At 44.0% G+C, this 131,950-nt stretch overlaps 3 protein-coding genes across 6 annotated transcripts; 1 reads left to right on the top strand and 2 right to left on the bottom strand.

The window, feature by feature from the left end:
• Window positions 1–31,813: 31,813 nt before the first annotated feature.
• ZZEF1 (zinc finger ZZ-type and EF-hand domain containing 1) lies at window positions 31,814–91,065 on the bottom strand. 3 transcript variants are annotated; one of them, XM_061470378.1, is made up of 55 exons: window positions 90,572–91,065; window positions 86,971–87,115; window positions 85,659–85,853; window positions 84,619–84,790; window positions 82,756–82,955; window positions 81,193–81,403; window positions 79,658–79,774; window positions 79,265–79,443; window positions 78,102–78,200; window positions 77,024–77,115; window positions 76,005–76,153; window positions 75,346–75,457; window positions 73,977–74,192; window positions 73,013–73,113; window positions 72,510–72,679; window positions 71,584–71,717; window positions 71,210–71,280; window positions 70,654–70,768; window positions 69,901–70,060; window positions 68,855–68,976; window positions 68,658–68,768; window positions 67,835–68,001; window positions 67,147–67,228; window positions 66,302–66,503; window positions 64,658–64,806; window positions 64,061–64,301; window positions 62,475–62,554; window positions 61,158–61,251; window positions 60,077–60,593; window positions 59,299–59,463; window positions 57,966–58,085; window positions 56,986–57,147; window positions 56,212–56,341; window positions 55,825–55,963; window positions 55,474–55,639; window positions 54,775–55,037; window positions 53,774–53,946; window positions 53,066–53,213; window positions 52,372–52,508; window positions 51,674–51,951; window positions 50,449–50,623; window positions 49,777–49,909; window positions 48,043–48,239; window positions 47,365–47,484; window positions 45,978–46,166; window positions 45,527–45,627; window positions 44,868–45,003; window positions 43,562–43,921; window positions 41,607–41,750; window positions 40,545–40,713; window positions 38,622–38,720; window positions 37,621–37,786; window positions 35,990–36,140; window positions 35,384–35,455; window positions 31,814–34,912 (listed from the first exon to the last, which is right to left on the bottom strand). In XM_061470378.1, the coding sequence occupies exons 1-55, from the start codon at window positions 90,935–90,937 to the stop codon at window positions 34,838–34,840; spliced, it is 8,937 nt and encodes a 2,978-aa protein (XP_061326362.1). In that variant the 5' UTR covers window positions 90,938–91,065; the 3' UTR covers window positions 31,814–34,837. The 3 variants fall into 3 exon arrangements, with proteins under 3 accessions (XP_061326362.1, XP_061326364.1, XP_061326363.1); XM_061470380.1 differs by lacking the exon at window positions 90,572–91,065 and adding an exon at window positions 87,493–87,751; XM_061470379.1 differs by lacking the exons at window positions 82,756–82,955; window positions 84,619–84,790.
• Window positions 91,066–91,254: 189 nt separating this feature from the next.
• LOC133278015 (neuferricin) lies at window positions 91,255–95,399 on the top strand. Its single transcript, XM_061470409.1, has 4 exons — window positions 91,255–91,519; window positions 91,604–91,744; window positions 91,970–92,156; window positions 94,452–95,399. Exons 1-4 carry the CDS (start codon window positions 91,270–91,272, stop codon window positions 94,663–94,665), a joined length of 792 nt encoding a protein of 263 aa, XP_061326393.1. The 5' UTR covers window positions 91,255–91,269; the 3' UTR covers window positions 94,666–95,399.
• Window positions 95,400–99,608: 4,209 nt separating this feature from the next.
• Window positions 99,609–131,639, bottom strand: ANKFY1 (ankyrin repeat and FYVE domain containing 1). 2 transcript variants are annotated; one of them, XM_061470386.1, is made up of 25 exons: window positions 131,548–131,639; window positions 126,499–126,691; window positions 124,838–124,956; window positions 122,446–122,584; window positions 120,657–120,780; window positions 119,918–120,067; window positions 118,886–119,051; window positions 116,573–116,777; window positions 115,768–115,836; window positions 114,867–115,066; window positions 114,343–114,440; window positions 113,727–113,949; window positions 112,759–112,857; window positions 111,635–111,788; window positions 110,546–110,714; window positions 109,415–109,533; window positions 108,922–109,078; window positions 107,848–108,048; window positions 104,066–104,242; window positions 103,489–103,636; window positions 103,137–103,227; window positions 102,681–102,805; window positions 102,360–102,506; window positions 101,779–101,869; window positions 99,609–100,643 (listed from the first exon to the last, which is right to left on the bottom strand). In XM_061470386.1, exons 1-25 carry the CDS (start codon window positions 131,555–131,557, stop codon window positions 100,511–100,513), a joined length of 3,507 nt encoding a protein of 1,168 aa, XP_061326370.1. In that variant the 5' UTR covers window positions 131,558–131,639; the 3' UTR covers window positions 99,609–100,510. The 2 variants fall into 2 exon arrangements, with proteins under 2 accessions (XP_061326370.1, XP_061326371.1); XM_061470387.1 differs by having other exon boundaries at window positions 122,446–122,581.
• Window positions 131,640–131,950: the final 311 nt, after the last annotated feature.

The following is a 131,950-nucleotide window of genomic DNA, read 5'->3' as shown; positions in this document are numbered from 1 at the left end:
CACCCTCACCCTCAGTTTTCTTAATTATTCCCAGCCCCCTCGGCAGTGATGCTGGCGGCCAGGACAATCCTCCTGCCCCAGGGGTGACATCCCCCGGCAGTGGCTGCTCCTTCGGGTGGTGGGAGACATGGGAAGGGGTCGTTCAGCCCTGTGTGATGAGAGGGGGTGCCCTCCATCACCCCTCATCCATCTGGAATTGGGCCATGCCCTGTTCCTGCTCCTCCCACCCTTCTGGCAGGCCCATATCCAGGGGCAGTGTCTGATGACAGTGAGAGCCCTGGAATTACGAATCACTGCCTGACACTTGTGGAAACCATTGTCGACACTGTCCCCATTGATGCACCATATCTGGAGGGAAGCAGCTCTGCTGAGCTGCCTTAAGCTTTTGAAACATTAAATGTAAAACGTCACCACAGGGAGATGCAGGAAGAAGCCAAGGCACATCATAAAACCCAAGCTTCAGTCTCACTGAGTGCATCTCAGACATCCCAGGGAATCAAGCGTCACAGCGCTTAGTGCTCCTCATCCCCATGGCAGAAGGCAGTGCATCCATATTCCAGCAAACGGGTTCATTCTGGAGGCACTTGTGGGTTTGCAAGGATTCAGCCCAGCAAGGTTGCCCTTGACCCCTCTCACTGCCCCATTTAACCAGGCTCCCATCCCCTTTCTGCTCGGTCAAGTAGGGGCCAGAGCCTCAGTTACACAACACTCCTTTTGCTCACAGCAGGCTACTTAAATGACTGTTTCTAGTGGGAAAATGACTGTTTATAGCAGCAAAATGAGTGATTACAGCAGGCCCCCCCTTCCCCCATACAGCAGAGACCAGGAGCACCGTGAGGAGTTGTCCTGATCTGGAAAAGAAGGGTTGTTCCCAAAATCCATGGTACAACCCAGCTAAGTAACCACCTTACCCCCTATCTGCAGGACTTATCCATGTAGTGCACCTAACCCAGCTCTTCACTTGAGCAGTTTTCCTGTGACCAGGGTAAAACCCACTCCCAGTGACTGTCCCCACGTGAACACCAACTTCTGACTTTTCAGGTACTTCCAGTTTTCCCACTGATGTCAACGGGCACTGCTCAACAGCTGAAGGTGGAGACACAAGATAGCTCAGGGTAACAAACCCAGCTTCTGCGGAAATGGACCCAAAGTAGAGCTCTGGTACATCAGCAAGCGTGAGGAAGTGGCAGCAGACACCCTGGGGAGGAGCTCTAGCTTCTTTATTTCTATATAGATTCATTTATAGAATAGTAGAATCATAGAATCATAGAATAGAATAGAAACATAAAATAGGGTTGGAGAGGACCTTAAGATCATCCAGTTCCAGCCCCCGTGCCATGGGCAGGGACACCTCCCACTAAACCATGCCACCCAAGGCCCTTTCCAACCTGGCCTTGAACACCATCAGGGATGGAGCATTCACAACTTCCCTGGGCAACCTATTCCAGTGCCTCACCACCCTAACAGGAAAGAATTTCTTCCTTATATCCAACCTAAACTTCCCCTGTTTAAGTTTTAACCCATTACCCCTTGTCCTGTCACTACAGTCCCTAATGAAGAGTCCCTCCCCAGCATCCCTATAGGACCCCTTCAGATACTGGAAGGCTGCTCTGAGGTCTCCACGCAGCCTTCTCTTCTCCAGGCTGAACAGCCCCAACTTTCTCAGCCTGTCTTCATACAGGAGGTGCTCCAGTCCCATGATCACCCTCATGGCCTCCTCTGGACTTGTTCCAACAGTTCCATGTCCTTTTTATGTTGAGGACACCAGAACTGCACACAATGCTCCAGGGGAGGTCTCACAAGAGCAGAGTAGAGGGGCAGGATCACCTCCTTCGACCTGCTGGTCACGCTCCTTTTGATGCAGCCCAGGATATGGTTGGTTTCTGAGCTGCGAGCGCACACTGAAGCCAGTTCATGTTCATTTTCTCATCAACCAACACCCCCAAGTCCTTCTCCGGAGGGCTGCTCTGAATCTCTTCTCTGCCCAACCTGTAGCTGTGCCTGGGATTGCTCTGACCCAGGTGTAGGACCTTGCACTTGGCATGGTTAAACTTCATGAGGCTGGCATGAGCCCACCTCACAAGCGTGTTGAGGTCCCTCTGGATGGCATTCCTTCCCTCCAGGGTATCAACCGAACCACACAGCTCGGTGTCATCGGCAAACTTGCTGAGGGCGCACTCAATCCCACTGTCCATGTCAGCGACGAAGATGTTGAACAAGACCGGTCCCAACACCGATCCCTGAGGGACACCACTCGTTATTGGTCTCCAGCCAGACATTGAGCCATTGACCACAACTCTCTGTGTGAGGCCATCCAGCCAGTTCTTTATCCACCCAGTGGTCCATCCATCAAATTGATGTCTCTCCAATTTAGAGACAAGGATGTCGTGTAGGACAGTGTCGAACGCTTTACACAAGTCCAGGTAGACGACATCAACTGCTCTACCCTTGTCCTTCAGTTCTGTAGCCCCATCATAGAAGGCCACCAAATTGGTCAGGCAGGATTTCCCCTTAGTGAAGCCCTGCTGGCTGTCACCAAGCACCTTGTTGATTTTCATGTGCCTTAGCATGCCTTCCAGGAGAATCTGCTCCAAGATGTTGCCAGGCTCAGGGGTGAGACTGACTGCTCTGTAATTCCCCGGGTCGTCCATTTTCCCCTTCTTGAAAATGAGGGTTATATTTCCCTTTTTCCAGCATGGGGAACTTCACCTGACTGCCATGATTTCTCAAATATGATGGCCAGCGGCTTCGCAACTTCATTCTCCAGCTCCTTCAGGACCCGCGGATGGATCTCATCAGGACCCATGGACTTGTGCACGTTCAGGTTTTTAAGATGGTCTCAAACCAGATCCTCTCCTACAGTGGGCCTAGAGTCTTCATTCTCACGGTCCCTGCATCTGCCTTCCAAGACTTGGGTGGTTTGGTCAGAGCCTTTGCCAGTGAAGACTGAGGCAAGGAAGTCATTCAGAACCTCAGCTTTCTCCAAATCCAGTGTAGCCAGTTCTCCCGAGAGCTTCCTGAGGGGCCTACATTCTCCCTAGTCTGTTTTTTATTTGCTATGTACCTATAAAATCTCTTCCCATTATCCTTAACATCCCTAGCCAAGTTTAATTCTAACTGGACCTTAGCTTTCCTAACCTGGTCCCTAGCTTCCCAGACAACATCCCTGTACTCTTCGCATGCCACCTGTCCTTGCTTCCACCTTTTATAAGCCTCTTTTTTCCTTTGAATTTTCCTCAGCAGGTCCTTATCCATCCAAGGAGGTCTCCTGGCCCTCCTGCTGCACTTCCTTCTGGTTGGGATGCAACACTCCTGAGCTTGCAGCAGGTGGTCCTTGAATATCAACCAACAGTCTTGGCCTCCCCTGCTCTCTAGGGCTGTATCCCATGGAACCTTCCGAAGCAGGCTCCTGAAGAGGCCAAAGTCTGCTCTTTTGAAGTCCAGGGCAGTGAGCTTGCTGCATGCTCTTCTCACTGTCCTGAGGATCTCAAATTCAAGCATCTCATGATGGCTGCATCCAAGGCTGCCCTGGAGCATCACATTTCCAATGAGCCCTTCCCTGTTGGTGAGCACGGGGTCAAGCATGGCACCTCTCCTTGTCGGCTCCTCTATTACTTGCAGAAGGAAGTTGTCTTCCACACAATTGAGGAACCTCCTGGATTGCTTGTGCCGGGCCGTACCGTCCTTCCAACAGAGGTCAGGGTGGTTGAAGTCACCCATGAGAACAAGGGCCTGCGAGCGTGAGGCTTTTCCTATCTGTCTATGGAGGGCTTCATCCTCAGGTTCTCCTTGATCAGGCGGTCTGTAACAGATCCCCACAGTAATGTCTCCCATAGCTATATTCCCTTTAACCCTGACCCACAAACTCTCTGTTAACTGCTCACCTGTCCCCACACAGAGTTCCATACTCTCCAGCCTGTCCCTAACATAAAGGGCAACTCCCCCTCCCCGCCTGCCAGTCCTGTCCTTCCTAAAGAGCCTGTAACCTTCCATCCCAACACTTCAGTCATAGGAGCCATCCCACCATGTTTCTGTGATGCCCATTATATCATACCCCCGTTGACGTGCCCACATCTCTACTTCCTCTTGTTTGTTCCCCACGCTACGGGCATTTGTATAGAGGCATCGGAGCCGAGCTCCAACTGAAGCCGGCTCATTGGCTGGAGCAGCTGGGATATCTCTACATTGCTCCCAGCATTTATTATAGGTTCTGGCAACTGACTGGGTGTGTTGGGATGGAATGATGCCCCCCTCCCCCGACACATCTAGTTTAAAGCCTCCTTGACCAGTCTGGCAAGCCTCCTACCAAAAGCAGCTCCACCAGCCCCCAGTAGACCTGGCCTCCCAGATTGAGTCCCATGTTCTAGACACCCAAACCCCTGACTATGACACCACCCTTTTAACCAGTTATTAACCTGCCCAATCCTCCTAGCTTTTTTTAGGTCCTCCCCTGTACCCTGGAGAATTGATGAAAAGACCACCTGGGCTCCAGAGCCCCTAACCACCTCCCCCAGGGCTCTGTAGTCCTTCTTTATGTTCCCCAGGCTACTACTATCTATATCTCTAGCGCCCACATGTATCACCAGGAGTGGGTAATAGTCCGGGGGACTTACTGGAGCAGGCAGCTCTCTGCAACATCCCTGATCCGTGCCCCCGGTAGGCAACACACCTCCACTGAGACTGGGTCAGGCTGACAGACGGGTGCTTCTGTCCCTTTCAAAGCAGAGTCCCCTACCACTGCTTTTTCCTGGCAGCACCACTACAGATCTTTACCAGTGCATCAGCCGGCTGTTCATGGTGCGAGTGCGTTTCCTTGGTAGCCTCCTGCAGGACAGCAAAGCGGTTCTGGGTGGGGACAACAGATTGAGGAAGCCCCTTGCTTTTAATTGTCCTCTTCCTCCTTTTTCTGTTGTTTTTTTTTGTTACTATTTCCCAGCTTCCCTGGTTAACAGCCTCCTTCTTGCCTCCATGAGCTACAGGGGACAAGTGAGGCCCCTGCGCAGTTTGGGCCAGGAGCAAGCAGTGCTGCATCCTCTCAGCTTCCCTGACATCTTGCAGTCTATTAACAGCATCCCGCAGGAGGACCTGCACCAGGGAGCACGGGGTGCAGCCCTGCCCGTTGTGCACCCTCCCCTCACCAGACCAGTGCAGGCACTCTCTATGCTCCAAGCTCTGCACTGCAGCCTCCCCTCTCATGGGTTCTGTCTGGGTGCCTTCGCTGGCCACCACCACCAGAACTCCCAGACTGGGAGAAAATGTTTTGCAGCTCCCACCAGAAACACAGGTCCAGGTTTTTAAGTTTGTTAAACCCATTTATTTCCAGTTCACCCGGGCTGATGGTGTGGGAGGCAGAGGGGTGCCCTTGCAGTGATGCCATGGGCCCTCCTGCGGGAAGCCCACCTCCAAGCCCTGCAGTTTGGCCTTGCTTCATTGCGTTCACCTGCCTCTTGAGGCCGGTTTTTGGAGGGGAAAAGGGTGTTTCTGCTGCTGAGCTCCCCCGGGCAATAGTGCTGCCCTCAGGGAAGGCTGCCCCAGGGCTCTCCGGCTCACCAGACTGTTCATATTAAAATATGCTGTGCTCTTGTCAAGGTGCACAAGAGCTTCATGCAATAGATCATCCCAAAAGCAGGGAACTGCCCTCAAGACAGCTGCTTTAGCAGGGGTTTAGACCATCTCCTGCATCACGCAGCCCGCAGCCAGGGAGGGGGCTGCTTACAGGCAGCTGAACAATTCTTGTTACCCTGCTCCAGGGCAAATGTGCTGGCCCTAGAGCAAGGATTTTGGAAAGAGGGTTCTTTATGTCCTCTGGGGCATGACTTAGGCAGGGCCCTACAGCACAGACTGCCTTCTCCCACACGTGAGAAGGTGAAGGTCTGATGAAGAACAGAGGCAAGACACATAAAGGTCAAGCTGTGTGACTGCTGTACAACAACCAGGAGACCCTCATTTTTTCCCACAGACATCTCCTGACCCCTTTATCACATTCAGCAACCACAGTGGTTCAGACCATGGGCTCCTCCAGCCCAAAAGTGGTTCCCCAGTAGTGACCCACCCCAAGTGTGAGCCCCTACCGCTGGGCAAGGCTTGGGCAGGCACCTATGGCATATTTCACTGGCACCCTCCAGCAGCTGAGCATTTCATCCAGTAACACCCAATGATCTCCCTTCCAAGCCCCCATCTTGGCCACCTTCAGGGATATGCCACCTATTGCCCACACCATCACCTCAGGCAGTGCATCCCACGGCTCTGCTTGGCGCTGCACAAAGATCCCCTCTTGTTCCTGCTCCTCCCAGTTTCATCAGACGGTGCCAAGAAGACAGCGTGAAGAAATGTCCCAGCTCCAAAGGTTAAAGTTTGACAAGGCTGGGAGTGATTGAGAACAGTTGCAAAGGGAACATCTGGCAGCCCTACTAACAGGCAGCACCATTCACCCCACCTATAATAAAGCAATCCATGCAAACTATTAGCAACTGGGAACATAGTCAGTCCAGCAATGACCAGTGAGGGAAACTGATCTGTCATGAAAACACCCTCAATATCACAAGCAACAGGCCTGTGGCTACTGGAGCAAACTGGGCTGGGGGGGAAGCAGGGCTCAAGTACCAGTTTGCCTCAGCTGTGTAAAAAGTAACCCCCAAAAGCAATGTCATGGCTCTCTGCTCAACGAGCTCCAGACAACAAAAGTGGACCCTGGACCTACAGCTGCCAACTGACCCTGGCACATAGCATTATTTCAATAGTGAAGCAGGGAATCTAGCAGTATCTCCTTGATGTAAGAAAACGCTAAAATCCTGCCCTATGGCATAAAAGTTTCCATTTTCCCATCTTTCCTACACGCTGGGGCAAATGTCAGACAGATTTGGGACGAGGGATAGACCTCCTAAGGAGGTGCTCCAGACCCCACGCAGATGCCATGGCCCAAGGCAGTGGAACTCATGCACTGATGCAGCCCCTCTCCTAGCAGATGGACACAATCGGCCTCAGTACCCAGCAGAGCTGGGAGGTAAAGGTGGGCTGAGCAGCAGGAAAAAGGGAGAGAAGGCAGCATGGAGGAGGGTAACGATACCAGACGCTAACAGTGATGTACTCTGGTGTTTAATGAGAGATAGAGGAAGGTTTCTGGTTGATAAATGGAGCCTTTTGGTCCCACACGGTCAGCGAGTGGCCCTGCTGCTGGCCTGGCTCCTTTGGCCAGTGCTGGTGGCACCTTGGAACATCACCGGCTGGGCAGCTTCTTGGTGGGTGCAGAGGAGTCTTCAGAGCTGCTGGTCTTCCTCTTGTGAGGGCATGGGTTTGGTATATTCAACCCATTATACCATTTAACTTCTTGGTAGCAAGGGCATATTGCTGTCTTCCTTTCAATTTTGTGTCTACCGGGACCCTCACATTCTATTCTGCAAAGCTGCTTTCCAGACAGTTATTATCCAGCACTTCCTGGTTCATGGAGTTTTTCATTCCCAGGCACAGGTCCTTGCACTTACTCTTGCTTAACCTTGTAGTTCTTGTCAGCCTATTTCTCCAGCCTGTCGAGAAGGAGATGTAAGAGAAGGGAAGCAGGAGTATTAACAAAGAAGCAGGAGTTACCTATTTCTTTTGTCTCCACTTCGCTCTTTAGAGTTGGGGAATAAATTATCTTTGCTGGAAAGACTGAGAGAGCAGCCTGCGTGCTGGTGACTGGCCCAGAGGCTCCAGCTCTGGTGATGGATAACGCATGCTAATGGAGCCCGAGCACAGGCTAACCACGGATTTAAGTATTGTCAATGGCAATTACAGCTTGAAGGATGGAGGAAAATGTACAGGGCTTCCAGTCGAGTATTCCATCCTCACTCAGCTCAAGCACCTCTTAACTCAGAAGGGAGTTATGAGTGGTGACAGATGCAGGAGCCAGCCCTTGGCATGTGCATTTAACACTATTTTGGGAATCTTATTGCGACCCCTTGAGCTCACCTGGAGCTGCACACTCTGTGCCCCTTGGGCTGCTCCCAGGAGCGGAGGAGCTGTGAGTCTAAGGAGAGAGAATTCAGGGTTAACCATCCTAAATGGAGAGGGTAATGCCACACAAGGAGGTGTGAATCTCTTCTGTCAACAGCTCTCACCTTCATAAAGCATCCCAGGGTTATGTGCAGCTGCCCCACGTGTGGCTCCAGCATCCTCCCTGGCTCTGGGACGTTAATGAATGAAAGGTGACAGTGCCATTGCCATTGCCATGCTGCTCGCATGCTTCCTCCCACCGCATCTCCACAGTTCATGAATCCCCATGCACAGGGGAGAGTCAGGAACGGGGCTTTTTTGTCATGGCAGCTTAGATATTTGCTTTTCCCGTGGAGAAAAACATAAAAATACCCCTTGAAATAACATTTTGAGGCTCTTCTAAATGTTACAAGCCAGGCGACCTTTCAGAGCCAGGCTTAGGGGTTTATTGTTAATCCCTAGGCCAGGACTCCCAGCAGCTGCAGGCCAATCCTGCTCCCCAAGGGCTGGATCCAAAAAGCACTGAAACATCAAACTTCAGCTCTGCAACAGTCAGGGACGGAGCTCCAGGGTTTCCACCCTTGCTGCAATGATGCACCCTCAGCTGTGTATCCTGTACGCGCTGCCCTGTGCACCTTGAGGTGGTGTAAGGAGCGTGTTTACCACCAGGGTTTGGCTTCTCAGAACATAAACGCAGCCACTGAAGGTGTTAGCTAAGCACCAGCCATGCCATACCTCCCGCTGGGATGCAGGGGATGATGTGGATTTGCACAGTCACAGCAGTCCTGGCTCTGCAGAGCCCAGCTGGTGCTGTGGATGCAGACATCCTGGACATTCCTGACCAGCACAGGATTCCGAGGAAGGCAGAGGTTATGGCTAGGGGATACAAAGAGGAGTGGTCCATACAGACAAGGCTTTTCTGTTGGGAGGCAATGGAGGCACAGGGCAGTTGCCCTGTTTCCCAGCTCTGCTCCCACTACAGATGGCTATGAGGAATAGGATTCCCAGTGTCAGGCAATAGTTACAGTGGCAGCTGTAAAGCTTGTGAGATGAGATTGCCTTTCCTTCCATGGCTCTGTCTATAATGGGAATGGGGTTTCCTAAATGCAGTGCCCCAACTAGGGAATTTCTGGAGTGATTGCCGGCTGGATTTGAGCGAGAATTCCATGACATTTCCACACTCCCTGGCTTCCTTCCCCCAGCCAGCAGCAGCAGCACACTTAGGAGCCTCTGTTTATGAATGCAGACCTATACTGGGCAATTACTAATTTTGTTAAAGCTGTATTCCAATCCCTTTCAAAGGTCGGAAAAGACATTAATATCCATTGAAGGGGGAACACCGTGACACCCGCTCTGACACTCCAATGGGTTTTTCCCTGATACAAAATACCTCCTGGAAAACATCCTGCCTTTGTGGCATGTCATTCCTGGGGTTTTTACTGGAGTTCAGGAGCCAGTGAAAGCAAATAACACAAGCAGAGGCTCCAAGGCAGTGCTGAGCAAGCTGGAAGCCCTGCACATACCTGGGGCTGGGCTGATGTCTGAGGTGGTTCCTTCAGCCCTCTCACTACGGGCAAAATTTCACTCCACAAACCAACAATGGAAAAATGTCTGGTTTCAACTAGGCAGAATGTGCCATTCCAGCTCTCCATAGAGATGCACTGGTCACCACGGGAAGGGCAGGGGCTGAACCAGCAGCACTGGGGTTTTGCCTCTTTCCTTCACACCTACTTCACCTTTTCTTTCTCCTCCCAAGCAGGAATCACACAAAATCACAGCGCCAGGAGCTGCTCCCCTCCAACCAATTCACCAAAGCTGGGTTTTTACAGTGTCATTTCTTTTTCAGGCTGATTCCCAGGTCTGTAGGGTGGGAAAACAGGGGGTTTGTAACTGCACCCAGTCCTTCCCATAGTTTCCTAGGAGATTGCCTGCCTGTGCTGAGTGATGGTGAACGCAGGACTGGATCTGGTCCCCTGCCCTGCACCATCTCCCCCTGCAAGCTGAGCCCTGGCCCTCGTCTCAGACAGCAGCTGAGCTTTGTGGAGAAAAATAAATGAGTAAATAAATGAAATAAGAATTTAAAATAAAGAATGGAAATGAAAAGCTTTGTGGGTGCCAGGCACTGTGCACTGGCCAGCGAGACGCCCTCCTCCCAGTGAAGGAAGGAACTGGGACATGGCATCTTCAGCTCTTCAGCTGTACAAACCCCACCGTGGCCATCACACCCCGAGGAGAGGACCATGGTTCACTAGGATGGGAAATGAAACCCCTTGTGCAGCCTGCAGCTGCGCTTTGCAGGGCAGCGAGCATCCCTCCTTCCTCCGGGCTCTGCTGCCTCCAAACCATCAGCAATGTGCCAAAAAGGGATATCTGGTGACATACTTTGAGTGTCGGGGCTGGGGGAAGTGACCTTTAGTGAGGATGGGAACGCCGGCCTGGCTATTTTTAACTGAGCATCAGGCTGAGCAATGGCGGGTTTCCTTCCTCTTTCTCTCTCATGAGCGCTGAGCAAAGGAAACCCAGAGAAACCTCCACAAACCTCCACTCTGAGGCAGGGAAGCCCAGGAGAAAAAAAAAGGAAAGGTAACCCGGTACATTTCTGTGCAGTGTTGGGATGGATGGATTGGGTTGGGAATGCCTCTGTGAAGTGGGAGGATACAGCAGTGATTCTACTGAAGCTTTTCTAGCAAGAAAAATGCAACCAAGAATAAAAGGGACTGGTCTGACAGGGGAGTCAGGCTGGAAGGGACAGGGAAATATAAAAAGCAGCAGGATTTTTCTTTCCAAAAGTCCCAGGATCTTGTTCCAACACTTCCTAAACAAGAAAAAAAGGGAATTTCCCTCTTTCAAGAAACATGGATTTAGTTCCATTTAAGAAAGGGAGGAACTCAAAATGATAAAAATGAAGTTTTGTTTACTGCAGCTTTCTTTCCCAAAATCACTTTATCTTATTGTCTTGAAAGCAGCAGCCAAGCCACCACTCCCAATTCGATGCCAGCACCGAAAAAACCCTCTCAAACATCTAAAACTTTGCCATCAATTACCAACACACACCTACAGCTCCAGGACAACTTATTCTTCTAGGTGCATCAATACCCCAGACCATGCGGACCACATCCCTGCCTGCAGGATGGGCCAGCCGGGACCGAAATCCCGTTGTCTTTCCCTGGAAAACACAAAAATGTTTTGCATCAAAAAGCTTTAGAGAATTGGCTCATTCAGTGGTGTCATCACTGTATTTACAGCTTCTGCTAGTGTCTGTGTTTTGCAGGTAGCCTGCAAAGAAGTGGAAACATTACGTGGAGTGAGATATATGTATTTAGCTATATATAGCTCGCAAATACATAGAGTGCTACCTACGCTCCACATCAAAGGAATTGTTTGCCAAATGCTTCACACGCTGCTGTCGGTTTCTCTGAGTCTCTTCCCTGAAAAAAGAATCTATGCTACATTAATCAGAGAGCAAATACAAAGCATGACAGGAACAGCTTTTGGCTCCACCAAGGAGGAACATGTGCAATTGCTCAGTTCCTTTCGGTTTGGATGCTGAGCGCAGAAACCCCGGTGGCTGCTCATACCAAAGGTGGTGGTCTTCGCAGGATGATGGAAAGCTTTTTTCTTCCATCAATTTTTGCCTGGATTTTTTTCCCAGATTGAGGAATTAGTGATGGCTTCTCAGCTCAGACATCGTACCTGGGCAACCCTCCAAATCAAGTCATAGAATGGTCTAGGTTGAAGGGGATCTTAAAGCTCATCCAGTTCTAATACCCTGCCATGGGCAGGGACTCCTTCCACTACAGCAGGTTGCTCAAGTGGCTTTAGTTGGTCTTACATTGTCACTGGGCTTGGATCAAGAAAGCAAGGGCTAACAAACCCTACCCATGCCTTTGCAATTCTCTTCTTTCCATGGCTCCGGGGGCTGGGGTTCAGGAGCAAACACATTCCTGATATGTACAGTAATATCTTGAGCAACGGTCTTTTTCCCTCAGTGCCTGGAGCCCAGCTGGGATGACTCTGGGAGAGCTCAGGGGGGACTCTCCAGCTTCCCACAATGCGAGCCACATCTCAGTCATGTTTGTGTGGGTCCATCCTGGGTCCCCACCAGGGCCACCACCACTGGGGACCCTTGTGCTGGCAGTGGGCCAGCCCCCTGGGTGACCCCAAACCTCATGCTAAGCCACTGAGGGTTCACCAAGGGGAAACACCGCTTCTCATCCTTCCCAAACCATGGGCCATCCACTTCCTTTTACTTCTTTAAATATCATTTTTATAAAGGCACAGCTTGATTTGCTCTCGTTTTCTCTCTTGCCCAAGGAGAGAGGCTCATGTGGTCACTCCGTTCCAGCAGGCTCCCTCCATTCCTGAGTTTCCCCACAGAATAGTTCTTATCTGCACACAATTCCCTGCCATGGGTACCCATGCTCCTGGGTACCTCTGCAGTACTGCAGCCGTTGGGCCTGTGCATGGATGACAAGGGGAACCCATGAGCCAAGGGGACAAGGCACTCACCTTCCCCTGCGTGATCAAGGAGCTGCAAAGCAAATCCACTGCCAAAACATCCCCCTGGCTTGTTGGGCAGGGAAGAGCTGGGGCTCTGGGATGGAGGCGGGATGGAGCTGGCACCAGCGTGGCGTCACCGCGGTCGGGATGTCAGGAACAACCGTGCCACAAGAATCGAAGCCGGGAATCTGGAAATAAAAATATCACCCATGATTTCAGGCTTGCTGAAAGCATGATTGACTGTTTAATTCCACACACACACACACACACACACTCCTCTCCTCCCAACCAGGGTGACTCAGCCCTGGCACGGCCACGGAGGCTTCTCCTGGCTCCTGCCCTTGCCGCGAGAGTGGAAAACGCACCCTCTCGTAAACGGCAGCAGCAATAATCATGGCCAGCACTCACAGGGCTGATTGACTGCTGCCAATCCAAACAGAGCTGGAAGCACTCTCCCACACTCAGCCGGGGCAGCAGAGGCACCCGCTGCTGAGAAACCCCTCTCCATCGCCCTGGGATGCTGCTGAACCCAAACCACCAGCCCAAGGGATGAGGATGCTGGGCATATGAGGCAAGGCACCTCCTTGGGTGGGAAAGCCAAAGCTGTGATGCTTAAAATGCTACCAGGCCAGAGCACTGCTGCCATGGGATGGCTTCGGCTTCCATGGCCATGGGAGGTGCTCCCCATCAGCCCATGTCTGCACCGGCCTTAGTGCTTGGCAGGACCAGGCACGTGGAGGAAGGTAAATCCCACAGCTTGAGGGAAGAAGATGAGCCCCTTGGGATAACCCATCTCCTAGAGCCACTTCTTTTATTCAAGTCCAAAGCTGCAAAGACGGAAATTGAGCCAACCATTTGAAAGCATCAATCCCACACGAGGGAATTAGAAAAATACTGTCCAAAGAAAATGGGCTCCTCTGGGCCTGGCTTGAAGCAGAGCTGCCTGCTCATGGGGCCGTTGGGGCTGGGCTGGTTTTGGGTTATTTTAACTTGTTTTAGTATTCGCAGGTTTTAATCAGTTACTAAGCAAAAGCAGCCCACTACAGGTGGGGACACAACCCTTCAACTGGCCCAGCTCCCCTTCCCAGCAGCAGAAGCGCTCAGCGATTCAAAAGTTCACCTTTTGCCATTGGCATCACGGCTGCTGAGCACAGCCCCAGTGATTAAACCGAGCTGACCCCAGCCTCATCCCTCCCCTGTTTCATTTCCACCTCCCAGCAGTAATTTTGCAATGCTGTTTCTGCAGGAGGAGGCCAGTGGCACCATGTTTCCCACTTGTGTCACCTTGTGCACGTCCCCCTGTGCTGCGGCTGGCAGTGCAGGATCCCCACCGGTGTGCTACAACCCCAACAGCGTTTTGGGGCTGTGCTGTGTCCCCTGCGTGTGGGACGAGTGGTTTCATGCGAGTTGGTGTGCTGCGTGCCTGCCTGCCTGCCTGCCTCTTCTCCTGGAAGTCTCTCACACCAATCTTGGCTTTTACATTAGTTTTACACTCCAAGTTTCTAGCTGCAGACATGCAGCAAGTCCTCTTCCAAATGCAAACCCCGGAATTCATACGTTTAGAATCCATCATTTACTTTAAAAACCCAAATTCACTGCTCTCAGGCCCAAACTCAGGGCTCCGGAGGGAGGACCACACAGGGCATCTCCTGTTACCAGTGGGATGTGGCTGTAGGACTCGGCTTCCTTCATCACCCCTGGCCAAATCACCCTGCTCCCCACAGGCATCCAAAGCTCTGTGGCTCTGCACAACAACATCCCCCCAGAACTCAAAAGCAAAAGCCATGGTGTTTCCCTTCTGCTTTTTCCGTGCTGTAAAATGACACTGCCCTACCTTCAGACTTCCCTGTGAGGTCAGAAGCTCTCTCCCCACCCAGGCCAACGTGATCCCACAAGAACATAAATCCCAAGAAGCACTTTAAGTGAAACACAAAGAGCCACACTGACTTTGGAAACATGAGCATCCCAAGGTGCAAAAAGCCTGAGAGGGTTTGCAAGACATCTCTGAAGACAGAGCAGAGCTGAGCCCTCGTCTCCCACATCAGAAGCAGTCTGTGATGAAAAGAGTGAAAAAAAAGGAAATCACAGGAACATTTGCTGCTGGAAACTGCTGATGGGGAGGGCGCGATGTCTGGAAGGAGCCTGTGGCACACAGCGTGCGCCAAGGAAAGGGATGAGATGTGATATCTCCTCATCCACGCTTGGTGAGAGACACAAAGAGCATCCCTCAGTCTGGGGGGACCCTGGGCACGGTGGTGCCCACCACGAGCACCCTGCACCCCGAGAAGCACCAACCAACCAGTTCGGTAGATTTCAGTTGAAGACGGTGAGGAGGCGGCTCTCTGCAGATGGCATCAATACCAGCTCTGCTGCCAACTCCACGGTGTGTCATCGGTTCTGCTCAGCCTGAAGAGATGCAAATATAGAAAACAATGTCATTGTTGCTAGGATTTTTGGGCTCCGGCTGCCTGGCCAAGCTGAGAGCGTGTGGTGGTGCTGGGGAAGGACAGCCACGGGGAATGGTGTTCTCTCAGATGAAGAGGAAGATGAGTAACTTTCCTAAAGGCTGAGTCCTTTCAGTGCACAAAGGCATTTTCTGAATCAGATTTCAGTTATCAATAACGTTTCTGGCTCCTGTGGGCTTCAAGAGCCTGTGCCTGCTGTGGAGCTGGGGATGGTGACAAGAGCCACCCCAAGCTCTGAACTCACAGAAACATCTCCACCTCAGTGCGCAAACCAGCCAGAAATTGGTATTCATAAGGCACCCAATATCCCTATTTACCCCTGAAACACTCCCTCAGTGCCAGACTGGACACGGCTGCAGCAACAAGCAGTGAAGCTCCTTTAGACTCGCTCCTGTCTCATCCCACCGCAATGCCAGCACAGGAGACATGGCACAAGGCAAATGCTCCAGCAGCTTCCAGCATTCCCCCCCTGCCCCAGGCTTGCAGTAATACAAAAGGCAGCCTGGTATTTCCCATACCCCTCAAACCAGCTAGGAATACACCCTCCCACCCTCCAAAACCATGCCAGGAAGGCCATTGCACAGCTCTAGGCACACCAAGGACCTCAGTTTCAGAGCTGGTTAGATTGTGAGGCTCACCATACTCATGGTGCTCTCTGTCTTGAAGAACCTATAGCACCTGCAGGAGTTCTGTGGCTTTTTGGAGCCTGAACCAGACTCTTTCCAGTCCCCATCTGTTGTTGTGGGCAGCACTATCACCCCGCTCAAAACTGGCATTTCTCTCTTAAAAGCTCTGTGCCCAGTGACTACCAGCTCCAAAACTGTTTGGTGGGAGGCACACATCTCTGAGAGGTGATCATAGACTCATGGAATGGGTTGGAAGGGGCCTTGAAGCTCATCCAGTTCCAACCCCCTGCCACAGGCAGGGACACCTTCCACTAGAGCAGCTTGCTCCAAGCCCTGTCCAACTTGGCCTTGATCGCACCCTCCTCGCACACCCCACACTGCCTGGAACATGCCAGGAACATTAATTTCCATTTAATGGACCGCTGATCCCATGCACAGCCTGGGACCAGCAGCCAGAGGCTGCTTTGTCTGGGACCTGACACCATCCCGCTCCACGCACCAGCAACAGGACACAGGGCGGCCCTGGCACTGGGCCGAGAGGATGGGGATGAGGAACAGCCTCGCACAGGAAAGTCTGCGAGTGCTCCAAACATCTGACATCCAGCCCAGCCAGGTTCTCGTCCCTGAAAATACACAACCCTGACCTACTTCCAGGGAATGCGAGCACCCGTTTAAACAAATCCCTGATAAATGAAGGCAAGGAACCATTTCCTCCCTATTTCCTTCCATTAGAAACAAAACACTACCATTAATCACCAATAAAGAAATAAAACCCCTAAACGAGCTGCTAGTGACTGCATGAGGAAGGTCTCTCTCTCCCAGCTCACCATGGACCTGACCTCAGGCACAGCCAGGCTGCCCTGAGCCAAACCATTGCTCTCTCCTGCCTGCACTACACTGAAAACCCCAACCATGCAGAGCTGCCTTCAGGGGTGTGCTGAGGTTAACTGAGGCTCAGCCCCATGGGCACCCCTGCTTTATTACTCCAATTAATTTACTTTTTTTCTCCAATCACTGTTATCTTCTTTTCCCTCCAGGAAAAGCTCATGTGCGAGAGCCCTATAGGGAAAATGGGCTCCACACTGGGTACAAGTTACTCCTGGGGACGTCCCAATTGGACACAGGAGGGGAAAGTTTTCACAAGGAGAACAACCAGCCTTTGGAATAATCTCCCCAGGGAAACGGTAGATTCCCCAGTGCTGGATATTGTTAAGATCCAGCCCAACAGGGTGCTGGGACATCTAGTCTGGGTCACGCTTTGCCAGGTAAGGCTGGTCCAGGTGATCCCCGAGGTCCCTCCCAATTCCATGGGTTTATGAAGTACCAGGGTCCTTTAACGGGAACTGTTGTTTTGCACACCCTGGGGCAGCCTCCAGCCACAGTGACCCCTGCTCCCCGCTCCCCTCTAAAAGCAAACCCCACTTGAGAGACGGCAGCGAGCAAACGCCTCCGTGGCTGCCACAGCGCCCGTGCCCGCAGGGAAGCAGCCGGTCCCTGGGACACCGTGCTGGAGCAGGGATGTGAGGCAGGCGCTGCTTCGCAGAGCGGGCGGGAATTCTCCGTGCGTTCGCAGGCTTGGCTTCTGGAGGTAACTTCGGGCGGCTTTGCTTTCTCTGAGCGAGATTAGGATGTTATTTGCGCACCACAGGGCTGTTTTACTTAATGGTGCCGGCAAAACACAGCCCACCGCAAAGCTCAGCGCTGGCCATGCTGGATGCGTGCAGCTCGCAGTGCAAGGGGGTGTGTAGGTCTCGTTCCAGCATCAGCATTGCAAAGCGTGCAACAGATTTCCCTTGCCCAGGCAGGGCGGCTGTTAACAGCCATACTGTGGATGCTGAGCGCACGGAGGTGTCCTGGTTTCTGGTCAAAGCAATGCCTGCATTCCCTGTGAAATGGGGGGACTTGCCTCCTTGGGTAAGTGCAGGACAGACCGTGGGGTGCTCGTGTTTCACCCGTGTGGTCACAGTCAGCACAGTTATAGTGGTGTAGGATGGGGCTGATGGCAAGTGCTGCCCTGCTTCATCCTCCAGTCCCACCATACCCAAACTGGGACCACCCCTAGGAGGGGACCTAAAAGGGCACAAGACAAACCCAGGGACATCCCCCCCCCACCACCAGCGAGGAGCTCGGGAGCTGCCCTTCAGCTCACACCCCTGTGTGTTGCAGAGCCCAGACTCGCTCTTAGCCCAGCACGGAGCAAGATGCTTCCTGCTCCGGCGCTTATCTCCGTGGCCAGGCAGCCTGGAGGAAGCCGAACACCCTCACGCCACTGCTCGGTGGCTGCCGGCCAAGGGTGCACTTGTGTTTCACTCAAACACAGCGGGGACGGCGGCTCCCATCACGGCCATGGCACACGGGGTCTAGCTCACAGGGTCCCAGCGTGACAGCGAGCCCCTGCAAGCAGCACAGACCACAGATAAGTCGTTCTGACCTGATTTGGCTCTTCTATAATGTAAATCCACATGGACACATCCTGGCGGTCCTGGCTCTTGGGGTCCTCATCCAAAAAGCCTTTGGGGGATGCACTTAGGGGTGCTGTGGGTCTTGCAGCTTGGCAGAGGCAGTGTCTGTCCCTTCCCCTGGTCACCTCCTCACCAGTGCGCCAGAGGATGTCAGCAATGGCTGCAGGGCACAGAACAAGCACAAACTGATGCTGTTGTGTCCTACAGGGACAGCGGGGTCCCTGGATACACCCCTCATCCAAGTTACAAACACCCCCGAATATTGAACTCCTCCCCGATGCACCCAGCACAGCACCCGCTGCACATGGCTTAGCTCCTGTGTGAGAGCTCTCGAGGGGGAGAAAATGACCCAGCCCATGTTGTGTCCTGCATGCCCCATGAATGAGCTTCACAACCCACTGCAGGGGTCCAGCAGCGTGCCCCAAACCTCGGGCAGCTCATGGGATGCGTACCCACAATGCTTGCTGTAGCACACGTAAGGATTCTGCATCAACTACGCACCAAGTCCCTCCTCCCGAAAAGCAAGGCTTGCTCTCCTAGCACAGGAGCCACTTCCCTGCCATAAATGTCCAACTTGGGCCTATAAACCTTCCTGGGAAATCAGCTTAGCATTGCTCAAGCACACAGCAGCGCGTGGCTGTGATACTAAATTCACTCCGAAAGAAGATGCACCGTACCTCCAACTGCTACAGGGGGGTTTGGTTCTGTCTCATACCATTGGGTCACCCTGGCACAGGATGACTTCCCATAGAGGCCAGCAGACCCCAGCATGTGCTGCTGAGGTGTTCCTTGAGGACATCCCTGGGGACAAGGCACCAGAGCGGCTGTCCCTGCCTACGCACACAGCATCACTGCATCGACTGAAGTGTTTTTGCAGACACACTAAAAGGCAGAATGGGAATGTCAGGAGGAGACAGGCTGAAGGCAAACCCTGTGCTCTGTGGCTGGGATTTGACATGTGAGGTTTCCACGTGTGAGCAATACAGGGATGCACCCCGAGATGCTGCAGTAAACCTTTAGCAACCAACCATAAGCAACAGATGAGCACAAGCCCCTCAGGCCCCCAGACCTTGGCTGACAACTCACAGCTAGAAATAGAGGGGAATTACCAAGTAAATTAAGCTGGAGTTGTTTATTCCATTACAATACCCACTCACAGGGCATGCAGCCCTACAAGGGGACCAAGGCACTGGGATGAGGGGACGAGAGGCTCTCAGCATCCCTCGTCCCAGTCCCACTGGTGTTTCGCACCCTGCAACCACCCCGGGGGCATGAAGAAATGCCAAGACCATGGAAAACCTCGATAAGGTCGGCAAGTAGGAAACGGAGCCGAAATCCTCGAGTTTCATAAGGGGGTTTGACAATAGCCCAGAGAGTTGCCAACTTTCCTTTCAAGTGACAAGTGCGCTCGGAAACTTCAGGCTCGCTGCGAAGGAAAGAGCTCAAAAGAAAAGAAACTTTGTCAAAAGCGGGAGTTTTGGGCTGCTTTGCTGAATTCCACTCGTGGGATCATGAGAAATATCCCCTTGCTGTGACTGAGCTGGGGGCTGCCCTTCCTTGTCCCCAGCCCAGGAGAGAGTAAAGGAAATTGATAGAATGAAATTCAAAAGCAGAGGGAAAACGCAATGTTTCTGGATAGATATTTAGGCTTTGCTATAAGCCCCTGATGCAGCAGCTCCCATTGCAAAAGGGATCTTTTTGCATTTCAAAGTTGGGATTTTTCAATGCAAATGCTGCCGAGCAGCCCTTGGCTCTGCTGGCCACGAGCCATGGGGTTTGCTCCTGGAGAAACCCTCAGTCCTGCTGCAGGATGGGATGGAGGTGAAAATCCTCCAAGGAGTTTGCTCAGGGAGGTGCGTGGGTGAAGCCATTTCTTGTCCCAGACGGAGATGGGGAGCCCTGGAGGTCGCACCACCCTGCTGGGGAAAGGGCAGCGTTAAGCCCAAACCTTTGTCTAGCAGTAGAAATGAGTGAAAAAGCAGCATATTGGGAGCTGAGCTCTGCAGTGGGTTTGTGCCTGAAGAGGAGCTGCAGAGACTCAGCTCCAAAGTGCCAATAAAGCATTTGGGCCCAAACAGACCTGATGCACAGGTCCCAGAAACTTCCCTGAGCAAACTTGCTGGAAGCTGGGTACCTTGAATGACCTTGATTTTGGGCAGATCCATCAATGGCCACAGCATCCCCATCACCCCCAGCGGTACCGGGGTCCCATCCTGCCCCTTCCAAAGGCAGCAAACAGTATCCCCAGCCCTGGCAATTAACGTCTCCACGGGTCACTGTGTTTGCAAAGCATTTGGGATTTGCATTTGATTAAAATGAAGTGCTAGGAAAATAAAGGCATTAAAAGCAGTTCCTTAGTGCAGCTGGGCCAGGGTGAGGTCCATGGCACCACCGATCCAAGGGGAATAGCATGGATAGGAGGACAAACCCCCACATGTGATGTAAAAGGGGGCGAGGGCTGGGGCTATAGCAGGGGCTGTGACCTGGGCAGGCTGAACACCAGCCAAAGCACACCTGAAGCGCTCCAGACAGCTCCCAGAGCTTGTTTGGTTTTGTCCTCCCCGCTTCAGCACAGGATTTGTGTATGGAAAAAACATGCCAGGCGCATGACAACAGACCTGCTCCATCTGGATAAACAGTTAACGGAGCAGGCAGAAGAGCTGCTGCTCCGGAACAGCTGCTGGGACAGGAGGCAGCGGCAGAAGAGACGGAAAACGGGATGGGAGGAAGGAAGCGCTCGAGCGTGGGGATGTGGGAATTGGCAGTGGGAGAAGGCCCTGCGTGAGCTGAGACCCCCCCCCACACTCCTTGCACTGCCAGGGAGCCCCTGGGCTCTGATGAGCCTCTTCTCTGGAGCATCCTAAACCCGGGTGCTGGAGCGATGCCCCTGCCCCAAACGTGGGTGCCCGGCTCATGCCACAGGACCAGGCCAAGGGGGTGCCCCACAGCAATATGAGGGAGATGGCAGGAGCCCCTGCTCACACACTGTCCCCCCAGGAGCTCAGCTCCCTGCGGCTTACAGGAGGGTTGGTGCTGGGGACAGCTGCACCCACCACCCTGAGGTAGGTCCCCTTTCAGAGGCTTCAGGCTGGGGCAGCATCCTAAAAAGCTGCATGAAGAATCAGAGCTCTAGAAAACCTGCTCACCGGGAGAGCTGGGAGTGGGAATGGGAGATGCAGGGTGGGAGGCGATGCTGGACCCTCTGGAAGCAGAGGGAGAGCTCACACAAGGCAGCACTGTGTATCCCACCCTAGGCAGGACATCACCAGGGGTATGGGCTCCCTGCAAAGGACATTCAAAGGAGGGAATGGCCCTTTTCCATCCCTACTGATTAGATGGGGCTTAGGCCTATTCCAGACACCAGAACCAGCTGCCTGCTCTGGCAAGCCTGGATTAGCTTCCCCCAGAATGATGCAAAAAGGCCACGTTTCACCAAAAGGGAAGTTTTCCAGCAGAAAACTCGTGGCCATTGAGCTGCCTGTCCCCAGACCCACACCCTGGACCCCTCACCAGAACTCCTGATGCCCATCAGGGATGGTTTCCCTGTGGTCAGAGCACAGGAATCAGAGTTTCCACAGGAACTGGGCAGCTCCCAGCCTTGCACATTGTTTGCTCTAGGACAGGCCCAGCACCTCAATAGTGGCTTTTCTTAAGCACATCCCCAGGGACAGGGAGGTTCACATTGCTGGGAAGGAGCTGGAGCCTTGGCATCAGCTCCCCCTCTCCCCAGACACCCTGCAGCAAAGCTCTCGATGGGAACAGCTCTGCAGGATGAATGGGACGGAGCCTTTCCCACCTGCAGTGCCAGGATGCATCCCAACACACTTGTGTCCACCTCACTACAACCCACAGTAGTTATGGGGACACTCACTTCAGTAGGTCTCAAATCTACCTCCCGAAGGAAAACTCTGAAGCTCAGACTGGATCTTGCCGTGACGTGGATGATGAGGAGCCGTTCCTGAGCTCACAGCCCTCCCGGCACCTCTCCCATCCTTCCTCTCTCATCTGTTGCACCAGTAGGAATATAGTGCTTATTCCCACCACGTGGCAGGGACGTGACCACACAGCCCTCGCTCCATGTTAGATGTGCTCATGTTCCCATTACATATCTCCAGTGCTACGTACCTGGGTCATTATCGTTAATAAACGCTCATTTATTAATGATTTCTATCTGATTCACTAAATCCCAGCAATGCCACCGGCAGGAGCAGCAGATGCTCCAGGTGGGTCAGTAGGAGTAGGAAGCATCACAGCATCACAGAAGTAGGAAGCATCACAGATGGCTCCAGTCCCGAGATCCAGGCAGTGGAAGTGCCTGATGAACACCCTGGATTGATGATAAAACTATGAAAAGATTTATTAACCCTTTGAGAATTAACCTATGATAGAATTGGGCAAAGAGGGATGAGAGCTCGCTCTGAAACTTCCACGTTGGAAAAGGCCACCAAATGTCAACGTTCCCAGGGAAGATTAGGGGGAAAAAAAAGCCGTTCAGCTTTGGCCAAACCGTTGTATTTCTGCCAAATCGCTTTGTTTTCTTGGTGGTGTTTCAGAGCGTGGTTACGGAGCCCAATCTAAAGCCAATTCTTTCCAAACAAGCGTAACTTTGCAAGCAAAAAAGATGTAAATATTTGCCCTGAGGCAGTGAAAAAAGGCTGCTCCAACACTGTCAGGCTCTTCCCTCGCTCCGGCTCCCCCACCCAGCGTGTTTTGATTCTGTTTTTAGGAGACATCAACAGCTGGAGAAAGCTTTTGGATTTTCCAATGGAAAAGAGCAGGAGGGACGCTGCTTCTACAAGTTCCGCCTATTAGCGCCTGGCTCGCCGGGCCCTCGGCTGCTGGGAATTTTCCGTTGCTGGAAACCTTACCTCTGAGAAGCGGAGGTTTTTCCTGCCGACACACGGGTCAGCAGCTCCCTGCACACAACCCTTCCACCCAGCGGGAGCCCTTGCTCCTGGAAAGCTCTTTTCCACCCGACGCAGCCTGGTTTGCTCTGACCGCAGGCAGCGGAGCAGCGGGAAAGCCAGACCAGCGCTCAGCACTCCAGCCCTTCCTGCTTACGCGCCCCGGCGCGGCTCCATCCCTCCCAGATGTGCCTGTGCTCCAGATGTGCGGCACCACGGCAACCAGCAGCAGCCCTTGTGGGTGTCCATGGAGCTGGGGTCAGGGACATAGAATCACAGAAACACCCAGGTTAGAAAAGACCTTTTAAGACCCTTAAGTCTGACCATTACAGCAGCACTGCCAAGTCCACCTCTAAACCATGTCACTTGTCTACACGTCACGTAAATACCTCCAGGGACGGTGACTCCAGCACTGCCCTGGGCAGCCTCTTCCAGTGCCTGAGCATCCTTTTGGGGAAGACATTTTCCTAATATCCAACCTAAACCTCCCCTGGTGCAGCTTGAGGCCATTTCCTCTTGTCCCGTTGCTTGTTACTTGGGAGAAGAGACCGACCCCACCTCACTGTAACCTCCTTTCAGGCAGCTATAGAGAGCAACAAGGTTCCCCCTGAGCTTTCTCTCCTCCAGACAAACCCCCCCAGGTACCCCATCCGACTTGTGCTCCAGACCCTTGACCAGCTCCACTGCCCTTTGTTGGACCTGCTCCAGAGATTCAGCAGGGATTCTGCAGTAGAATAAGACACGGCTCATGCTACAGCAGATCCCAAAGAGCTTGAACTTCAGGCCCGATTCAGCAACTCAAGCACAGCGCTTGGGGTCAGCACGTGCACAGGGCTGCAAAGCCTCAGCAATGCTGCTAAACCCAGCCTTGTTTTATGAAGAATTTAAGGGTATTTATGTTTTTTTGCAAGCAGGAACACGCTCACCACCTGCCAAATGCACCGCATTGATCAAAACCACGATTTTCAACACATTAAATATTTAAAAGCAACACCAAAGCTGCGGGACAATAAGTAACAACAACATTGGGGTGAAATAAGGAGGAGGTTTCACTTAATTCTTCTGTTGCCAGCGTGCACCAAAGTAAGGCCAAATCCTGGAAGCCTGCTCCCTGCCTCCAGCCGGTCCTTGTCACCAGCACCATCACACCTCTATTCTGGCTGGGGTTTTGTATCCCCTGAGGCTTTTCCCCTCTCCTCTTTGGGTCTCAGCAGGAAGGGCTGGAGCTGTGGGATTAAACCACACAGCCTGGGGGTGGAATTCTCTGCCTGGCTCCAGAGGTTTCCCATCTCGGTGCAGCAGTGAGTCAGTGGAGAGCGTGACTCAGTGTTCAGCACACAGGGCAGGGAAGGCAAATACCGGCAGCTCCTCCGTGCCAAAACGGTGGATCCCATGATTGCGGTGCTAGGGACAAACCTCAGCCACATCCGGCAGGGGAAGAAATGGAAAGCAGGATCCTTATAGTCAAGTCACCTCGATAAAGGTGAAGACAAGCCCTGTCTGCTCACGGGCTTCCTGAAATCCATCACCAACCTGAACCTGGGGCAGGAGGAACTCCTTGTGCAGGGGCAAGGTTTGCAAGTGAAGGGAAATCCCCCCCAGGATCATTTCCACCTCTGGGTGTTTTCCTTTGGGCATGCAGCAACCACAGCTCATGAAGGCTGCATATTTCCCTTTTCTAAATGTCCCTAACAAGCAATGCAATCCCCTGGGAAGGCTCCTGGCACCAAGGAAGGCGCAGGGCCAGGATGCTATGGAGGAAAAGCCGTCCTTCATGCTGCACTGCAGCCCCCGTGCTAATCCTAGGAGCTGGGCCAGTTCCTGCTGCCTGATGGGCACAGGAGGTCAATATCCCAAACCCACTAATCTGGGGAGGTTTTATGCATGGAGGGAAAGCATTCCGTGAGAAAACCCCTCGGTGTACCTGCATAATTCCTGCTGATGCTCTATAGGGGCATCACTGTCCCCAGCCCTTCCCAGGGACCTCGATGCAAACCACGCCGTCCCCAGCCCTGCCACCACGGGCACAACCATTTTAAGGGTCAAAGCCAGAAAGCAAAGCTGTGCCAAGGAGCTGTAGCTGAGCAGGCTGGTTTGAGGCCATTGCCTGCAGAAAACCAGTCCCAGGGGAGCAAGGGTTTTCCTGAATCAGGAAGGGTGCCGAGGGCACAGGACCGGGCTGAGCTTTTCTCACTGTTCTCTTTTAGGTGGCAGAGAAATCTGACAGCACCAGAAAGGAGCTGGAAAAACAAATAGGTGTGTCCGGCAGCAAAAGGGCCGTAGCTATAGCAATGGGACAGGCCCTGCTGACAAAGGCTGCACAAAGGACCTTCTTTTAGAGATGAAAAGCAGTTCATGAGCTGGCAGGGCTCCCTGGGAAGGCGCTGGGGCTGCCACCGTGGCCCTGGGAGGCACGAGCTATAAAGCCAGGATGGGGGGGACAGAGAATCATAGAATCACAGAATGGTTTGGGTTGGAAAGGACCTTAAGATCATCCAGTTCCAAACCCTTTGCCATGGGCACGGACACCTCACGCTAACCTGGTGCCTGCAGCATCCCCTGGGGCTGGAGCTGCAGTGCGTTTCTGGGAGGCCCATGGAAATGGGGTGTCATACAGGAGCTGCTCCCCAGGGCATGGGGGGGTCCCCAAAGGGATGGATTATTTTGGGGATCCCCCAAGCTCTGCTTGCCAGGATGTTGTGTTTCTGGTGTCATCATTTGCAGGTGCAGCCTGGGGCTAATGCTTGCTAGCTTATAGAGGTGGCCAGGGCTTGGATGCTGCCTGAGCTTGATGCCACCCTCACGCCTTCCTCGCTCCCATCCCAGGCACCTGCAAAGGGAGAGGCAAAATGCTGCTGGAGGGTTTTGCAGCCACTTGGAAAGCCCTGAAGACAGTGCCCAAAGCAAGACCATGAATAACAGGGGTTGACTCAATACCTGACCATTACACTGCATCTGGAGGTGCAGCATCCCCCAACAGCCACAGGCCCCTCTTTTCCTTCCTCCTCCTGTGTCCCCTGCAGAAAATGGGGTCTGGCTCAGCAAAACCCTCCTGGGACATCCAACCCAACACAGGAGATATATGTGAGCCAGAAGCTTGGCTGAGCCACTGGAGGAGATCAGAGGGACCAGCTGCACGGTGGCGAGGGCAGAGCAAGGCTGGGGGAGCCAGCAGCTTGATGCCAGGGGACTGGTGGTGGGACATAAAACCCGGCTTCTGCCCAGAGACATTCACACTCAGGTTGAGTTCTGCTGCAGATGAAGGCTCCCCAGTACTGAACTGAAGCACTCACAAGCTGGGGCTGAGCTGCAGTCATCTGTTTTAACTCACTCAAGACCAAGAAAAGATCAGTTTGTAATTAAAGCCATGGATCAGCACTGACAACAGCGTGACTGCACGCAGCCACCTCACACCACATGAACACACCTGCAACTGACTGTGGACAAGAGCATCCCAAACCTCACCAGCAAGCAAATCTATTTCAGGGCTACCCTGGGACCTTGAGGGGTGTTTGGGAGAACAAGCAAGTGGTGATGCCTCTCACATCTGGATCTGGCAGCCAGAGTGCTGACCAGAGCATGGTGGTTCCCAACACTAGAAGATGCTACGTGGACAACCATAAGAAAGCTGCAGAAACCAAACCAGGAGAGCACAGGCACCTTACGGGTGCGGCAGGGATCTGCTTCCCCAGCAGCCTCATGGAAAGGGCAATGTAAAAATCAGAAGTGATGTTAAAACAGTCACTTGTAGTTTATGCCTGTGCAAGAGAAGCAATCACTACTCTGGTCTCCGTTAGCTCAAGCCAGGCTGAAGAGAGAAGGAGAAAAAGTCTTAAAAGGAGAAAAGCCAAAGGCTGCCTGGCCTGCATCCTGAGATTGGGAAGGAGCTGGACACAGGGCCAGGTAAAGCCAGCGCTGCCCCTCAGCACTGCACTGGTGAGGAGTAGCCCGCTGCTTTCTAGGGCGATTCAAAAGCAGGGAAAGCAAGCTCCTCTTGCTCAGGAGCCCAGGAATAACACATGTATTGCAAAGGGCAGAGCAGTCCCAGCAGTGATGCACAAGGGGGCTGCAACTCAGGAACTGCAGAGCTGCTTTTAGAACCAAAGAATCAATCGAGTCAACCAGGCTTGGAAGAGAGCTTTAAGCTCATCCAGTCCAATCATCCCCCAGCACTGCCAAGGCCACCGCTGACCCATGGCACTGAGGGCCTCGTCTCCACGGTGTGTGAACACTTGCAGGGTCGGTGACTGCAGCCCTGCCCTGGGCAGCCTGTTCCAATGCCTGAGCACCCCCTGGGGTCGAAATCGTTCCTAACATCCAACGTGAACCATCCCTGGAGCTCGGGTTTATGCAGAAGAAACTCCACCGGCAGCAGCCGCAACAGCACTAATGGCTCTTGGACTGAGCGCAGCCACCCTGCAACCCTTCGCTGGCCCAGGCGGCACGAAGCTGGAAAGCAAGCAGGCAAAACCCCTAAGGAACTGCAGGGATCTTTCTCATGCCCTTCTAACACTGATTTTGGCTAGGAGGAGACCTTGTGGAGCAGAGCAGCGTCTCTAATTCCTACAGTGCGTTGCAAGCACAAGGGCCAGACAGTGGGACCTGCTGGGTATCAACCACACTGCTCATCCATGGATTCCCCCCTTGCCTGTGTTGCAGACTTAAAGAAAAGCTATAGCCTCTCAGCAGCAGGCTCTGCTGGGTTTAAGCGTTATTAGTGCAAAATTCAGGCGGGGTTTGCTTTACTCTCTTAGAGCTTTGAGTTTATGGTAAATAAAGGAACTATTTTCAGCTCCCTGGGTCCTGCCTCCCACAACCTAATGAAACCCACAGGAGAGAACCGGCACGCTGGGGAGGGCATGAGCAAAGAGCACACTCTCCACCATGCCATCAGCTCTGAAGAGGCTGAGACACCTTCTGCAGACAAATAAGGTGCCAGAAGATCAAATGCATCACGCTGTGTTTTGAGACCAGTGAATGAGAGGAGGAAAAGGCAGTTTTTCAGAGCAACACAAGGAAGACAATCGTTAAAGGCAAGGAGACATCATTTAGAATCCAGCAGCATATCCACAATTGACCCCGTGGAGGATGAAACGCTCTTTTTTTTCTTTAAATATTAACATTCAGAGTATGAAGGAACAAAGACATCTTAAACAAAGCCAAAGGGAATTGGTGGGGAGAAAAAAGCCCAACCTGATACTCCAGGGAGCATAAACCCCAAGGTATGGGGGTATTTCTGAGAAACCATTGCCATTTTTTATTAATGAGCTTTCCGTGGGTGGTTTGTGCAAAGCAGAAGGGTAAGAGACGCAGACACGACTTATTCTCAAAACGAAAGGTCTCCTGACTCAACGCTTCTCCTGACTCAAGAATTCATCTTTGTGTTTTCTGCCTTCTCCAGATCCTGCTGGATGCAAGACAAAGCTGTACAATTTGTGAACTTCCTATCAACAGAGCAGGCTGTTTAGGCTCCAAGGCAACAAAAGCAAGTTAAAGCCTCCTCTGAAATGCTTAACTACATATGCTTACCGTTGCACCTTAATCCCAGATTTAATTTAATCTAAGCACAGTGATGAACTGAAGCCCTACGCACTACATATACATATTGAAGTCCCCCTTTTATAGGTATTCTATAGAAGATGACTTATTAGAGAGTGAAAAATCTTTATAGGATGCTTTTACTAATGAGAAAGCGTAAGGGGAAGCCTTTTCTGTCATTCCTCAGGCATTAATATAGGATCAGTCACTCAGAAACTCAGACTGAGCTTCAACAACATGCAGTTGATGGCAGGAACTGCACTATAACCCCTTCCAGGATTACAACCCCTGCATGCACTACAATCCCCACCTGCAAAGCCCTCCTAGAGCAATACTCTGCCACTGTCCAACAGTACAGAAATAACTTGCTCATATAGTTTGTGGAAACTTACTGGGTCTGGTTAACAACACACAGGGAATATATATTTAAATAAAGTAATTACCAAAACATGCTGTGCATCACTTCACCTCTTTTCACTTTGTTTTGCCTTTGTCCATGTTCCTGATGCGGCAGCAATGCCAGTGGATGAGCAGAGCAGCAGCTCCTTTGGAGTCCAGTAAGAGGTTTTGTTGGTTTCTAGAAACTGTATGTGGCTGAGGAGGTTAAAACCTTTGGGGGGGCTGAAAGGCAGCAAGGTAAAAGCTGAGCTCCAAACCCAGCCCCACAGAGGTGCATTAAAGATAACGGCAATTACCCATCACAAAGAGCTAAAAATCTGGAATCGGATGATCTTTAAGGTCCCTTCCAACCCAAACCATTCTATGAATAATTTTACATGTCAGATATTAAGCACAACAGAGTAAGAAGGTATGATGTTTAGCAAGACCTTCCCAACACCTCCTGGAAGAGAGCAAACCATCCGAGAGCAGCAAGCCCGAGTGCCAGTTCTCCCTGTATCCCTAAGGAAGCACCATGCATCTCATCTCTGCCGAGAGAAGGAGCCATAAAACACACCTTTGCGGGGGACTTGCAGCAAGGCACACAGATGCACTAAAGCAGGTCACAAAAGTAAGAGACAACTGAAAATGTGTTGCTGTAGTCACTGCTCAGAGCCATCAGAGAACATAATCAAGCTCACCACAATTAGCCAAACCTCAGTCCTTTGCAGGTAGGAATGGGGAACACTCCCCAGCAGTGCTGGTGAAGAGAGGCGCATCCACTGCCGGATGTGGTCCACACCATGCCTACAAAATGGAGCACCTCATCTAGCAGTCACTCACGTGCAAATACAGGTCTCAAAACGGCTTGGAGTAAGCATGTCTGATGCTGCAGGTGCTAGGAGATGCTAACAAAGTGCTTTGGAAATAAGCCTGGGAGAGAAGGTACCACTGACAAATATTTGCAGGCACTTTAATTTTATATTCCTTTGGTTTTAATAAAACTGACTTTTTCCCTGCAAGACAAGCTTAAATATTTGTTATTTGCACTGCAAATGTTAACAACAAAAAAAACCCCAGTAATATTTATGAGAAGTCAGACAGTGAAGTGGGGAATGGATGCAAGAAACCAGCATTAAAAAAAGAGAATAAAAACAATTAAAATTGTCAGGAAAGCATTTGTAAGGAGAAACTCCCCAGCAAAATCTGTAACACTTAGGTGGAAAGATTTCTGCCTCCAAGACAGTCTGGTTTTCCTTTCTCTAACTTCTTCTCCCCGTGTTCCCTAAATCTAAACAAACATTCTCAGCCCTTGAATATAAAAAGAATGACTCGCTAAATGCTAAGGACCACTCCAAAACTGAGATTTCCATCTATTTAGCAGCAATGCTTGTTGATGTTTCCAGTTGGAGGAAACAGGTTGGGGGGGATTAAAGGGTTTCTTTCTCCTTAGGCTGCATACTCATTTATGAGCCCCACCACAATGTTGCAGCCTGGGTTTGAACTGGATACCAACTTATTATTTTTTATGATTATTATTTAGGAGGTAAAAACCAGGCAAGATTACTGCAGAATAAACCCAGTTCAATTAGACCTAACCATCATGGAAAGAATGAGCTTTAATCTTACTTCCTTTACCTCTTACTTAATTCCTTCCCTATTCATAGCGGATTTCTCTCTTATTCACTTGAATCGGAATTGAGTTCTGTGATTGAAATTCAGAGGTGGGCCAGATTGCCGTTTCCCATACAAAGCCCAGCACAGTTCCTGTTTTTCCAGGCCATTTTACCAATGCACATTTAGTTATTATCCAGCCTGATCTCCCGAAGTGTTGAAAAGTGTCCCCTTTACATATATTAATTTGTTTTCCAACATTCTAGTAGCTTTGCCTAAAGACCAGGTCATTCTTTTCATAGACTCCCACGGCTGTGGCTGTTGTTTGTTCCCTGGAAACAGGGTAGGCTCCTTGTGCTGGTGGTTTCCTCAGCTGATATCCAACATGACTCACTTCTGGCCACAAGAAACCACATTCATCATTAAAAAGGGAAAGTACTGAATCAGATTATCGGAGCCTTGCTCTGTTCCAATGTGCCCATATTTTATAGCAGGGCACCTTCATGGATTTGCAGATGGTCACTGCAGGTTTAAGATTATAAACAGGGCAGGTCTTGACCTAATGGGACATTGCAGCCTCATTTGGACCTCTTGGAAGAAAAACATTTTTAATTAACTTGTTCTGGAAAACAGTGTTTCACAAACACGACGGTTGTGACCTCCCTTACATCTCAGTGCCTGGGACCACACTAAGTTTGACAACAGATTAAACTGAACGCGTTTGATTTACCACTGTCACGGGGGATGTTCCCTACTCTCCCACAGCTTTACAACCATACTAATTTGTATTTAATAAAATTACCTAATTAAGCATTCCCTGAGCAGGCGGAACCAGTGGAAACAACTTGCAGCTTTAGGTAAATACAGGAAGACGTCAACTTGCTCACACTTCCCTGAACAACCCTTCTCTCAAGCCAAACCCAAGGTAAATAAGCTTCTACACTGAGCCATTAGACTAGGTAGGCACGAGCACCTCCACTGATAAATGCTACTAGCTAAAATCAAGAGGTACCAAGACAAATCTCAGCTTCACATGAGACACCTGCAGCCCCAGATGCATGTTTCAGATGTGAAAGTAAACACAGGCACTGAAACCAGTGTATATCCATGGGAAACCTTCATTTTTAGGATAAGGCCACTGGAGTGTATGCAGCAGGGCTTGAATTTAAGCGATGACTCCAGAAGTACGTATCATATGTAGTTCAATACAGTATCAGATATATACTGACCGCATGAAGAAAGTTTTGCTTACAGGCGCAGCAACTGAAGACACCCAAGAAAGCCTCTGGCTCTCCCTGCAACTCCAAGCATTCACCACTCAGTGAGGAGAGGAAAAAAAAGCAAAAAACCAGACATTGTGTTGTACGTTTTTGTTTTTATAGAATTTTTACAATATATTTCTCTTCATTTGCATATTTTACCCACATCTGTAGCTTTCTTTTTACATGTTGAACTGAACTGGAAGAAATCTAAAGGCCTGATATATTTTAAACAACTGATAAAAATTGCAAAGTATTAAACCCGTAAGAAAAGAAATTATAAAATTCTCTTTGTTAAGTGTTTAATGAAAGCAAGTCAAATGTATTATTAGGAACAATATGGTTTGACTTAAACACATCATCAGGTGATTCAGGCAGGACAACTTCTGTTTTTGTTATATTAGGCACATTTTTTCTGCATACCTGTTTTTCCCAGACAGTTTTATACTACTCAATAGTATCATCCACATCCACTAGAACCGCTGCAGGATTCTCAAAATATGATTGACCATGAATATTCATTATTGGTATTTGCTTCCTTTCTTTATAACTATCAGAAGGAAAAAAAAATATTAATAATCAGTGTTTCCTGACTCTTAAAAAATCCATAATGAATGAGTTGTAAGGCAGCAACAGATTCAGTGTCAACTCAGGTCGCAGTCCTTCAGTTCCATCTAGTGGGTAGAGATTATAGGTAGTGGACACTGCTCCTAGACAGTCCCTTTAGGGCAAGGCGACTGACTCATGGGGCCAGTTACTGCTGGTAGAGTAAGTTACAGTGGTACACCTAAGTAGGGAACACTGGCCATTCCTGTGTCATCCTCGCAGCCTCATGTCTTTAAACAGAGAGCAAAAAGACAGTCTACTGGGGAAAAGAAAGTGACTATGCTAGAGCCATGAGAGGTTCTGGGAAGGGTTTATTTACAGTCTTCATCCCTGATGTGAAAAAACAAAAAAGCCTTCTCTGACTAACACAGGCAGATCTCAGCAGCATGCTACATGCCTTAGCAAATCAGCCCATTGCATATCCCTGACCACGTAGCCATGGATTCACACTGAGGCAGTGAACAGAAGTCCTATTGCTCCAGAAGAGCAATTTCAAAATGCTCACCTGCCCATCAGTTTGACTCCCTGAAGGAGACTAAAGAGCGTCTCATTTTGGTGGAGCAACTCCCTGATCCCAGAATCTGCTCACGCTGTTAGGAACTGTGGGAACAGTTGCTCCTCAGAGATCTCTCAGACAGCCCTGCAGTGAGATTGCAAACTCCAATACGTTACTCAGATGTGGGAGCAAAATGAACCACGTGTTAAAGGTGTGCCCCAACTCTGATTAAGTCCCTTCCCATCACGATCTCATTCAGGAAGGAAGGAGGGCTTTAACCTTCAATTATACTCAAGGAGGGGGTTCAGAGCAGTATCTCTCTGCCTCCTTTCAGACTTTGATAAATGGTACGTTTTCCCTGAATTCTGGCATTCTCATTTGCCAAGAGGGCCACTCCGCTCCTGAAGGCAATGGCTTCAGCATAGTGCTGCTTGGTTGTCAGTTTTAAGTCTTTCAGGCAGAATAATAACATTCTGATTCAAGCTGATCTGAAGCAATGTTCACTTTGCACTCACCTGCCTGAACAGAATTCAAATCATCTCTAACTACAGCACTAGGTGCCATCCAAGAAAAGGGGATATATTACTGTACATTTCCCTCTCAGGGGAAGGTTGGACCACCCTTAAAATTCCAGCCCCAGCAAGTAAGACCATCAATTCAGAGGTCATCCCCCAATGCAGTGCTCCTGTACACATTGCACATTGACATCTAGGCACCCCTCCCCTTTTGGACAAGCGAGGTCCTTGGGCAAGCATACTCCTTTCTAAGAGAGCCACTGCCTTTATACAACCTGTATTCAGTTATTACTGAAGCTTTTGGGTCCCTTTCTTCCATATCCTGATGTTGATGAAGGGAAGAAGAAAAAATTTAGCATAAATTTCTCTGCATTCATACCTGACAAGACCATACTGTCTAATGGTATATAAAATGCACCCCAAAATGCTTTTTTGTTCTTTATAATTCTTTGGAAAGGGAATAACCAGCATAGTTGAGCAGGAAGAAAGCCAATTTATTTCAGCACAGAAGGTCTGCAATTGATTCCATGTTCACTAGGAGTAATGCAGTTATTGCTCTGTATGGTAAGACTTGATTGATCATTAACCCCCACCCTGAGTGCTGGGAGTCTGGGTTCCCAGCATTGCCAAGAAGGACCTCCCAGGCCACTAGTATTGAAATAATTGGAAGAAAAAAAGCTTCATTAACAATTTCTTGTAAAGTTGTGATCTTTGAGAAACATGTAAGTTCCTCAGTTCTTCCTATTATCACTGCTCTGTGAATGGAGGCTAGCCTTTGCTCTCCACACTAGAATGATATACTGCTTAGAACACCACGCTGGAGATAAGGTAAGAATAGATGATCCAGCTGATCAAATCAAAGAACATGAGAAACAAACTTCTTGCACAAGGATGCTGTGAAACTGGAATCCTTTGCTATGTGAATCACCAGAATTTGTTTTACAACCTGTAGTTTAGCAAGAATTAAAATCTTTTTTCTTGGGTAGTAGCCTTCAAAGCAAAAGCAAAACATGACAGGATTCAAGTGTGGACCATTTCTGCATCAGCCCACCAGATTATGGTTTGCCTGTCTCACTTCAACTACATACAACAGACACTGTCGATGCCATCACTCCGAGTCATTTCCATGTCAGGTTCCATCAATCAAGTTTCCCTGGGAGCAGATGATACCAATGCAGGGGCCTTCCATTCTCAGCTACCTTCTTCCATTTACTTCCTCTGGGTAAAAAAAAAGTATTGTTCGGTTTACTCTAACATGCTACAATATGTGCATACATAACTGTAGGCGACGCGTGAGTTACTTCAAGATGTGCTTTTTCATTGAAGTGCGCTTTTACTTTTACAAATTCTACATCAAGGTGGAAGGAAGGAAGGAAGGAAGGCAGGCTGCAGAGTGCTCATACACTGAAGCTGAAGGAACTTTTCCTGAACGGAGTTAAGATGTTCGTTCCAATGTCCTATGGACAAACTACTCTATCCCATGCACTCCGGCCTGAGCCAGTATTAAACATTCCAGAAACTTGTTGATTTGTTTGGATAGTTAATGGCAAGGCTGATAGCAGCAATGTTTTTCAGGGCCTAAAAGAGAGAAGGAAAAAACAAAGTCGTGATTCTGCTAATCCAAAATGAAAGAAAACCTTGTATGAAATTAAACAGAAATAAATAACCACCCTGTTTCTAGCTGGTCCTCTCATGGCAGTGCAACAATTGTCATGTACCCAGGCAGTTCCAGCAAGGCAACTGCATTTCCAGCTACTGAAAGACCAGCCCCCATGCCCATTCCCACGTTTTGGCAGTTTGGTAAACCAGGTATATATACCTGATGACACCCAACAGCCTCTTTGTGGCACATCAGCTGACTATTAAAGGAGAACATTTGTGCGTAGTTCATTCACGTATTTCAGAGGCCTTTCATGGTACTGTAAAGTCAAAGTACATTTATCTCTACTTTATACAACTCCACTGGGCAGTCAGAAACCATTCATTATTTCTGCCTTCCAGAAAGATATGGCAAAACCACACAGCACTGAGGTTGTGCAAGCTTATTACCTGTGCTGTGCAGCGATGAAGATGATCTTCAGTATTTAAGGCAAGCAGATACTCCTGTATAGATCCAAGCTCCTGCAAGAAAGCATTCAATGAACACCAACACTTCTACTAAAGATATCATCCTACTAATTAACATTAAAATGCTGATCATTACAGTAGTCCCCATGAACCAAAGATATCTGAAACTACACATAAGACTCTCCCTGACCAGAACACAGTTTGTGACCACAGATCAGTCCATTAAAGACCATTTCTATGTAATGTGCAAAACCAACTCAAGGAAAAGCACATTTAAATACCTTTAATTATTAAATCAGCATTCCTCTCAGAAGAAAGAGTGGCTTTAGGGCTGCCTTAAGTGCATAAGAAGGAGTCATGACTATTACATAAGGCCCCACAATGGATATGGCAACAGTATGCCCCTCTATTAGAATTTGCTACCAGACTCCACAAGAGAAAGTTTTTAATGTGTCTGAAGCATTTAATGGTTCTAAAGCTCTGATGAACTTTGCCAAGATACAGGAAAACTACCTGTAATTTAACACTGAACTATGTATCATTCTGGGCACTGGGGAGAGGAGGGATGCAAGTACAGGAACTGCTTACAGTAACTCTGTTTTCTGTAACAAAGAAGAGTTCTGCAAGTGCGCGATGAAGAGGAAGAAGAATCCCAGGCTTGGCCATGTCATGACACAAGTTGTTTTCCATATGGGTAAAAAGCTGCCAAAGTGGCTTCAGCAAGGTAAGGTCACAGTCCCTGAAAAAAGGAATTCAAATGAAGTAGTGAGTAACCATGACCTTATGCCTGCTTCTGGGAAGGAAAAAAACCCAACACAGAACCCCAAACAAATTCAAGAGAACAAAACCATACAGTTTTAACAGATGCATAAATGAAGGAAGAAGCACAAGAATTATCCTAAAATTTAAATTCAGTCAAGTGTTTCAGCACAATTAATTTCATTCTGAATCAGTGGAGAAAACCTCACATCTGTGAATGTCCAAATGACTTCCGTAAAACTTAAGTGGCCGCCTGAAATGAGGACTTTAAAATAACTATATCCATCACTTCGCAAAATGCTGTAGCTCCACTGAGGTTATCCAATACTGCACTACAGCACTAAGCAGGTGATGCCCTTGTATAGTGCAGACAAAAACTGACCTATAGCTTTAAAAACGATTCCAACCCTGCCTCCTTCCTACTCTTGAGTTAAAGCCAACTAACCCAAATGGTACTTACTACATGGATAGGATGACAAATATTGGGGGGGGGGAAGGAGAGAAAAGGGGAAACTCAATTTCAGAATTTATCATCAGATTAACACAAGAAAAATATTAAATAATACAAGCACAATAGAGACTTGGCCTTTCAGCAATTAAATTTGTTGTCCACATGACAAAGATGACATTTGCTGATGAAAATACCTAAGGGAACTTGAAAAAATAAATCCATGATTAAAATCTCAAAGCCAGGTTTTCAGACTTGGAGGCAGATCAGTGTATCTAAAGTCTGCAGGGAACCGAATGGTTTTATGTAATTGTGCATTCTTATCACAGCATGTAAATATACTTTTTGACTTCCCTTTATCAAAGCGAGCTAGTAGGATGCTGTTCTTTTAATGGTTTTGCTTATTCTGAACTGAAAAGGTATAACCAGGTAAGTGTCAGTGTTCCAGCATTCTTTTCTGTTTCCAGTATTTCTATTGAGTTAATGTGACTGGGAACATCTGCAAAACACTAAGAGCTCAACACTGTTTTGAATGTGTATTTTCATGAGGAATACCCATGCCATACATACATAAGCATTAGTATACCTATCTCTTCTAAAACTCAATTGCAAGCTTAGTGGTACAACTGAAAACAGTAATTTTAAAGTTATTTACTTTCTAGAGAAGCAGATCATCATTTCACCAGTTGTTTATTCCATCTTCACCTTAATCCTGAAGTACTACTAATAAAGTAAATTTCTAGAAAATTAACTGAAATCTCTTCTTTGTCCTGTTTTGGGGTGACTTGGTTTCCTTTAAAACAACATTTGAGTTCATTGGACCTTTGCAGAAAGCCCCCCCAAAAAATAAATAAAAGAATGGTTTCAAAATAACCCTTTATAATAAATATCTATCAGGCACTGTGAATTGTATCCGAAAGGCAAATTATCTACTTCAAATCATATCAGCTTAGTCACTTTTTCTTCTCATGCTGTTTTCCTTTTAGTGCACATCACGGAACAGTCCACTCACCTCTGGGCACTGCACTGCACTATCTTCAAGAGCAAGTGGATAGCCTTCAAACGCTGGTGGCCGGTCTGACGGCACGCTACCCCAACCTGCCATTCCCAGATTTTGGCCAGTGGGAGGTGAGGAACTACCCTTTCCTCAGACAGCATCTGCTTTAGAATTTCAAACCCTGGAGAAAGAAAATCAAGTAAAATTCAAACAGCTGTTACTTTTGTAGGGACCCATTCTGTTCATATAGTCAGTTCTCTCTTCTCCATATAATAAATACTGATCTGGCAAGCAAGAAATACCAAACTGTAACACCAAACAAAAACCTGAGATAAGTCTGGATTACATCTCAAGATCACAAGTCTTTTCTTGGGCAAAATATAGATCAAAACGAGAAAGAAGCTTATCTGAAATTAAAGTTTGCCCAAGTAAGGCAAATTAAGCATAGGTGTTTTAGTGTGAGGTGTCCCTGCCCATGGCAGGGGGGTTGGAAGTAGATGATCCTTAAGGTCCTTTCCAACCCTAACTATTCTATGATTCTATAGGTCCTCACTATGCAGTTGACTTCTGATGATGCAGTCATCCACCAGCCTCAACCTCATTACAAATATTTAAACTCTAATATAAACTAACAAACCCTTTCATGCTATAGCTAGAAATTAGATCCAGAACCAAGGATAACGATTTTTAAAGATACAATTACAATTATTTGTGTTTCTGATTATGGCACCTTAGAGTGGTTACTTAGGTGTGTAATTACTGACATAATGAAACTTTGAATGCAAGTAACATTACTGTAATTGTCTCCACACCTCTGAAGATCTGGTATTTCTAACAAAGTCACAGCAAGTAAGAGACATTAGTCAAGAATCAACCTGAACAAAACTAAACACATTATTTCCCAAACACTGGAGAAAGCAAATTCTAAGTCAAGAAAGGGGATAACCACAAGTCTCTCAAAGCTTGTCAAAATAACTCCAGAAAGCCCTTTCCAACACATTCTGAGCAGTGCTTACCTGTCTGAAACCTTCCAAGATGACCTGCTGTCACTGTAAACTTATAACCCCACTCAGTGTTACTCATGTCAGAAGTAAATCTGTAATACAGCGTGTCACCTGTGTACAAGGGGAGGAATAATATCCACATTACTACCTTCTCAGTCAGCTTTGCTACCACAAATACAATTCAAATGAAAAGTCTGTCATAGATTAATCCTAGAAATCATCATTCAAGAGATGGGATCTTTTGCTTTTTGGTAATTCTGAAATGCACAGAACAGTATTATAAGCAGGAGGCTAAAGCAAAACACAGAATGGTTTTCACTGTGTAAAGATACAAGGATAATGTCTCTTACATGCTTGTCAGCTGGATGGAAGGAGGAGTTAAAGAACCTCTATACTGAACACAATTAAACTTCCCTTTTCCAATTGTGTTATGGATCAGTTATGATTTATGAAAAAAGAACCTCTACAAAAGCAGCCAAATTCACAGCCCATTAAACAAAAGGTTAAAAAACAGAGAAAGCAAAGCTGCACTGCTTTTACATGTCAGAGAATTAAATGGCACATTTTCACTCTAGGGAACAAAACCCTTAAGTGGTTATGGTTAAAAGCGGAAGAGCTATCACAATGCTTGACCATTTTGCAGTAGGATCTGGAACATTCAAGAAGTTCTTGTCATTGTAGCATCTCCAGCTCCTCAGAGGGAAACACTGGTGGTTAGCTGTAATGCTAAACAAAACAGGTCCTTACCTGTCGTGCTCTGCAATACTAGATCTGATTACAACTGAGAATTTCCTTCTGTTCCATGGAAAATCCTGTCACCCTGGGACAAGCATGCTAGTTTTCACTGAGAAGCAGAATTTGCAGTTTCACGAAGAAACATTTTGAAAACATTTTTACAATTAAAAAAAACCCTAAAAATCTAAAAGCTTCTTCCCCTTTTCATCACAAAATGGAGTCATTGATCTCTGCTATTCCAAGGAATCTTGAGAAAGCCCTGCCATCAAATGAAAAGCCCAGAAGCCTTCAAATGCCTGGTTTCAGTTAAGCCTGCTGAGTGGAATCAAGAGCCTTAATCCAGACAGCCTTGTCCAGAAATGAAGTTTCACAAGGTGAAACTCAAGTTTCACAGCCAAGGCTGCTCCAAAACAATGGGCCTCCAAGTTCAGTTTCTTGGCAAAACCTCTGCAACTATTTGGAAGGAAAAGGACAGAAAGAAGGTCATAAAAATCCAAAGTATTTCTACAGTGTACGTTTGTTTCTAACTAGCACGTTGTCACCCAAACTGCTTTGCTAAGAGAGTTCCTACATCTATTTCCAGCTACTGACAACACTCAAAGTCAAAAGCTTCCTGCAATGTCATGGCGCTCAGTGGGTTAAAACAGCTTAAAGACGTTATCCTTCAGCTCACCAGCATTTGCTACTGTGTTATCAAAAACATGCTTGGGAGAGAACAGAGACTGAAGCTGCCAGTCCACTGATTTTTTTTCAGCTGTACTCTGTGGCAACAACTGGAGACAAGGCACGGGCACACACTCCTTATCTGAGCACTTGTGTAGCAGAGTGAAGAGATAAGCCTGTCTTTTGGGTTTTTTTTAATGTGCTTCCTGTGGAAAGTAAGACAAGGCAGAAACAATGTAAGTGAATGTTGTACAGAACAAGGACTGTGTTGGAACAGAATCAAGATCAAAATTTGTTTCCAGTCACGGAGTGCATGCTTTGACCCAAGGGTGGAAAAAAAAAAGGTCAAGCAGCAGAACAGCAGATAAGCCTACTTTCAAGAAACAAATGCAAGAGTAACACGTCAGAGCAAACAGGCTGGGACAAGAAAAGGATTGTCTCAGGAACATCCACATATAAGTGTCATTAGTTTCTCCTGAGAGTCCAAAACACCATCAATATCCTACACATCTGCACTTCGAAACACAGCATATTCACCTGGAAGCTCAAAATCGTTCCACTTCTGTGGAGACCCACTGAAGCTGTGTCGATCCTGCTGGAAATCACTGCTGCTGGACATGAGCAACTCATCACAGCCCTCTTCTGTATTACACTGAGAGTCAAATTTGATTGAGAGGTAGATAGCACCAGGAATGTGAACTTTATCCTGAGAAATAAACACATGATCTTTGCATCCTGCAATACTATATCACCAAAGAGCTACTTCACTTTCACCATACAAACAAATACTACAGCATATCCATAGGGGAAAAAAAAAAACAACAAAAAAACCCCAACCCTCTTTAATATTCTTATCCAGAGCTAATTTAACAAATGTAAAGCGTGGCCTATTGTCTGTTAGTTGTTAAACATGTAAAATTAATTGCTAGGGTTTTATTAGAAGTGGTAATTGTTGCTGATACTGATCTCCACTGCCACAACCTAAAGGTTTCTATGCATTTTAAACAATAAAAATCAGAAGAGTTAGAGCTGCAGATAAATTAAAAACCCCAAGACTGCCCAGAGGCAACAATTACTTACTAAACTTTACTAGAAAAAGGCTTTCAAATAGTATCAAGAGAAGAAAATAAGAATTGTTTGTGTCAGGATAAGATAATCTAAAATGAGAAATACAAGAAAAACGAGACTCCACTCCCAGCTTTCATCTAACAGCACAAGAAAGTAACAGGCAAACGGAAATGAACCTTTGGATGAAAGGGTAGAAATATTTGTTCATTAAGGCCCTGACACCATTTAAGAATATGATCTGCTTCAAACACGTGCATAGCAAAACCATTGAAGTTACGCACTTTTCACATGATTGAATTAGATTACATAAACGTGCCTTACTGAACATATTTCTTTACAGGGCAAGGCCTCACTCATCCAGCAGCAGCCCTTCCAAAAGCAAGACTGAACAGATATTTCGCAGGTACTTCAAGCAAAAAGTCTCACAGGTAAACACATGGACCACTGACATTTCTGCTCCAAACACCTTGATGTTTCAGAACTCTTCAAGCCATGCAAATGCACTGTACTACACTACAAGTCTTAACTTACCTCAAAATTGGTATTGTTGTTATAAGGATGTTTAGATTCACGCATCTGCACTGCCATTCCTGGTTCTTCCATGAACTGGCAAGCTGTCAGTGCCATTGTCCCTAGCATGCTCTCACTGCACCCATGCAGTACCTTCTGTAAAATCTGGGAAGAAGCAATACATCATCTAAATACAATCTGCTATCAAAACTATTACAGACTTACATACTGGTGACTGACAGGAGTCATTTCTAGCCACACAACATTTTGGAAGAGCAAGAAACAAGACATCACAAATGACGTCTGCAAGTGTTATTTCCATAAGTACAGAAGATTTTACTCTGCCCTCTGTTCCAGATCTTTCAGTTCTTATCTAATGAAAACGTGACAGCTATTAGCTCCATCTCTTTCCACAAATGCTAGGAACAAGGATTATCCATAAAGTAGTTAACAGTAAACTAGAGCTGTAAACAAAGAAGATAAACAACTAAATACTAAAGACACCTTTACCTTCTATTACGCACAGGTTTTGATTTGAATAGAATATCTTCTGGTTTAGCTTTCAAAATGTGCAACTTCACATACAAGAACGAATGATTAAGTATCAGTTAGTGGCTGCAGTGTTTGAAAGCACTAGATGCAAGAGCTGTGTCTTTAAAAATACAAATAGATGCCATTTAGTCTATCAGGACACACTAAATGATAACTAAGAACAACCCAAATCTCCACTTTCTCTTATTTCTCAGAGCTTTTGTGTGCTTTTGAATTAGGATTCCTGCTGCTCAAGGCCCTTTATTATCGTAACCTATGACATCTCTTCACTTGCAGTTTTCTAGTTCCTCCTATAAAATGTGATACGAGCTCAGACCAAAGGTTCACCTCCACATCAGCCAAAAAAAAAAAAAAAGATTTCTTGGGAAAAAGGAGTTTAAAAAGCAAAGGCAATATGTAGCACAGTTCCCTGAATGTCTTCTTTGCCTCCATGCACTTGCCGAATAGCCTAACACAAAGGCTTCTGTATTTAATACACCTCAACATATTGTTATGCTATCAGTTCATCCTGATATTTTCTGAACCTACATAAACACCCCGTGGCAACAATTTCAGTGACATAACCTGTCAAGAACCAGTTCTTTTGGTTTGTTTTGGACCTGCCACTTATTACCTTCATCCGACACTCCTTTGTTTTCTTACTGGGAGGACCAGTGAATAATAGTTGCTGTTAACTTTTGTATGCTGCTTACTCTTTAAAAGCTACAGAGAAAGAGGAACAGACATTTTCATTCCTCCTTCTCCCTCAATGCCAAATGGGGCAAAGATCCAGGATGAAGAAAACAAGTTGGCTCCTCCTACTGAAGTTATTCCATGGCTAAAATAATCCCTGCCACTCTTTTCCAGGCTTCTTCCAGTTGTACTGGGTTACCATTTTACTTTAAGCGAGATGAGGGAGTCAGGTCACATGCTGTACTCTAGATGAGAGCATACTATTGGTTTTGTGGCATACCAGTGCCTTCTGTTTTATCTTTAACTCCTGCTTTGAAGATTGCCAGCACTTCATTTGCTTCAACTGCTGTTGAAGCATTGAGCTAACATTTGCATTACAACATTCTATTATAATTACAAGATCATTTCCACCACGGTAAGAGTCAGCACATCAGTGGAGTAGCAGGTATTACAATATACACATTGAGATCTGCAGCTTTCAAAATGGACTGCCTATTTATTTCTCTGCAAGATTTATTTTCCCATATAGTTCTTTCACAACTGAGCTGTCTCCATGGAGCTAGTTTTTCCATTTTCTGTTAACAAAATCAGTACATTAAGACACTGACAGATTCCAATTGCTTTTTCAAAACTAATTTAGATTTTTGGTGTTTCAATTTAGTTTAAAAAAGGAATTGCAAGTATTTCTGTTAGTCAGCCTCATGGCATGTAGGCACAGTGCTTGATCACATGCACAAGCAAAATCCACTTACCTTTTCCCATAATTGCTTTTCCTCTAGCTGCATAAGCATGTCCAGTATGTACGTCATATGGGCTGGACCACTAAGATCTAGGATTTCCTCATTTATTGCCACATCATCTGGCCAGTCAGCTAGCAACGATACCAGAACATGCCTGGCATAAAGAACAGCAGTTGCCTCATTTACACGATACAGGTAGTCCCTCACAGCCTTTTTACTCCTGGAGTCCAGCTCCTTGTGCAGGAGTATTGAACTCTTAGTGCGACGTTGCTTGGCATAACTAAGCTGTAGCTCGCTCTCTGTGTTGGTTATCAGTTTCTGGGCAACTGGATTGGTTTCTTCTGTTGCTTTATCACAGAGTGCAGGTTTTGACTGAAAAAAAGAAATGGAAGTTTGAAAATAGGCTCCCAACAATTTAATTCCTTATGTCTGGATATCTGACCAGTCCATCAGACTGCAAGCTGAATTCACAAATGGATTTGTCTTTTACATACTGAAAATCACAGCACCAAAGAGAAAAGTGTGATCTCACACACGCCTACAGGGACAGGATTCCTCAAAAAGACAGTTTACGTCGGACTTCACTATATGCTGATGCATTCATGACTGTACACGAGCAGAAAGAGCAGTTCAGACTCTAATCAGAAGAGTTATTTCAAGCTGACCTACAGAGGCAAAGCAAGTGTCATGCTATTTCTGACACAGAATGAGGCAAGCTGGCAGGAAGCTTTGGAGATCATTTAGATCAAATCCAACTTAAACCTAAGACAACTTCAGAATTAAGGCTTTGTCCAGTTAAGTTTGGAGAATTTCCAGGGGTGGATACTTCACAGCTTTGTTCTGCAACTGATAGACAAGTGATACCACATGGCAAGGAGTAAGCACCCAAAACAAAGCAAGCAGCTGTGGGACTATGCTATCGAATGGAAACCTAAAGCTGGCAAGTGTAGTGTCTGCTTCACAAGACTAACTTATTGCTTCCTTGTTCTGCTGAAATTACTATAAGATAACAATATGCTAAAACAGTAACACGGCATAAGCTTACAGTAATTAGATACAATCTCTCATGTATAAAGAGAGGAAATTACAGCGTGCAATCACAATTTGTTCTCCTAACCTGAGAATCAAGTTCTCTTACTTCCTTAAGGAAGAAATACTTGCTTCTTGTACGTGCTTATTCTTTTGGCATAAAACATTAACAACAGATTATTTCAGATATTAAAAAAGAAAACCTCAGGTTTGAAGTTACTAAACAAGACTGAAGTTACTTCAATGCCTAAATTATTTCACAACGGCTCCTTTTTAGAGATGCACGTACCAAACAGGGTAAGATGATCATATCTGTATCTACTGCTTTTGAGCTCTGTTCCTCCAGCCTCAAACGCTTGCTGGGCTGCCACTTCTGAGCCAGTGTTCGGATCCTCTCATCTGTTGTAATTACATCTCCATCAAACCTTAAAAGAGGCAAAAGAAGAAACAAAAGTCACAAATGTATTTCAAAAGTAATACAAACTAAATTGGTGCAATTAAATGGAAATTAAATCTTTCCACCTTCTGTTTTTGAAAGAGTCATTAAACTCTACCTGTTTTATCATATCACATTAACTGGCTTCCCTGGAGATTTTAAATGTTATAAAATTGCTCATCCCTGTGAGAACACGGTGGCTCCAGGACATGCTTTGATTACTACAAGCCACACATAAGCTCTCCATTCTTCCTCCATTAGGAGGATTTAAAGACATAGTAGATCTTCATATGGGAGTTACCATACTGAAAAGAATGTGCAACATATTTCAGAGGTTGATGACTTGTTTCTATAAATACAACTTAGTAGGAGTTTATTTCCTTTCTTTTTCATACATGAAAACCAAATTGTACCCTTGGAACAATTTCTATTTGGCACCCATTAGATTTTAGGTTACCACCCACATCTAATAACTTTGTTTTTCTGCTGGATGGACCCACTCTTGCACATACCTCTTTTGAACTTCCAGGAAAAAAGAATCTGTTCTTTTCATCTGCAACTCATACATGGCTCGAAGAATATGGAGAGGTGCATTGAGTGCATCATGCGTCATCTGAGCAAGGGGACAAAAAAGGAAAAAAAAGATGACATTACAGAAGAAAAAGATGAGTTTCTTTAAGGATGACCCAGATATTATTTTCCCATATATTTATCATATGGGTAGAGAATTAATGAACTTAGTATCTTGATTAGTAAAAGTGAAAAACAATTTGGCAAAAAACTTTATAAATGATTTTGTAGTGTTTGTGACCGCAGATATAATTTATTACCTTTAGATAACAGTACACTGAAATCACAGACCCATATTCTGTGAATTTACAAGAGAAACAGCCATATAGACTACCAAATATTTTATGCAACCAGCAAATTCAAAGAAATGTCAAAGGAGGTAAAATTAAGTACCAAGAAGCATATTTTGGTGGCTTCATCCAAACCCTCCAGAGGATCAAGTTTGTTCTGCTCTAGATCTACAGGACCAACAATGGGTGGCTCCACATCTTGATCTTGTTCCCTTTCTTCCAGTTCAGTATCCTCACGTTCAGCCAGGGAACTGATCTCTTTCTTTGAGGAATACAGCATTATTGACAAAATCTATATAGAAAAAAAGGCAGCATATGGTGTGACAGCTGTAGATATTATTAGTGTATCTGCAATCAGCATTTTATATGAGCATTTTAAGACTTGGACCATGCTTAGCACACGCTATTCTAAAGAGCAGCAGCACCTAAAAAAAGAGAACATGCCACCAAAAAACAACCAACCAAACCCAAACCCCAAACCCCTCACTATTTCCCTCTTTACAAATGAGTTGAACCTTCCAGGCTGCTACAAAGACAATTTAAGTGACCAGCCAAAAGTGGAAAAAATTGAGAAGATAATTATTTAACCATTTCAGTACATCAAAGGCTTGAGGATTCTTAAACAAGTACAGAGTAGAAGTGACTAAACACAAGCCACCAATGCCCCTACTCACTCTTCTCCTTCAGCACAGCCACGCACTAGCACTTCTAATAGGAAGAAAATCATGTTACTTCCTTGGTCCTCCAATCTGAGACAGAAGGAGTAACATGGGCAGAACTATGGCAAGACATTTTAGTGCTTAGGGCAGAACAGGCACTTGCTACAATGCTGTCCAAAGGGGACGAAGGTGGGACACCTTTGAGTCTGGGCTGGTTGGTTCTTGGCCAGGTCACAAGGTAGGAAGAACCAACCCCTTGGAGCAACTTTTCAGAGTATTTCCAGGGTTTTACTCTCTCTCATTCTCATTGTTACCATCCCAAGTATGAATTCACACAACTCTTGCCTGTGATAAAACATCACTAACAGTTGAACCACACTCCCAGCAATGAACAAGCATTCAGAAAGAACATGCCTCCATGCATATCGATCTCCCCACGCTGCACTGCAGTAATACCTCGTACACATCAGTGAGTAATGTGAGTGATGGTTTTCTTCAAGATTAATTACTATTTTTTAAATTGAAGAATGAAATTTTCAAGAACAGTCTAAATAAAATGCAGAAGAACCCCAGTGATTCATGCCTCATCTTGCAAATTTCTTTCAAATACAATCAAATGAACTTAAATCAACTCCTGCTTTAATGAAGCCAGACTATTATGTACACAATTATGATGGACAGAGGAAGGCAAATTCAGTGATACAGTTCAGTGAACATTTTTTAAAGACTAACCAGAAATATTCAAGACTCTTCACAAAAGGGAAGTGCACGGGTATCACCTTTCATGCCACCATGTGAAGCCTGACATTTTACAAACCTAACTTTTCTTACCTCCAAGTCTCTGAGAAGCCAGGTCTTACTGAAGCCAGTTCCTTTGCTACATTTTTTCACTAGAAGCTTGAGTAAACCAGACTGAAGAAAGGCAGCTTGAACCTCCTTAAAGCCATGAATCTACACATACAGACACACACAAATAAAAAGGGAACAGTGCATCACAATACCTTATCGCACAGCCTCAGGTAAGTTTCCTGCCCAGATGAACTACATTAGGAAATTCTCTTTTATTTCCCTAAAAGAAACCCCAAAATACAATTCCCACTTCAAATACCTTGAGAGTATCATCTATGACACATACAGAGTAGTTACTGGATATCTGTTTTAGCCTTGGCAGTCCAAAAAACCAGAGAGCCCCTTCAAATACTTCAGGAGTAAGAAAAGAAGCAGCTTCACTCCACAAAGTGTTATCTATCTCTATAAAATCTCTTCTTTAGCTTTCACAGTGGTTAGCCCCCACAGAGGAAGTGATCCAACTCTCAACAAGACTCATGAATGTTCTTTAAAGCCTAGCAACATTTTCAGTCCCCTATAGACAGGGATAAAAGGGGCCAGCTAAGAGAGCAATGAGCCTGCATTAGTTCCCCAACTTGCTTAGACAATACCCAAGTTTCTGTACACAGGGGTAGAATACAAACTTTATCTATTATATTCTATGTGTCAGGCAAAAGATACCTTAAGTGTTCTGTAAAGCCCCTTTAGAGCAAGCGACAAGACCCAAGTTGCTTCCACTGCCTCAGCATAGCTACTGTCCATGCTGGTTTGCAGAAGGTGCGTGGATATAAGAACAAAGTGCTGGAGGTACTGTCTCAGCTGGGTCTGGGAATCACTGCCCTCTTGTTCACATTTCTGAATCAACTGATAGTCTTTCACTGCAAGGGAGAGAAAACACAAGTCACTAGGTTAATCTTAAAACGTGAAATCATCTCTTACCAGTGGATATGAGTAGGCCAAGACATGAACATGATTCATACATGAAGTACATTCTAATGATAGTCTTGCACTAAAATTATCCCACATTCACTAACAGTAACAAAACCACTTTTCAGTACAAGTTTAAAGAAAATCCTAGGTAACTTCTGCAACCGCTGATTGCATATATTTGCACATACATAGCACAGCATACAAAGCAACACAGGTTGTATTTTACAATTAAAATGGGGGAAATTCTGACCTGCAATTGATAATGATGAAATTAATCTTACTAATCTTACTGTTTTAGAATGCCAATAGTAACAAACCAACCAACCAACCAAAAGGCTTTTATATTCAAATACTTCTTCAATATCAAGAAGCAGTTTAGTCTCTTGATTTTTCCAAGTACCTTTTGAAGAACTTCAGTAACCAAATCTTAGGGCAACCTTTGCTTTAACTTTTACAGTATTAGGTCATGTATGCCAAAGTTGCAACCTCTCACTCCTAGAAATCCAACGGATTTGTTATATGTTAAATGTTTATGTGAAATACAGGAAAAGTTCTCCATGGTACAGCAAAAGAGACTCGGGAAGCAGCATCTAGCTTCGTGGTTTTGGTGTTTTCTAGCCAATGCACTGATGTGCCCTAAAATGGATTATTGTTAGTTCCCCAGACACATTTCCTAGAGTATACGCTATTTCACACCATGTAGCTTCCATTTTTGTTTCAAATTTTAGAAGTATCCAAATTGTTTTGAAAAGTTCTTCCAGACAGGAGGAAAGCAGAAAAGATCCCTGACATTCCACAAAGCACATGAGTAAAGAAGTTGACCTGTCCTTTTTTACAAAGCCAGGGAAAGACAGCCAACACAGCATAATTTCAGGAGCAACCAAGTGATCATGGGTATGTTTGTGTTTGGTCTTACTCTTCGTTTGCTAGTTTGCAGCACATCTTGCTCACAGTGGAAACAGGCACTTCATAAAAATGCAGAGAAATTTTGGAAGAACTAAATGGACTATCCCCAAAACATTCACACTCTGGGTACCTTTATATAGCAGCACCCAACTACAAAGAAGCAGCATGTAGGTCTTCTACATTTGTAATCGTTTTAAAACATTAAGCATGTGTTTGTAAGGGGTAAGACACAAGCAGCAAACACACCTCACACCTCAAAACAGAAACAACTGCTTAGTAAAAACCTATTTCTGAGATTTCTCAAGTAATAAAATGATCTCAGCAGTGTGCTAAATACTTTCTGAATAAAAATACATGTCAGAGTTTTAAAAAGAAAAGGAGTCTCTGTAATCTTTACTGCAGAAGCTTCACTATTTGGTTGAACCTACAAGCAGAAAACCAGGTGACTTACTACTAATGGAATTCAAACTCTGCAGACCTGCACAAAGTGGCCTAGTTAAAATATGTGTTTGGGTATCCATAAGAAACTGCAAGGAAGTACTCTGTGATTCTTTGATAAAAATAAAAATGTCACAGAACCTGTTTTCCTCTTTCGGGTTCTGATGTCTACTACAACTGCTCTGTTCTTCTCAGTGAAATGCTTCAGAATGATCACGTTGTGAGGCTCATTTGCATTATCCATGTACACAGAACGAGTCCCCATACACAGCACCTAAAATTGCAGTAGAAGTTTCAGTTATAATTTGGACTACTTATTTGTAAATACAGTCAACCTTTTATATTGGTTACATATTGCTTATACTTGCTATTGTATTTTTTAGCTGAACAACCTGCTTATTGCCAGGTATTTGCTGGTCTTTAGAAAATGGTAGTTCACTTCTATAAAAAAAAAAAGAAATAACTGCCTACAACAACCAGCTTAATACTACATAGGCAATATATCAGAGTTATGATGAGCGAGAGTGAGATCAGGTTGGTTTGCTTGTACAAAAAGTCCTTTTTTGATACTCAAATGCACTAGGCTGGCTTTCTCCTGGTAGTTCTAATCAGCAAAGAAATGCAAGGCAAAACCAGTTACATCATTCTTCATTAGATAAACATGAATTGTGCACAAGTGGGAAGATGGGAACTCTTGACATACACCACGTTTTGACACTTTATAATGGATGTCCCCAGCTGATGAAATCCACAGTACTTAGAAATAAAAGCTTTAAACAATTTTGTTTCCTCTAGTATCAATAGGCTACTTACCTCAGGAAACCCAACCAGCACCAGTAAAGTGAAGATATTGGTGTGCTTTAGCTGAAAGGGCAGTTGCTTAATGCAATGGTCAGTGAAAGCAGCTATCACATCATGCCACTGAGCAGAAGAGTTCAAAGATCGAAGAATATCTGCCATGGAGCTTGCCCAGTCCAGACCTACACGACTGGAAAACAAGAGCAGTCTGTATTAGGAGGGCAGACTACAGACTTACCTGAAACTATTTTTCCTCAAGACACCATAGAACTGTTAATGTCATAGCTGTAGCTTTCATACCATTATGTGTTTTTCCAAGCATCTGCAGCTTTCATGTCAGCTGACATGACTTCTGTTTTGATTCTCATCACTAGAGCATAAATAGCACTCTGTTTTCTTAAAGGGTTCACAGCCCCAAATCAGGGTGTGCCTGAACACTGTCACCCTTAATTCCCAATTTTAGTTTAGAGCTCAGAAGTTTCTCATTGCACAACAGCAAGTAGTTTATTTCCTATGTACATGACTACCTGCTCTCCCCTCTGTGGGCTACAGAAATAATGGCCTCCTTACCCCGAGAAAAATGCTTTCCCTCAGCTAATTCTTTGGATATTCTGTCTTTGAATTTCATACACTTTGTACTTGTTTATGAACCTTCCCTGTGAAACACAGCTACAATGCAAAATAACACTGTCATTTTTAACAGACATGACATTAATCTTAGAATGCAGAGCTTTCTCAAGACCTTCAGAATAGAACATCTGCTCTGCCCCTCCTTGCTGTTTCCAGTGCAAGTTTAGGATACAAAAATCTCTCTAAAATACTTACATAAAAAGGGCCAGATCCTGAACACACCACCAGTTATAGTTACCACATGGCACAACTCTCCTCCTTCCCCAAGTTACGCAAGAAATAAGTATTCAATGGGAAAGAATGTCATTAAACAATTAGATAAGACTGAATTTTGGTTTTCCTTGGAAGTTTCCAAACATTACTTCTTCCACCATAACATGCTATATAGGCAAGCACAGGAAATTAAGCTACTATTCAACAAATTTCCTTCTTTTGGAAGTAAATTAATAGGGTCCCACTGCACCAAGGCCTGCAGATGCTAAGCCCTTTCCACAATCAGAGTACAGGTTTAATTGGCTTTCCGTTAAAAAGCTTCTATACATGAGGCACACATGAAAGCAAATTGGTATTAGTCATGAGAGAGCAACTAATAGGCTTAAAGTAAAAGCACCTGTCTAAACACACAGCTCCCAGACTGAACAGAAGATGAGTTGTCTTCCAGCCTTCTGGTACTGCAGCCCCATCTCCCGCAGCAAACAAGTTATGTTTGGCTGAAAGGACTTTAGCCACTGCAGCATCCACTTCTGCAGGCATAAGTCTCAGGATTAACTGGCCCAGAAGTCCCAGTGTTAGATGATATGTTTCATTTAGGTGGCCAGCATTTGAGATTACAACCTGAAACATCAGTGGAAGTATCTGTTCCAGGTTAATCAAAGACATTGTGGAGCCCTACAGAAAAAGAAAAATATCATTAAGGCAGGTAAAGAAAACACGGTTTTTAGTCAAAGTCATAGCATATGCAAACGTTTCTGTTCTAATGCTCTTTCAAATGGGACAAAAGGAAATGAGAAACTAGGTTCCTACTTCAGTTGTTGACCTGCTGAAGTCGACCTGACATGTAAACTTAAGTTGATGATTTAAACTTTGCTGGTGTTGAACAAGTTAAGATAGACTGCTTTACAGTCAAAATTCCCTACCCCTCCCTCCACCCAGGAACAAGCCCTTACACCCCTTAGTAATGTGAAGCATCCTAAGACATTCTGATTTGCATTTTATAACATGCAAACAAGAGCCCACCTCCTACATTTAATTTGCTATGAATTTTATTCATGTTATTTGTGCCACAGACTGAATGTAGAAAGAACTAACTGATTTGAAAGGTGGTAACATAGCCGCCAGCAATCCTAGAATCCTCTTCTGAGAGCATTCAGCAAAAACTTGTTCCTGGCTAGGTATTAAAACCTTCTCTGCTTGCTTCTGGACTGAATCCTCCATGAGGCTCTCATCTGCATTTTAGATTAAAACAGAAGAATCCAAAATGACATTAAAATACTTTTAAAAAGTGATAGCTTAATTTTAACAGTTTAAGGATTATAAAAAAAGCCCTTTAAAATATTAAAATTTGAAAAGCAAATCTTTCATAAAAGTGTGTAAAAGATAGGTAAAGAGATTTACACCATCTATTAAAAACATATAAAGGACATTACTACAGATAGTTAAAAAGGACCTACCGTTACTCTTACAATACTAGTCTTTAATGGAACAAAATACTTGATTTCCAGTTTCAGTAAGAATACACAAGTATTGCGTTTGACCAACAGAAACTATTATCTCTGTATGTGAATACGAATCAGTGGAATTCCACTCTGATTTCTAGAATCCTCTAAACCCACTACAAGGCTGTTCCAAGCAGTGTGCTTGGCAAGTTTTACAAAGCAGACAGCTCTCTTGCATTAAAGACATTTGCAAATACACAAAAACAGGTTAGGAATAAAAATACAGCTGTCTGCTTTGCACATGAATGGATATTTCTGTGACGGGGAAAATGAGAAATAACACTTACCTGTTGGAGAAACATTATCCTCCACAGAAAAGCCTGACTCTTGTCTCAAAACAGCTTTATTTGCAAAGACAGCTTTGCTTTCACTTCCTTGTTTTCCTACTTTATCTTCTGCAGGAGACTGGATTTCATTACACGTACCTCCTTTCCCCTAAAAATAAAACAAAGGCACTGAAAGATTAAAACAAAATTTAATAAGTGCAGAAACAACCATGGACAGAAGCTGCCAGACATCTGCATTTGACAAATGTTTTTCCTCCAATATCAAAACCTTTTATTGGTTCACAATTGCTTGATGTATACATGTCTTAAATTGCATACAGTAAAAAATACATTTCTGTATTTTGCTTGTATCTCTGTGCATAAAATAGTTTTATACCTAGTATAAAACTGTAGAAAAGTCTATCTCCTACTTACACAGTGCTAACAAGGGGAAACAACGACCCTTTCAGAATGATCTTTGCCCTCTCCTGCTGATGCTTTTGTGAATCAGTTGCCAATAAGAATAAGGTGACAACCTGTGCCTTTGATTAGCTGGGTCTAATAAGAAACATGAGGCAACCAAGAACTGCCCCTAGCCCCCGACTGTTACCTACAAATGAAGCCGTCATAATCCATAATTTCAGTTACATATCCAGAACAGGATGTTTAAGCTTCTGAAGATCACACACCACACTGATATCAGGGGTTCTGGAAATAACAGGTACTTACATTGCAATGTATAAAAGAGCCTGTTGCTGGTTTCTCATCTCTTCCCTTCATTGCTTTATCACCAGTATGACTTTTTGGAGCACCATCTGTGGGAGGACTGACTGAAACAGTGTCATTCTCTGAGAAGGATTCACCTTCTGGTAACATGCAGAGGAGAGCTGAATTTTTCAGACCTGAAAGCAAGCAAGTTATAAAACGTATTTAGTTGTTGAAAGGCAAAATAGGCAAAAAGCAGAACTGAAATGAACTGTAAACTTCCCAACAGTGTAAATTACGGAAGAAATTCTATTTGTCTTAGCTTTTAATCTTCTGACCACTTAAATATTTATACAATAGAATTGTATGTTAAAGACAAACAGATCAAATAATGAGCACACACAAGTATTTGGTGGTGGTATTTCAGCTCTATTAAAGCTGCTCAAAAAAAACCAACAACCGACCAGTAACCACTGGAACTTGAGTCTAGAATTTGATATATTCCACATAGGTTTTTACTGTATCACCCTATGCTCTGTGGTAGGTCTTAGCTCACAGAAATCCTTGTTTCCAGACAAACAGACATCATCCCCAGGAACTTCTCTCATACCACAAATAAGGTTAAAAAATTCTTGCCAAAACCCCAAAAAATTAAACAAAACATTTTCCACCAAGTTATTTGCTTTCCTTCCAGTCCTTCAGTTGTCAGTAGCGTTAGTAACAGAACATGAAGCTGTAATGATTGATCCCTTTACAACATCCAAGATGGAAAAAACAACAAGCCAAGAGTTGCCAAGCTGTCTTCAATATTTATGGAAGCATAAAAGTAATTTTCTCAAGCACCCCATTTTCCATGTTCCAATGACCCTGAACGACACTTGTTCTACATTTGCTTTCTACATAAACAGTTATTCTCAATGAAGTACACAGTAGCTTCCCCTTTCCTTTGGAAACTTCAAAGTGAGTAATCACTTTTCTGACACTTACTAGAAACTATTGTTTCAGTGAAGGAGGAGCTGACTCACCTTTTCCATGCTGGGCTTTCATCAAGCAGTCTCCAATGAGCTGTATGCACTGATGTTGCACAACTCTGGCATGACTGAGGACCTGTGGATCTAGTTTCTCTCCTTCTACTTCCCCCCCATTTGCCAGATCTGCACTGTAGAGGGTCAAAGCTGCAAACAACAGCCAGGAATAATTGTGGATATATGGCTGGATGAGCCTCTGCCGGTCACTGATTCGAATAGTCACCATGGGATACACTGTGATGCTGTGAGTGGGCAAGTGACTGAAAGAAGAAGGTACATGTTGAAACACAGCTGCTTTCTTGTTAATCCATGCAGTTAATAAGACACAACACCTTTACAGGAAGGTATGAAAAACCCAAATATTCCAGAAATTCCCACTGCAGACCTGTGTTTCTAAGATCTTTGGTGTCAAGCAGTGAAACCTATGCTGTCTAACCACAGCAGCGTTCATTTCTTCTATCATTCAAGCATTCATTTTGCAGCTTTCACATTCGTGGCTAGAAAACAACTGCTACTGAGCTCTTCAGAGGCTGGGGCAGGTATCCAAACTGCAGAAAGTTTTGCCCAAAGAACACCAAGAAGCTCTGGTGTCAGACACAACCTTGTAGGAAGCAATATGAGAATGGCCAATTGTACTTAGCTGCTAATTACTGCTTTTCTGCCAAGTGAGGGAAACAAAATAATGTATTTAAATACCTGTCGGAGTATTTCTTTGCAGAATAGCATCCATAGCAAAGGTCAAAGTCATCACACACATTGCAGTTCATTCTCCGCCCTATGATAACTCCTTGACAGTGATCGCAGGCATACTCCATGTTAACCATTTCATGGTCATCCTCATGTCCTTCAGGTTTAACTCCACCTGTAAAGAAGTGTTTCAAGATTTCCCTGTAAATCCTCTTTTACAAAGGATCTTTCTTTACTGCAAGTTCATATTTCTTAACATTTCTAAAGCATCCAGCAAAAGTCTTTCACTTTATGTAGAATTTAGAAGACATTCTTTTGCCTTTGGGGATGGGGTTTTGAGGGTTTTTTAATGATTCTTACCAAGAAAACAAGTTTTACACAGATCCATGTCATTGCATTGCAGACAGCGGTAGCGATGCCATGGTGCAATTTCATCACAGCCATCACAGGATATGTCCACATTTAAGAGGTCACAGTAACGAGCTACAAACATGTGCATCTAGAGTAATAAATGGACAGTTTGAGTATTATTTTCTGACTTTGAGAAAACTCTTTCTAGACAGAAAGCAGAACACTTCCCCTGCCAAGAAAGGATGGGGATCTTCTCATCATATTAGACTTTTGAAGGCCTACTGGGAGCTAGGGATCCAAATAATGAAAAAGCAATTTAAGCCAGATTCCTTTCTCTCCTTTAGGCTTTTCTAAGTCTATCTAGCCCTTCTACAGATAAACAAACCATAAACTCACCTTTCTCTGCTTCTCTGGGTCAGCTTGAGCTATCTTTTCATACCAGGTCTCAAACATCACATCCTGACATTCATCCATCCACTCACAGTTTTGCTTGTAGTCTGCAATTTCATCTTCTTCACTCCACTGACTGAAAGAAAAGCAAGCTCAAAATTCAGTTTGAAGCTATAACTTGGGATACTCAGGGGATTTTTTTTAAAGAACAGAGCGCCATAACATGCTAATGAAAACAGAATGGTGAGAATTCCAGTTCACTTGGTTTATAAATGACCATATGACACCTGCTTCTTGCCTCTGTGACAAGTTCTTGAATACATACGGAGAACCATAATGCAAAAATCAGAAAAATCTACACTTCCAAAACTGCTTCTGGTAACGTTGGCAGATCAGATGTGACAATGAAAAAGCTTTTGGGCCTTCACATTCCTCAGGCGTAAGAAGTACAACTACTATAAAATCACAATGTGCAGGTTAAAAACGTTTGATGTTTATCAGGACATGAAACAGCATTATCCACCTCATGCTACACTGCTAACAAGAGAAGCGTTCCAGCAGTAATCAGGTTAAAGATACGATATTAGTATGTTTTGCACTAGCAATGCTGAAAAAGAAATTCAAATACTTCAGTTTAGCCCTTGGATCCTGCCCAGAATTATGCCATACTTGTTAGTAGCACTTTTACTGCTTGTTCCAGCACAAAGTTCAGCAGCCTTTCATGGTAAAAACAGTATCAATAGATAGCACCATGTGAAAGCTGCATTCTTCCTGACTCACCAAATGACGCTGTCATGAATACTTATGTTTTCTTGTGATGTAGTCATAAGCAGCTGTGGTAACTGAATCTCAACAAAGAAGGAAAGATCACTTGGTTCCCAACTCATATCCAAAAGGTGAAGGAGAGTTGTCTGCACACATGATAAGGCAGGAAGCAATGATCTAAATAAAAATACAAGACAATATAACATGAGAGCTCTAACCTAAAGCTGAAATAGCATGTTTGTCAGTACACTGACTTCCAGGCTTCACTCTGCATTAAATTAACTGCATGGCAGAAACTCAGGTTTATTAATGCAAGACAATTTAGCAAGAAGCACTGTCAATGTAATTTGAAATAAGGACAGTATCCTTTACAGATTCAGTTGAGAAAGAGCTTACGCTATTGCCCAAGCATTAGCAAGAGGGTTTGTCTCTTCTCTGCAGTACATTTTCTTGGTATTTGCAGGAACTTGTTCTCTTTGAAACCTTTGCCACGCTCAGTTGAAACTCAAAGGACTTGGGAGCTATTGGCAGAGAGACTGACACTGTAGTCACAAAATTCTCATTTCTCTAGGACACTTGGCTAACAATCCCCCAAATTCTAACCAGAATGTTTTCAAAACATGAGCTTTAACATTAAAGCATGGCTGCAGAATTGCTGTATTTATTGTGGCATTATTCTTGCCCACGTATTCCACAATAAATTTGCTATTTCTAGTATTTTAATACTGAGTTTCAGAAACACACTGCAGAATTAGAAATCCAAAATGCATTAAGTCAAGGTTTTAGCATTGATTAATTTATTGTGCTTTCCTGCACCGTAGTAATAAAAAGCTAACTTGGCATTTCTGATCACAAGATCAAGGCTCCTTCTTTGGTTCTGTAAATAAGCAAAGTACAGACAAAACTGAGGCACTGAACAATGACAAATGAGAAGGGAAGAGGTGAGGAAAAACAGAAAAAAAGAATCATAAAGTAATGGAAGCAATGTACTGTACCTGTCGTTGATAGTACTAAATCCCTTCACAGAATTTACCAGGAACAAAACAAGCTGGTAGTAGGACTCTCGAATCTCTTTGTGTAGCTCAGCACCACATCCTTCCAAGTTTCCAAAGTAGCTAGAAATTGAAGAGTCAGTTTAGCAGTCTAGATTTTGCCGTTACATTTTTAGGTAGCATGCTTTGTGCAAACGTTACAAACAGGCAATCTTTCAAACACAGTGGGAAGGATGTTAGTTTGGTTTACAATGCAGTCTATCACTTTCAAAGTGAATAAAAGAATCCTGTAACAGGAATCAAGAAACAGAACAGGCAGAGAACATGCTGGTGGCACTAACGACAGAATATTCCTTCAAATTAAAAAAGGTGCTTTTAAAAAGCTAATCCAGATCTTAAAAGAAATCAGTGCACTGCAAGATGACCATAAAAAGCTCTGAACAAGCAAGAGGCCACCTGACAGAGTTCTGACAGCACTGTCCAGACACACAATAAAAATCGGACCCAATCCACAAACCAGAACAGCTCCTGCTTTGAGACAATGCCTTCTACTTGAAAAAACCTTCCAAATTATCTTTCCTTACTTAAAAACCAAAACAAAACAACCAACTGCACATGCATATAATCAACATGATGCTTTTTGCCTCCTTTTCCTGCATGTACGTGCATGTCCTGTAACAGGCACATAGCTAACAGCACTGCAGACCTCGGCTTGCAGGTCCATCACCTCAGCCTCTGGCAGACGAGTGAAATACACCACCCCACAATAACATTTCTCTTGCACAGGTATCACATCTAAAGTTATGAAAACTCATGAATAATCAAATGCTTGACAATATAAAACATCTGCCATTGTTAGACTCTAGTTTTTCACCAGATAGGCATTATCTTGATTTACAAAGTAAGCTCACAAAAAATATGAAGATGCAATGCTATGTAAATAATTGTAAGTTAAATGGATTCGACCACTACAGCTTTACTAGGCAAGAAAGAAACCAATCTGAAAACAGACAGGAACTTAAACTAAAGCAATAACTGAAGACTCTACAATCTGAGTTTGGTGTGAACCGACTGGAACTTAAAAGGTGTTTCTAGGTATGTGCATTGTGATTCAACCACATGATACCTACCAACATGAAGAGCTGTAAAACTATGTCCTACTTGAAAATTATATTTAAGTGAAGCATGCCTAAAAACTAATCATCAGGTTATATGTTATTATCCATATGGATTAAAAAGCAGTAACTTTCTATGGTTTTCAATATACAGGACTAGGAGAACGCAAACACTAAAACATTAAATCACATGGCTGAGACTTGACTAAATATTTACTTACTTTGTAAAATCTTTCTGACAGGCTAGAAGTTCTAAGAGAAAAAGTACACATGGTGGATGAAAACAGTGTGGCTGCCCAAGGGAGTCTAGGCACTGGCGGATTGTCTTGAGCACTTCCATAATATTCTGCCCTTGGGATTTTCTCAAAGCAAGAACCTTTAAAACACTAAGAAAAGCAAAAAACATCCATGAGGACTTCAAAACATTGTGTTTAAATTAACCCAAAAACCTCACAATTCAAGAAGTGCTTGACTACTTAAACAAGAGACTGGTATCCAAACATTCAGATGTATTGCAGTAGTGGTATATTACAGTTGGAGTGATAAAGCTTCAAACAGAAGCCAATGCTTCCTGCACCAGTCCAAGTTTTAGAGCCTAAACCAAACAAGGTGAGAATTGGAAACCTTTTTGATTTACATTTTCAGAATACCGGGTAATTTAATGAGAGGTGCAACTATTCTGTATTTGGTACTGAGGACTGCGAGCACTGATGTACCATGTCTTTGGTGTTTGTCACTGTCAACAGATCTCTGGAAGCAAGACAATAAATTGCCAAGTACTAATTTTTTCCATTCTGAAGTTCTACATGCAGAAGTGAATCCAAGGAAATACTACCCTCTATGCGCCCCTACGTGGTTCTGAGTAACTGAACATAAAAACATAATATATTCATGTAAAAACTACTTTTCAACGCTATCTTGCAGCTAAAGTGTGTCTTTAAAGAGGTGTGAAGACAAGTTTCTGCATTTTGTAATTGGCAACATTTTCAATTTGCTTACCTTTCATGGGAGAGGGATTGATCCTTAATAAAGTCTAATATGTTTTTCAATATGGGGTATTTCGCCTTCACAGTAGGCACAGGTCTTGGCTCTTCCATTGATCGGAAAGACAGCAGCCTTAGTCTTCCACGGCTGAACTGAGACTTTCGTGTAGGAGTGGAAGGAGGTGATGATGTATCTTCTTGCTGTGAAACTGTACTTTCAACAGGCTTACTATGAATTGCAGATGCTGCTTCTGTTTGGAGGGAGTCTGGAAGTTGTTCCATCTTTGTATCAGATAGTGTCATTTGGCTCCCTTCTTTTGAAAGAGCAGGAGTTACTCCATCGGATGACAATGAATGTGCTGCCTGGAAGTCCATGTCCACAAAAGAACCTTTTCTTTGGCATTTATCACCAACATAATGTTGGATATCATCAATGTCTTGGGCTTCCAAACTGTCTGATGCAGAATCTTTCGTCTTTGCTCTTACAGGCAAAAAATTCAGTAATAAAAGGCTCTTCTGCATACAAAGTTTTGCTGCACCATAAAAATTGGAAGAGTTACAACCATGACAACGAAATGCCAAACTTGCTATCCTCTGCTTAGGGAGAAAGTGATTTATTGGATTCTTTCTGAGCCAAGACAGCTAGAAAACACTGGTTTTCTTGTTATATTGATCAAGACACTATCAGCTACTTAAATTTTTGACTTCCAAATGCTCAATTTGAATAATCACACTGAACTATACCAAGTACACAGTAGTGAGAACACATCTTATTCTGATAACAGCTAGCTGCTATTCTGACATCAGTTAATTATAGCAATAAGTATCTACACAAATAGATGAACGTAAGTTCAGAACCAGGTGATCCAAGTCAGAGGTTGCTCTCTGTAGAACTTTCTCATGTGCTATTTTCTGCAAAGAACAGCAGAACCCAATCCCAGATAAACCAGTTTACATTATATGAACTATCTCTTAAGGTATTAAAAAGTAACCTCAGTTGCTAATGTACCTTTTACACCAAAAATAATGTTGAAGACTCCCAAGGCAATGATTTACTCCACCTGGAATGATTATACATTTGGAAAAGCAACACTTACCAAGAGTCTCTGGGTTCACCTCACTTGCTTCTGTACTCTGCTTCTCCTCAAAATCATTTCCCCTACCCATCAGGGATTTCTGCTTCATTTCCAACTGCAGACAGGATGTTAAAACAGTTAAAAATATGTCACCCCCTGTATATCATACAGCAAGGCAGTATGAAAACTGCATCACATTAAAAGAAGTTAATCTCAAGAACAGATGACAGTATTTACTACTACCTACTGCAGAACTAAAAATCCATTATTCCAAAAAGAGCAGTACAGAAACTACCAGGGCAAATAACACAGCCTTATACCAAGATGCTCAAGGTTTATAGGCCAAGACCCTTCCTCACCTTGTGACTGGATGTGCATCAGCCCTCCAAATAAAAAAAAGGCTTCCCGTTTAACCCCACCACCCAGGAAAAGATATACACTTAGTCATGAGATGAGATTCTCCAAAAGCATTATGTCATGTAACTAGTGAGTGCTGTCAGATGCTAACACCACCCATCATGCAACAGGTATGATGGAGTTACTCATCTTTACATGAACCTGCACTCATTGCATCTCTAGTGTATCAAGCTGCCAGGAATTCTTGCAGGCAGGAAAGAGGAGATCACAAGATACTAGAGCAGTTAATTTGACTGGCCCACATCTGAAGGGCTCACAAGAGTAGCAGAAAAACAGGCCATAAACTGAATTAGCTGCTCTTGAGAAGCACACAGTTATTAACATTTAGAATCTCCTGCAGACTAGTGAAATCTAAATGAATTCTGGCTCTCCACAGCTGCAGCAGATGACACAGACACCTCTCACCAGGTTGTGAGAGCTGATCACACCACCTCTTGACATAAGGCTTATGTTTCAAGGAAAATTACATGCAGAAAATATACTCTGAACTGAAGCCAGTTACTTGCTTGTCAAAGAAGCAACTACTTCCTTTTCTGTTAGCACTGCATCACTGGGAGAATTATGCTTAAGACCGATTTCCTTCGATGCTACACCTCAAACAAACTCCAACTGCTAGTAAGAATCTTCCTAATTAACAACACACATTCTTGCTGAAAAAGAGCTCAAGTTTAACTGGTTTTGAGCCAAATTCAGTCCAAAGTACACATGATGACACATTTGGGACTGACAGAAGGAGGGAAGTGTAAGAATGCATTTAAATGTTTAAGTTCACAGTTCAGAAGTGAATATATGTTCTTCCTGAGTGAAAACAGCTGACCCAGAATCACTGAAATAAAACATGGTCCCACCCTACTCCTTAACACTGCATTGTAAAACATTAAGGTAAATAACATCAATAGATATCCTCCTGAGTGATCTTACCATCCATATTCTAATTGAATCAGCCAGGGAATACACTTGTGCAAACTCATAGCTCAAAGGCACCTTGCCTCCACTGTTGACTGGAAATGAGAGAAAGAAGAGTCCTGTTTATGTACAGCTCCATTTTTACACAACCTGACTACTTAATTAAAATTATGCTAGAGCCTTTCCTTCGTCTCTTAGTCAATACTTGGGAGTTATGCCTGTAAGAAAAATAAGGAATAAAACCTGCTAACTTTCATATGCCTTAAATACATGAACTACACCTTGACAGAGTTATTTGCAGAGTTAAATTATGAACATCTTTCTCTTCTCTTCCCAAAACTGATGCCTACAGTCATGGATAATATAAACCTCTTCCTATATACACAAATATTACTAACGTAAAGTGATCTCAGTATAATCAAGAAATGTTAGTATTAACTTAAAGCTCTATAGATGCATTTAGTTACCAGGCTTTTTTGTCTATTTTATGCTATGAATTTCTAGAAAGATGAATTCATAAAAATTAAAGAGCTGACTAAACAAGTTTTTATCAAAAGTGGCCTGACAATGACTATGCAGAAAAAGACATTCCTATTCAGTGTCTTTCCTCTCCTATTTCCCCCTTCTTTCCAGCATCGCTTGTACATAATTCATGTGGCATAGGTGAACATGGGCCCTGAACTCAGCCTGGCCCAGCTGACAGATAAAGCTATTAACATAATAGTAGGCTGGATGTCTTTTCCATTCACTAATATTTTCCTGAGCTATCAGAGTTTTCAGTCTTACTCAGAAATTATATCAATTGTCAGACACAGACAAAATGACTAAAGGCAATAACCACTTTAGTCATCAAGTCAGTCTTTGTGTCAATCATTTTCACCCATAATTTTATAGCTCAACATGTAAGCTGTTCAGCTTCAAAGTTGTGACAGAAAGTGAAAGCCTAAAATGAAACCTTTCAAAACCAAGTACCACCTTATTATCCAATACTTCAAACATATCGATAAGCTTAATGGAAGGGTGCTGTCAAGTTAAACAGTTGTTCATTTTGCCTACTAAAAAATCTATCAGTTGTAATACAACAGACATCATGCATGTCTATAAAGACATCTATTTAACACTGAGGATACCAAGGTGAGTTTCCACACTGTAACATTTTGGGAGGTAATTCACACCTCCTTCCTCCACCCCAAACATTTAAAAACATATATAAGTTGGTGGTGGCTTTTTAGGAAAGGTACAGTGAGAGTGGAAAATTATATCTAAATCTCTAACCACTGGAAACCACATTGTTCTGAATTAAAACCCCAAAAGAACATCACTACTCTCTTTAGGTATATCCTTACAAGTACTGGTAATAGCTTATGGTGGTTATTAACATTTGGACAGAGCTCTGAAGGTAAAAGCATGTATGAATAAAGACTAAATACTCTAGAGGTAAGGCTTACCTAGTCTACCTAAATGATGAATTTATACTGTGTATCTGTTTAGAAATAGTCACACTAAACTGATTTTTCACAGTCTATAAACTGAGCTATAAGATAGCCTTTTGCAAACTTTAAGTCCTAATTATTAAGATAGTCTAATAATATTAGAGTTACCATATTTTTGAAGCTTCTCATATAAATCTGGAGTGAGATACACCAAAGCAGCAAATGTTGAGTTCACAGCTTGATCAACAGTAGAACCAGCAACTATATCTGTCTTTGGGGTCTGTTTTTTACATGCCTGTGTAAATCCTTTGAAAAGTTCAGATTTTTGCCCACTGAAGTCCTGGGCAGGATCTGATTTTGCAAAGTCGATAAGAAAGTTACGGCAGTCGTCTTGATGAGAGCTCACAGCCTGGAAAGAATGATAGAAAACATTTACTTTAATAACACCTGAGAATTGTTGCAGCCCATTTCTACAGTTAGATCATCTTGCAGTGCATCTACTGCAGTTGAGAAACCTGATCTAACAAAAGACGTCCCCAAGCAAGGCACAGGTGGTGAATTAGATGATCTTTGAATCCAAACCGTGCTGTGAAAATGGCAACTAATAAAGGGCACAGAACAACAGTTTCTTTCCTCCTTGATATTGGAATAAAACAGCACAAGTGACGACAACTTCAGCACAAGAACATGGCAACTAAGTCTGAATGAAGCTGTGTGATACACAGGAATTTCATGCTAGTGAAACAAAAGCAGTGGTGCAAGTACCTCTTTTTTATCTTGGTGCAGCCTACTGCTTTGACTGGCTCCCAGGAGCGCCTCAGGACACATCTGATGCCTGAACACAGGTTTCCACAGAGGAGAATTAAGGACTGCTGTTACTTTCAAAGGAGGCAAATCTGCTTCACTACCTAGTTCTGCAAGAAATTCAGAACACACACACATCACTTAAATATTTTTGTTCATTTTTACAGATTGATGAAAACAATAAATATTAAATATGCAGTAGGGAAAAAAGTAATGCAAATATACTGAACAAGTAATTTAACTATATTCTCCAACTTCTGTTTCTCTAATGTGATGCAGAAAACTGATGCAGTCTTTCTTTAATGCTATAATGATAGCATCAATTTTTTATCTTGCAGTGACAGGCTGTTACATTATGGAGGAGCTTTAAATGAAACATTTTCACTGTACTTAAAACCACAGAAATTTCCCTGTTTGCAAGTAAGTTTAAAAGCTTTTTGTCCTACAAAAGATATAATCGGCTGTATGAGCATGCTCATATTAAGAAAGGAAGAAATATTCTATGATAAGAAAACTTCAGTCAGGAGGTGGCTGGCCTCTTCTCCCAAGGAAGAAGTGATGGGACAAGATGAAATGGCCTCAAGCTGCTCCAGGGGAGGTTTAGACTGGATATTAGGAATAATGTCTTCACTGAAAGGGCGCTCAGGCATTGGAGCAGGCTGCCCAGGGCAGTGGAATCACCATCCCCAGAAGCATTTGCAAACAGCGCACATGAGGCCCTCAGTGACGTGGGTTAGCAATAGCCTTGGCAGTGCTGTAGAACGGTTGGACTTAAGGATCTTAAAGGTCTTTTCCAACCTGGTTGATTCTCCGATGAGTTCCCAAAATCTACAGCTAAGTACCTGCCTACTTTTCCAAGTTAAGCACTGAGCACCTGATTGCAGCAAGAACTCTTTAACCTTGTTTAAGCTTTTTCCAAGTGGTGAATGACTTCAGATTTAGGAAGCTACATGGAAGTGTCCTGGGTTTGAAATTAAAAACAAACATCTCACTTTTTTTTCAATTTCTTATGGCACTCATCTCCTATTTTGTATTGGTATTTTTTGTCTTCAGTGGCCCAAATCCTAAATTTACTTAACTTCTGGGATTAGCCAAACTTAATTGGTGCATCCAAATTAAAATGAATACCAAATGTTCAGACAAAACTTTAGAAATCATCTGTATTCTAAGCTTTGTATATTGTTTTGGTTTGCTGGCTCCACATTCACACCACCAGTAAGGGGGTGGGCAGGCCACAGCACTAGGGAACAATTTTTAAAGATAAAAAGAACTGGAAGAAGAGAAGATTGGGCAAACTCTCGTATTACTTCATCAATGTAATTCTGTTTAGTATGATAACTTCCAGGTGCCCATGTTTTCCTAACATTGGTTTCTGAAGGTTAGAGAAGTCACAGTGGTGCTCTCAGAGCAGCCAGGCTTCCCACAAGAACTGGGTATGGCTGAAAGACCAAACTTTGTTAAGCAACAGAACAGGAGTGTTTCATCTTGAGCCAAGAGAGGAACAAAAAAGGAACTTCATTTTCGCTGGGGATTTGAAACGTAAGGACCTTATATCTCCTCTTCACATGGCATCACAATTCTGGAGCTATTATTCAATGCACTCACCTCGGAGAGATTTCAGGGCCATACTTCGGGAAGCCAAGCGCCCCATCAACCGGCACACAAGAAGCTGTAAATCCAAGCCCCAAGAAACGGCGACATCCGGTAGGCCGTAAGCAGTGACAGAAAACTTGTAGCCCCACTCATTATTACTGCTGTCAGAGTGAAAGAGAAACTGCAGCCGTGGGCCAGCCTTAAAGGTCACTTTCTACAGAGCAACAAAACAGTCATTTTGCCAAATGTAGATGACAAGAAGACGTTTCAGGGTAATGAATTTCCTTCAGCAACTGTGGTTTTTCAGTATTATGTTCTGTCCATAACCGATCTAACCTCCCCCACCATCTGAACGAGACACCCACAGTACTAAGCAGGTAAACTTTCTATTTAATAGCTTAATGATAAATTTTATAGACGATGGAGCTTTAGACATCAGAGCCATAAAGCATAGAGAAGCATCCCATTTAAGCAGGTGTCACTGAAGAAAGAGCTTAGCCACAGGGAGCACTACAGCTGTCTCACAACATAAAAAATTGTGAGGGCTGAGCATCAACAAGTAAGTTTTACCCCTGTAGTTATAGCAGTTAAACATAATTCTGTGATTCTACGATTATTACTTTTCATTTTGACTGACTGCCCCTTCAATAACAGCAACAAAGAGGGATTATTACTCATTCACTCCCTTTAATTGCATCACTGAAAACTTCCTTTCTCACCTCCTGTGAGGGACTAGACACACACACACACACACAAAAGCACACATCATTTTACACAATAGGTTTCCCCACAAGAATCATAATAATTTCCTAGAGATTGGATATATCACTTGGTTCAGAATTGTAAAAGGTGCTCACCTTAGGCCACTTGTCAGTGCCAACCTTTGTATCATAACGAGTTTTTGCACCTCTTGCATCAGTAAACTCCAGGTAATCATACCTGTGAAAATTGCAATTCATTACTTCCAAATTTACATTTTAAGGTTTTTGGGAAAATGTTTGCTTTTGGATTTTCAGAAACACTGCATGTGAACTGTCACATCTTTCTGAACCACACCTGCATTGCTTCACATCACTATGAAGGATTTACTTCATGTTTCAATGCAAGTTCCAGCAAACACAGACCTGCTTTCCTACAGAACTTTCCCAATCCTTCAGAACTGGTAATGGGTGCTAATTTTAACATCTAGCATATGCCTTAACTAAGCAGTAGCTGGATATGTTGCCAAGAGAAACCAAGCCAATAGTTTTGCCTAAAGAGGGCAAAATAAATCCCACAAGCACAAACTGTGGGGGTCACAGCAGTATTACAAAACAGACTAAGACCAAAGGAAGCAAAATTTGTATGAACAGCATGTCTGCACATTTGCCAGGAGTGGCATTCAGCATGAGAAGTCACTCAAAACACATATTCTAGATTATACAGAACAATGACGAAATCAAAATGGCATGCTTGGAGCACAGGAAGTACTCCTTGGACATTGAAACATGAATTGCCTCTCTGCAGGTAGATACTGGAATCTAACACAACACAAGACCAAATTACCTCCTTTCAGTTTCACATTTTTCATCAAATTCCACCTCAAAGTAAGTTGCCCCATGACATAGGAAGACTGAGACCTCATGGCAATTATTTTCATAGTTATGAGGCGACTCCATCGTCCATGTTCTCAGTACCACAGGCTGTTCTTGCTGCCAGCTCTCCAATTCCATCTGTAGGACAAAGATGTATCCTTGAGATACAAATGTAAAGCATTCAAACAAAATCTAAAATATTATCACACTAGATTTGTGTGTCTATACTTTCAAGTTGCCAGATGTACATACAAAGTGGTATTTAAAAGGCTACCCATAAACTAGTGATAAAGACACCCTTAATACTAATAGTAAGGAAACACTTCTAAAGCTAAACTCATCTAGTCTCTGGGGGAGGAGACAGTCTCATGCTAGAAGTGCCTACAAGTTACTCCATAGGTAACAACAAGAGAGCCTGGATGACTAATGCAGATTTAACGATCTACCCTACAGACATACAGACTTGAATTACATCACCACAAGCAATGAATCTAAAAGTGTTAAGCACATACTATTTTTAAACTATTTTCCTCTTCATTCTCAGAATCCCTCTTCCTATCCAACTTCTACGCCTCCCATTCCAGTTGGATTTTCTGGTCACTTTGCTCATCTTCTGTATCAGTACAGATATATTTCTAGGTCTTCACTCTACATTTTATTACACAACCCATGACTTTAGAAGCTTTCTAGCCCCTTTCAAACGCTCACCAATAGAATCATCAGAGTTCTCCATGTCTGTCTTGCAATTTTGCTTTTGTTTCACTGTACTTATTAGTGCCTGTATCCTTAGTTACCTTATGAGGCTCACTACAAAGGCTTTTCAGTGGTTCTATCAAAGTGCTGAATCCCCGTAGCAGAGTACAGTATGGAATGTCTAAAGTGCAAAAATCCAACAGGAAGATGACCTAGGAGAAAGCACAGGTCTCATGAAGATGCACATCACCACAGCCATGCTACCCGGGAATAGTACAAAACCCCAGTGTTCACTTACCAGCTGACGAGTTGCCATAGCAAAGACAGAGTTACTTATTTTTTCTACTATTGTTTTGCCACTATATTGAGATAAAAGTGACTGCAAAATCGTTCTGATATTTGACAGGAACTGGCCCACATCTAAAGAGAAAAAAAACCCTTAATAGCCACCTTAAGGATTTGCTACCACAACCTGCTTTATCAAACACTTAAGTGTGTGGTGATGTGCATAAGAGGAGAGACAGCAGGAAAGGCATCTGCTGCCCCACGGCAGTGACACTCAAAAGTGAGAACAGTTCAGAGAAATTTTCTGTGGTATTTCTATTGTGGAAACAAGTCATGCTTAGCAATGAGATTACAAAAAAGTTGAGTGGTGAATAACTTATTCAAACGCTCCAAGATTGTTTCAATAATCTCAGCATATTCAGTAGCCTTCCTACAGAAGCTTAAGTACAGCAGCTTAAGTAACAAGTGAGGCTAGTCAGTGTTAGCTATAGCTTTACTCCATTTTTAGATGCAAGACAGGAACCCAAAAGAAAAACAACTTATTTATACACAAATAACAAATATGAAGTAATTTCACATAAAATTACACCTTCTGGTCCAATTAACTACTTAATATTGAGCTGATGCATTAAAAAAACACAACTACAAAACCACTGTAGCAAAACACCCCTTAGAAGTGCCCAGCTTCTTAAGTAAGTTCCTGTCTTCTTGCTATCACAAACAGCAGGAAAATATGTAATCACCACAGAAAGGCTTATCAAAACAAGGGACATTTGAAGGAACCAATATGCCCAAATAAAAGTGTAATTGTTTGTTGTTTGGGTGGGGTTTTTGACATGTTTGCTTAAGATTCTACCAACACCAAATCAGCAGTATAACTAAAATTCTGAATTGCTTAATATGCCTACAAATCTCTTCCCAGAGTGATCAGAAAAGCTTTGATAGTTATGAATATGCTCCAGGCAATCACTGCTGAACCCTTATTGTACCGCAATCTGTAAAATCGCATTTTAAAGCCCTGTATCACACCACAATTTTGTATTCAATCCCAGCACTTACAGTTTTTAAGGATTTCTACTGCAAGATCCTTGGCTGAATTATCACTACCCTTAAGCTGCAGGTAGCACCATGAAAGGAGGCTACCTTGAACAGACCAGAATAAGGAAGACAAGACCGTCCCACTCTCTTGCTGCGCAACATCCAGCATCATCATTTCACACTGAAAAAGAATGTAACAAAAGGATATTCTCTTCTGCTGCAGAATTACATACAATATGTACTAAGTCAACTATGAAGGACATTATCATCCCACTCATGCCACAAAAAGATTCAATGCAACTGACAAGCAGCATATAATGCCACGACGCAACTGATGCTGTTTTGTTGTGATAAATCACAATTTTAAGTAGGGATAGCTACAAGTGAGTCACTCCATGTTCTCAGCACATTTTTTCTGTATATGTAAATGAGCCTCCTCCACTTACACCTCCTTTAGTGTCATGACCAATTCTAAGCTCTCAATATACGATGATTAGTTCTGCTTTCCAGTGTGGCTACTGTGCCATAAAGTCTTCTCAATAATACAGAAAAATACTTCATCTTGTACATTAGTTACTCTAGTATAATGAAACATTACTGCCTAAATAAAATGACTTCAATTGGTTGGAAAATCTAATCCTACAGAGATGAACAACCGTGAAAAGTTTTATCCCAGATAGGAAAGCCATTTCTTTAGCATACATCTTGGGCATGCAGCTTGTGTTTCAATGCATACAAAACCTACAGCAAAGAAGTAGGAAAATGAAGAGTTACCTCTCTTGCTGCCACTAGCAGAAGGGTATCCATGACTGACAGCACTTCACTTATGTCAAGATTTTCAGAAACTCCTTTCTCTGGTAATAATAGGAGTCCACCTGGATCTTGATCACTACGGAACAAAAATCTTCTTACTAACCAATAACAAGCAGCACAGTTCCAAAACACAAATTCAGTTATCATTGTGATACATCCATAGAGATCCTACTGTATAATCACTATGAAAATCAAAAGTTTGGGTTCTGATGACTCCAGACTAATTAAATCAAAACCAACTATCATCATGGACAAGAACATACAGAAATTGGAAGACAGCGTAGGAGGAGTCTAAGCAATATACTGTGAAGCAGCACAAACATTGGGCAATGTTTTATATAGTTATTCCATTAATAAACATATTAAGTAGTAGTATTTTCCTCTCTAAAGCAAGAGACAGTAGAGTTCTTTTGAGAATTATTTTCCAGGGGAATAACATTTCTAAAACCAATTAAATATGAACTTATTCACAGATGTTGGGTATCAGGCAATTCTCTTCCATCTCAGGACCCCTTACCTGAAGTGAGTACACAAGGATCTGAAGGCAAGATGCACAGATTGCTTATGTTCTTGCTCTGTGATGTTTTTCTAGAAAAGGAAAGAGATTTATTTTTACGCTATGTTCAGTTTCCCTCCTCTGTGAGAAAGGATTCTAATTTCTGTGCTACTATTCATTTTTGGTAAGAAAAGCAGGGTTAGCTCCTCTCTCTTTCTTTGAATAAGCTGCAGAGAGAAAGAAGGGGGAGGGTAAAAGGAGGCAAAGAAGAGAAAGGAAGGTTTTTACTTTAATGGGACAAAACAGATTATTTGACAACAAGAACTCAGATTTTTCCTCTTTTCTGCATAAAGAACACAGGCAGTAAACAAGCAATTTCTCATTCAATGATTTACCATCATGGCGAAGAGCTGGTGTCGCCTGGTCTGTCTATCTGGGAAAAAGATAGCTGCTCCGCTGAGTAAGGTGTTCTTAACTTCCTCTTTCAGCATTTTCATTGGCATGAAGTTACTGTCCCCCATATCCACTACTGCTCATACAAAAAAGAAAGAAAATTACAGTTCAAATTAATACTCAATCTGATGTGTCAGAGGCATAACCGAATTCAAGTGTTGTTTTACACATCTTCAAGCCCTTGTAAACCTAATATGTCAGCAGAAAATGAGGGGAAACATCTTCACTTCCAGCAAGAAAGATTTTTCTAAGCATATATTTATTCACTAAGTAAATTAATTCTAGGAACATTAAGGCTTGACAACTATCAAACCTAACAGAGCTTTCAAGATGTGACAGATTCTACATGAACTGGTTTATCTTTAGCTGACTTTTTAGGAGACTACTAGGGAATTAACAAAAAAAAATTACACTTTAATAAAGAGAGTACCAACCTACTTCCAATGCTATCTAGAGTGTAATTCCCATTCTCTTTGCTGGCTCTAGAGTCTTCCCTGTGTTTCATTAAACCTTACAAGCTCCTAGTAAGATCACTGGTATTTATATGAAACACCAGAAATAAAAACCCCAGTAACATTAGATTAAAGGATCACATTCCCTGCTGGCTCAAGCAGGTGACATGCTCAAAAGAAGTTTTCTATTGCAGCTGTTCCCACACCCCATGTTGTCAGAATGTCTATAAAAACATTTCATAGGGTCCAGGAAAGTTTCACTGTGATAGACTTATTAGTACTCCCTGACCCAAACAAGAAAGGAACAGTAGATGACTTGGCCTCTAGGAATAAACATCTTTTCCTGAATTGTAACTGTTGTGATACACTTCTAAGCCAAAACAGACAAAACAGGCAATATATTCAATATAAACTACCTTCACACAAATGTCTGTAAAGCTCTTTTGCAGCTTCTGTGTGACCAGATGTTTTACTCTGAGAAGTTTCTTGAGGTTTAGCAGTTTTATTGTCTGCGGTAAGTACAGAGAAGCAGCTCTGGAGAAGCTGCAACAGCAGTGTTTGAGCAAAGATACATTCTTCCCTTGGGCTGCAAAAAAGCATAGAATAAACAGAAGCAAAAACAAGAAGCTTTTTTTGCACCAAATAGGTAATGCTATGAAAATCACTATCTTAGATGGGTAAAAACCACTGAGTAGAGAGCACATAGGCAAAAAAAGTATAGCTACCGGCTAAATTAATCTACATCTCAGGCTTCTACATAACATTATAGTTAAAACCCCATATGGCAGCAGTAGGAAAATGTTATTTATGTAAATGATGTAGTTTAGGAAGAAGAAACTGCTGCAGCTAAACAAAGCATACACTATTTATATGTACACGCAGAGCTTAGTGCTTCGGCACACAGAAGTGACTTACTTACCTTTGGTGAAGTTTATTGTAAAAATTCCAGAACAGCTGCAAATCAAGGCCTGTGAAATCCAAAAATGACTTGTATTTTAATCCACTCTCCTTCTGCTGAACCTTAAAAAGGCAAAAGAAAACACAGGATTGGAAAACTAATTCTATACAGAACACATTTATAAAAAGTAAATCCCTGAGCAGCGGGCTTAAACCAGGCTAGTTTCTTATATACTTAGAGCTACCATGAATTCCAGTGTGAGCTCCTCCATGGATACTCCAGGGTCTCAATGTGACAATTCATACTGAAACCTTCCCCTTAACAGAGCTAATAAGGATTCTCTCTCCTCCTTCTAGATGCCTAGTCCCCCACTACCAAAAGACTTGACATTACCTCTACCTCTCCATGTAATTTAATTGAGAGTAATAGCCAAAATGAGATTCTCCATGGATCAGAAAGGAAGCTGAAAAGGCACAGATGCATGCATTATACGAAGAAAACATGGTTTTGACATGTATCCTCAAGTAGGGTACATGAGGTACATGAGGCTGACACATAACAGCACACACCAGCCCCATCTCTTAACCACATATGTCTCACCCTAGATATCCACAGAATTTTTTCAGATGACGGTATGTTTTAATCTATGCAGCCTTCCTAGCTATCTCTCTATGCATTTTTCAGATGCTTGCTTCAGAAATACCAACAGACAGTAGAGCATCCTCCTGTTGCATCTACTTCACCCAGCATTGTAACCCGATGTTGAAAAATGGTTATTAACCCTTTTCTGGGCCTGAAGCGAGCATATTCCTAGCCAACACAGAGAATACTGTTCTTCAGAAACCCTTTTTTCCTCCACAGCATGGTTTTAACAGTTGCTATTACCTAGGACCAAGATTTTCCTTAGGCAGTCACAATTTATTTTAGCACAGCCTTATTCCTTTTAGCATGTACACCCTTAAAACGAACTAAGCAGAAAAAATACCAGGTCCTGTGCCAGCTGCTGGATGAAATGAAGTGTCTTCAGGAGAAGAGTTGTGCCACAAACTGTATCATCATCCGTTTTCCTGCATTGCAAGCAGTTCATGCTCCTACTGGGCTCATCCCGCATAGGCCGAAGATACCCAAGGACATTCAGGCCTTGAACTCCGAGCCGCTCTGCTGTGTCTTGTCTTGTGCACAAGAACTTTATCATCAAGTACTAGAAGGATATTAGCACAGCACAAGATTTGGTTTTAAAAGCTAGTACATATTTGGCTTTAAAAGACATGAGTGCACATACATTCGACAAGACTACAGGTGGGATTGGGGTAGCAAGCCTTATTCCCTGTCAATCACTTCCACAAGTTTAAGACACCGAGCCTGAACTCTCCCCACTTCCAAACAAAGTCACAGTGATGGTTCTGTGACATCTACAAGCACCTGCAAAGTTAGTTAATTCATTATCAGTTCCATTCATTCTGCATACTCTCTTCCTTGGTTCTACAGTTACAGCACTTTTGCAGGTTAAAAAGTTACTAGCTGCTTTTAGAAGCAAACAGAGGATTAGTGTGTAATATTTAAACATACTTTTAGGCAATCTGTCCACTGTGAGATACAGAACACAAAGCAGAAAGGAACAGCAAGTTCTGCAATCCAAATGTACTCAGTAGCTCTATGCGCTCATGAATCTCAGGGACTAAGTGTTACACAGACAGCAGCAGAATGTCTTAGCAAGTAGCGATGGCTTTAGAAAAGTTCCCAGTTGACTTTTAACTGCATCACCACTTCTGCTAATTCCTACAGTACACAAAAGGATTGGGGAACTGAGCAACAGCTGATTCCAGAGCCGAGATAAGTGCAGGATCTGAAAAGCAAAGTTTCCTACTTAAACACTACAAATCAAAACCTGTATTGTTTTGCATTTGTTCAAGCCACTATAGGAACAGAAGTCCCATGTTCCTCAAGGGAATTAGTCTGATGGAACTGCTTTGTAATTGTTTGTCCCTTAAAACAAGGGATCTGGCTCTGAAAGAATAAACGTAATTACACAGCAGTTAATTCGTCTAGATATTAGAACAAAGCAACAATCATGTCATCCTTTTTGGAAGTATCTCCTCAGGATAAAGCCAACAGTCTGCACATTCTCACATATCTTTGCATTAAACATATGTGTACATACAGAGAAAAAGAATAAAACTCACAGGACAAAAGTTGGCTTACGCTTAACTAGAAGCCCATTGCTTTTTACCTCTACCCAGAAGAGCTGCCCTTACACATAAGAGTTAAGTTTATTTCAGTTGACATTACAACAAAGCACAGAGAAAAGCTTCTGCTCACTGTGACTGGTTCAATGGATTTTTATGGTTCCTTACTTGAGAAATTCTGCATTCCTGCATTTTGACATCAACTTCATCCCATTCTTCTTCCACTTCAAACCAGCCAATAGGATCATCATCTCCCAGATCGTCACATGAGCAGCTGCTTCTATATATAAAAGAATGCAACAAACTTCGTTAAGTTTAAAGGAACTACAAAGCTCTTGATATTTTACCAGAATATTTTTGCATATTATGGTTATAAAGATGTGAAGAGAGACAATGGAAAGTTTTACACACACAAATTCTAGCAAGTGCAAGGTCAGAAAGTTAAGGAAATCTTTTCAGTCATGGTTCCCAGCCTCCCTTCGCTCCTGAGCGACAGTTCCAAGAAAGTCATTTAATAAATGCTGATTAACACATGACCTTCCTAGAAGGGGCTTCTGCTATCAGTGATGTGCACCTCCCATAGAACATGGATTTTGTCATATCCCTTTTTAAACAAGTCTTTAAATCAAGATATTGAAACCAACAGCTATATACATATTGCCTCAAACACATCACATTTGGGGTCACTGAAATCAAACAACTAACAATTCAACGATGCATTATTCTTAAGTCATTTGGAAGACTTTTCAGCAGTTCAAATGACATTGAAAAAAGATCTAATATCACAATTATTTTCCAGATAGTCATTACAAGAAGCCCACCTATACCTGTTCTTTAAGAACTGCTTGAATTCCCGCAGCTTCCACTTGTCATAGCTTTCAAACCTTTTGAAGTGTTCCTCTGCATGGAACTTCTCTGAAGCACTATTATAAGCAAACACCAGCCCACACTGGGCCCCGATGGCTCCCCTTCGGACCTAAAAGAACAAATTGAGCGCAATGGATTAACAAGTTGACAGTAAAAGAAGATGCTGCTTTCACAAGAAAAAAGTTACAGAAAAAGCCTGAATACTGACAGCACTGATCTCTGGAACTGCACAGAGAAATTATATGCATTTAGAAAAGTGTTAGGAAAACTAAGTCAATCAGGATCATGCATCATGGTTAACATTTGCTGTATTTATCACCCTCCTAGCACCCAAACTCCAGCTCTAGTTAGAATTTACTTGCCAGAAGTCCACCCATGTCTAAGTGTTTTTGACACTGAAATACAGAACCTTGCTCCAGAAATTTAACTACCGCTGTGCCTTAAATAAATAAATAAATTCAGCTGCAGAAATCTCACTGAAGCTTGGTCCTGGCCCTGAGATTTAATCACACGATCTTGCTTTTAAACAAGATAAAAAAATCACACCAAGTATTCAAATTACACTGATGTTTCTAAAAAGACTTTGAAAGACCTACATTTAACCTGAACTCACATGCTATATATCTTGACTCCTGCTATTCACACAGTCAAAAAAGTATTTTAAATGCAAAATCTGACATATAAATCCATACCCTTTAGAGAGATACCACACTTGTCACCGACTTGTAAGATATATTGTAAGATATAGACAAACGCAATATAAAATAAATGGCTTTACTACATGCCTGTGGCATCCTGTAACAATTTAATACCTCCCTTTCCTTAAATTCTCTGTGATTTACAGCAAAGCAAAACCCTACAATAACACTATTTCATGATGAATTTAAAATTACAGTTCATACAAAAAAAAAATACTTCAACTCTACCACTAGGGAAACAAGCAAACCTTCTGCTTCAAAAGCATACAGGAACTGCATACCTTGATTCTAATCTGTGTCACTTGAAATGAAGATTCAGTTCCAGTAGAAAGAATAATACTTGCTCTGGTTTTCCCAGTTTCAGTAAGAAAACCTAAAGCAGCAGTAGAGACAGAACGAGGCTGGAATGACTGCTAGTGCAAGCTGTGAATTAAGGGGCAGGGGGGGAGCAAAACCACAACACTTTTCTACTGAAATACTCATTAGCTAGAGAGCAATCAGCCTTTGGAATAATCTGCCCAGGGAAGTGGTGGATTCCCCAACATTGGACACTTTTAAGATTCAGCTGTACAGTATGCTGGGACATCTAGTCTGGGTCATGCTAATGAGGTTAGACCAGATGATCCCTAAGGTCCCTCCCAACCTGGGGTTCTATGATTTTGGGAGAGCTACAAAATGAATTCAAACACCACATGCAAGCAAACAGAAGGGTAAAAATAAGCATTTAGAAAGTGCCTGATTTTCTATCACAATAGCTTGCATTTAGCAGTAGCACTGCACAAAACACAAGTTTTTAAAATAAGATGAGGTAGCATTTCACTTAAAAAAAAAGGTCAAAAAACCACAAATTATTTTGTTCAGGTTGTATCCAGTACATGAAAATACTGCATTAACAAAGGCAGGATTAAAAGGAGAATTAAGTCATGTGCAGTCAATGAGAATTTCAAGGGTTTCTACCAAATCTCTTCATCAATATTTGGGAAACTAGCAATGAATGATTCACGACTTAAAGCCTCAAAATGTGCTCCAGGTCATTTTCTCTGCAAGAGCCCATTGCTGACTGCCATGTCAAATTCTCCCTCAAATCCAATCTTTTTGTTTGCTTTAACAATAAATTGGCTCCTGAGAAACCCCCACTGTAAAACAGACTTTACATACTGGGGGCTTTTTGTTAGGTTTTTTGGGGTGTTTTAGTGTTGTTTTGCCCCCTTTTCTTTTTTGATTACAGATCTTCCATATCATAAAATTATTAAGTAGCACCAAACAGATATAAATATATATATAAGGAGCAGCATCACAGCCTTGATAACAGTCCTTGTGTCTGTTTAAATATTCTGGATTTTAAGTTCAAGCTATTACCATCCCCAGTCCATGGCTCCATAAGGAGGTTTTCAGGCCCTGATTTATCTTCTTTTCCCTTGACATCACAGGCTTGCAAAGTGAGTCGTAAAGGTTTTCCTGAGTGAAATAAATAAATAAATAAATCAACAGGTTTATCAACTTCATAAGAAACAAACCCAGAAAAGTCTGCTTTCTAAAGTTCTTCATGAAGATAAGAAATGGAAGAATAAAGGGAAGAAAGTTACAATGAGATTTTTACCACTGTCAGTCAAAAAACAGGGGGGGAAGAAATTGGAGCATAAGGTACACATTAACACAAAATAGCTCAAGTTTTAGATACAGAGAGAAGGAGAATGAAAACCATGACAATTAATGGCTGCACACTTTGGAATTCCCAATACACAAAATACCACTGTTGGCTTACAAAAAGCAGCAGCTACTCCAGGAAAAACGAAGCAATTTTCAAAGCTTTTGAGACTCAAGACTGATATTATAATTAAAATAATTAATGTGTCATTTGGCACAAGGTTGTAAGTCCTGACAAAACATACTAAAAGCCAAAGGGGAAAATTCTTCATGAAGGACTAGTGATGATCTCAGGAGTTGACACCTGGCAAAAGACAGATTTATCAAACAAATACAGTTAATACAGCCAAATTCTACCTTACGCCAGACCACACACAGCTATATACTTCTGACATACTCAGATTAATTTATAAAAGTGAAAATAAAAGAGCTGTAAAGTGATGCTAATGACACTCAATTTAGAACACATCTTATGTTATGCACGTGTCTGCAAGAGGGACCAATTACTGAGGCTAAACATGCAAAAAAGCATGTTATTGGAAGAACAACAATAATTGAAGCCATCTTTTACACAATACAAACATCTTTTACACAATACAAACATTATCACCATCTTGACATAAGGGCCATTACCTACAAAAGTTCATGTTTTCTTCCTCAGCATGATGCCACCTGGTTCAACTCTTAGATCACATAAAGCTGATCTAATCGCCAAGGTTTTAGGGCCATTCAGCTTCACAGGGTATCTTCTTGGTAACAGTTGTTAATTTAGAAGTCTTGTATAATTTTAAATCCCAGGAGAACAAGTAAAACAACTCAAAGCTGCATACTGTATGAAGTATGTACAGAAAAGGATCCAGCAATTATTCATTTACCGTATTTATACAGCAGGTTCTGTCTGACCACTGCCATGGAAGCGATAAGCGATGAAGCCTTGTATGGAGTTTCCAGATGATCAGTGATTGTACAAAGGGAACTTATCACTTTTGCAACACTCCCCCTGGCTAAGGCAAAGGCCAAGAGTGTAAGCTCAACCTCAGGAGTGGTACAACAACTGGGGAGGGAAAAAAACAACAGTATGAAAAGAAAAAACTCAGGACACCGTTTTTAAATAAGACAGATGATGCTCATATGGAAAAATCTCCAGTGCTAGTTTCTTAACATCTTCCAATTTTTCAAGAGCAGGTGAGTAAAGATGAGAGAAATTCGATATACAAATTCTTCTAAACCATCTTCTACTGCATCAAAACACATCAACACAAACTTACCTTGTTATCCTTATGAGGAAGCTATCGACTTCTTCCAAAACATTTGGGGATAAGAAGCTTGAAAAATCTGTAGAGCCTGGTGTTAGGGATAGAGGTGGCATGTGTTGCAGTGCTTTCCTAGTAAAAGGACAGAACATAACATCAGAAAACCAGACAGAATCAGAGAAAACAGCCTTCTAAAATGGATTAGATATTTGACTCATCACACTTTTTGAGAGCAGGTCTGTACAAACGGGTTCTGAGTGCAGGAAATCTACTGACCCAGACAATCACTTCAAAAGGTAAAGCGAGTACTGCATTCTAGGCAGGGAAAGTTTAACAGCTGCTGGGTAATCCTGAATCTAGTCTCATCATCTCAGATTCAATGAGACAAATCAAGGGGTTTTGAATTACATCTGTGACAACATTAGAAATAGTGTCCACATACTGCTTTATTTTAAATAGTTCTAGCACTGAGCAAGAGCCTGTTAATAAAGGGAAAATTGCTTTTAAATTCTCAGAACAATTACAGAAACTGAAAGAGTTGAGATCAGAGTTTCTGTTTGATTTCCAAAGGTAATGTAATAACCCCTGAAAATACAGATTATTAAACAGTTTCAAAGTCATTCCATTCAATACTAAAGTTTGAGGCTTTGCTTTCTAATTCCAAACACTGAATTTATAATTCCTGAGAACATATTTTTAGTCAAGATTTCTCCAGTCCTTATCCCCTCAATATTCATGTTGTATTTCTAAAAACTATCTAAACTGAGGGAACCCGAGGGCCCCCAGTTTTAGTAAAGCTTGCACTTATGAACATTCCTCAGACATAAGCATGTAGAAAGTTATCTAAGCACTAAAGAGGTTCCATAGATGACACAAATTAAAAGATAGGCTTAATGGACTTTAGCCTGCAGTACTCATTACCCTAATGACAGCAGTGCCCTTGAGCATGGTGGAATCATGCTAGCTAAGCTCTATAAAAGCTGATGTGGGTGTATAGTGATTTTATTAGGATTCCAATCCTTCAAGTCACTGGGCAGAAGCGTTTGGCAGTCACACAAGGAAACGTTACACAGAAAACAGCTGATCACCATAAGCAAACAGCTACAGAGATACTGCATGTATCTGACTATATCCCCACGTAATGCACTACAAGGCATTACACAAGCAAAAATGCGCTCAAAATTAAGCTAAATTAACCTCCATTCCATAAATGGAAGCCGTCCAATATTTATAATCAATAAAATTAACAATAATTTTAAGCTTCTCTAAAGTACGACAATTCAAAGGACAGGCAAAAGAAAAAGGTATTTTTCAGTGTCTGTTCAGTCATGGCTTAACAACTAGATTAGATACAACAGTAAGGAAAACTAGTTCTTGTATGTATAAACAGATAAAAGAGAAGTATCAAAATTTGAAGTGTGATAGCTAAAAAGATGATGAAACACCATACTGGAGGGAGGTACATCAGTTTACTGAAGCTGTAAGTACTTAGAAAACCCAAACCAAACTAAAAATAAGGCTATTACATGCCATGGAAGTTTGGTACTTACTGAGTATTTTGCAAAATAGTGTGAACAAATGCTGGGTTTGTTTCCATGGAAGCTGTCACCAGAGAGGTCAGCAGCGACCAGTACCAGATCGCTGAAGCATCGCATACGGAGACGCCCACCTTCTTCACCCGTTGATACCCAACAGCCCTGAGCCCGTGGATTCTGGTGTCACATCCATCACTAAGGCAACGCTTGATATTTATCTGTACATCTGTCAAAACACAAAATAAGCCTTTTTCCCCCCATTTCTTCTGCTGGATGAGATCTAGAAGAATGCAGATATTCAAAACCAGAATTATCGCAAAACCTCTGAGGAAAATAGCAGCAGATATGTAACAGTACTCCCACACAGAGACAACTCTGCATATGTGTTTCTTCACTGTACACCCTACGACTGGGAAAATTTAGCCCCTGAACAGCTTATGTGATCCATTACATATGGTTCAGCTAAAAATTAGGAAAAAAGCAGAAAAACAAAAAAAAAAAAACAAAAAAAAACCAAACCCCTCAAAGTGGAAAATAGATTACAGATTATTTCATCAGTACCTTTCTACCTACATACACAGGAAGCATCTTGGGAGTGGTAGTGGAGAATTAGGGTAAAAGAGTAAAGCCTAAAAGTAAAGTTTTAAGTTGCATAAAAATCTTCAAGTAAACTCTTGACCATTTTGCATAGACAGCATCTTCCTAGTTACTTCTGAGGAACAACATCTTTTCCACCTGCTTCTGTGCCACTGCAGGTTCACCTTAGTGAAAGGCACCTATTTGAACTGAAGGGACAACATTTGTGAAGCTGCAGTAACCATCCTTCTGGCTTTAAGCTGAAAGAGGGGAGATTTAGATATTAGGAAGAAGTTGTTGACTATGAGGGTGAGGCCCTGGCACAGGGTGCTCAGAGAAGCTGTGGGTGCTCCAACCCTGGCATTGTTCAGGGCCAGGTTGGACAGGGCTTGGAGCTATCTGCGCTAATGGAAGGCGTCCCTGCTTGTGGCAGGGGGCTGGAACTGGATGAGCTTTACGGTCCCTTCCAACACAAATCAGTCTGAGATTCCATGATCTTAGGAAGGAGCAACTTTCCCTTGATTGATTCCAATAGAGCACCCACAGATTTACCAGACTTAAAAATAACACTGCTTAAAAACCCTTAGCATAAAACCTGCTTTACATAAATCATCTGACCAGCTTCAGAGTTTTGCTACCAAGAAAATAGTTGCTCAGAAGCAGATTTTTTGCTAGATATGATCATCCAACATATGCTCCCACTCTGCAAGCAAAGATATTTTTAAATTGCCCAGTGTCTTCAAACTGACAGGCTAAAACTGCATCTTTAGTCATTCAGCTCTTCAACGCTTAGCCCAAGTTAGACAGATGCCATGAGAAAGACTCAGAAGACTCTCCTAAAGGCTAGAGATTAAACCACCAGAAGAACAATTTCTCTGACCCAAGGGTGTGATTTAAAGTCCCTACTCTAATGATTTCAACACATCATTCTATGCTCTACCCAAACTTTCACCTCCAAAAAAGCACCAAAACAATATACCAACAGTATCCTTATTGACTCACACATCTGACTAATGTTAGCGTTTTCCAACAGTGTTACGTAGCCAGTGATATTGCTTGGAATGTGAACATCTCGGACCTCCTGAAGACTGCTGGCATTCCTTCCCACTGCCACTGTCACTTGCTGTGGCATGTAACTCTGGTCACTAGCTGCCACCGCAATGGACAGATGTCTCAGGACAACATCTGGTTTCATCTTTAAACTGCAAAGTAAAGATAAAACAGTTCTTTCAAAGAGACGGTAGGGTCAAGCACTTCACTTTTAGCTAAGCTTCACTCAGTTTCCACTTGTACAAACACAGATAAATACAAAGTAAATTACCTAGTGCTTCACAAGTGCATCAGTGTGGATGAGTTAGAAAACTTTAACTGACTTAAAAGACAGTCACCTCTGAGACTGAGACTGTAGAATTTTCTAGTGTATGGTTTTCAACTGAGAATTAATTTCTTGGTGAAGCAGGGGCTGTTCCCCTGCAGCCCATGGAGGTTCATGATGGAGCAGATATCCCCTGTAGCCCATGGAGGCCCAAAAGGAAGCTGTGACCCTGTGGGAATCCTGCACTGGAGCAGGCTCCTGTCAGGACCTGTGGCCCCATGGTGAGATAAGACCATGCTGGAGCAGGCTTGCTGGCAGGACCTGTGGCCCCACGGGGGGCTCAGGCTGGAGCCATCTGTTCCTGAAGGACTGCACCCTATCGGAGGGACCCCACTGTCCTGGGTTCAGCTGTAACAGTTATTTTTCTCCTTCTTAGAAGCCAGTGCAGTGCTGCGTTTCAGTTTTAGTCTGAGAACAACGCTGATAACACACCAATCTTTTAGTTGTGCTCAGTAGCATTTATCCTGATCAAGGACATTTCAGTCTCTCATGCTCTGCCAGTGAGTAGGTGCATGGGAAGCCAGGAGGAAGCAGAGACAGGACACCTGACCCAAACTAGCCAAAGGGGTATTCCATACCATAGCACATCATGCCCAGTATAGAAACTGGGGGGAGTTACCCAGAAGGCCCAGATGGCTGCTCAGGCGAGGCTGGGTATCAGTCAGCAGGTGCTGAGCAATCATGTTGGGCAGCACTTGTGTTTATTGTGGTTTTTTCTCCTTTCCCTTTTTAGTTGTGTAATATCTCCCCTTGTTATTTCCCTTATCATTATTACTAGCAGTAGTGGTTTGGTATTATACTTTAGTTACTGGACTGTTTTTTATCTCAACCCACGGGATTTATATTCTTTCAACTCTCCTCCCCATCTCACTGGGAGCCAGGGCAGGAGCAGCTGCATGGTGCTGAATTACTGGCTGGGTTTAAAGCACAACACCTGCACTGGAACAGGTCATGAAGAACTGCAGCTCGTGGGAAGGACTCACATTGGAGAAGCTGGTGGAGGACTGTCTCCCACAGGGGGGACCCCACACTGGTGCAGGGCAAGAGTATGAGGAGTCCTCCCCTGAGGAAGGAGCAGCAGAAACAGTGTGTGATGAACTGACCACAACCCCATTCCCCATCCCCCTGCACCACAGGGGAGAGGAGGTGGAGAATTCAGGAGTGAAACTGAGCCCAAGAACAAGAGAAGGGGGGGGGAAGCGGTTTTAAAATTTGGTTTTATTTCTCATTATCCTACTCTGATTTGCTTGGTAACAAAATTTAACTGATTTCCCCAAGTTGAGTCCGTTTTGCCCATAACAGCAGTTGGCAAGTGTTCTCTCCCCACCCTTACCTCAATCTGTAAGCCTTTAACTGTATCTTCTCTCCCCTGTCCAGCTGAGGAGGGGAGTGACAGAGTGGCTTTGGTCAACCCACCACAACAGTCCACCAGCTGTATTTCTAAGGACTAACAACCCCAAAACTCAGGTGCATACTGGCGTGTTGCTCACCGTATCCAATGGGAGCGGGCACTGCCATCCGACTGCCAGAAAGATGTCGTTTCTCCGTTTGTCATCTTGTCAATATCAGCAGAATTGGACGAGGTTTCTATGTGAGTGTAGCACTTTGTGACAGACTTCAGTTTGTCTGCCTCCTGATTACCATTTAAATCACTAGGGTATTCTGCAAAGAACATAAATCATGCATAAGAGTCTTCTTTAGCTTGTTTTAAGCATTATTATACCTTTACAATAACTAACACATACAAGTTAAATCATTGGCACAGAACACAGATCCCAAAGAACTGTTTCTGGCAGAAAGTAGAAGACAGCAAAGTTTCATTTCAGATAAAATTACAATCATCTTAACCAGTATGAAAACACCTACTTTGCCTGGAGTTCTCTAACCTTTAGCACCTTCTTTCATTACTGGCCTCATAAAGGCATTATTAATATGCAAAAATCCAACCAAATTAGAGGGAAAAGTAAAATACGATGGCAGAAACCTCAATTCAGCTATTCTAGGGAAGGGACAAAGCAGACTGCTTCCCCAAGTAACTTAATCTATTTCAACAGAAGTGCAGAGATCTGAAAATATCAAGTCAAGCTGTAAAGAGAAGGAGCCATCCTCATAGGGAGACCACCAGGAGAGTACTGTCTGAAATACAGTAAAAGATTCACTACCTCTACTCCAAAACAATACATTACTTTTAACACTGAACAGTCAGCTTCAGAAAATATTCATCTCACTGTTTCTAGCAACTAGCAGAGATGTTTGACTGAATAGAGAATATCACAACAATAATCATTCTGAAACAGGTCAGGAGAAAGATGAAAAACATCCCAGTGTGTTACTCGGATTGAGAGGTAGTTTGAAAATCAATTTATGTGCTTCAAAAGTACAACAAAAACACCCACAGAAGCACGCACATCAACTCTATACAAAATCATGCCTGGTAAAAATTCAACAGTAAAGAAAGCTTTTTGTTTTATCTGTAATCTCTTCTTCAACCTATGGTCACACACTGAAAAGAAAAAAAAGATTTACATACCCCTCTCTTTTAGGAGAAGTCGATCTAAAGAATCCTTCAGCACAGAAGACCTCATAGTGCAGATATTGTTAAAGTACTCCAGCACTGGGTAAGGGATGGCAGTATTAGAAATGCGATTCCGGTGCAAGAACCTCAGGATCATTGAGGCATGAAGACCAAGACGCTCTTTCGATTCAGAAAATATATCAATAAAACCTAGAAAGAGAGATTATTTCCAGCTGTGTTGCAATAGCTGACTTGACCAAGTCATCATTTCCACACACACCCCCACACCTTACTACTAGGGAAACCCAAATCAAGCATGGGAGCCAACACTGGAACTACATTCTACCACAGGAAGTAGCTCAAGTCTGCAATCTTTACAGCAGGACTGCAAGAGGTGCAGGCAAACATTTTTGCCAGTTCCTTGAAATACCTGAAGGTGTTCAAAACAATTACCAAAAATCTTAGTTTTTATACTTATTCTGCTGTTCTTAAAGTCTCAAACCCTTGCCTTCAATATCTAAGTGAAACAGCTGCTGCTTGGCTAGCAAGCTGATGTACTCGCATCACCCACCCTGAGCTACACTAAGCATCTCGCTCTAGCACTGGGGATTATTCCTAAGGAGGTGCCTAATGTTTTCCACCAAGTTTGTAAGAAATTTCATTTCCTTAACAGCAATTCTCTGGATCATAGTGTATTTAGATGCACAAAACAGTACTCCATGAGTACTGCCCTCTGACTTACCTGTCGCCAATTCTAGCACTTCTTGTCTGATCCTCTAAGGCAAATCCTCTTTAGCCACTTACCATCAAAAGCTTGGAAGGAAAGCCAGTAACTGATACTTATCCCAGAAATCAAATTCTGGGCACTGATGCTTTCCAAACTACCCACCTTAAAACATGACTTATGTTTCAGAAGGATTTCAAATAACAATATATTAATAATAAAGTCCATGACTCATCACCTGAAACAGGCTCAGAAGAGGACTTATTCCTCCAAGTACAAGACTGCATTAGCTAGACACTCACCAACATTTTGCATAGAACCGTTTCCTGTCTGCGAGATAAAGCAGACAATGATAAGAAGATCCTCAGTCACACAGACAGGAAAATATTGGTTACTTATGAAAGTAAGCTAGCTAGATCTAACTATGTGAAATTTTTAAGTTACAGCAACTTCACTTGTTTGATACTAGAGAAGCGAGAATGACCTGGAGTATGGTTTTGATAAGATTAGGACAAGAACACTATTAAAGTAATTTATTGAAGCAACATCCCTTACACAGGGCAGGACTTGGGAACCATCTGTTTGGCCACTCTGTTCTCATACCTGGAACTAGGGAACAAGCTTGCAGTTGCCTGATTACATGGCTAAGCTCCCCCTGAAGATTAGCTCCACTAGAATTCTTGAGAGCCTCCAGCATATTCTCCACATCTACAGTGCCATCTCCTTCAGCATCAAATTGTGCAAAGGCCTGAAGAGGAAAAATTAAAAGAAAATGTATTTCAGCCTATTTGCTTCAAGCAGAAATTCAGGATATTTCATAGAAGCCATATAACATTATAACAGCATGAAATAATAATCAAAATAACCCATTTTCCATAGTATTGAATTAATGACAAGAGGAAACAGCTCGGCTGGAAATCTGCAGTCTTCAGCAAGTTTTAAGGCAGTTGCACTGCCTTCCTATAAAAGTCAACTGTAGTTTTGCTTAGGTGGAGACAGCACATCATCTATACCAGTGAATCAGCAGCATCCATCCACTAACATCTGAGACTACAAAGAAGGTGCTCACAAAAGAGCACTAAAAAGCTCTTCCATTAAAGGCTGAGTTAGTTCTAAAAGCCATACCAGGCATTGCTCATTACTGCTGCACCCATCTCATGCTGCAGCTACCCCAATTCTTCCAGGTTTCATGCATTTTCTTCAGTTAAGAAAGCATCCTTAGAACCAGAGTTTTTAAAACATGTATCTCCTTCCATGCACTGTCCTACACAAAACACCAGTTTAATATCATTTGTCAAAGTATTTGTTAAAACAATGAAAAGAGTTAGAAAAGGTTCTTACTTTTTTAATTCAGGGGAACTTAATTATCTTTGACTTTGACAGAAATGTTTAACATAAAAAGCTATGCTGAGCATGTATAACAAGTAACTCACATAGCTTTGCGTTTCACGTCTTTGTACTAACAAAAGTACAAGGTACCTTTATTCAGCTAAGCCTGTAAAACAGGACCAAGCTCATAAACATAATGCTGTTAACCAGCCACATCAAAGGAGTCACAGTCCTGTGACACAATACTACTAAAAACCCTAGCTATATTTTCACAATCATATTTAATTCTGAAACATCTTCTGTTTAATTGCTAATCTCTTCACAAGCAAGGCTTCAGTTTCCTAGCCCTGAACTTGGTATTTCAAGTTCAGCTACATAGCTGAGTACATTTGGCCTCTAAGAACAGATCATCTCACACATGCCTGACAGTCAAGAAGTCACTGCTACTCAGGAGGAGGCTTATGCTTGAATCTCTTGGTTTGCTACCTGCTTATCAAACTTGATGTACCATTAAAAGTACTATCCTGGAGAGAAGTAATCTGAAATGACTGGATGAAAATAACCTGCCAATTAACCATGACATAATTACACCACCTAAATGAGAGCAAAGTCCTCAGAAGACAACAGAATTGCAATGCCTTACTTTGGCTGACTAAAGCTCCAACGGCACTTCTGCAGCACAGAGCTGAATTTCAGCTTAGCATTTTACGAACTCTATTAAACATACAGCAGAACCATGCTAACAGCAATCAACTATGTAAGTATTACTCTTCATGGCAAAGCAGACTGGTGCTGGGCATCAGGTAGACACAAACAAAAAACCAAGACCTTTGCCTAAGGACAACAATCCAGAGGGAATTAATTTTAAACAAATAGAACTCAGTTGGCAGAACACTTCAATGCACAGTTTTTTACCACATCATTCTTGCCATTACATCTTTTTCTCCTCATATCTGAGGTGGAGCTGTGCAATTACTAAAATATGAGGTGAACAAGCAAGTTTTGTGATGTTACTAGTGAAAACAAATACATCAGATGGCAAGGCAGTATTAGCCCACAGCTACTTTAAACCAATTTCTTATACTTTCGTGTAAGGAGAGATTACTAGATCTCTGCTTTTCTTTGTATCTTCATGCAGTATTTTGTTACTTTATTTTTAAACTCTTAGGAAAACTCTTCATTTCATTTCACCCTTTGCTCTCAGCAGAACTGCAGCATTAATGCTTCAAGTGAAACTTGGATACACTGTATGATAGCTGCTGAGACACGAATAAAAAAAGGATTCAGAGATTTAATTTCTCCAGAAAATAAGATTTTGAATTTCAACAGAGGTTCAGTTTGCCCATAAAGCATTCAAAGCAGGTATTCACAAGCCTCACACTGACAGCAGAAAAACTTAATGGACAGATCAAACCTTAGCCTATGCCAGACCGGATTCTACAGACATTAAAAAGGGAAACCTATTGACCTGCCACCCACAAACTAACTTCTCATCAGTCTAAAACACATCCTGGGAATCTAAAATACTACAGCCTGTGGGCGGGTGCCAGTCACAGAAACAATGACATCAAGGGTTTCCACACAACTCCGACATCTCAGCTTTGCAGGACAGACTAGATGAGACCATCTATCGGCTCCATGATAAATCTATTGATAATGTCATTGTCGTCAGTCCGTCCCCGTCCCCCGAGCAAGAAAACACAAAACAAAAACTACTTCAATCCTCAAAATATCCCCCCAGCCTGCAAAGCTCAGTTGTTTGTAACTAAGAGGAAGAATCCTTACATACTGATTTCACTCTTACTGTCTGTACAAAGAAGTGCTCTTTATTGGTTCTTGTAAAGCAACTGGAAATGGAGGCAGCAGCATTTTAGCAAGCTACTTGCAGCAAGCTGCTATAAGCATACTTACTTGTACAACAAAATCAATCTCTTCCCAGGTTCCAGTAGCATTTTTAATACAACGGCACCAGTTTCAAGGAGCATACACGTGATTGAACGGTTTACCAAGTTATTCTGCTACTCAGGAGCAATACAAAGGCAGAAGGAAAGCACTGGTGAGCCTCAAGAACTGCATGCACTAACAAATTCGGACACAACCACTTTCTCAGCTGAGTGTGAAATTCCCAGAGGGGTGTTCGACTGCATTTTGAATGCTAGCTAGGGAGTAAAGCTAAACGTTCCAAACGTTAATTTATCCACGTCCCTTCCGACACTAGAAAGGAAACGGTGCTCTCTTCTACCGTTAAAACTTTGAGACCTTCTCTCTGTAGAGAGGGAACTCTGTTACACTACTTTCTAACAAGTTTTCCAAACCTCTTAGTTTACAGTAAGCAATAGGATTGCAATGAGATACTTGACATTTTCACTGCTGGTTTTGAACAGGAACAAGAAAATTAAGTTTGGTAAACTCTGACTTGCTGATACCATCTCGAAGGAATTACTTGCGCTGAATTTCCTACCTGTGCTACCCACAGCTGCTATTGCTGCTGGCAATAACAGCAGCAGCGGGTTGTAGCAAAATACGGTTTTCTTCAGAAGCAGTTGCTGAGTGTAATCTCCAAAACCAGGCACAATTAATTAATTAATAAAAAAACTATCTACAAGCCGACAGCCTGCCTATCGGCACCACCAGCCGCCTGTTTGGCCTCGCAGCAGAAGAGCCTCTGGTCTGGCCTTGCCCCGGTTACCTGAAGGGGTGACCCGGATCCCCATGGCCGAGCCTGGGCACCTCCGGCTCGGTGAGATCCACCTCCGGCAGCACCCTCGGGGCTCCCACCGCCTCCCTCCACTCCCCCCTTCACCCGGGCTCCGGCGGGAGCTCCCCCACCGGCCCGAGCAGGGCCTGCCCCCCCCCCCCCCGGCCGCCGCCTCACCTCCTCGCTCTCGCCGCGGGAGCCGGCTGCCAGGCGGGAGACGCTCTCCAGCACCTCACAGAACTGCTCCAGGCTGACGGCCTCGTCGCCGCGGCTGAGGCGCTCCTCCAGCCAGCGCACCAGAGTGCTGTGGTGCCGCGACACCAGCGACTCGGGCAGCGCCGCTTCCCGCAGCCGCGCCGTGGCCTCCCGCAACCGGGCCTGGTCCAACAGCACCTCAGCCGGAGGCAGCGGCGGCGCCGGGCTGGCTGCGGTGCCAGGCGGGAAGGGAGCGCCGGGCTGAGGCGCGGTGGCCGCCCCTTCCATGCCTTCCTCGGCGCCCCCCTCCTCCTCGTCCTCGCTGCTGTGGCTCGCCGCCGTCCCCATGAGCCCCTCGGAAGCGCCGACGTTGCGACCCGGCGCTCGGCAGAGCCACTTGTCCTCCGCCTTCCCGCGGCTCCGCCCGGCCCGCCTTAGTCAGCAGCTTCCCGGCCCGCCGCACCTGTCAGCTCCGGCCGGCGGCGGCCGCGCCACACTGCCGCCAAGCGACACCCGGCGCCGCAAAAGCCCCGCCCCGGAAAGGCACGGGGCTGCCGCACCGCGCGACGCTCGCCGTAAAGCGGAGACGCGAAAGGGACGGTGTCCGCCGGCGCTGGCCACACCGCCGTGCGGCGAGGAAACCGTCGTGAAAAGGCCGGGAGCAGTCGTGGCGCGGCCCCATGCGGCGGGGCGCGGCGGCGGTGGCGGCGCTGTTGTGCCTGGGGGCCGCCTGCCTGCTGGGCCGCGGGTTCGATCCCCGCACCTGGCTGCCGCCGCCCCGCGGCCGCCTGCTGAGCAGCGCCGAGCTGGCCCGGTACCGCGGGGCGCCGGGGGAGCCCGGCCTCTACCTCGCTGTGTTGGGCCGTGTCTTCGACGTGGAGCGCGGCCGCAGACACTATGGCCCCGGGGGTGCCTACAGCGGCCTCGCAGGTACCTCTGGAGGGGAAAGGGGAGGGCTCTGGGAGCGGGGTTTGGGCCTGTCAGCGGGCTGGAGGTTCGCTGCCTGCCCCACAGGGAGAGATGCCACCAGAGCGTTCGCCACCGGCGACTTCACCGCGGCGGGGCTGGTGGATGATGTCTCGGCGCTGTCACCAGGCCGGCTGCTGGCCATCCGGAGCTGGCTGGCCTTCTACAGCGAGCACTACGAGCCCGTGGGTAGGTGGTTCGGTCGGGGTGGCCACAGCAAGGGAAACCTGCCAGCAGCACGGGGATGGGAGTCTGGGAACCTCCAAGGATAGAGGGGATGTAAAGCTCAGTCTGGTTTTAATATTGGGCTGTGCCCAAGATCCGCCTTATTTTTTGTCTTTAAATAACAGATTTAAACCCTGTTCGTTTTCCTTGCCTGGAAACACTGTGGTCTTCGTTGCTCTTCTCTGCCAGGGAAGCTGGTGGGCAGGTTCTATGATGAATACGGGGCACCAACAGAAGCTTTACGGCAGGCTGAGGCTGCCATTGAGGAAGCGCTGAAGTTCCAAGCAGAAAGCGAGCAGAGGAAGCAGCAGTTTCCACCCTGCAACTCAGAATGGAGCTCTGCTGCGGGCAGCCGGTTCTGGTGCTCCAAAGAGAGGTAAAATCTTGCCCTCCTGCTGTCACGCTTGCTCTCTGGAGCAAAGCGTTTCCGACCTTTCTTTGGATGCCCTGAGCTTTGTCATTGCCTTGCCTAATAGGAGTGACATAGGAAGATGTACTGGCTCACTCTGTAGGCTGTAGGTGAGGTCTGCTGACTTCTTCACAAAGGGCATCAGTTGGTCCTAGTGTGCTGAGTGCTGGTATGGCTGGTCCCTTGCTCTGTCTGCATATATAGAATCGCTCAGGTTGGAAAAGACCTTTATGATTATCAATTACAGGCCTTAACCTGGCACTGCTGAGGCCACCAGTAAACCATGTCCCCAAGTGTGACTGACTGACTTCACCACTTCCCTGGGCAGCCTGTTCCAATGCTTGACAAACCTCCCTGTGAAGGAATTGTTTCCTCAGCTCCACCTAAACCTGCCCTGGTGCAGCTTGAGGCCGTTTCCTCTTGCCCCATCCCATGTTCCTTGGGAGCAGAGCCCAGCCCCTCCTGGCTCCATCCTCCTGTCAGGCACTTGTAGGGACCTCTCTTCTCCAGACTCATCCCCCCAGGTCCCTCAGCCGTTCCCCATCACACTTGTGCTCAGGGCCCTGCACCAGCTCCGCTGCCCTTCCCTGGCCCCGCTCCAGCCCCTCAATGTCTCTCTTGCAGTCAGGGGCACAAAACTGAACACAGGATTTGAGGTGCAGCATCACCAGTGCCCAGTGCGGGGGGACAGTCACTGCCCTGGCCCTGCTGCCACACTGCTGCTGGTACAAGCCAGGATGCTGGTGGCCACAAGCTGGTTTCTGTTCAGGAGGCTGTCAGCCAACACCCCCAGGCTCTGCTTTCTGACAGGGCAGAGCCCACTGCCAGGGAGCAGTGGTGCAGTTCTCTGCTGTGCCACTCCTGCTGTGTGGAGTCCCTGCACAACTGCTGTCAGCCTCCACCCAGTCTGGGGTTGCACGGAGCTTCAGGTTGGGTTTCTCCAGCGTGAGGCCATGGAGAGGGACTCGTCTCACTTTGTAGGTAAAAGGCAAATGATGTCTCATCCCAATCAGTACACTTAGGAGTTTTATTTCTGAGGCAAAAACTCTGCTATCACACTGGAATCAAAATCAGGTTTCAGAATTTGCCACATGTGCACACAATCCTCCTGTTCTCAGGAAAACAGGACACAAATCCCACTATTACCATCTGCTACATTCAGACAGGGAATGCAAGGATTAGCTCCTGCTTTTCAGACAGTTTCACAGTGTGTCTCACAGAGTACTGGGACAACAGTTTTCACTTACAACCACATAAAAATGAGCTTGAGCTTTGAATAGTCATTTCCTGCTTGGCCTGTTTAGTTGTATACCTCTCTCAGTTTAGGGACTGTTCTGGTTGAAGACAAAATGCTTAGGCTTCATTTCAGTGCACCGGTAGCACTGGGAGATCTGCTTCTATGTGTGAATGAGCTTGGGTGCAGCCTTGGGACTGCATGTTGTGTGGCAGTCACTTGTGTAAAGGTTTACAGGCTTAAAAGGGGCAGTAGTTAGGGGATCAGGCAGGATTTGGCTAATGAAGACACTGAAGTAGTCGTGGAAGTACTTGACACTTGGGGGTTTTTTTTTGGCCTAGTTCTTGGAATCATTGTGTTTAGGCAAGGCACAGAAGGTGGCGTGTGGTGATCTGTGAGCAATTAGCTACACCAAAAAAGGCATTTTTTGCTATTAGACATGCTGTGCTATGTAAGGCTGTGTGATTCCTTTTCCAGCAATAGAAACACCGGAAGCAGCTGGTTGCTCCCAGAAGGGTGAGAGCACGTACTAGCACTGTGAAACTATGTTCAGGCCATGGGTTTCTGAAGCACAGCCAATAAAATGAACCAGAAAGCCGAGATGTTTGGAGGCTGCCTCAGTAGGCATGTCTTTAGTTCTAACTCTCCCAGATTATCCTAGGCTTTTATCTACCGATTCTCAGTTCACTTGGAAGCATTTTACAAGGGCCTTTAGGGGAAGGACAAGGGCAAATGGCTTTAGCCTGCCCAAGGGGAGACTGAGATGAGCTCTTAGGCAGAAGCTCTTCCCTGTGAGGGTGCTGAGGCGCTGGCACAGGGTGCCCAGAGAAGCTGTGGCTGCCCCATCCCTGGCAGTGTGCAAGGCCAGGTTGGACACAGGGGCTTGGAGCAAGCTGCTCTAGTGGAAGGTGTCCCTGCCTGTGGCAGGGGGCTGGAACTGGATGAGCTTTAAGGTCTTTTCAGTCAAACCAGTTTGGGATTCTGTGATTTTCACGGGTTGGAACTGTGATTTACTTTTCCATTCTCAGTGGGGGAGTGAGCAGAGACTGGACTGGAGTCCCTCGGAAGCTGTTCCACCCGGGGTCCAAGGGCAGCCGTTGCGTGTGTGTGAGGACAACTGGTCCCCCGTGGGGGCAGCCGGACTCCACCGAGCACCGCGACAGAGGCGACCTGGATAACCCTCACTTGCAGGAATACAGCGGCTGCCCTCCGCTGGCAGAGCAGTGTGTCCTGAAGGAGTGACTCCCAGGGCTGGATTCGAGGCCGCTGTTAAGAGCCCTGCAGCGAAACGAGCTTTGTATGGGCAGCTCCAGCTGTGTTCCTCTCCATCTGCATGAAGGGGCAGCAGCAAGCTCACGTTGTGACTCTTTAACGTGTGGAGATGGAGTTGAGAGGAGGAGGAAACACTTCAGCCTAATTAGTGGCTAGTAATGGGATACTTTCTTAGTGCTTCATTCTGATGGTATTTTTACATCTGGCAACAAACTGTAAGATGCAAAGCCTGAATTATACTTAGCAACTGATTTCTTGTGCAGTCGGGAGATGAGTTTGTGCAATGTATTGTGTTTTAAGGCAGCAAGGTTGTGAGCACAGAAACTGCTGCAGCATCTCTGACCCCAGTTTACACACAGTCCACCAGTCGTTTGAACCCTGCTGCATTGTAGTGCTTATGCTCCTTCCCAGTCAGTTGCTTTACTCCAAAGTTTAAAGGTAGCAGGAAGAAGCCTGAATGGCTCCTATAATTAAGGTAGGTAGTATCTGGGAACTTGTACAGCTTGGTTACACACAAGCTTTACCAAAATCTTGGGAGTACAGAAGGCAAAAGTCAGAATTGTATTCCCTCATTTAGTGTTTGTATTAGATACTGTGTAAAGAAGATACTGGGAGCCACCTATGAGGATCCTTGTTTAATATTAACCGCACCTTCCTGCTCCTGTGATTCACTACTTTCAGACTACGCAGATGAGGAGCTGGTACTTCTCAGTATATGATAATAAAAGCAATGTGGCAGCATGACCATCCTGCTGTAATCTGCCTCCTGCTTCCATGGCACCTTCTCCCACCTGGTATGTGCCCTTTGAACTACAACCCGAGGCTGGGTGTATCCTCACAGAGCCCAGCTCCATAAAGTCTGTACAGATTTCATCACAGCTGGCAAAATTCAGTGATAGAAGTGACTCCCAAAAGAGCAGGCAAGTTATTACCATTCCTGTGTGGGGCTGAAAGGGACAAGGAAGCACCTGCAGAGGGCTCAGGCACTGTAAATCCCCAGGTACAGGGAAGCAGTTGCTGTTTTTCAAAGAATCTACTGTTATAATCAGTTTCTGATGTAGCTGCAGCCTTGAGAGACACCGAGTACAGGAGCGGCACAGGTGTGCTGAGCTGTGTTCAATTCTTTTCCTTAAGGCAACTGCCACCTATGTAGAAAGAGCTAGAAGGCATTTATAAACTTAAGTTTTGAGCTACTGCTACCTCTGAAGAGCTATTAGTTCATAACTGGGTGAGCTCACAGGAGGCCTGGCAGCATTACTTTGGAGTAGTCCCTTCCTGGCAGCAACAGCAGGTCATGCAGCAACACTTCTCACCGGTGATGGTTATAGATGAGGCTACAGCTGTGGATGGGACCATACAGCTGGGATGCCTGAGCACTATGCAAATAGTGCTGGAACGCTGCATGGATGGTTCTTATCTTAAGAGCCACACCAAAACCAAATACACTGCTGCAGGAAGGAAAGACAGGATGGTGCTGCTTTAACGTCAGTTGGTTGAAAACCAATTCCATGGTAGTGTTTCGTAACACTACAGGGGGTCTGGCTTGTAGTAGAGATAAATCATCTGCTAAAGCAAACATGGAGACTCCCTCAAGGACCTGGAGTGTTCCAAAAGCTCAGCTCCACGCTCCTAGGGTAGAAAAGGGTGGGAAAGAATAGTGACAGTTACACAGGGGTCAAGTGCACAGAGGCAGTGCTCTAATAAAGCTCACCATTCACCCATACTTTAATAAGTTTTATTAATAAAAGACTAATGCATCACAATCTCACCAAGATGGTTTGGTGGGTTCTGCTATTGCACTGAAGCTTTCCTTATCCTGAAGTAAAGCTGCAGCAGTTACATCTCTTCCAGGAGGCCAAGCTGCCCACCAGTGTGCAGCTGAGCACACCAAGCCTATGTTACTCATCCACTGAAGTGGATCTGAGCTGAGAAGTGATTTACTCCATGAAGCAGCTCTGGCCTGTAGGAAGTCAGGATTGTTTCATAGGAATGATTACAGGTAAGTCTAGTATAAGGCATTGGAGATGACTAGGTGGTATAAACCAGAACAGCTGTAGCAGTTCCCCAACATTAAAATGAGTACCTAGAATAACCTCAAAACAAGGAATACAAGTTGTCCCAGCCCTAGTTTTCCTTGTGCCTTGTAGAGGACAGCCCACAGAGGGGCAGCTGTCTTTACACGAGAGACTTTCTGAACAAGGTTTTCTACCTCACGATGCATGATCTAGTTATGCATTTTATTACAAGTAGAATCATTACACAACAAAGTAATGCGTATTGGAAAAATACATTTTTACAATGACTCCAGACAAACATTGCAGATAAAAAACGCCATTGTTCTAAGACTCCCTTTTCTATTTCACAGAGGGTATTAGAATGGTCAGAGTTGTTTGTCACTTGTACAAGCTCTGATTTTTCTAGAGCCGAGTTTGCTGCAGTACCAACGCTGCTGGTTACAGGAGAAAGAGGACTTGCCTATTAATATTTGATTTACAAAAAAATCCAGCCTCAGCATCCCATATTGTTACAGGTTAATTTAGAAGCACTATGTAAGAAGTTGTACAAGCCAATGACAGAGTCATTAAGGCATCTGTCAGCTTTTAGCCAGCAGCTTGCTTTGCTGTGTTAGTACCTTCAACACCAACATTCTCACTCCACTTAGTGGTGTGAAGCAGTGACTACACCTTTTTCAGATACACTACACTTGAAGCCAGACCAGGTTTTGTGCTTGTGTAAGGGTGCTGGATGACTGTAATCCAAAGGAATCCAGGCTCAGAACAAAAAGCTACAGTATGAACCACCACAGACTTCCCGTGCAGCTCTGCTGCAGTGCCCACAGCCTGGTCTGACAGCATCACTTCCTGGGACACAAGTTTGTTTTCCGTTCACCCTCTTGTTTAACACTTGGCAGACTTGAATCCTAAGTTAATACCATTTAAAACCAGCAGGGGTGAAGGGAGGGGGGTTTGGTCACAACTGTACTATGCTATAAAAAGGAAGAGCAGTTCTTTACAGAGTTAGAAATGTGATGACCGCTACTGCATTACCAAGTGCCTTTGTTCACATTTGTACCCTGCAGCAGAGCATTGGCAGCAAAACTCCCCCAAAACATCAAGTGTCAGAGTTCAGACCAATACTAGGCAGAGCATGTGAAGGACTGAGCCCCACCAGCTGGGTGCTGGGCTCAGCCTCTTCAGCTGAACTAGAAGAGAACAAACTTGGATTTTGGTTCAAGGTGTGAGCTTTTTCCCTTTAACTGGCAGAAAGCTATTTAAAGTTGGCTGGAAGGAAACTATCTCAAAGGCACTTTAACATGATTAAATTTCCTGAATTTAGTTCTTTGAAATTCCATGAACACTTCAGACTGTGTGTTAGTTTATGACTAACCCTCTCTTTCAGATTTCAGTGAGAAAACTTGTATTGTTGGCTGTACATGGCAAACAAGGAGCATTAGATGTTGTTTCCAAGATGTAACTGCCTGAACCTCTAGGAGACAATTAATAGTCTACTTCAAAAAGAACAACTAGCCAGCCTTAAACCTGCCACTCAGTTAAGCTGAATTTTCACAACATCTACATTTTTCATAATTTAAAAGGTTGCTTATTCTGTTAGAACTGAGCTCCCTGTTCCCCTGCTCCTTCCACCAGGGAGTCACTGAAAACGTGATGTTTAAATGGTTCAGACATTGCATGTTGTGTGGCTTTCCAATGAAGATGAAGTCCTTGGGCTCTACCTCTATCAGTACTGTAAGCACACACTTAGCACTCCACATCACGGCAGCTCCCAACCAAGGAGAAAGTTAGCACATGATCAGAGGATACAGTACAGTCAAGACTCACCAAATGCACTTTCTCTCCATCTAGAGACTTGCAACCAGTGATACTCTGAAACCTAAGAAAGCAAGAGACTAGAAATTCAGTGTCTTCCATCATCTATTTCACTTATAAAACCAAACTGTAGCCTGCAGTTCAGTGCTTCAGACACCATTATTTTCCACCTAGAGAATTATTCCAGAGATGGACCACTTGTATCAGTAACAGTGTTAGAGACCAGTTGTGTCACCCAGGGCATTCTGTTGCAACGTGACAGCAGCAGACATAAAACAGCGATGCAAGTTTCTATTATCATCCATTATTCTTCTCTAGTGTTACAAGAGTGAGATTCCAGTTATAATATATGCATATTGGAAGATCAAAGTGCAGATCAAGTGAGACTTGATGTGAAATTCGTCGTGCAAATGTCAGCAATTACACCCTCCTCTACCCTTTGCTTGTACAAGTCTGAAGAAAAACCTCAAGCAAATCTTCCATGAAAGCAGCAGTCTGGTTTATCATCCCATCTTACTCCTTAAGACTGGTAAGTCACTATTCCAAATAGGGCAGCGCATCACCAACTTGTCCATATCGTACACTGGAGGAGATAACAGTCATCAAATAAACGCACAGTTCATGGAGTAGAGATGAGGATTGCTGAGTTGAGTCTAAACTGGGATAAAAACAGCCTTAAGATGGCATGTAGTTTTGTTTAAGTACACGTTTTTCTGACTGAAGCCTTTGCCCACCAAATCACAACCCTGTCTATCAGCAAAGTACTTTCCTGTTTCCTAGGTATTGTGGTGTTGGATTTTTACAGATTCAGCATGTTTAAGAGAGCACAATGAGCCTAGATTAAAATACTGCAGCTTAATCCAAACCCCTGGCACTGCACCACCACTTCAGCATCCTTCCTCCAAGGCTTAATGCTAACGGGAAGCCTCCAAATACACCACCACTCACCAGCAACCCTGCTAAAAATGGACCCATATTTAGTGTCTAGAGGTGCAGCACATTTTACACTGGTAGCGTTACTGAGACTCCTGCAGCAGTTAACCAGGGTCTCCAAGCCAAAGGAAAGTGCTACTTTCCCTCCTGGGATTCATAATGCACTTCAGCATTTATTGCTGTACTGAGAGTTCCACTACTGAACCAGTTTTAGTGTTTCTCCATTTAGCATATGCTTAGTTAGGCCCTGCAGCACACTTATGCGCATTTATACAAGTTTCACAAACTGGAAGGACTAGCAACGTAAATATGAAAGTGCAACAAAGACTTGAACAGTTCTGGCAGGTATGAGCAAGAGGATTCGCTGGCTAAAACAATGCTGCACTTCTCTTGAACATGCTAAAGCTAATGAGACATTTACTGAGGAGGTATCAAGCTGTGGATCTGCAATTCTGACTGCTTTGCATCAGATGTTGTAAAGCTTTCTGTTGTAAGGCCACAATTCTTGAGCTATACTTGGAACTACTCCATTTTTGAAGAGTTTCTCGAAATGAACAGCAGTTGCAACAGCTCAGTCTAGCTTCACAGGAAGTCTTCTCTAGAGAAAGGGAACATTTATCTTTAAGACAAAGCAAAGAAAGATACCTGGTTACCCTGAAACGTAATGCCAACCTCTACTAGGCAGCCCAAAAGCCACAGGACTTAGTAGAGTTGCTCAGTGCAAAGCACCATGTCAAGGACAGACCTGTTTTATGTCAATTCAAACATCAGCCTAGCAATGTGAGCTTCCATACCCCACTGCAACTAGAAGAGGGTCTAACTTCTTTTGTCACTTAATTTCAACGTTCCACTCGAATTCCTAGTGAAGTCTATCACAGCCCAATACATTTACAGTCATACAGTCATTTATACCAGAATATATCGTATCAGGGTCCTTAATTAGTTCAGTCTAGTGCAGAAGACATGTATAGGCCTCCTCTTCCCTATCCAGAGGGCTTGTAAGCAGAGCTGCTGTCAGGAGCACTGACTGGGAATCCCTTTACTTCCACAGCATACTAGGAGACTCCTCCCAGAGTGAGGACATCAAAGCAGATGTTGCAAACTCGAACTGGCTTGTTCAGATCAAATTTTATGATAGGAATCTCCTTTGTTGAGCACTTATGGCAGAGCAGGCGTCCACAGTGTCGGCTGTTGATAGAGGAGTGGAGAAAGGTAAATTCACTCATAGGGATCACCAGGGTTTTACTGTTGGATATTCTTTAGCAATGACAGTATCACTAGAAAGGTACAGTAGCAATTGAAATGCTGTATTTTTCTTACATCTTTTTATATCTCTTATTTAATAATTAAATACTAATGCTAAAACCCCATACTGCTTCTGTACTAGTCACTCACCTAGTACTATTTCAACTGATGCATGGGTAGTTTTCTCTGGAATGTTGGCCAGAAAGAAAAATCTGAGTTTAACATCCACCTAACCCAGCACAGCTTATAGAAGATCACACTAGTTAAGTAAATGCAGTTTGTGTCTACTCATGTCAGCATCTTCACTCACTCCCACATTACACACAGCACCCCTATCCTAAACTGGCAGTAGGTGCCCAGATCTCTCATCTCTCAGATCAAGTCAGCCCCACTACTGTAACAGTGCCCCAACCCCCCTTTTCTGCTTAAGCAATAGCTTAAGCTGTCCTCTGGGGAGATATAACAGTAACTAAGGGCTATAAACCTTGCTCAGCAGCTGAGGGCTAGTTGAGCATGCATCAACTGAAATACATCTGGTTATGCAAACACAGCTAAGCCAGTCACCCTACTCCATAGACAGCCCATGGCTCGTGGAGCTCTCCCGCACAGCAGCAAGCTGTGTGCCAGGCTTGCCTCTTGAGCACAGACACTTCTCAACCTCAACAGAATCCTTATTGCATTAGGTACTTGGTAAGCGAACTGGGAATAAGCATGCTGAAACTTGGAAATCCTCACTAAGGGATATAAAGGATTGATTGTGCATATATAATCCTTTAGACATAAACTGTTGACCAAGTCTGGGACTAAGTCTGGATCCTGACACACCTGAACTCCTCTCTGAGGAGAAGTTTAGAACTACGGGGGTCCTCTCTCAAGTTCGTATTTCCAACAAACACGGTACTATTTTAGTCAGATTACAAGAAACTGATCTAGGACAGGATGGAATGTTTCAGCTGGATTACTGGTAATACACCTACATTAACATGAAGGTTTCCTAAACCACCAGAAAGAACCAGACTAGCTACATTTGCAAGAGGAATCCATTTCCTTGTAAGTACAACAAGATGTGTCACATTACCAGTGATGCTTTCTTGTTGTGACTCCAAATTTGGCAGTGCATTCGTAGCAGTTGGAGCCATCACACCAGGGAGGTTCTTTTGTCAGCATATCTGTCAGAGGCAAAATTGTAAAGGTAAAGGGGCTCAGACACCTTGAGTACACTGTATTGTTAAGGAGGCTTCTTACAGCTTTTTGGTGGATCCAGTATAATTCATTTAACTACTCCTGTAGTAGCTGCAGTCTTGGTTGTAGACAATGTATAGCTGCTTTCAGCACTGCATTACCTACAACTATACAGCACAAGTTCAAAAGCAGAATCTAGGTTTTGGGCTACATTAGCTATGACACCAGCCAGTAGTCTCCATGTCTATCTATCCTTTCAGAAAAAGTAATATTTGACAGGTCTGCATTGTGCAACTTCAGTTGATCATGAGAAAAATTACTATTTCTACCCCCCATTTAAAGTAGCAGAATATTCAGAAGTTCACCCCCTCTGGAATTACTGTCCTCTAAGACAAATATTCTGAGTTCCTTCCTCCTCTAAAGTATCTCAGAAGCACAAGCTGAAAGCACTTTCCAACTGTAGCAAGTAGTACTTACCCAGCAATCTGAAGAGAAGCTGTTTTGTAGCAACTTGATAGTTGAAGATATTGACTCCTTGATTATTATTAACTCCAAGACGAGCCCCAGCTCTCACTATTGCACGACACAAGTTAGCATTTCCCTTCATGTAAGCCAACAGGAGCACTGAAAAATAAAAGCCAGACACTGCTAACAGAGCAGTAGGTCTTGTGTTACACTCAGTGTTTATGTCTTACTGTATTTAACATATTACTGCAAATCATTCCAGCTCTAAAAGTGACACACCATGAATAAAACTTGAGTGACTTTGAAGTTCAACAGCCACTGAATCTCACCCACCTGTGTTTCCTTCAGCATCAGGTTTGTCCAGAGGGTATTCTGGCATGCATTCCAAGAAAAGGTCACAAATGGCTGCTGCATTATCTTTCCCATATTGTCCCAGAATATGCATTGGCGACTGGCCTCTGGGGAAAAGAGTTGGTTATCCTTGAGTTCTGTTCACTATTACAATTACTTATCCACTCTCTTTGCCTTTGAGTTTGGTTCAGACTTAAACATGGCTACACTTAAGTAGCTTAGTGCAATCATACACAACCGCCTGCTTTAGCTTCCTTTTCCTGGTATACATCATTTCCTCACAATTTATACACAGCACACTCTGCACACTTCACTGTAACATCAGCGTAGAAACACTATAATCCAAGCTAAATACTTGGTTTTTTGTATCTAGTCATACCAGCACATATTTTAAACCAGATTGTAGTCCTTTTAGTCTGTTAAGGCTATACTGATTACCTGATATTAAAGGCTTCTGCATCTACATTGCACTCTGTGAGCAGGACACGGATATTGTTTAGTCGGCCATGCATCACTGCCAGATGAAGAGCTGAAAGGAAAAGAGAAGCTTTAAGAATCTGAAGTAGTTCATGTCAGCAGTAATCACAGTGTGATAAAATTAAGCACTCCCCTTCTACTTCCCCCACCTTCCCTCTCCAAAACTTCTTCCACCAGCTTTGATTTCTTGGACTTTCATCCCTTTTCAACTTTGATAAGTGAGCCCATTCAGAGGGCAATCTCTATCACTAGGAGAGATCATGACAGACCTTCTGAACTGTTTACAACTACTTGTAGAACTTTAAGAGTTTACCATTATTTCCATTTTCGTCTACAGCTGCAAAGTCTACTCCATTCTCCAGAAGGACTGAACAAATTGTGGGCAAATCCTGCTGTGCTGCTAAGTGAAGAGCAGTCTGCCGGTGCTTAGTCAGTTCATTCACCTGGGCACCTGCAAGCAGCTGTCGAGATGCAAGAAGGAATACGTTCAAAGATGTTTTCTGGGCTATTAGCCAACAGTTTACTTCTGTGAACGAAGCACACACGACTCTACTGTGCAGAGACACTTCTAGGCCTCCAGCATACATAAATGCTACCGTTATTCAGCTCCTGCAGTTTGAGTTCATGCTCAAATCTGCACAAAGCACAAGGTAAGGGCTCCTCCTTTGAAGTGAGCCATGCTACCTAGCGATTGCTGCAAGTCAAACGTGCTCATAGGAAGGCGACTGATGCTGCTCAGCTAACAGCACATGCTGAGGGAACTTTATGCAAGTCAGTTGTGTTTCAGGAAGAGTGGCGTCACCTTCAGCTGACTTCTCCAGCCTACAGGGAGCACACATTAAGGCAGAATGTGCATTTTTAAGTTGAGGAAAAGTGACTCTGATACATACCAGATTCCGCACAATGATCTCTGAGCCAGCTTGTACAGCCAGGTGGAGAGGTGTTAGTTTGGAGGCATCCTGGACCCGAGAGTTTACATTAGCCTGTACACTTATGAGGAACAGCACACTCTCAATGTCCGAGTTCTGAACAGCTACATGTAGGAAATTCCGACCTTTGTTATCAACCTGTGGCAGAAAGGGCACATGAAATGAAAACCATTCTACTGTAGAACAGTAAATCATTTTGTAGTAGGACCTATTTTCACTAAGATACTTACTCTCTCAACTTGAGGTGAGCTCTAGTCTTGTTCCTTCCACTCCTTGATATTAGAGACTTGATAGATGTGATATTAAATTATCAGCTAAAACTGCCTGCTTTAGTCTGTTTCAGACTACCTTATTCCTGCTTTATAACCCTGTCATTTCCTGACCACACACTGGAGAGTATTATGACAGGCAGAAAGTTAACAGCTGCTGGAGTTAAGTACTGAGCAGCAGTTAATGGTAAAACTCAGTTACATGAAGCAAACTCGAGTCAATCTGGAAGTGAACACTAGAGAAGGAAGCAACATGCAATCCTGCCACATTGATGCAGTATATTCCTTTTTTACTTTCACACCAAGTGCATGTTTGTTCATTTCTGCCTTGAAGCTGACGTTAAAGCATATTTGAGACTGGCTGTATTTGTAACCATGTTTTAGATGTATTACAAGAGCTCACTAAGCACTCAAATACTTTACTAGTAATTAAACTTACACAGGTGTCGTGGTTTAAACCCAGTCAGGTAATTCGTTCGCTCACTTCCCCCCCTTTTCTTGCCCTCCCCCTGCTCTCGGAGGGATGGAGAGGAGAATCAAAAGAATGCAACTCCCACGGGTTGAGATAAGAACAGTTTAGTAACTAAGGTATAACACAGATCACTACTGCTACCACCAATGATAATAATGATAAAGGAAAATAACAAGGGAAGAGAATACAACACCTCACCACCCGCTGACCGATAACTCGCCCCCCAAGCCCGACCAAGCTCCGACCGATACCTCCTCCAACCCTGCAGTCTCCCAGCCCTTCCGGCTAACTCCCAGTTACATCCTGGGCATGACGTGCTGTGGTATGGAATACTTCTTTGGTCAGTTTGGGTCAGGTGTCCTGTCTCTGCTTCCTCCCGGCTTCCCCTCCTCCCTGGCAGAGCATGAGGCTCACAAAGTCCTTGGCCAAACCAAAACATCTCTATCAGCTCTGTTCCCGAGCCGAAAGTCAAAACACTGCACTGCACCAGCTACCAAGGAGGAGAAACATGACTGCTACTGCTGAACCCAGGACATTATCCACCCCTTATTCCATACCATTCACGTCATGCTCAGATCCCACATTTTCAATATACCATCACTCTTATCTCGGTGCACTCTTATCTTAGTGCATGGACCAGTCCCTATAAAGCTACTGCGTCCATCTGGTCCATGTCAGGCTCCATCTCTTGTAACAGTCTTCCAGAGCAGGAGAGACTGTGTGCAGTGTTCACACTCGTGAATAACCTGGGCAATAGTGTCCATTGTTAAGTCCACCCCTCGATCATGAGTCCATCTCTGTGGTGCATCTCTGCTCTGATGGCCTGAAGTGCCATGGGCCCACCAGGCTTAAAATAATTCACTGTCCCCTTAAGCAGTTTCTGCAGCTTGTTGCTGGGGACTCCATACAGCTGCCTTCCATCTCCGGCGCTTCCAAAGCACTGGAGGGGCCCAGTGGACTAGATACTTGCCCATACTGTCCCACATACCCTGCCACTCATGACTCTCCAGCCTTGGGGAAAATCTCTTGGTCCCCCTATATTGTTGTCTAACCCCAGACAAGACCCAAACCTGACTCTGCTTAACTTCTGAGATCAGACAAAATGGTTGTGGGTAGAACACAGCCTGTGTGTGTGCCAACATGCTGATCCCCATCACAATCAGCAGGCAGGTCCCAAGGATACCCAAAGGCCATTCAGAGCCTTCAGAACTCTCAAACGACGCTGCTGTGCTTGTCACTGGGGCTGGTGTAGCTGCTGTGCTTGCCGGCTCTCCCACCACCGGCTTCTCTTTTCCTGAGTCCAGCTCTTCCTCCTCTGCCTTGCTGGGAAATGCTGCGTGGTCTCCTGCGTCCTCCTGGGGCTCGGCGGGCGGCTTCCGGGGAATGCTCTCGGCCGTCGCGGGGCTGGGCTCCTCCGCGGGGGTCGGCTCTTCCGCCGCCTTATCCCGCTGCTCGGCAGCCGCTTCCTTCTGCTTCTCGACCGCCCCGGCCTCCTCCACCGGCAGCCGTCCCCTCGCGGCCTCCGGCCCCGCTCCCGCCGCCGCTTGGTCCCCGGGGCCGCTCTCCCGGGCCGCTTCAGCAGCCGCCGGCTCCCGGGGCCGCTCCCCCTCGGCTCCCCGCAGCCTCACGAAGATGGAGAGTAGGGTGAGGGCCAGGACGGTGAAGAGCAGCCGGACGGCCAGGTACAAGTCCACGGCCACGTCCGTCCCGCCCTGCTGCTGGAGCCCGCCCGTATTACAAGCCATTGCCATAAAGCACAGTGAGACAAGAACCTTAGCCCAGGCCCCACACTTGATAAACACTAACACAGCAAATACCGGCTCTATGTAAGTTACAACGGTCTGAAGCTGTGAGATCAAGAAGAGCAACTCTGATACCCAATAAATCAGCATTGTGACGAATGACTATTAATCCAGTCAGATCTGTCGTTATCTCAACCCTTTGTGCCCCACGTTGGGCGCCAAAAAGAACTGTCGTGGTTTAAACCCAGTCAGGTAATTCGTTCGCTCACTTCCCCCCCTTTTCTTGCCCTCCCCCTGCTCTCGGAGGGATGGAGAGGAGAATCAAAAGAATGCAACTCCCACGGGTTGAGATAAGAACAGTTTAGTAACTAAGGTATAACACAGATCACTACTGCTACCACCAATGATAATAATGATAAAGGAAAATAACAAGGGAAGAGAATACAACACCTCACCACCCGCTGACCGATAACTCGCCCCCCAAGCCCGACCAAGCTCCGACCGATACCTCCTCCAACCCTGCAGTCTCCCAGCCCTTCCGGCTAACTCCCAGTTACATCCTGGGCATGACGTGCTGTGGTATGGAATACTTCTTTGGTCAGTTTGGGTCAGGTGTCCTGTCTCTGCTTCCTCCCGGCTTCCCCTCCTCCCTGGCAGAGCATGAGGCTCACAAAGTCCTTGGCCAAACCAAAACATCTCTATTAGCTCTGTTCCCGAGCCGAAAGTCAAAACACTGCACTGCACCAGCTACCAAGGAGGAGAAACATGACTGCTACTGCTGAACCCAGGACAACAGGATAGGAAGAAACTCCTGAACCGCTGCCTGAAGCGTCACACCAGAAGCCTGAAGATACAGTTGGATTTTTTTATAGCTCAGCATGAGATCTATTACTGAATTATTTTAGGTCAGGGTTTCCATTTCGAACTGCTTCCGGAGAGCTAGGTAGTAGATCATTTTTGAACTAGTCGAGCACAAGAGTAGGGTTAGAACTTTCTCCTTAAATACACATACGCCTGTTCCTCGATTTAGTACTGAGGAGATAAGGTTTGATGAGACACTATCACTTGATGTTCTTGCTCACACATAGCACATACACCCCTACAGTTCCCTAATAAATCCTGCTACAGAAAACTAGCATCTGGCAAATGTCATTCCATGTGAAGCCACTAAAGCATAAAGCATAATTTGCTTGTGGAACTCTTGTTACCACAAAATAGTGCATTAATTCCACTACCATGCTGTGAAAGCTCCCAGCTTACCTGTTCAGCAGCTCCTGGCTCCCTCTTCAAAATTGCTTCAGCTGCTTTGTTGTTTTTATATGTCATAGCACAAGCAAAGGGGGTCATTCCTTGCCTGTCACGGACATTTAGCTTAATATCTGGATGGGAAATCATAAGCTGAATGATAACATTGTGCTGGTTGCTAATGGCAACATGGATTGGAGTTCTTCCTTCTGCATCCTAGAAGGAAACCAAGAAGTTTGTTATATGGAGATTGAGTAATACACAAGTCCTTTCCTCAACTTCAGATTTAGGGAACTGATTGGTTCTGCTTTGGGATAGGACACCAAACAGTCGCAGTGGGAGCTCAAATCCACAGTATAAGCAAGGCAAATTGTTATCCATTTCTCAAATTGGTTGACCTCAATCCCGTGTTATACAGCCATTTGAGTAGCTCAAAGTAACATATCCCATGTAGGCAGACCTTTTGGGGGCAGAGATAAGCATTCACACTTAAGTTAGCAAATCCAAATAAGGTGCCGAGTCACTTGTCTGTCTCAAGCAGCAGTTTACAGCCATGGCTGCTTTGTGACTGTGTGTTCTGTCATTCATTTTGATGTCATTGTCAATAGCATCAGGACCTACAAGTGTTCTGCATTTATTTATTCTGTTGCTGTTTCTCAAGCTTCTGTTTAAGGATTACTGTGTAATCAAAGATGAAGCACAGCTCATTATATGTCACCTCAGTTCACTCAGCAGCAGCAGACACTTCCCAAACATACTAACAAAGTAGAGTATTCTGAGGTTTTACACTGTAGCTGCTCTACTGATCAAACGCAGCAAAATACAGCCCTGCTTCTGCCTTCAATTCACACTTGGGACAGAGGAGTTCATTCCAATCACTGTATCAGAAAGCTCATACTGCAAGAAGTTTCCTGTATCATTGTCTTCCCTCAGTATAGTTTCTTGAATTCACCCATCACATGGGCAGATAAACACTAGATCTGCTAAAAAGGGACAGGAAAATACACAGCTGAGAAGAAAGTTTGGGTTTGCTGTATTAGAGGTGAAGAACAAAATTCAAAAGGAATTGTACACAATTTCTCCACATACCTGAGCATTGACATTGGCACCAAACTCCAAAAGGCACTGTATCACTTCTTCAAGTCCCCAGCAGGCTGCCAAGTGTAAGGGCGTCTGTCCATCATGAGCTTCCTCTTCTCCTTCTCCATTAGGGCCTGGCTTTCTGGGACTATTCACATCACAACCACTAAAACAAACACGATACAGTCAATTTATTACATTCAATCCAGATGTACACTGTTCCCAACAAGGGTCAGAAAAAAGTTTACACAACTGATCCAGCAACTGCTGACATTCTACAAAAGCACAAGTTCCTGGTTTGACTCTCGTCATCAAGAACATGATGGTAATACAGATAACAGAGTGCACCCAAGATTAGTCATACTTCCGTAAGTGCCATCCACCCACCAAAAGTCTAATGAAGCACATACCTGTTACTGGCTCAAAATAGCATTCAGTTAATTTATTCCAGGAAAATATACACATGCACATTAGAAGATTTGTACTTTAGAAGGGGGCTGACCTGCGAATAAGAAAGCATGCTATCTGTTCACTGTTTTCATCAATAGCTCTATGAAGAAGAGTTTGTAAGCAGCCACTTGGTCCTGACCCCCAACAGGTTGAATCACAGCCATGCCTAACCTGGAAGGAGAAGCACAATGAGGCAGTGAAGGGTATTTAATGTCTCCAGCAGGCTCCTACTACTTTATGAAGTCCTTGACGGATGTTTCTGAAACATTATCCCTCAAAGGCAGGATCTGAGATGCCTTATCTATTCTTAGGACAGACAAGGCCCATTTACTTGCTTTCCTATTCATTCAGCTAAAGACCCTTTTTTCAGGTACTGAATTTCTAGTATTTGTATTCTACTGCAGAACTACTTACTCAAGCAATGTGGCACTTAAATAAAACTTGCTCCACTCCTTTACAAACTACTTACAAGGTTTATAAATGAGTAGATTCAGTGTTGACTCCATAAGGATTCTTATCCAATGCCAGCACAAATGGTCAAGTACAGTTACAAGAAGTATTTCTCAAGTCATTAGCACAGCCTTTAAATAGCTGTCTCTAGCAGACAATAAATGGATATCAGAGACAAAGCTCTCAAGTACCTTCCTAATGAAGGAGACATAAGGATGTCTACTTGCATCTTAGATCTCCTGATGGATCACCTATGCCTGAAAGTAAATAGTCTTAAAAGCATAAGCCTTTAAAGGCCTTCTTGATGGAACTTTAAGATGCAATAGAAGCCAGCACATTCTCTAAAGCACATGAGTGTCCAATATTATTCTGGAAGCTGATCATTACACATCTGCAATGGTACAGACTAATGTTTTTAGTAGATCCTTACTCCTTCCAGGATTGGGAATCCAGATAATTTAATTATTATTATAAATTTAGTATTATTAATTGTATTTAATTACTTTACTTTTACTACAGTAGCTGCAAGATATTCGGCTGTGCAGACTAGTGTTTATAAAAGATTTCACAAGCAAAAGGAACTTTTTTGGTGAAGAAAAACTCCTAGAAGTTAGATGGTGATACAGAACTACTCTGTTCTTTCCATGCATTGCATTTGGTTTTGCTGGTGCACCCTTTGTTGCTAGCAAGATGCACAAAAGTGAGGCTAAATTAAGTCAACTGACAATCTTACCAGAGTTGATGCAATATCTTCCAGGTTATTCTCTAAGGCAAGCCATAAAGGAGGATTTCCTTTCTCGTCTGGCACAGACATGTCTGCTCCTCGGGTACAAATAGCATCAACCACAAGAGGGAGCTGGTTTTTTATAGCTAGCTGCAAGGCAGTCTCTCCATCCTGTGTTCTGCAATAGAAACAGTCTGAAGTGTGTTACTACTGCATTACAAAGCAAGGCCTCATATTACAGTGGTTTATTGGCAAAGCCAAGAATTATCTCCTCGTGTGTATTTTTACTGTGTTAAGACCATAACTCTACAGCCAACCAAATGCACCATGCTAGTTTTTCATCACAGCTATGTAGCTTACCTTCCCTCTCTCCCTTTAGTAAAAAGGGATTGATTTCTAAAGTTTGAGAAGCATGTTAGTGTTCCTAGCTCAGAGACACTGCCATTTCTTGAATTGCTGCCATTATCTGATCAGAGTTTTCCTTCAGAGCAAGCCCACTGCCCTAGAAGCAAACAGCTATGCACTGTAGTAACTCCCAAGCAACAGTCAAGTAACAACTGTTAAAAAGCTGCACTTGGACCGGCATTATTAGGAAGTCTGCGCCCATGATACCCATCACAGTATAGCTTGCCAAATGTAAAAGACAGCCTATCAGTCACGTAAGCAGATAACTGTTTTGTTAAGTCTAATGTCTAGTTGATACTCAGGAGGCAGGTTCTACTGGAATCTTGCTGCTAGAGCTACATCTGATTGATTAGTTTAGATGGTAGAAAACATGCAGTTCCAACAAGCCAGCAAGCAGATTGAAGCTAAAGTTCAGTACCATCTCTCTAGGACTTATAAGTCTGTAACAGAAGATTCTGTTTTACCTAGAGTTAAGTGACACCTCCCTCTCCAGCCTGGATGAGGTACTGAGCTATGGAGCTATATATGTGTAGAGCTCCCATTTCACATGTGTAATCCCTCAGCCATAACTACTGCCCTAAAAAACCTCACCAAATGCATAACTATGTGCAAATCATGATTGGAAAACAACTTCAAGCCATTATATAAAGACAGTCATCGCTACCAGCTCCTAAACACATAGCCAGTTCTTACCTGACATTTATATCTGCCTGATGCTCCAGCAGAAAGAGTGCACTCTTGCTGTCTTGTCTCTGTATTGCCATATGTAGTAGAGTCTGTCCATCTGACATTGTGTCATTAATGGATGCCCCAGATCCAAGCAGCTGGGCTGCTATTGTGTGCATGCCTAAAGAGTTACAGCTTGTTAGCATTTTACCTTTAGTTCCATAAAATAGAGACACTGAGGATTACTTAAGCTCCAGTCTTTCAGTTTCCAGTAATACAGCAAGAGATACAATGAATCCATAAGCTAAACCAATTCATAAAGCTACCTAACTTGAATATTCATTTATAGACTTACTGATTACTGAGTACTTTTTGTCTTGCTTGAAGACACAAGATATGGTGTGGTATACAGCAGAGTTTTCCATTAGTTCTGCCAACCTAGTTGTAGTAGAGCTCTCCTTAAAACTACCTAGCCTAATCCTTCCTACAACTTCAGACTTTCGTCCAACAAACATACCAACTTCAGTATTACCTTCGTAAGCTATTCCCTTGAATATTACTGTACGAGATGTTTAGCTTAGCTCTTCATCCTTTATCTCAGAAGCAGATAAGGGAAATGGTAGAGAGAAAACTACATTCTTGTTTCCTTTCACTGGAAAGGAAAATTAAAAGCCTGGACAGTGAAGAGGTTGGTTACACATGGATCACATCTAGAACTCCCATACAGAGCAACATCACTAAGCATTCTGCCTCATCTCTTAAGTCCAAAGTATGAGGAATCATCCCCCATACTGCTGTTCCCAAACCAGTAGGGCCAGGCTTAAATTGATTCAATAATGACCACATCTTTTGACAACATCCTGATACTATTAAAATATTTTTGCCTGCAGCAAGTAGCACCTAGTTTTCCCCAAACCATTCCCTGCCACATTCCAGACAAGAAAGCATCTTCTGAATCAGTATTTCAAGTTCCATTCCCCTTAAAAACTACAAGCAGCTTACCTTCCCTTTCTGAAGTCAGCATTACTATATTAACCAGCCTCTAGAACAGTTAACCATGAACAATACAGTGATGTGATACAAAAACTACCAGGGAGCTCACAGTGGAACACATTATAGCTTCAATATCATCTTGGTTTCAAGGCACATACCTGTCCAAAGAGCCAACCCCAGCACAGTCTGGTCTCTCGAGTCCTTTAAACTAAAGTCAGGAATAATTTGCAAGTTGTTGGTAGCATGAAGAGCATTAGCTACAAAAAACAAAACAAAAGCATAAAGGAATTAGATCATTCTTGTACTTGACCTGCAGTTGCACACTGAAAGCTGCAGGAATAACAAGGTCACATTTTGAAGTAGGCTGTCCCTTTAGCAATCAGTTTGAAGGATCCAAGCAAGATATCTTCAATTTCCCAAATGTGGTAGGATTCAGATATTGTTGCCACTACTGCCTAATACTAATGCTACTACTAAAAAACATTCACATTTCTATTAAGAGGCTTAACCTGCCCCCTTTCTACCTTCATTACCATGTGATATGCCATACACAAAGCTCTCAGAGTGAATAGTGGAGGCTGCACTGCAAGATGGTGGCAGCATCCCTCCTCAGCTCCCTGGGATGAAGCTTTTCCCAGTTCACCTACTCCCTTCTTAATCCCACTTATGGTAGGAGACAAAGTAGGCCTTGCTTCAGTTGTCAAACTCCCTTCCTGCTGCTAGAAAGGAGAAGCTGAACTAGTTGCATTTAATAAAATGGCATCTGCTAGTGTTTCAATACTCCAGTCTCCACTCTATTGTGATACTAGCATTATTCTGTGCAAAAATCCTCTTCCTGAAAGAGCTGAGGGAGGCAGAAGTCTTGCCACAGAAATACCCTTTTATCTGTTTCTGATTCCAGCACTTACCTGAACCAAATGCAGAGGAGAATTTAGAAAGACTCATGGACAAGTTAATTTTCTAGTCTTAAGAAGCAGATGATTTGAGTTTAAGAATATGTTCAGGTAGTCTTAATTGCTCTACTTAATGTTTAAAGGAAGACACTCTTTATAAGGAATTTGTCAAAACAGTTTAGATGCCATCCTGACAACTGAACCACTACAGTCTGAACCAGAGAAAAACCCACCTTTTTGTTCCAGGATGACAGACACCACATCTGGGTGATTGTAAGCAATAGCCATGTGAAGGGGAGTTTGCAGATAAACATTCTCTGCTGTTGGAGAAGAGGCATCCTTCTGACCAAGCACTGCTTCTGTTGTCTGAATGTTTGGATTGGCTCCTTGTTGCAGAAGTTCTGCTGTCAAGTTTGCTAGGCCATACCTACAGGCTGTATGCAGTGGTGTTTCTCCCTTTAATAAATAGGGTTTATTATTTTCAACTAGGTTAACAGCTTGAGACATAAAGAGAAGTAGTTTTTAAACCACTATGCCCCCAAGAACTGGTGTGAAGAGCTTAAATCCTGGCAGCTGAAGCTCCTTAGGACTTTCAAGCAACATGACTTAACCTATATATAGAACTTTATTACAACAAGCACTGTTAAAAGCAGTTAACAACTGGAGATGCTGCAAGAACAGTGCCAGGAGAGTGCAACAGCTGTCTGATCACTAGTAAATACCTGAAAATATGCAAAAGGCTCAGCAAGCATTCCAACTTGCTTTAAGCTAGTTAGCAGTAAGAGATCTCTGCTTAGTTCTGAAGGGAAATCAGGAAGCTCAGACTAGTCTATTAGTTTCTGCTTTTACCCGTTTGTTTTGGTGATTGACTTTTGCTCCATGCGTGGCGAGGAAGAGAGAAGCTGCCTCGTTGCCAGCACCAGCTGCCCTCTGAAGCAAGCAGTTTCCTAAAGAAAAACCATAAACACTGTTTGGAGTGATATTCCAACCACACTTTGATGCTAACAAGTTTCCTAACACCTTCCCTACTACCACAGAACATCAAATTTGAAGCCAACAAGGAAAATCCTACCTACTAATAGTCCCCTTGCAATGCTGGGCTGTCACAAGCACTATATTCAGCAATTACATCTTCTGAAACTGTAAAGAGGATATTAGGATCTGGCAAGGAGTCCAGATTTTCTGTCACTTCCTGCATGTCAAGCTCAGCTTCAGACTGTCTATGTTCCAGCTCTGGGTAAGCTACTACAACCTACCATTTGTTATGAGGCAAGTACTGCTGAAACCTCACTCAGCTCCTCAGAGTGCAGTTAGCATTAAGCAATTAACTTACAAGCCTTCCACCTACACAGAAATACAAACCTCTGTTTTACCTGTTACTGTGTCTGGAGCGTCTGTATTGCTGCCTCGCTGGATCAACCTTGCTGCAAAACTGTTCTCATCAAATGAGGTTCCATTTACAACAGGGGCATCCTCAAAAGGGTTTACAGACTGATCAGACGATACAGTGATATACTGAACTGCAAGCCACAGAGCTGTGCTTCCTTCATGATCCTTCAGCTCCAAGTCTAGTCTAAAAATAAGAATTAATGTTCCCCAATTTATACCTTAAAAAGTGGTTCCTCAGCGCAGCTTAAGTTTCAAGTGTCTGAACAGCTGTACTAGCTTATCTAACACCTCAGTGACAACTTCTGCTTGCCAAGAAGCCTACTGTAGCTCCAGTTACTTCAGACAGTTTGCAACAACTCTGAAACAAGCTAGACACCTTATAGTAACTACCACATTTAAGCTCATTGCTCCTAGGAAAGCATGGCCCTGGTATATTTGGGCTCCTGCAAATCCTCTCATGTTTGAGTGAACTGTGTACAACTGCATATTCAAGTACAAAGAAACCGAATAAAATGTATATACTTCATCACCCTAAGAAGTCACCTGTATCAGCTTTAAGCAGAACCCAAGCTGAACTCGAGAACATATTCACACATTTTAAGAGTCTTATCACTCCTTTTAAATGCATTACAAATGAAGTTATTGCTAAATTATTTCACCAATCCCTCTTTGAAACAGAGATGCAGATTATTTCCTCTTTACAGTAGGGCACAAACTTACTTGGCATCAGGCATCTTATTATATAAAGCCTTTCCACTTTCGCATCCCAAGCTTATTGTTACCCTTCTTGCATGGCAAAAAGGCACAGAAGAGCTGTTAAACCAGTCTGCGTATCTTCACTGTACAAAGTAACCTCAGTGTATTTTACATTTAAGTGAGACTTACTGCTTGCACTGGAGAAGCTGACTGAATACAGGTTCATTCCTGACCACAATTGACACATGTAGTGGGGTCCTGTAATTGGAGCAAAGCGCAGTTACATTAGTACCAAGACACTAAGATTTTGTCCATGGTCACCAACATGCCCCTACACATTTATGGGGTTAACTTTTGTCTCCAATTTCAGAAGGGCACAAGCACATCTTGAAAGAAAGAGCAATCTACCCTTTTAGGGGATATAATTCCAATTAATTTAGTAGAAGCAACTCTTTAACATAAGAGCTAACCTTCAAGGAAAAAGCAGAAGAGCTTGGCCTACCAGAATTGAGATATACTAGAATTGACATATACTATGCAGAATTGAGATAAATTCTAAGTATAGGAGACAGTGTATTGGCCTAAGTACAAGTTCTATGTACTTCTTTGCCAGCCCAACCTGACCTGTAAAGCAGTTTACAGGCCCAGCACTCCAGACAAACATGCTGCAGAAGCTGGCTCTTTGAGATCATTTCAGTGTCACTTGACAGCTTCAAAGAGAAGTACAGAAATACTACTCGTCATATCAGTTAGCTTGCTTTACTGTTCAGTGATACAATAAGGGCAAAGTAATTGTGTGCCATGTGTTCTAACACAATCAACTCATCCTAGCTTTCTACTGCTGGCTACATTTAATTGGTCATGACAGGGTACCATGCAGTTTGCACAGCCTTCTGCTTTCAGTGCTACCCACAGGTTTCAAACTGTAGCAGGCTGTATCTAATCACTACGATGTGATCTGTTTAACTGGTAGCAGACTTCTCCCAGTATTTACCTTCCTTTGCTGTCTTGCATATTTGGATTGGCTCCTGCCTGTAGGAGGGACTCTGCTATCTGTGCCATCTCTGCCATGACATCTGGCAAATGCTTCTTGGGGCTGTACGAGGCCACAAGGTGCAGAGGAGTATCCTGGTCTCCCAGTGTAGCAGCATTCACACGGGCACCATTTTTAATGAGAAAGTTTGCAGCAAATTTATCGCCTTTTGTGAAACAAAACAAGGTTATTTATGGATATATACTTCATATACCCCCTCTACAAGTGCAGAAAATGGATACATGTGATTTCCCTTCATAACATACAGTTATTTCAATACAAGTGTCTGCTCTTAGAATGCCTTAGCAATAGGTAACTTCAAGAGCACTTCCCTGCAAAGTCAGGGCTAAAATATTTCATAACAACCCCTTGGAAAAAGTGGTCTGCCCAGAGGTCACACGTGATTAATGTTCACACACCAGTTTACTTGTTACAGTGATACTGAGTCTGCTAGTCCCTCTATCAGAATAAACCCATTGCTGCTTTAATGCACAGCTGGACTAACTGTGAGACTAAACATACAAGTAGCTTTTGATCAAGTTACTGTTCCAGGGCACCAGTCATAAGTGTGTAGTTGAAGTTAGTCATCATCTGTTCAGTCTTGCTACACAAACAAGCAATAACACAGCTTTGCTCCTGAGAGTTTAGGCCTCATTATATATGGGATAAAGACTTCAACAGTTCAGATGCACCATGCACAGCAATCTAAGAACTCCCTCTAGAGAGCTTAGAAGTCGGAACTCATCACCACTTCAGTGCACGGAGCACAGATGCAGAGAATCATTTCAGGATAATACCAATTCCCCTTACTCCAAAGATTACTTTGCATAGACATATTCGCAAGTTGCTTGTCCTGAATGCAAGACTGGGGAACAAAGAAGACTGTTCCCCTGTTTAAACAATACAGGTTGCTATATTATTTCTGTTAGCAAAAACCAAAATCCCATTTCCTGGATTCAACTTCTGACATTCCCCCACTCTCCACCGATAAGAAATGAGAATCATGTGGCAAGTTCAGACAACTTGCTTTAGCTCCATTTCCAGAACATGTGATTGTTAACAGTGATTAATTCACTGAAGCTTTGGTTACTGAAAAGCAAGCATTCATTCTCAGAGCTCTAGCTTACACTGAAAGCAGACATTAGAACTAGAGGACAAACACTAGTATTAAGTATGAAGAGCAGCCTGCTGCCATCTCTGGTGCTTCAGAGGGCTGCAGCAATCACAACACTGACCTATGCCTAGAAGGTCTCCTACTGCTGCTGCAGTTTCATTCACAGGATCAGACACCAGCATTACCCTGTTTAGATACGTAGGAGATTAAAGGAAGAAGTTGGGAGCTGTATTTCGAGCTCACACCACTTAAACTATTTCCAACAGTCCAAAACAGCTTGCTAAACAAACAAAACTTATGCTTTTCATTTGTAGCAGTACAACACCTATGAGGTCCGGTCACAGCTCAGGTTCCTGCTGTGCTTGGCTTTCCAGAACAGACAGATCTGCCAAAGGTACCAGTGAAGGCAACTAGTAGCACAAGGCGTTCACTATGGATTTTTAGCAGACTTTGGCCACAGTCCCAAGATGCTGCTTCTCCAAAGCCTTCAGAGTACTGTGGTAGCGGCAACCAGGTCCTACTGTGCTCCAATTCTCCCAAGATGATGCATTCTCCATTTCAATGTGGAGAACAGCTCAAGATAATCAAGTAGCTGTATTCAGACTCCAGTAACTACACTACTATTCATTAGAGCTTTGAAGATATTCAAATTGACATAGAAGCATCTCTACCTGCTCCTCCACTTCTTCCAGTCATTTTCCCTCCCCTAAAACAGCTGTTCAGTAGCAAGAACCCTTACTGTTAACTCTAATCAGAAAGAAGCATATGCTGCATTCAACCCAGGTCTAGAAAAAGGCTTCACAGAATTATCTTGATTTGTGACTAGGCTGTCATGCTTCATTCAACCATTTAGCAGAAAGACATTGTGTTGTCAAATCGGAACACTCGCTACATTTCTTCCTTTAGCACACCATACTTTACTAAATTGCTCTGGATGTCATGTAGTGCCAGTTTCATTCACCAGCCAGCAGGCTGGCTTTCAAGATACCAAATAACTGTTTGTTTGGTTTTAAGTTCAAAGCAAGAAATAAGACAAAGTTCACCCTTGACAATTTTCTAACTGCAATGACTACTAAAGTAACACAGGACTAGACTTTGGAATATGTATTCCACACTGGGAACAACTGCAAGACACAAGGCTTCATATACTATTTACTTACCTCTTTGGATGGCTTTATGTAATAGACTCCAGCCACTCTTGTCTGCCCTATCTACATCAGCCTTGTAGTTGACCAGTGTAGTTGCAATACTCTCCAATCTCTGGGCAAGGGCCAGATCCAAAGCAAGATCTCCATTGTGATCCAATTCATTGAGCTTCCCAGGAAGCTACAACACAAGTTCAGTCAACTGAAATTAGATGTATGTTCACCAGCCCAACAAAATACTCTAAAAGGCTGTCCCAACTACCATGATGTCAGACCTTCATCTCTAATGCAAAATGCTGTGTTGCCTTTAGGTAAGTGCATCTTACACAGGAAAACCATCACAGTAGCATCACCACATAAGATGGTGCTCAATGAGAAACCAAGTTCTGTTTGCAAGCCTTAACTCACACAAAGCAAGGCTACTATGGTCTTAAAAGATGCCACCTAAATATCTTACTCAACATAATACTAGGAAGAATTATTCAATCATTCCTTTAAGAGACTTCAAGTCCCAACTGGATTAGCACCTAAGGGTGCTAAGTACTGCTACAGTCCCAGCCTCCAATTAGGATTTAAGGCAAAGGACTAACTGAATAATACTTAAATAATTCTTCCTTTTCCCTTGCTAGGGGGCAATTTGCCTGCTAGTGTTCATCTGATCAGAACAAAGAGATGTTACCTCAAACATTCAACAGCAGAAAAGCATTTGTACAAAGAAATGATGCTTACTGAACTGCCATGAAGCAGCTAAGTTGACCATTATACCAGTCAGCTTTCAATGTGCATCACAACATCAGCTACTGGATTTTTTTAGATATAATCTGTTGCATGCAAGATGCATTAAAACTCGTGTTATAACTCACTTCTGAATTAAGTCTTTAGGGAGCCTTCACTACTAGCCCCCGTAACAAACACAGAAGTAGCTATGGCAGTAATAATCATGCCAATAGGAATTAGCCACAAAAATACAACAACATTCAGACTGTTAGAAACTAGTCATATGAAACACCAAATTCCAGAAGATAGGTCAAGTCAGTCTCACTGTACCTGTGAATCCATTTCAATAAGATACAAAAAGACTACATCTTCTCTCTCAACTTTAATAGCCTTATGCAAAGGATATTCTGTCTTGGACTTGAACATTTTATACAATAATTGAGCACTCATGCTGCTGAAGTCTTCCTTACGTAAATCATCCTAGAAGCAATAAAAAAGGGTAAGTAATACTCCTGTTTTCTTTAGAAACAAAGTACCGCACAATAATTATGACATTTACAAAACAAGTTCAGTTAAAAGCTCCATTTTGATAACATCACAAGCAGCAGGAACAATCCAAGATAGCCCTTTTAAGACTAGGAAGAAACACTCAGAAGTTTTACATCTTACATTTTAGTTTCAAGATCCGTTAGTGACTTTTTTCTTCCCTTTTTTTCTAATATACATGACAAACAACACCTGGTATCAAAAGCATATATTATAAATAAGACAGATGGGAAAAGTCACTCCTGCCTCAGAAGCAGCCCCTTGGCTCACAACAGAAGGAAAGACAGGTAGATTTGACAGCTTTTTACCAACTCTGTTGCTCCTTGCAAACCTGCAAGGGTCAGCATAACTTTCAGTGACTAAAGTGATCTATTACCAGGAATCAAGTAATCCCCATCCTAACTGGAATGCTTGAATACCAGCATACCAAAAACCACTCCTGTAACAGTACAGCAAGTTATGAAAAATTCTACTGGTTAAGTTCCTATACTCTGTAAGCACTTTTCCTCCTGACAGTACTTACCCAGTGACTGGCAATTATCTCAGCACAATAGTTGAGCAGAGTGCCAGCATTTAGCTCCTCAGCAGTCTGATAGAAACGAATGCAGTTCCTGACATTAACAAGTGACATAACTCCTTTTTCACATCTGTCAAAATAGGAAATCCAGAACTCAGTTATCAGGACACAGCTTTACTGTAATCATTCTCCCATGCTGTAACAGGGTACTATGGACTTTTATCCTAAACACTACTAGAAAATGGCTTGACCTTGGTTTAGTAGGAGGCTAAGCAGCATGACCATACTGTGATCAGCAGCCTTGTAAGACAGCTTCTGTAAGAGCAGAATCCTATCAGAGTCGCTGCTGCTCCTTGTCAGATGGCTCTGTCTTATCAGAAAGCATGGCCACGGGTGCTCGTTGATAGGCTGGGGGTGAACAGAAGACAGCAGCATGCCCAGGTGGCCAAGGCAGCCAACAGCATCCTGGCTTGGATCAGCAACAGTGTGGCCAGCTGGACTAGGGCAGTAATTGTCCCCTCTACTCAGCACCTCAAATACTGTATTCAGTTTTTGGCTCCTCTCTCCAAGACAGACATGGAGGTGCTGGAGCAGGTCCAAAGAACACCAACAAAGCTGGTGAAAGGTCTGGAGCACAAGTCTTGTGAAAAGCAGCTGAAGAAATTAGGGCTGTTTACCCTACAGAAAAGGAGGTTCAGAGGAGACCTTCTCACTCTCTACAGCCACCTGGAAGGAGGTTGTAACAAGGTGGAGTCCCTCTCTTCTTCCAAGGAAGAAGTGACTGGACAAAAGGAAATGACAGACTTGGCAGTGCTAGGTTAACAGCTGGACTTGACAATCTTAAACACCTTTTCCAGCCTAAGTGATTTAATACCTACAAAGGCAATTACTAATAGCATACTGTACATGGACCTGCCACTTGATTACCATGACCAGACAACAGCTGAGGAATGTTTCAGTAGTACTACATGAAAACAGTTTTAGGCTCATACAAAACCTGAAGGCACTTTTAGCATTGGCCTTACAGATGTCAACTTTGTTCAGAAGACCTGACAGCAATTTACTTTCCCTCATGTTGAATCATACATCATAGATTATGAGTGCCATGGACTGCTACAGGCCCAGACACCCCTTGGGCAAAGTATTATTATAGGAAAGGGCACTTTATCTTTGACTAAACTCAAGGCTCTGAAGTTGTACAGAACTTGAGGTTTCAGTTTGTACATTCAGGATTCTTACTAACTGTAAGTGGTTATTCAGAACACTCCGTATGTTCAAGATAACAAGACAGACCCTACTAGAATGCTGCAGTCATTCTCTCTTCAAAATGGCAAAGAACTGTACTGTTATGTTAACCTTCTTTTTGAAGAAGGTTGCCACCAAGATGCACATAACTGCTATTCAAGTTTATTTTTCACCTGTAGTATTTTACTATTCCAAGCCACTTGCCATTAACTCTTCTTAGCATTCTCTTCAACAATGCCTTTCCTGCAACCCTCCAGAGCTTGTTACTAATATACTGATCTCTGCTTCCTCTTAATGCCAAATGAGGGTTATTAGTTTGACTGAGAGAGGAACTAGAAAATAAACACACAAGCCATGAGAAAAACTGCTCCAGTTTAACTGTAGCACAAGGCTGCACTTCCCATGACAAGCTCAGTGTCATGCTGTATTATTGAAACCTCAAGACTTTGAAAAAGCAGGATTTTATTCAACTGCCAGCAGCTATCATCTTCTTTCCAGTCAAACAAGGCTGAAGAGTTCAAGAAGATTCACTGTATTTACCAAGACCCACCTTTCCCTAAGCAGCTGGAGCTGAAATTTATTTGCTAGTTTCATAAGCTCTGTCAAGAAGATATCATCTTCTCTTAGCTCCAGCTCATCTGTGTAGATCCACCGCAGCATTGCCATGGTTACCTCTGGGTCAGCATCTGCTACAGGGAGCAACAGGGATTAATAAAACACTCAAGCAATAAACCCCTATTCAAGTAGTTGCTATTCCTCTGACTGCTGAAGTCACAGCTACCATGAAAAAGAGACAGTCTTGATGAAACAGTACTACTTTAGTTCAATCAAAATGTCAAAACTGGTCAGAAGTTGAAACTAAGAACAATGCTGGCACCAAGCAGGAAAAACATTTTTCCATTGGAACCCTGTGCAGAATGCAGGGAGCCCTGCAACATCTCCTACCTGCTACACAAATATTGCAGAATTAGGGACCAGCGGTGCCCCTTTAAAGTCTTTGGCCCCTCATGTATGGCTCAATCCACATCTGTATTTGGCAAGCACAAATGCCCTTTTCAATTTAAGAATCCTCCCTCTTCTATTATAACTTGTGTTATGAACTACTGCATTCCAATAAAGGTACTTACACCTTGGTAATGACTACAAACTACTCAGAAATGCTGGGAACCATTTCTAGGAAAGATGCAGAAGTGTCAATGTCAGAAGCTGGTTAGATTTTAGAGTTTGCAACACTCATCATAAGCTTTTTTACACAGCAAGAAAAGCCTACACCATAGGACACAAAGACACGCAAGCCCAGTGGCCAGGAAACTTACCAGAAGTATAGTGACAATCCTATTTACAAGGGTGTAGATGAGAATTACTCCACAACATCAGATCAGACTAATTATAACAAAACACATCATACATTCAGAAAAGTATCACGAGTCCCTTAAACTGGTTTTGTTTGTTTTAAAATCAAAACCATACATGTTTAAAGACATAGGAATACCCATTCTAACACATCTCCTTCCCCAGAGATTTCAGTAAGGCAAATTTATCTTTTGTCAAACTTGATCAGCAAACCCACTAGATGTAATAGTAGCTCTGCCTTGCCAGAGATAACTTCATTTTCTCCCTCCCAACAAGAGGGCCTGTGTTCACCTCTTCCTGCACTTCTTAAAGAGGGGAAAATTTTGCAGATTACATGAACTCTAAACCCACTCAATCTTAAATGCTGCCTGTATTCTGAAGTTAGGATTCAGATAATCATAGCTTGCAAGTTGTTAAGAGAACCTCTTAAGAAAACCATGATAATCTTTAGGGCACAGCATGTTGCTTGCTACAGCTACTTCATAACCTAATCCTTGTGCCATTTATCAAATTCTACTAAAAAAAAATCCATTTTGCACAGTGAAAGTATCATTTATTAGCACTTATGAAGCACTTTAAGCATCATTCTATAATAGTGTTTGCATTGTTAAGCATGCGAGACTGCAGTTACATCTGAGATTCACAGATCGGCTTAAACATGGAGCTAGAAGCGCTATGGACTGCCGCTTGCAACAAACTAAGAATTAACATAAGAGCTTTTTGGTAATCATCTTCTGTTAGCACAGCGCTCCTTGGCATCTGTTCTCCCGTGGCTGCACAAGGATCCATAAATCCTTCTGCAAGAAAGCCTATGCTGTCTCATAAAACTACCTTGCTGTGACCTGCTTCTTTCCAGTTTGTCTGCACTTAGGATTCATGAGGTTAAGTGCAGAAAGTGAAAACAATACTTAATATTCAACATGCCAGGCAGCAAACCTGCTTAGCTTCACATCTGGTCTTATTGCTCACAAATTAATTGTATAAGACTCTTCTATCCTGTTAAGTACAGAAAAGCCTGTCATGAGGTTAAATGTGCAGAAACACTGCCCAGTTGAAGTACATACAAGAAACAGCTACAGCAGAACAAAACACTGTCTTGTTGAAGACAGTCTTGTAGAAAACTTCTCTTCCTCACCCATTTTGCAAAGGTATCAAGGTGCCCAAGTAAATACCTCTTTAACCACACACCAGTATTTGTACTCCTTTCCCACTATGATAACCAGAAGCAAGGCACTTCCACAACACTTTAGAGAAAATTACGCACACTATCTCAAAAGCCCTGTCCTTAGAAAGGAAGAAGTCAAGCTCTTCATATAGATCGGGTTTTCATTATGTCTAAATGACTCTAGAATAAAGACAAACAGGCCACCATTCTCAACCCCAGTTAATTAAAGAGAGAGAAGGTAGGCTACTGATTTAACTAGCACTAGCACCAAAATAATAAGAGTACCACCATATTGCAGAGACAGAGCAACATCGTTCATGGATTAAGCACAACATTTTGGGGACAGTAGTAGTCTGAAAGGTACATAAGTAACCTTTTCCCAACAGGCATCCTAAAGAACTGAAGCATCTAAGCAATGACTGACCTGACAGATCCAGCTCCTCTGTTGAGGCAAGGTTGGCAAGACTCCACGTGTCACTGCGTGCTGCCAAGACAAATTTGTGAGCGCTGATGTGCTTGTCCCCAACCTTTATCTTCAGATCACTGATAAGAGAAAAAAGCATATACATGTACAATACAGACTTGCACTTTGCCTGGATATGTACACATTCAGCATCCCCACAGTACCTATGTCTCAGTATCCACATTTAGGTCCAAGCTGTTTGAGACATGAAAACACATTGACTTGGTTAAGCAAAATATGTCGTCAAATGACAATTCTTATCCTTCTAGTGTCAATCATTAGTACTTAAAGCATTTGTGGGTTTTTGTGCCTTTTAAACATTTCAGAATAAACTGCAAGGGAATTGCTGTAGAAGGTAGGAAAATCCAACAATATTGAGGTTAAATATGTTGCAGTGTCCATTCTAATACCATCAGCTGAGCACCAATGGATTCAGGCAAGACCAGCAAGAGAACAAACAATGTTTGACAGTAGTCTGAGTACAAGGCAGACTTCCAAGAATCCCCAGTTCCCAGAAGCCCATCTGTCAAGAGCGCTGATTTCATCCTGACCCCTTTAACATCAGGTTACCCTCTGCAGTTAGAAAGTACCTGCCCTGTTTAAAGTCCCACAGTTCTGACTGTGTAGGTGCACTTTCCCAGCTCACTTGCTAAATGCAAGCACAACTATGAACAACAGCACAACAGAGAGATGTTTCTTAACAAAATTCATACTGGAACTTGCTCCCTTTCTCAATTTATGACTTCTAGGTCCTTTTATACCACTGTTCTGTATCTTTAAAACACAAAAGCTGAACAAAAAATAAAGTGAACCAACTCTTCTGACATATGCTGCCTAAGAAGTCTTTTACCCAGCATGCTGTAAGTTCTTACCAGGCACAGAACATTTTCTCAGGCAGGCTCATGAGCTGTTAGGGGAAAGAAACTTTCATCAAAACTATACATTTTCCCCTTACACAACCAAACTCCTTTACTGTAGTCACATTTTTTTCAGTAATAGCAAAGAAACTGATGTCACTGTAGTCTCTGAACTAGCTCGGTTGAGGGATCTAGAGTACTGAAGCTGATCCTTAATGTGCCTATGGAAAAGAAACCATTAAATCTGACTTTGTGTTGCAATTCAAAAATACAGTATTATTTATACCACTAAGTCACATGTATCATTAAGACCTGTTACATCCTACAACCAGATAAGCCAATTTGATCAGGCTTCTTTACACACAGTAGGAGTATAGAACTGTTATCAAGGACATGCCCTTTTAAGAAAAGAGGGTTTTCCAGCTGGTAGGAGATATACTGTGTAATTAATCCACCAACTAGGTATAGATCAGTTTAAAGTAACCTCTGTTCAAAGAAAGCTTTCCTGTTGATGGTGAAGATGGTCAGTTTTCTTTAAACTCATCTCAAATGTCAGGCTCAGATGAAATTCTACTTGGTGCTCTTGATTTGAGAACTGGATTCATTCTGCTACCTGATCTTGGCAAGCTCTTCCAACAGCAACCGAGGACACTATTCATACCAAGCAGTAGAGAAAGAATTTCCCTTGTTTAAGACAGTACCTACTGCAGTCTATAACATTGAAGGCTTCTGTAATGCTCTTTTCCCCAGGAAAGAATTTCTTACCTGTACTGCTCCTGCTGATAGAGTTCAGCTACAATGGCAAGAAGTCGACTGATGAAGGTGTCACTGGCATTGTCTTGGTTAGCCTCAGCAGCCAGGAGATTGCATTTCCTTTCTGTATCAACTAGCTTCTTCTGCAGCTTTACATACTCCTGGCGGAGAAGCATCAGGTGCTTTTCCAGCTTGGCCACCTCCTCTGCAGAAGCACACAGTGTTACTACAAGCTGAAACATGCACACCCTTCTTTTACATCTTGAGGGTAACTTAACCCTACAAGGACATTATGCACATAGTTTAATCATGGAACACTCCAGGAAGAGTCTCTCCTCTTCCACATTAATTGATCATCCCACCCCCAATACTAAACCTTTGATTTTATATCACTGCTGGCCATAAACACATCAAAAATCACCAGAACACAGCCACTTACAAAGAAATTCCCTGCATCCTGCCCAGTCAGGAATGCCATAAGCTTTCAAAACATGGGAGACCACGACTGTTGGAACTACTGTGTGGCAGAGGACTAACTCTAGTTCTTATAATTTTTTTCAGTTAGTTAAGATACTGTTTAACTTTACAGTTGAGGCATCAGCCACAAGCGAGCATTAGAACAGTTGCTGATGTACCACATCTCCCTCAGAGTACTTAACTGACCTGTTCAGAACTCCTCACCCACACTGTCAGCTAAGAGAAAGTCAAGAAATGGCCAAAGAAAACAGATTATCCCCAGAATCTGGATGTTAAAAGTCAGTCGAAAAAACAGGTAAGACTACTTACTGCAGCACACACACATTCCTCCCATCAGAGGCAGTGCACATCACTATGCAGAGATTAGAAAACTCTAATCACTGCTGGGACAAAACAGGTGTTTAAAATCAGTCCAACTTATGAATACTTATGTATGGATAGCTGCAAAGACTATCTGTAGCTATCAGGCACTGTGCTTCATTATTTCCCTCATCATTAAGATGATTTTTCAAATAAGGTACAAATCCAAAACCAGTCCTAAAATGAGGTGGCATGGAGGAAAAAATTGGAAGTTAACCAATGATTTTAAGTGTGAAAGCTCCTCCAAGGTTACTCCCCACCAGCCAGGAATTCGCTGTTTAACAGTTTTCCCTCAAATATTTAGTAAATGCCAGCACTACAAACAATGAGAACTGAGACCTGTTAACCAGTGTTTTCTCCTTGTAGAGAAGTTCAACAGCACAGCTGACCTTGGCCTTGCCCCAACACAGGTCCCCAGTGCAGAGCATCCTGCTGCAGCTCAGCTGAAGACAGAATGCCTCATTTAGTCTTTCCTCTGTAGACTGCCACAGCAAACACTCCCTTATTAGTCTTTTAACAACTACTATAATGGATAAACAGAAGGTAATTTACCCTATTTTACTCTTGAGTTAATACTATTTAAGCAGGCCTGGCAGTGTACTTCCTTCAACAGCCTTTATTTAATTTCACTCTTTAAAAGTTAATAGTTATTATCTCCTTTGGGATACTTCCCATATTCTGTTGATATACTATCATTTCAGAGTTGTGCTACCAATATCACTCCACCCCTTAAAAAGAGTTTAAAATTCTGCTCTGGTTTTTCTATCTAAAAACACAGTTTTCATGTTCCTCGAAACAGAAGGACATGCCTCTTCAGTAACAGCTCCCTCCCAACTGATTCATAAGGAAGGTGGCAGGGGTGGCACAATGCAAGCCCTACTGTTACAGAAGGAAGGGCAAGGCTTTGACAGGAGCCAAGAGTGAACACTGAAAGACACTGAGAACTGTGCCCAAAATTAATGTGTGAACACCAGCACTGTTCACACAGTGAGATTTTTAGGTGCTGTACAAATTCAAATGCTAACAATAAGAAGTCACCTGCTGAGCCTCATGGCATTTATCAGATTAAAGAAACACTGCATCTGCCAGCCAAACAGTGAGTGTGAAGGTGGGAATAAAGGATCAGCACCAAAAGGTAACATCTCAAATGCTGTCGTTTTACCAAGTCAGCTCACTGGCTCCAAATTACTCTGCAGTCAACAGGACGCAATGCAGAACTATCCTAGACCCTCAAGCTTAAGCTTGATGCATAACCAACAATCAAGTTGTCTTGGATATCCCTGGAAGCAGCAGTGACAATCACTACCAGCAGTGAAAGTACCTCAAAGAGCTGAAGCTTTGAGAGATCTTGTTTTCAGATTGACAGCATCCACCTCCTGCAACCTCAGCAAGAGGGACTGCTATGTATTTGCTTACTCTAAGCATTAGAAGAGCTGGTAAGAGTTTCTCCTATTCCACACGACAACATGCACAGCAGTTGTGTAGCAGCTACTACTGCACACTTGCAGACAATATCTGATTTTACAGCACATTTCAAGTGCACATTCAAGACAGTCCTCAATGTCCACTCAATCAACATCCACTACAAAAGAGCAAAACCTCAGGTTTTCCCTGCATACTGTTCATTTAAAGAGTGGCTTAAAGTAAGAAATGCTTTAAAAGTGGAACCTGATCAATCTCAGGTAGAAGCACCACCTCTAAACAAACAGCACCACAACTCCGGGTTTACTATTTATAGTCCTCAATTTTGGAAGAGGGGAGAAGCAGCATCACTTTTAAAAAACCCATGCAGAATGACCACTGCATCTTCAAGCTGGCAATAGTTTTCATGGAGTGCCTATTATTACCAGTCCACATTATGTATAACCATTCACCTGACTGTCTCTCAAGTATACAGCACAACTCCTGCATGCACACACACATCTAATCAAGATCTTTCATCAAGACCCTGAAAGGACAGCCTCACTAGGAGATACCAGTCAGTCTCTGGCTAAACATCCAATCCACATGTATCAGTGAGGAGGATGCCCGGGTTCAGACGAGAGGCACACACGAAGTGACTCCTCTTCTGAGCCCACATTGCAGGTACAGGGCACATGGCTGGACAAGAAAAGCAGTGTTTGTTAACAGCTTTCCAGCAGACAGTCTAGCATCCAGAAGAAGTTTATATTCCATATCAAAGACTTCAAAGAGGACTTCAGAAAAGGCTACTTTTCTTGTGAGAGAAGGCACAAAGTATTTTAAAGCAACTAGATACCTAATCGAAAGAGATAAGTAGGGAGGCAACAGGCAATGGGGTGACAGATAACATGTACCAACAACTAGAGGGAGGGTCTAGTGGAATCCATGACATTGCCCATCAGCAGCAGTCACTGAAGCAATATGGAGATATCTTTGTACATTTATGAAGCGCATGTGAGTGAAATCTATTTTTCTGAAATATTTCCTTTCCCCCTGAAGCCAGGTCCACCCTCCACTGCTCCACACTGACCTCATCTCCCCCAGCCTGTACAAGTCACAGCTTTCTTGTTCCCTCTCATTCCCTCTCAATTCCCTCCTGATCTGTACTTGACAACCACCCCGAAGTACTACAGCAAAGTACCCTGCTGCTTTAGATTCAAACGTTAACCCAGTGCTCCCTGCATGTAATCTAGTATCCTGCTACTGCTGGTACAACACTCCTCCAATAGTTACAAAGGCAAGCTCAGCTCTTGCCTTTATAAACTGTTCTATCAACTTCTAGCTATATTGTAATTGCAGTAATCTAATTCAGCACTTCTGTACACAGAGACAACACTTTCATAAGAAAGATCCCCTCAGCTTCTGAGCAATGACCACAAGCTTGACCAGCTCCCTCCCCTAATAAAGCTTCACTTCTCAGCTGACTCTCCAATATCATCTGCTCTTACCTAGGTAGTAAGTGTTGCTGCAGACAGGTACTTTGTTTGAAAGGACAGAATGAGCCCCCCCTCCCAGACATCATAAGGAACTGAGTGGAGATTGCTACAACTACAGTTTATTACTACTGCTCATGCAGGATCACTCACTGGTCTAGCACTTTTCTTTAGCCAAAAGATCACAGAATTCCTTGAATTAGGGAAGAGCCTTTAAGTACAGATGTCTGAAACAGGACTTGCATCACATGCAGGCTCATTCTGCAGAGCAGGACCCTGACCAGACCATTCAGGATTGCAGTGGTAACAGTTTCATCACCTGAAGACAACTTTGACATCTAATACCCATCAGAACTGTGCTACCAAGGCTTAAAACCAAACCCAAGAGGCTGTTCTGCTAAATACAAAACAGTGGTATTTCAGCACATGAAACGTTAAGAATTGCTCTAAGGATGTATTAAACCAGCTGGACTGCAGCATCCTCTCAGCTGATGCGTGCCTGTAGTTCCTCATCTGCTCCATCCTAGTTAATTTTCCACAAGTGGTTTTAAAACTCTACCACTGTCTGAGAATTGAGAGCCAAAGTCTGTGCTTTGAGACTGGAAGATGGAGCCTTGGTTTCCTTTGTAACTTGGGGCATTTCTGCTCATTTTGCCGACTCAGTTTCCTCCGGGGAGGAAAAGAGGAAGCTTCTGTCTTGCAGAAAGGAGTAGGACTGCACAAATCCAAGCGGGTTTTTCTCAAATCCCATTACCTCACTGAAATTAGTTTAGAAACGGTGTCACCGATAGCCTCCAAGCAAACCGCAAGCAGCCTAGGAGTTCTGCAGGTCTCACCGGAGCCCGAATTTGACAAAAGGACGCCCGCCAGCAGGTGGCCGGAGCTGCAGCACGGTCCCTCCGCCCTGTTCCGAGGAAAGCCGCTGCCCCTCGGCTCTCCTCACCCCGCCGAGCGCCCCTCAAACCAGCAGCATCACCCCGCCCCACTGCCCAAGTGCGGGGAGCGGCCAGCGGGATGTCCCGGCGGGGTCCCCGCAACAACCCAGAGCCACCGCTACCCCATGGGACAAAGGCGCAGCGCCAGGCCCGCCCTGCCCCAGGTGGGTCAGCCCGCAGGACCACCTCACACCGCTTCTCATTCATGCAGGGGGCGGCCTGCCCCACCCCACCCGCCGCGGGCAGGGCCGAACCCGTCGCACCGAGGGTGCGAAGCAGCAGCCGCACGGGGCGGGGGGGAGTTGTCCCCAGTTCCCTGCGGGCGGCGAAGCCATCCCGGCCGGCAGAGCTCACCGTGTACCCGCCCGGCCCCTGGCCGGGGCTCCCCCCCTCACCTTCCGCCATGTTGGGTCCGGGGCCGCAGCTCTCGCGAGAGCCGCCGCCCGTCCCGCCACACAGAGCCAAGAGCTCTCGCGAGACTGAACGCGACCGCGACACCCCCTTACCCGGGGCTCACCGCTTTTATACCGCGGCTGCTCCCGCCCGGCCCCGGCCCCGGCCCCGCCCCCGGGCAGCGCGGGGGTCCTGCCGGTGCCGCTCGGCGGCTGTTGAGCAGCGGGATGGCGGCAGAACGGGACGGGACGAGCTGGAGGAGAGCGTCCAGACACCGCTTCAACCTGCCGACGTGCACCAGCCTCAGCACACCCCAAACGCGACGTGTGCCTTCCGCTGCTCGACCTCTTCCAGACAAGCCCATGGGAAGCACGAACGTGGGGTTTCGATCCGATGGGGTCTCTT

Source organism: Pezoporus flaviventris, unplaced genomic scaffold, assembly GCF_033815535.1.
Source record: "Pezoporus flaviventris isolate CSIRO_AGI_PZ_B2104156 unplaced genomic scaffold, CSIRO_AGI_Pfla_v1 ptg000063l, whole genome shotgun sequence".
NCBI classification, from domain to species: domain Eukaryota; kingdom Metazoa; phylum Chordata; class Aves; order Psittaciformes; family Psittacidae; genus Pezoporus; species Pezoporus flaviventris.
Note: the sequence above shows the minus strand (reverse complement) of the source record. Positions and strands in the feature narration are given on the sequence as shown.

Coding starts and splice junctions, on each gene's coding strand:
- ZZEF1 (XM_061470378.1), bottom strand. CDS start 90,937: ATGGGGACGGCGGCGAGCCACAGCAGCGAGGACGAGGAGGAGGGGGGC. Junction 67,229..67,834: donor AAATGTGAAACTGAAAGGAG/GTAATTTGGTCT, acceptor CAATTTTCACAG/GTATGATTACCTGGAGTTTA. Junction 47,485..48,042: donor GGCTTTACAGAACACTTAAG/GTATCTTTTGCC, acceptor CTGTATGTGTAG/ATTCATGGCTTTAAGGAGGT.
- LOC133278015 (XM_061470409.1), top strand. CDS start 91,270: ATGCGGCGGGGCGCGGCGGCGGTGGCGGCGCTGTTGTGCCTGGGGGCC. Junction 91,745..91,969: donor CGAGCACTACGAGCCCGTGG/GTAGGTGGTTCG, acceptor CTTCTCTGCCAG/GGAAGCTGGTGGGCAGGTTC. Junction 92,157..94,451: donor TTCTGGTGCTCCAAAGAGAG/GTAAAATCTTGC, acceptor TTCCATTCTCAG/TGGGGGAGTGAGCAGAGACT.
- ANKFY1 (XM_061470386.1), bottom strand. Junction 109,534..110,545: donor AAGATATTGCATCAACTCTG/GTAAGATTGTCA, acceptor TTCTCCTTCCAG/GTTAGGCATGGCTGTGATTC. Junction 104,243..107,847: donor AGCCAGGAGCTGCTGAACAG/GTAAGCTGGGAG, acceptor TTTCTGCCACAG/GTTGATAACAAAGGTCGGAA.